The 144,179-nt window shown below is 40.5% G+C and overlaps 5 protein-coding genes and 4 long non-coding RNA genes across 15 annotated transcripts; 2 read left to right on the top strand and 7 right to left on the bottom strand.

The window, feature by feature from the left end:
* Positions 1–4,105: 4,105 nt before the first annotated feature.
* Positions 4,106–23,589, top strand: LOC119745479 (BDNF/NT-3 growth factors receptor-like). 2 transcript variants are annotated; one of them, XM_038221844.1, is made up of 13 exons: positions 4,106–4,174; positions 6,295–6,366; positions 6,984–7,058; positions 7,841–8,007; positions 8,483–8,767; positions 8,927–9,244; positions 12,506–12,621; positions 14,991–15,210; positions 15,965–16,095; positions 16,694–16,869; positions 17,298–17,538; positions 18,145–18,303; positions 18,927–23,589. In XM_038221844.1, the coding sequence occupies exons 1-13, from the start codon at positions 4,155–4,157 to the stop codon at positions 19,125–19,127; spliced, it is 2,181 nt and encodes a 726-aa protein (XP_038077772.1). In that variant the 5' UTR covers positions 4,106–4,154; the 3' UTR covers positions 19,128–23,589. The 2 variants fall into 2 exon arrangements, with proteins under 2 accessions (XP_038077772.1, XP_038077773.1); XM_038221845.1 differs by lacking the exon at positions 12,506–12,621 and adding an exon at positions 11,787–11,902.
* Positions 23,590–39,012: 15,423 nt separating this feature from the next.
* LOC119745443 (cytosolic carboxypeptidase 1-like) lies at positions 39,013–80,474 on the bottom strand. Its single transcript, XM_038221792.1, has 23 exons — positions 80,398–80,474; positions 77,562–77,727; positions 76,023–76,138; positions 75,645–75,712; positions 74,215–74,419; positions 73,428–73,559; positions 70,710–70,841; positions 68,188–68,334; positions 66,452–66,532; positions 65,318–65,473; positions 63,188–63,264; positions 53,338–53,445; positions 51,906–52,762; positions 50,754–50,912; positions 49,347–49,573; positions 48,017–48,249; positions 46,777–46,933; positions 45,595–45,775; positions 44,706–44,835; positions 44,259–44,390; positions 42,654–42,830; positions 41,520–41,716; positions 39,013–40,199 (listed from the first exon to the last, which is right to left on the bottom strand). Exons 2-23 carry the CDS (start codon positions 77,600–77,602, stop codon positions 39,959–39,961), a joined length of 3,954 nt encoding a protein of 1,317 aa, XP_038077720.1. The 5' UTR covers positions 77,603–77,727; positions 80,398–80,474; the 3' UTR covers positions 39,013–39,958.
* Positions 80,475–85,849: 5,375 nt separating this feature from the next.
* Positions 85,850–87,329, bottom strand: LOC119745841. 2 transcript variants are annotated; one of them, XR_005273667.1, is made up of 3 exons: positions 86,658–87,329; positions 86,347–86,493; positions 85,850–86,191 (listed from the first exon to the last, which is right to left on the bottom strand). It is a non-coding gene; the product is annotated as an uncharacterized LOC119745841 (long non-coding RNA). The 2 variants fall into 2 exon arrangements; XR_005273666.1 differs by having other exon boundaries at positions 86,347–86,463.
* Positions 87,330–88,139: 810 nt separating this feature from the next.
* LOC119745839 lies at positions 88,140–89,451 on the bottom strand. Its single transcript, XR_005273664.1, has 3 exons — positions 89,392–89,451; positions 89,030–89,157; positions 88,140–88,879 (listed from the first exon to the last, which is right to left on the bottom strand). It is a non-coding gene; the product is annotated as an uncharacterized LOC119745839 (long non-coding RNA).
* Positions 89,452–90,678: 1,227 nt separating this feature from the next.
* LOC119745840 lies at positions 90,679–91,020 on the bottom strand. The gene is made up of 2 exons (XR_005273665.1): positions 90,960–91,020; positions 90,679–90,752 (listed from the first exon to the last, which is right to left on the bottom strand). It is a non-coding gene; the product is annotated as an uncharacterized LOC119745840 (long non-coding RNA).
* A 416-nt stretch (positions 91,021–91,436) lies between these two features.
* On the bottom strand, positions 91,437–103,439 carry LOC119745842. Its single transcript, XR_005273668.1, has 2 exons — positions 102,976–103,439; positions 91,437–91,596 (listed from the first exon to the last, which is right to left on the bottom strand). It is a non-coding gene; the product is annotated as an uncharacterized LOC119745842 (long non-coding RNA).
* A 4,182-nt stretch (positions 103,440–107,621) lies between these two features.
* LOC119745686 lies at positions 107,622–115,799 on the bottom strand. 3 transcript variants are annotated; one of them, XM_038222218.1, is made up of 7 exons: positions 115,676–115,799; positions 113,920–114,282; positions 112,785–112,988; positions 111,555–111,691; positions 110,785–110,945; positions 109,627–109,744; positions 107,622–108,041 (listed from the first exon to the last, which is right to left on the bottom strand). In XM_038222218.1, the coding sequence occupies exons 2-7, from the start codon at positions 114,260–114,262 to the stop codon at positions 107,796–107,798; spliced, it is 1,209 nt and encodes a 402-aa protein (XP_038078146.1). In that variant the 5' UTR covers positions 114,263–114,282; positions 115,676–115,799; the 3' UTR covers positions 107,622–107,795. The 3 variants fall into 3 exon arrangements, with proteins under 3 accessions (XP_038078146.1, XP_038078148.1, XP_038078147.1); XM_038222220.1 differs by having other exon boundaries at positions 115,707–115,794; XM_038222219.1 differs by having other exon boundaries at positions 115,603–115,736.
* On the top strand, positions 115,736–130,523 carry LOC119745687. Of its 3 annotated transcripts, XM_038222223.1 has the most exons (8): positions 115,736–115,863; positions 122,834–122,924; positions 123,792–123,964; positions 125,802–125,903; positions 126,039–126,110; positions 126,569–126,759; positions 127,964–128,066; positions 128,881–130,523. In XM_038222223.1, exons 3-8 carry the CDS (start codon positions 123,795–123,797, stop codon positions 129,047–129,049), a joined length of 807 nt encoding a protein of 268 aa, XP_038078151.1. In that variant the 5' UTR covers positions 115,736–115,863; positions 122,834–122,924; positions 123,792–123,794; the 3' UTR covers positions 129,050–130,523. The 3 variants fall into 3 exon arrangements, with proteins under 3 accessions (XP_038078151.1, XP_038078150.1, XP_038078152.1); XM_038222222.1 differs by lacking the exon at positions 122,834–122,924; XM_038222224.1 differs by lacking the exons at positions 115,736–115,863; positions 122,834–122,924 and adding an exon at positions 123,603–123,622.
* Positions 130,524–137,952: 7,429 nt separating this feature from the next.
* On the bottom strand, positions 137,953–143,616 carry LOC119745054 (complement C1q tumor necrosis factor-related protein 3-like). Its single transcript, XM_038221277.1, has 3 exons — positions 143,599–143,616; positions 140,975–141,037; positions 137,953–138,762 (listed from the first exon to the last, which is right to left on the bottom strand). Exons 1-3 carry the CDS (start codon positions 143,614–143,616, stop codon positions 137,953–137,955), a joined length of 891 nt encoding a protein of 296 aa, XP_038077205.1.
* Positions 143,617–144,179: the final 563 nt, after the last annotated feature.

The following is a 144,179-nucleotide window of genomic DNA, read 5'->3' as shown; positions in this document are numbered from 1 at the left end:
CACATGCATTTACAGCCATCTCACGCCGATCTGTTTAGAAACAAAACATTTAAACTCATGTATCATTAATGAGTCCAGTACGGGCTTGAAATTACGTGAAATAATACACATGACAAAATGCACATCAAAGGACCATACACAAGATCAGCACAAACAGAAGAAACAAAATGTAATGACATTGCCTAATCAATATCGGACTTAGGAATTTGAGTCTGAAGCAAATTCCATATATGAAATAAACGAACAAATAATTATTGCATCAACACAAGTTATCAATATACCTATACCGGAATTACACCATAACACACAGAAAAACTATGATATCGTTGGGGAGGGGCTATTACATCTTTGTCTGTGGGCTTTTAGTGCACAGCACCGGAGGGTAGGTTTGCCCTATTGGAAAATTGTTAGTTCGTGCAGTAGCGAACGTAGCCAAAAAAAAGTCACTATGCGAGCATGTAGTGTGTGGAGTAGTATTTCGTATGCACTGTATGATCGATCCATAGCGATGGGTACGGCTCTTGATTTGATTTGCAAGTTGTAATTTTATTTCTGTTACAATCTGATTGGGTATAATTTTCGAAGCTATATCGTTGTTGGATAGTTAAGTCAGTTTGAAATCATCGCTGCACAGAGCTAGTCTGAGGTGACATCATTATTGGTAGCAAACGAAATTATCCAACGATATCGAAGGGACAGGGCCCTGGGGACACGACCAGCCGCTGGCCTGTCGCAGCGTGTTTGCTTTACTCGGCTAGGTTTGGACTAGTAATGACGTCGGATGAAACATGACCCCAGGCGGCTCAAGGCCCTAATGAGAAAGAGACTAGCGTTTCTCGTTGGACGAGCTTGAAGAGGAATATCTGGAGCCGGGCTGAGAACATACTACGCTCCCCTTCGTACGTCTTGAGACGGCTGGTTGTCCAGGTTTGAGAGCAGGACAGCATCGCGTCCCCACAAGTATCACCTCAACTTTCAGCTTCAGCCTGAGACTGCACCACTATGCTTCAGGGAGGGGATCGAGTCCCAAAGTGCGCCGGCAAAGTTTGAATTTCCCCTCTTAACCGAGAGGGTGACGGACAACAGCCCCCGGCTGCCTGTAAATTGTACTTGCTAAAATGGTGTGGAGAGTGCAGATAGGTTTACGCGCTGGCTTCACACGGCTTGTCGCCAGAAGTTGTGAACTTTGTTGTCTGCCCCTTCGATATCGAGGCATGTTTACGCTGGAGGCGCAGTCGTTGAATGTCAATTAGGGAACAAGATGTCCAGGGGAGATCAAAGAACAAGGCTTCAAACAGTGACGAAAACGAAAGCACGTGAACTAATTTTAAATTGTAACAAAGACGTTTACTACCTTCCTCTTCTCCAATAATTGTACAATAAGGAATGGAATCAACGCGCACCGTTATTACCCCGAATGCAGAGCAATCACTTCAGAGGTTTGTTTGCATCACTTTCCCTTACACGGAGTGTCCCACACCCACTGCCGTCTTCATACTTTACAGTCGCATCTTGCGAAAACATCACGGGTTACAAAATTTGGTTTCTTTAAGGAAATGTGTAGCAGGTGTTATGCAATAACGAAGAAATGTGGACTTGTTTCGTATAAGGGTAAAACATATACAAGAATGCAGTCAGGCTTTAATGATAATGTCTTTATAAATGCAGACAACACAGGAAGACATCAAACAGAAGTTAATGAAGTGATGAATCTTTATCAGAAATAGGTACACGGATGTGAGCAAAATGTGAGAAGATGACGACTTAATTAATGAGAAAAAAAGTATTTAAAATTCATCTGGAGGGAAAGGTAAACATTCAGGTATTGTTCACACGGAATTGCCATTAGGATAAACATAAATACATAACTTATTGACTCGAAAACACCGAGGTGTGATAAACCGCCGGTAGTCTCAACACATGAATAACGGGGGTTCATCTCTCTGTTTACACTCTGCACGCCTTGGTGCCGCTCCTTAGTAGGCGTTATAGTGCGTGCGTCAACGCCACCTCTTCGTCACCTCATGTAATCCTACGTGAATTACCATCATACCTGGCCGAGAGTGGGAAGCTAAGGCAGGCGAGCCCGTGAACTCTCCCAGCGTCTCCCTTGACGTTAACTGCGTACGATGACAGTAGGCCCTATACCAATCAAGACTAAAACCTTTCAACATAAGTTCGCAGAACTCTAATTCCCTAGTGAAAGGTTGAGCCAATGGGATTTCTCTGCGAGCTACCCCCCCTCTTTATCCCCTGTTCTTATGCTTTGGTTCACACTCATCTTCTCGCCGCTATAGATCGATTGCCGATCATTTTTATTCCATCTTTTAGATGTCCACGTGTCAGGCAATAAACGCGCGGTGAAACCGGCCGTCCGGTATCGGGTTTCAGCGGCATGTTCGGCTGTTAAATCGGTGGGTGTTTTTTTTTACGAGGCCGGGCCAGTACTTCAGTCCCATTGGATTGTTGACTCTCTCTCTCTCTCTCTCGTACGCAGTCATCACGTTTCATACACCTCGCTTGCGCACGCCAGCACTTCGGCACTAAAAATCACTTTCTAGGAACCTGACTAACCGTGCCCCGGAGTAAAGGCCTAGGCCTAAATAATGCAGGAATGAATTCTAAAGGCAAGCGATGGGAATTCAGAGATTCTGCCATTCCATGCCTTCGTCAATAAGGTCGTGTAGAGGCTAAGCACCTCAAGTCTTAAAGGTTGTTCAACCTGTGGGATGCCGATGCATTCTGTGTTCCAGGCCGCTACAGCGGGACGTTGTGTGTCTTGCAAGAGTGTAACTTGAGACTAGGCCTACAAAACCTCTAGAGGGCGCTATAGGGGCATAAAAGACACGCCAAATGGATAAAGAGCCAAAATCGAATGCCTCGAAAAAGTGGGACGGTTCAGTATACATGTAATAATAAAAATGGGTATTTATAAAGCGCACGCATCCACCGATATTGGTGCTCAAGGCGCTACATCATTACTACCCTGCTCGTTGGGCCAATGAAACATTCCAAATACCATCTCAGCTCCCTGGGGAGTATACAGCTCGATGCTGCCATTTTGGTGCAAGGCAGCTACAATCCATCACAATGACCATCTCTGCCCTCACAGGTACCCATTTACTCCTGGGTGGGGAGAAGCAATGAGTGACAAAGTGCCTTGCCCGGGGCACATGCACCATAGCCCCAGGCTGGACTCGAACCCACAACCTGCAGAATTACCCGCAGACCACGGATGCAATGCACCAGACCACGCGGCCACGGCACTATACATGCATTTAACAGACCCGCACATAAATGGATTTAATGAAAGCAAATAACATTCAAACTTTGCATAAAATGTCTACCTTTCTCAAACGTTTCTAGATTTTCTCTAGTTACATACATTTGGCCCTACTTGTTCGTCTGCATTTCATGTGGTAACATTTAAGTTGTGTTTTTGGAGGTTGTGAACAAAAAAATATTTGTTAAATTCATGGGGAATGTTGCATTTTATTATTGCGTATTTCATAAATTTATTTATTAACATTAAAAAAAAAAAATATTAGGCAAATAAGAAATTTCTTTATACGTTTGGATTGTTACCAAAAAAATACAAAATGTAAACTGTTAAATGAAGCATAGCAACAGAGATTGTGATACACGCTGGGGCAGGTCTGTGTGATGCATGAAATCTCAATTGCTGAATTAAAAACCACATTAAAAAGATTATTAAGTTGACAGCAAGAACATTATCCGCTCCGTTCACAAGTACCCTCTCACCAGCAAAAAAAGTACAGTTGGGGGTGACTGACCGACGCCATCTTGCCTGACTGCAATTTTGATGCGACGCGCGGCCGTACCACTGCATGTACATAGTACAAATCCCCTGGTGTACGTGCGTCACACACAAGGAACGGTGCGCGTCAACCAGCTAAATGTCCCGCCCATGTGACGTCGTTGCTATGTAAAAGAGCGCCCTCTTTGTTGGCGCACGGAGCCCACAAATAGACATAATACATTTTTCAAACACTCCCTTAAGCACGTTTTGATCAGTGCTTTGCTAGCGTTCAGCAGCTATTTGATCTTATAACACTTTTTGTCTGCTTATCTTTTCTAGGACTATTCGCAACCAAAGGAATTTTACAGAGCTGACAGGTGATTCGTTCAGAGATATGGAACATTTGGAAACACTGTAAGTATGATAAGACTTTGAGACATTTTGGCTTTTGTAATTTGTTTTGAAAATCATTTGCTCCAATCGCAAAAGTCAAATGACACAGCTTCTTTGTGAAGATGTGAACCATTAATTGTTGAGGTCTAAAGTTATTACGAAGATTTCTCGTTTTTAAAAGTTCGTTCTTCGGCATCTGTTTTTAATACTCAAATGAAAGGATGGAACCGATGCAACGTTTGCATTCAGTGTGGAACTTCGAGGAAGCGAAAGAATACACTGACAAAAACATCTATACAGGACGAAATATGCAAAGTGATTTCATTGACACACTTATTCGGGAAAACATGTTGTTTCAAGAATATCGACCAGACGACTTTGTCAGACCGTAGGAATGAGTTTTATAAGCTGACCATGTAAGAGCCTCTTACTTACAAATTCTCGGTCTACAGAAGAGGCTGTTACAGATAAAACATTCGACAGCTACTATAGACTGATGGGTTATGGATGGCGGTTAGCGAGGTTCTGACAGTGGGGCATTTGTCTTCATCATCCCCGATCACCAACCCGCTGCCATCACGCTGCTCAGACCCCGGCGCCGATAGACCCTGTTTATCGCAGGATCCCAGTTCACAAACAAGCACAGATCTTCCGCCATCCCCCTAAAGTAGGAAAAAATCCAGGGAAATTAACGTTTAGATTTGACGAGATGAAAGGCGAAGGGCTGAATTGATGGCAGACGTTATACTGAAAGGCCAGGGTCGGCGCTAACGTAAAGCGAAGACATCAAACGCCAATTATGTCTCGTCTCTCATGCCCTCAGCCGATTTTCTTCAAGGGCTGAGACAAAAACAAACCACTCTGGGAAGTTTACTGACGCGATAAAGCATAAGCTACCACTTAAAACTGGATTTCTTTTGGATCGTTTCTTGCGCGGTCGTGAATACAGAATTCAATTCAGTGTTAAATATAGTTGTTTGTAGGTTGGTACGTTGTTTGTCTGCTGTTGTTTTCTATAGTTGAACTTTGATGTTCTACTTCAATATGTTTCTGGCTGCTCCAGCTCCTTGTACAGGGATAACCATTCAAAGAAATGCCTATACTTATATATGTGTATTTCATTTCAATATGAAGAATTTTGTATCGGAACATATTCACCTAACTTTCGTACCGTCCGACAATAATAAGTACTGAGACTTAACACTGGGTGTAACTCATTATAACATCGCTGTCCACGAAGTACATCAAACTTTTAGGTAGGCTTATACGTCGCCGTTGTCACTTAAAATTTTACCATAAAAACATGAATATAAATAAACGAAGTGGTGAACTGCTGCATGTATTGAGTTTTGTTATCCTCTTTAAGAATTGATTTTTTAAATATTAATCTGCCATCTGACACTTCCTGTACGATCACCTTCACGTACGGCCTCATTGACACCGGTAGAGGGCGATAAAGGAGAGGCACGATGGTCCTCACATTCAAGGGCGGATCCAGAACACAATTTTGGGAGGGGCCCAAAACAATTTTTGGTCCCCCAAAAAGTGGGTCAAAAAAATTACGGCGTGGGGTTCGGGGCCCGCTTAAGGGCCCCGAAATTTTTTTGGATTCTAGATGCACTGTGGTGCGATCTGAGGCAATTTCTGACCACTTTAACCAATGTTATTTTGAGGAAAAGATGGTGGTGTACGCATTGCCTGCCTTTATTGCAATGTCACATAAAATTTAAAAAAAAAATGGTTTCGTTTTTTTTTTCGGGGGGGGGGGGGCATGGCCCCCTTTGGGCCCCCCCCCCTGGATCCGCCCTTGCTCACATTTCGTTATTTGGCAGTCAAAGCTCATCAGAGCCGTTCCGTTGATAATTATGTTGATATGTAAATATATCCTGTGCTTTACGACGTAAAGTTCCCCTGCAAGTCCTACGCAAAACCGCTTAACAGAGAAGGCCGAGGAGACTTTTATTGAGCCAGAAAAGATATGTTCCAAATCACTTTTATTGTGATTTCGTCACGTACCATGATTAAGGTAGTCATGGGGTACTTTGTGCTTAAACCAAGGTGGAGTTACCCATAGGCCTCATGACGCCAGAAGGTTAAGATGTCGTTGTTGAACATCTTTCGTGTTTTTTGTCTTTTTGCAGTGAATTATCTCGTAGTGGCTTACGGCACATAGCAGATGATGCCTTTTTGGAAACTCCGAACCTTTTTCAGATGTAAGTAAATGCTTTTGTGGAGAGCATAAGAATGAACCTTATCCCCCAATATTATCGATACTTTTATATTAAATTTTTTTAGCGAACAAGACAATACAGTATTAATGATCACACGATCTATTTTTGTTGATCGAATTATTTTTTCACTATAATTTTCAAATATACGGTATTTTGTTTGAACTAATGTCTCTTTCACGGTTAATATTAAAATATGTCAAAACGAATGACGCCATATGTGTATGCGTCGACAACCTCCTTTGCAGTGACGAATTCTCGGTACTCAACCGAAATGCATAATGGACAGGAAATGCACGGCGGGATCGCTCGCCAACAGTGAGAGGTTGGAACGATGCTTAATCGATCACTGAGTGTCGGAATTGTGTGTGTGCTGTGACTGCCACATGTAAAGACCTATACCAGGCTAGCTACCCAATCTTACCTATTTACAAGGCTAGGCTCAAGTGCACAGCAAGCATTGAATGGCGAATCTGATCAATATATCATGCAGGGTATTCTGATGAGCCCGTAACCCGGCTCTTCTCGCTATGCTAACACATCAGCTGCATCGCTTAATGTCAAGTTGAAATCATTGAACTTGGTCTGTTTGCTTGTTTCAGAGATTTCAGCAGAAATAAGCTAGAGACGTTGCCATGGAAGCCCTTCAAAAATATTATCAACGCATTGAAAAAACTGTGAGTAGTTAGTGTGTGACAATTACAGCGATAAAGCAAATTTCACCGTCCAGACCACTATACCGGTACTCCATTCCTTTATCATGCAACATTACTTCATTTTTATTATTGACGGACTTAAGTAGGTCTATAAACCTTATGTCATGACATAAGGAGTATGTCCCAGTAATTTATGGCTGCTCTTTTCGACTAATGAGTGATATTGTGCCGTATTAGCACGTCATAGGCCTAAAGATGGCCAGAGGTAATTTGACTGGTACACTGCAGCCGGTTAAATGATTGTGTTGTTCTGCCACTTGCAGTGGGAACCAATTATGCTGTGTTCTTTTACCTGTTCCCTAGACCCAATCACGAAGTATATGACGAACCAGTCTTTGTGTAACAAATCAGAGCCCAGAAGCATATAGTACATGCACGCCGACCTAGGGACGAGTAGTTGGCACAAACATATTTGTGACGTCATAGTGATGACCGGAAACATGTTTGAACAGTCCATGAAAACACCCCCCCCCCCAAAAAAAAGTATGATTTCCTTTACGCTCTGTGCATTTTGCCGTAGGACCATTCTACGACTCTGGTACCAGCGAAGTATGCTGCCACATGCAAAATCGAACGTCTCTTTTCCATTACTTTCATGAAGTTGAAGGGTTCATACAAAAAATAACTCTAGTCCGAACTATTTTTGCAAAACTTTAGGAGAACGAGGCGATGTCTCGTCCTCGTTTATCATCCCAAGTGTTGACTTTCATAATTATTTTCTTTTCATTGTCCACTATAATCAGGGATGTCACGGGCAACCCACTACTTTGCGCTTGCGCCATATATTGGCTGGTTCCCAAGAACCTTCCGAGTCAAGTTTCGATTGACTTGGGCACGCCGACTTGCCGGGACCCGACTACAGGCCAGCTTACTAACCTGGTAGACATTACCGAACCAAACGGAACGTGTAGTAAGTATCTCAGCTTGTTTTGCTCGATGACATATTCCGCGAAGGCTGTGCAAATAAAATAAACCTAGCATGCACTGTACCTGAAGGTTTTCCTTTTATTAAGGAAGATTATGCTGGCGACCTAAGTACTACTTTGTTTTGTTTCTACTCAAATGCTTAGAAAAGCTTTGTTGCCGCGTTCTTAGATACTAGGTTGCATGCTCTCAGAACTACACTGTGCTCCACGTTTTGACAACATAGAAAGTCCCTTTGCAATGGGTATTATATACAATGAAATATACATGTATTGGTTGGTTTGCCATAACACTGTTTGGCAGTGGTGGAGACGTTCGTTATTGAGTGGTAAATGTAACTCAAAGGATGAGAAAGAAACAAGAGGATGTCCGATGAGTCGCGATCTTAACAAATCAAGAGAATGGGTGGACTGTGTAATCCGTGATCTTCAACCTTTTAAAATCCACCGCCATTGTCGCAGCTTTACCCACCGCGCGAGTGAGTCAACACAACTTTATCTTCAACAACACCGGGGAGTTCGAGGTGACTTGCCGGGCCACGGGCGGGCCGGCCCCACAGATCGAGTGGGACACGAGGCAGCTTGAGCGGGACGGCAGCATCAGCAACTTCACGGTGGTGGACCAGCCTGACGGAGGCAGGACACTGAAGGTGTCAGGAGCGACGGGGGAGGACACTGGAAAGCTGGACTGCACCGCCTCCAACGAGAGAGGACAGAATGTACAAAGCGTCCGTCTAGTCATACAAAGTAAGATCTCGGACTCTTATAAACATTAGCAGTACATTTACTCGATTTGACACAATGCAATCCGTTGACTTGTATACCCCTATTTAATTCCCTGAATACAAGAACCTACAAAAATGCTATACTTAGATATTCAAAGTTTGAGGTGTATCTTCCTTTCAGGTAAACCACAAATTATTACTTTGGAACTGAGGAAGTCATTTCACGTCTGTATATACTTTGAAGTGAGGGGAATTCCTCAACCAAACATCACCTTCTACAAGAATGACGTCTTCTTCATCTCTGATGGGATCAGCACCAAGAACGAAGACTTCTTGCAGCTGTCGCCCTTCCAATCTGAACCGCTGAGTAACTCCATGGAGGGCTGCTTGTACTTCAAGACCCCTTCGCATGTGGATAACGCTAATTATACACTTGTCACCACAAACCTACTGGGTAATGACGAGAAAGAACTTCAAGCCATCTTCATACCCCACCCTGGTATGTCAATCTTTTCTTCTTTCGAATTCGAATTTTACATTCTATGTCGCGATAGGCCATGACCTGCGAACAATGTGAGATAAATCTGAGTAATCTTTGATACCCTGACAACATGTTTAGCCCCTTTAACTTTCAAATCTCTTAAATAAGGATGTTCTTGCGGTCACACATTATAAGAGGGCATCTTTCATTCGGTCGTGTTAATACATGCCATGTACCAATGTTGCGTTTACAATAGTCGAAAATGACAACAAGGACAGTCACACCTACCCAGAGCTGGATGTCGTCTGGCGCATGATTTTCCCGAATCAAGTGCAACAGCCAAAATGTATCTACTTTTGGAATCCCAAGTCCAGTATTCACAGTTTAACTCGCAAACAGCTTATCTTTTGACGATAAGTCAAACCTTTCCGCATGATTTTGCAAATATCTCATCAGGGAAACTAAAAGCATAATGCGTAAAAGTTACCGTTATAAATATTTTTAATATTTGATTGCACTTATATTAATGTGTTTGTGTATTTTCTAAAACGTCCCATTTTTTGAGCCTTTTCTGACAATTCGCTTTTAGGCCTATAGATCAGCATACGATTTTTCTTGTTGATGCAAAGCGCCATAATAACGAGTGTTTTGTGTGAAATAATTAAGAAACTAATTCTTTGTGGTGTAAACAAAACTTACTTGGGACTCTTGGTGAAAGCAAAAACTTTGGCCAACCGATTCTGTCTCGTTGTGTGAGCACTCTTAAAGCAAATTGTACCGTACCCGAGTGCGTACGTACCGCAACCTCGTCCCCGGGGTGTCGAGCAGTACGCGCCCACCACTACCTGCTCTCTCACCCTGATATTGGATCATTTTGCATGTGCAAAATGTTTGAACACGTATGCAAATGAGGAATAGTCTGGTGCCTACCTGTACGTTACATAAGCGTTTGTTTTTGTATGCTGTGTCTGGGGTAAAAACACAATCAATTCGTCGCGCCGTGAGTTACGAAAACACGATTGTTTTCGAAGTTAAAATGTTACAATCTTATCCCGCCAATGTGCAATATCATATTTCGTATTAATATTAGCAAATTGGAAAGGAAAAGAGTATTTGTGAGAAGGCGTGGACGTTATAATTACAATGACCGTGAAAACACGTAGTGCACGTTGGAAATAACAACACCAAGTACACGATAAAAATCCATTACTAGCCAATTGCGGTATCGAATCAGGATACAGGAAGAAAGTTTCCTATCCAGGGCTACAATTAGAAACGAGGTTAGAAATAAAGTAAGCAATGGGGACGAGGTTGGTACGTACCGAGTATCAGTAGCGTGATGAATATATTTGCTGCCACCAAGAGCCAACAAGCCTCCCATTTTCACATGGGCGCTGTAGAATGTCTTCGAATGTTTTTATATTTCCATTGGTTATTACATATACGTTTTCATTTGTGGTGGGAGGTTATTATCCAAGAGCTAGTCTAATTTGTTCTTTGGTGAGTGATATAATGATGTATCGGAATTTGATATGAAAGAAAACAAAATTCAGCATAGATGCTTGGGATGATGTTTTTGCCCAAATCAAGGATGGTTTACCATTGTAACAAAAACCAAAGTTCAGGATAGACGAGCCCGCTCTCTCCAACTATTGATACTAACGGATTTTTGATTTGAGTTTCGGGCAATTGAGATATATTATTTGCCAGCAGACATTAAGATTGAGTTTGAGATTGTGAGCGAGGATGCAGTTTGCCCGAAAACTTGACGTTTAATCTGCTTATGCAAATCATACAATTGTTCCGATACTACATAATTTGGCAAAGAACGGAAATTTTCTGAATAAGGCAATATAGATCTCTCATAGAATCTTGTCAATATCTTGGTGAATGTATTTTTTCTGGTGGTGGGAATTGATCGTCTTATGCGTCTCTCCCGCTTTGTGATATTACGTAACTTCTGTGTCAAAGGTCAGATAGTGCATCCTCGTTCACTTATATCTATAAAACTGACTTTGCTGTGCTTTTAGTTTAAGGCAAATTAACAACTTGCTTCTTTTCAGTTACTAATTAACCCTAGTTCTGGTGAAACATCCTTTCCGTTTCTTCGGTGACTTGTGAGATTTTGGCCGTCCTTTTTCGTCACTCAAATGCACAACTTGTTATTTTGTTATCTCGATATCGAAATGCAAAATCAAAGGCTCTGGTCTGAGTCCAGCCAATTTTTGTTTTTAGTCGGCAAAAGGGGCCTATTTGACACTAATCTTTAATCATAAGCATTAAAAAGTGAAAGTCTTTTTGAGAAAACTGTCTAACTTTACCCAAGAAGACCAAATAGAATGGAACAAAATTAATGTGCAAAACTGTGCAGGTTCCTCACTTATTTGAAAATACGCTTATTGCCAGGTCTTACCACGTCATGTTTTCAAAAGAACGGACAAAATCTCACAAAGTTCGGGACTGTGCGTCATATTTTAGCGGGTCTCTGTGCTGTCACGATACTCTACTCTTTTTGTGTATACCTGTGTCTTATTTCTCACGCTGCCCGTATGCGGTGTAGGGGATAAATTCCCGTCACCGAACACTCCTAAAACTCACGGCACAACCGTCAAGGATCGTCCCCGTATTGAAACATTGCAACCCTTGGAAGAGATGGAGAAAAATAGTGCTATGCAAGTAAGTATTTTCTTGGTCACGTCACGAAAGAAACGAAGAAAAATATTACAGTGCGTCCAATCAGAGGATGCGATTGGTGCAGGTATGCAAATCAGATGAATGCTAGGCCAATCACAGAATGAAGACCCTGACACGTCACAGTCATTCGTATCCAGTGCCACGCCCAGTGCACTTTTAGGTGGACAGCACAGAGAAACGCGGTTTTGTTTATATTCTTTCGTGACGTGGACTAACAACCGCAGTCGCTGTGAAACTGGTAATATTTTAACCTCAGTGTGACTGGTTTGCATGGCGTGATTCTCTCTGTTTTCATTTCCAGCATGCTTGTTAATCACGATCTGTTATTCTCTGTTGTTGTTCGTTTCATCACCATGGCTTATGCATGTCAACTAATCCGAAGTCTCCATAATTCATTTAACCATTTGTAATTCATTCATTTGCAGGGCTGTTTTTCATCTTTGTTCACAAAATTATGATTTCTCGTTATTTTTTTTTCAAGCGTTGATGTAATTATTGTGAGAATGCTGGTGACTCTTTTTGTTTCAGTTCTTATTCATTTTATGTTGCCATGTTTTTTTCCATTCTTGTTCTGCCCCCTCAAAGTGAAAAAGATCGATGTTATCCCCGATGATCGGGAAAGTCCGATCCCAAACGCCCCCATGAGTTCCGCACTGCCCCCTTCCGTCTCCATTCCCACGGAATCTACCTCACTCATTACAGTAAGTATAGCACTCTGACAGTCCTTTCAATGTAATGTTTTGTGACCCGAAAGGCATCATTCCTGAACCATACTCCAGGCTCACCGAGACTTATAAGTTGCCAGACAGGTTGTGCATTAATCCTAAATGTCTTACAAGATCAAAAAGTAGAGAGAAAATAAAAAGGCCAGTTATGTGTCATCGAATTAATACGCAAAAACGAAGTCACGCTACAGGAGCGTAGAATTGTTCACATGAAGACGGGGAGATGTTAAAGTCTAAGCATTAAAAAAATCACGCGAGCTTTGGAATATTCGCGATACAATATTTTGTTCAAGTCAAGAAAAATGAGGGAAGGCTTAGAATGTCTGAATTCCAATATTCAGTTTTCAAAAGCTATATTTTATGTTTTCTTGAATGAATGTTGTTTTATCATGATCTCTCTTACACGGTGACACTGTCACGTTGACTTTCCATTTTACATTGTTTCTCCTCTTCTCAATTTGCACACCGTGTTTGAAGATGATGTTGCACGCTCAAAAGTAAAACACTTGCTGAGGAACTATGTGTCATTCTCTTATTATAATGTTCGCAAATGTCTTTTGTTTGCCTACACGTATGCCTATTTGCTGTTCCTGGTACATACATTTCCCAGGGGCAAAAATGTCGTTAAAACTAAACACCAAAGTAACTACAGTTGCTACTAAGATCAACACCGAATATTGCATATTTCAGATTAATTTGTCAGTGTAGGAAACCACAGAAACGTCTTCACACATTAAATATTCACATTGAGTTTCGGTAGGAAATATGACAGAATGAGGAATGAAAATAAGCTGAAATACATTTTACTTCAGTTGGTTTATGCTTTTTTTTAACGCAGAAACGGTACCATATTATTCCATGGCGATTTCATAAGGAATAGAGCACACAGTTAATACGATTTATAATTTTTATTTTGGCATCAAGTTTCAGATTAGAGTCCCACTGCACGTTTTAATCGAAAACTCTGGATTTTCTGGAAAAGGGAAGATTTGATCACATTTAGAAAAAAAAAGAATCGGCAATTTTAGAACCAGTAGTCCACCACGCAGCGACTCTAACAAAAGTTACCTGCATTCTGTTGTTAGTGTTGGCCGATTGATATGTGTTTCATTGATGTGAAAGATACCTGGAATGTGTGTACTTCTTGCACGATCATGGTTCAAAGCATATGCGTATATATGATCGTCGACAGCCAAGCTTAATTACAGCGACAACCTAACACTTGCACTGGACAAAACTGACTTTGGCTCTCGTGACCTATAGCATTATCAGTTGCAATGAGCAACACAATCAGTAGGGACTGAAATTGACAATTGCAGGATAAATATGACGCTACAATATGTCCCAGAAAAAGTGTCCGTCAGACTGTTTTTAATGTAGCTACAATACCATGAGGTCAATTTTGAAATGTATTGGTTGTGCAGATACTCCTAAATCTTGGCCTCAATCTCTATGAGTTTCATTTACTTTCAGTCATTTAATTTGAGCACAACACTATTTTTGGACACTGTGACCAAGGTCCATGCTTTAGTCTATTTCAGTGATGTGATAATTAAGTTGTGTAAAATCCTGCATGTTGTGAAAAAAGGCTGACGCAGCCCTTTTCACTAAATGAAGGATTTTATATAAGATTTAAGGCTTTGCATGGTGGAGTATCGGTATCCTTTCGGTTTGCGGTAACCCCATGTGGTAATAACTACTGCTTAGAAGATATTTAGTTCTTCAAAAGAACTTGTCCTGCTTATTATCAACTTTCGCTGAGTAGTTTTTGTTCTGATAAGAACAGTCCTGCTTTAAGTTCTAAAAGAACTTGTCTTTGGTCTCAACGTTTCGACTAGCCTGCTCTGGTCATCGTCAGGAGAATTTTACACAGCTTACTTAAGTATTTTACACAGCTTAGGTCTACTTAGGTCTACACAGCTTACTTAACACAAAACTAAAATTGAACAAGGCAAGGAACTTGGTCACAGTGTCCAAAAATGTTGTTGTGATCAATTGATAATTGTGTAGTGATGCGCGACTGAAATTAAATGAAACTCATATGGTTTTAGGCCAATGATAAGGAGTATCTGCACAATTAAACATTTTCAAAATTGACCTCATGGTTTTGTAGTTATTTCAATAATAGTTTTAGACGGACACTTTTTTTTGGATATACTGTACAGTTCGTGACATGAATGACATTTGTTCCAGAATTCAAAAATGGAAATGACATATTCACTTTGACATAATAAACAGAGGACTGTACCATTTTATACGAGCGTGTTCAGAGTGTATTGGTAGAAGCCTACCAGTTTTCCATTAGAATTTCATGGACCTTTTCCCCCATCATACCAACCTGACAGAAAGTGACCATTATTTTGGTGGTGCTAATCGTGGGGATCCTCCTGGCTAGTGGCGTGGGCTACAAGTACCGCAAGAGTCGGCATCTGTACCGGGGCATCAACCAGGACGGTACGGCGGCTCCCTTTAGCGTCATGAACTTCATGGAGAACGGCCGAGGGGACAAGAGTGAGATGGTCAGCATGATCCCCAACCCCAACTACCTACCTAGGAATGGCACGGGTAGGTCGCCTCGTACCCAAGGGCGGATCCAGGGGGGGGGCCAAAGGGGGCCATGGCCCCCCCCCAAACGAAACCAATTTTTTTTTTTTTATGTGACAATGCAATAAAGGCAAGCAATGAGTACACCACCATCTTTTCCTCAAAAAACATTGGTTAAAGTGGTCAGAAATTGCCTCAGATCGCACCACAGAGCATCTAGAATCCAAAAAATTTTCGGGGCCCTTAAGCGGGCCCCGAACCCCACGCCGTAATTTTTTCACCCACTTTTTGGGGGGACCAAAATTTTTTTTGGCCCCCCCAAAATTGTGTTCTGGATCCGCCCTTGCTCGTACCGACATTTCACACTCTTGCAACGCTATAGACGTGAAATATAAGTTGAAGTAAAGTATCTGGCACATTGGCACAACCAACACGGGGAACAACGCACACGAATTTGCGCCAAATATGGGCCTCTAGTGACGAAAAGCTTTCGTTTAGAGATGGAATTTCATTGTTCCATTTACATTAGATCTGGGGCTGTTCATTCACTTGACGTATTAATGTCACGCGGGCTTTAACGATCCCCTTTGCATTTCAGTAAAAAGACAAGAGTAGACAGCTCGCAAATACTGTTGCAAATAATAAAATGACGTCATTTTGTCATGAAGGACCAACCTAGATGGACACCGAAATGTATAATACAGTACGAGGCCGGAAGGGCATTCCTAAACATGACGAAAAACAAAAAAATACAGGTTTTCATTTGTTGTTGTAGCTGTCCACCACATCAGTCGGGACCAGATGCGCTTTTTAGGCGAGCTAGGAGAAGGAGCATTCGGCGTCGTATGTCTGGGAATCTGTGAGAACTTGCCGGCAGAGGGCGACGTCACAATGGTTGCTGTTAAGGTAAACAAAAACAGAAAAGAATACAGGTTTCACGACTCTTCTTGCGACCCCTTTCAAACGAACAGTGCATGCTCAATTCCTTTTAAAGATAATGTTCTTATTCATGTAACACCCATGTGCAAGATGGGTTTTGCTTCAAACTTTCAAATTGGTGTCACACGAAACCTCTTAGATACATGTAGTAGCGTCTTAATACTTAAAAAAATAAACCTGCTTTCAAACATGCATGCCCGTCATTAAAACGTTTGCTGATCACTTACTGGCTTTGTTGTGGTGTCTTGTGTTACGCTAAAGTCTTATGGCCGATTTTAGAGGTTATAGTACCCAGAATGCATGTTATGTAGGTTTTTAAGGTTAACTCTGTGAACTGTACGTATATGGGTCAAAGACCACAGCTGTAATTCAAATCACAATATTTCCCACCATTGGTATAAACATTTACAAAGGCTTGCCGTTTTAAACATTTATTTTTTATCTAGCTTGTCACTTGACTGTAGACCCGACCATACCTTGTGGTTGACTTGTGATTGACTAGTGAGCTTTTGCCTACAACTCGCTCGCAATTCTAGCTGCATTTCTTGTTTGTTAACTCACCTAGACCTTGAAAGACGCCTCCATCGGCGATGCCAGGAAAGACTTCGAGCGGGAAGCGGAGCTTTTGACCAACCTACAACAGGCAAACATCGTGACCTTCTACGGCGTCTGTATGGAGAAGGAGCCATTCCTGATGGTCTTCGAGTACATGGAGAACGGTGATTTGAACAACTTCCTCAGGTGGGTGTGTGGTCACCCATCACAGCCTTGATTGATTGTTGTTGGTGTGGCTCGTAATCGAGATTGACGCCAACAATTGGGTGTACTGTGACATGGTTGCCGAAAACAAATCTTGGGGTATTTTAGGAGTTAAATGATCACGTGAGGTGAGGGATTTGCGATATTTGTTCCATAAAAATATGTTTTGGGGATTTTAACATACTTGGACATTTCTTGTCTCTTTAAAATTGCGTCATGTCAAGTTATTGTTACTTTTCCGTTCTTGACATGGAAAATTTGTCACAGTTCATTCAAATAGCTTGTGAACTCACTTGAAAACGGACTAACTATGTGACTTACGCGATTTGACTTGTTAGGAGTTTTGTGGTTGATATTTTGTTGACCTGATTGCAACTCTGTAACTCACCGCCCGTATCTCAATCCATCAGGTGTCGTGGACCGGACGCTGAGTGCCTGGGCCTGAGCAAGAACCCCGCCCTGCTCCCGCTGACAGTCAACGAGCTGCTCTTCATCTCCAAGCAGATCGCGTCCGGTATGATGTACATGGCTTCCCAACACTTCGTCCATCGAGACATGGCCACCAGGAACTGCCTGGTGGGAGATAAGCTGGTGGTCAAGATAGCCGACTTCGGCATGTCGCGTGATGTATACAGCACGGATTACTATAGGGTAGGCATACTTACCAATTAAAGAAATTACCATTTCATGTGACGTTGCGGTAGCACCGTGTAGTAAAATGTTCTTTTTCCTTGTAGCTGCAAGAATACTAACAATACTGCGCCATTTAATATTGCCTTATTGGGTAACCATGTCGCTAAACAGCAATATCATGTTGTGTCTAATACTTGTAGCCGTACTGAGGAATACAGTGGTGGAATAGCCGAAGCGGGCCGGAGGGGGAGGCGCAGGGGGTGGAGGTGCTGATGGGGCTGAAGCCCTCTTCATCCTAATTAATAGCCCTCTTAAATTAATACCACCCCAATAACTATGGCTCCAGAATGATGACTTGGTATATGTGCAGATGATTGGAAATAGCAGCTGTATAATGTTATTATACATAGAACCTTAAATATACAGATATTATGTTGTGTTGCATTGCTGGACAGTTTGGGCTACATAACATTTCCTCTTCAAACATGGATGTCGAGGCCCTATTGCACATGGTGGGATTCCAGGCCAGGATCATTAACAGGTGTAGAAGTGTTACTACTCTGCTACCCGAACCTGTTTGGAGCCTGCCAAAGAAGCATATTACATGTTCCCTTTACTCACCAGGTTGGTAGCCACACCATGCTACCGGTCCGTTGGATGCCACCAGAGAGCATCATCTACCGGACTTACTCCATCGAGAGCGATGTGTGGAGCTACGGCGTGGTCCTGTGGGAGATCTTCGAGTACGGCAAGCAACCTTGGTACGGACTCTCAAACCACGAGGTGAGACACTGGCGTAACAACCACTACAAGTTTATCTCCAGTCATTTTGAACCGTTACCAACTTGCTGCTTTTGAGAAAAAAATTGAAGTTGTATCTGTATCGAACTATTAAAGTCAAGTGTATCCATATAGATACCTTGTGGTGTCCATTTAGCACTGTTTATGATTAGTAAAGATCGTTTTTCTGGATAGAAAACAGCTCAAGTTTTGCCCTTATGCGCATTATCACAAACTTTACCTCAGGAAGTAGTCCAACCGATTTGCTCATGGCTCAGGCTCACATAATTCAAGCTATCCTCCTGGACATGTATATTAGACTGTTGCATTTTACTAAGCCTGTCTCCTTAATTGTATAACCTAAACTTAACTGTCAAGTCAAAACAAAGCAAGCCAGAATTAACTCACTTCCAATTGCAAAATAGGAGGGAATGACAATATATCAAGTAAAACCAAACACATTAAGTCTGACCACATCCAACTTAGGCACGTAGTTCAGGCTATCTAGCCAAGCCATTCAGAATTCAATCAAACATCACACAATAGAACCTTGCTACTTCTACATAAACACAAAATCAAAGCATTTTATTCGCCTGATCGGGTTTTCTGGACTAATATTTTTGCAGGTGATCGAGTACATCCACAACGGTATTCTTTTGGACTGCCCGAAGGCGTGCCCCAAAGAGGTCTATAAGGTTATGCTGGGTTGCTGGCAGAGGCAGCCGCAGCAGCGACTGGTCATCAAAGAGGCTCATGAAGCTATTACCAGATTATCTGATGAGAACCCGCCATTCGTCGACATGACCGGCAAGAATACATTCGTGTGAGTTGGAGGTCGCTACATACTGAGAAGTTTTACTTCTCTCCGCGGATGCAGACTGCTTCATCTATGGAGATTATAGGAGAAACGTACTTTGATCACTGAGCAGCTGTTGGACCGGATTGAACCGGTGTCATCTGGATGGAACCGGTTCCGCGACTCTCACGCAGAACCAAATTAAACTGGTAAACTGCATAGTTTTGCCTCAGAAAAATGACTGATGGATGAGACTGGTTCCGTGAATTACGACGCTTGAATATTCTGGGTTTTCAGGTGGGAACCAGACAGAGATTATACTGTTGTATCTTGTGCAGTCGCTTCCGATTGGATGTTTGAAGATTCCTGTAAATTCTTCATATTTTTTCCCCAGTTGCCGTTGGTAAACTAACGGGGGAAATCATTAAGTTGTTAAATACAATACTGTCTATGCTTCTCATAATATTTGTATATCTACAGATCGGTGCTTAAAAATAAGAAAAATTGAAAGTCGTATAAAATGATAGTCAAGCAGTTGATTATAATGGAGTTTGTATAATGTTTTCAGTCTCTATACCGTGTGTAAGAAAGCTAGTGAACCTACTTGTTATAATTGTTTACCTATATACGTTTGATGGGAAGCAGTGTGTGTCTCATATAATATTACTTCGTGTTGTCACTGATATGATAGTGATACCATGGAGTTAAGGTAAAACGGCTACACGTCTGTGCTGTGTATGGTGGGGTTTTGTGTCATGGTATTATACATCTGTGGATCAAAGAGACCAAACAAACCACTGACATAACGAGACGTTTACGTGCTTACTTGAATGTTCCCGTTCAGCATGTATATGAATCTGAAAGGCCATGTCAGCAACAAGTCACTTTTTTTCGCAAATTTAATATCGCATCAATTGTCAGACAAAATGGTGACCCGATGACATGTCAGCATTAATGATTCGATATTGTATCGAATTTAAATTTAAAATGGGTCAAACATGTTCTTTATTGAAAATTCGAAGGAAAAAAATCGAATTGACAAGAGATGCTTCTATCGGTACGAGTGTTATCCTGTGTCACACGGTGTCACTGCATGAAGAATACAAACGTCCTGTATGATTAATATAAGTATACATTCCATTCTTAACCTGTGTTCCTGGTGTCGAGAGAACTATATAGAATTTGTAAATGTTATATAATCATTTCATAGAAGACGATACATTGTTAAGCACCGTTACGATTACCATTCAAATGGACTAAATAAGGATTACTATACGACAGTTAAATGTCTACGAGAGTAAGTTACAAAAAATACTTCCATGCGCTTCGCTGCTGCTTCACTACATCCATCGACCAATTATTCAATGCGCCATTCCTCCATGCATGTTTTTGAAGCAAATGTAGCCCATATGCGGTTGTTCCATGATTAGCATTGCCTCCAGAAACTGTAAAAAAACAAAACAATAATAACAAAAATGTAAAAACGTGTTGTGTACAAAGTGATGTAAATATAAAAAGTTATGTGAAAATAACACACTTGAGTTTTGTAAAACATAAACTATTTTTTCAGGGACCAAGAAAAAGTTCTTTTCTTTTCTTTTCTTTAATAGAAAATTGATGCAAATGGCTTTCAAATCTCATCAAAGTTCTAGTTTATTTAAAAGAATTGTCATTACCTCATCAGCCACCTGCTTCCTCTGTCTTTGTCTTCACATCGATAAACGTTTTGTTGTGTTGCTTTATCGCAAGGAGGATATTTTTTTAAAAGCACCATCTTGAACGATTCACTCAAGGACTGTATATAGGCCTATTAAGATTGCACCCGCAAGCAAGGATGTTGAAGGCTTGTACGTAAAACGTCACGGTGACGTCAATACCGTATGCAGAATTTGAGATAACAAAGATTTTTTAGTGGGAAAAAAATGGGAAGATCTTTAAAACGTGAAGTTAAAGAGACAGCATGCTTAAACTTGGCCTATCTGCTGTCCAGTGTGACCCCAAAAAAGCAACCCTGAAACATTTGCCTTAAAAAAACAAAAGGTGATCTGTGATTTTTTTATGTTTGGATATCAGATTAAAACTGAGAGCTTTGTCTTTCAAATACTGGAAAATTATGAAAACAGCACATTGGGTTGCTGACAAAAATGCCATTTATGTAATACAACTCCTTTTTGGTCCATTCCAATGGCATTACCACAGTTAAGGGATTTACACAGTACCAATTTGTGCACGAAATGCATGTGGCGCAAACAACACGGCACATAATGTTATGACAAGAGTACAAATGAATTTGATGGAAATATCTTTTATTTTTCCACCTGAACAGATATCTTGTTCTTTTAGTTCTATTTTAAACCTTTTCAGCATCATAAATTTGTCAAAATATTAAAGAAATTGCACAAAATGAAAGATACTTGCTCAGTGAGCTTACAGTCACATGTTTCACTGTTTGAAGCATCATTGGAAAGGATGACAAATCACTTCTTTTACATAATTGGCATTTTCTCAGCAACCCAATGTGCTGTTTTCATGATTTTTTTCCCAGTATTTGGAAGACAAAGCTCTCAGCTTCAATCTGATATTCAAAACATAAAAATTCCCCGATCACGTTTTTGGAAAAAGGTATATGTTTCAGGGTTGCATTTTTTTGGTCAGCCTGAATAAATGCACTTGTATCTTCCTTGTTAATTTCATTAACATGCTCGTATTTTATTCAGTTTTATTTTAGACTTCTTTATCGCGAGCTGCGTCAATTCTTATACATAATGAAAGATGTCCCTTTGTATATGCGTTCGGTTTCACTCACTTTTTATACGAAAGAAGTGCTGGCAACTTCTTGCTCATGCAGAATTTAAAATGATTTTCTCATGCATATTTAGTTGCGGGTAGTGTTTTTTGTTGTTTCATGTAAGGCTGTTAACGGAGCTGCAACAAAAACCTGATAAGTATTAAATCCATGCAACTCTATATTCAATGTATAATTTAATTAATGTGTAGCTTTTTGGTGCAAAAGTAAGTTACAGTGTTTTACGAAATGTTGCCCCATCAGTTTAAAACTAAGTTTTCACAGCGTCCGAGACTTTAGACTGACGTGAAAGTCTCTGAGTCCGTATTTTATGAAGTAAATTAAGGCTTTAAGTCTTTATTTGACAGATATAGTTGTCATTCTACCAATGTCCGTGATTGTTTTGGTTTGAAAAACAAATTTTTGTTTCGTTAACGTATATTTGTTTTACTCGGTTTGTGCAACTGATATCAATAGATATCACCTTTCCCGTGGTCCGGGGATAAAGTAGCCGCTTTAAATCATATATAGGCCTATATATATATTTTTTCTCTCGATGCAATGGTAACCCAATATACTTTTGCCGCATTCTGGCCTTGGATTGTCACGATCGTAGGAAAAAAAACCTTTTCTTTTTAACGAATATAATGTTCTTGCCTGGCATAATATAATGTTCACGTTAGCGGTGGTCACGTCAGCGGCGGATAGAAAAAGAAAAAAATTGTTTTGGCTGAATGTGTTTTGTATCTTTATAGTCGTATACAGTCGTTTATCAGTCTTTTTATTTTTTCTCTTGTTTGTGTAAAAATATCCAGCTTACCGTTGTGTAATTAACCTACATTATTTGGATGTAATAATTGACAGTATAATCGATAAACCTCACATTTTGGTTTCGTGTAATGTATATATTTATTCATATGAAAGATACGCGGTCATGTGAGCACAAATGTATTTTTGAAAGAAAAAAAAAACTTTCACTGTACAAACATTTGGTGTGAGACGTACACCACCAGTGTTAAGAGACAAATTATGGACACCGGCGTAATTTTAACACCAAGTATGTCACGGTGTATTTTAACGGAATTCAAGATATTGGTATATTACACAGTATTTTGCGCTTCACCTTGTTCTATAACTAACCGTGGTTAAATGTTTTATAACTAATATTTGTAAGTGTCACAAAAGTACGAGTATCAAACAAAATGATAAAAACACGTTATATTTTCGTAATTTACTAACAGGGAGATTTAACAGGTATTTAAAAGGTACGTGGATGGAAATTCATGATTAAAAAACGATGTGTAACTGCATGGTAAGCGTGTGATTCTATAAATGGAGTTCCATTTTTGAAAGTAGCGCAGGAAAACAGAGAATGCTGAACTGAGATGATGCTACCCTAAACGAATGTGTTTACATGGTGTTTAGATTTAAGAGGACAGTCTTGTGTCTGTATTAAACCCATGGGGCAGACAGCCTTGAGCGTTTCTGTACAATCACTGCCAAGAATCGTATTTGCTGATAGATCTAGATTTTGTTTTGGAAAACTACTTAAGGTCTGTCATAAACTGTTAAACTGTAAGCTGATGTAACCCTATAGACAGTTGTCAAAGTTCAATATAGACTCATAATGTGTTGGAGAGGAAAGGACCCGGTCATCATGTACTTGTGTGTGTCGTTTAAATAAAATATGTATGCACTTAATACAAAACGCGTCTTTCAAAACATGGCGTGGTCATTTTACATCGTAAGGTGTCATTGAATGTCGGATAATAGGGATACTTTTCTGTGTCCAGTTACACTAATTTAAAATCTGCATCGAAACTAAGGCCTTCGGTGCAGCTTTTGGGGTGAAGATTAAATTTCCAATGCCGTATGGATACTAATTGTTAATTCGTCTGAAGCCGTTGAATGTTGTATGTGATGATACGTAGGTTCGCTGATTGGTAATGAGCATAGTACAGGATTGGGACAAATACCTGTATTCACATCTAGAATTCGTAAGGGAGCACTTTACGAAATCGAGGAATGGGTTTGAATAGTAATAACGTGGATCGATAAAAAAAATGTTCTACTAACATAAAAAACCCAGACCAGACCAGACCAGACCAGACCAGACCAGACCAGACCAAAAAATTACACTTACCTTTTAAGCACAATGGTTTTATGCTGTGTTCGATAGAATTGCCCCATAAGGACAAAATTATTGCGGAATTTTTCTTCGAGATGCACGTTAACTAGGATTTCAATACGCAAATCACTTCAGTATTCCATTAACATTGGATCATACATGTATAACTATAATTCTAATATCTATTGCCATCTCTATTCCTATGAAATATGTGACGTCGCAATACGATCTGGGCAAACCGACTTGTCACAATTTTTGTACGTAGAGACGCACTCGCCCGCCGCCTCCACGACATAAATTTAAAAGATGTTGGCTACATTACTTGGGCACTACTTCATATACAGCGGGATGATAAGAAAACAACGCTTGGCGATTTCACGTTCATTGAAAAATTGCTTACAACTCCAAGCACAGAATATGAAGACACAAAAGTACGATATTCTGATAGTAACGCGTGTTTGCTGGTATTGCTGTTCCATAAGCGTGCGTTGCTTTGGCTGTCCAATTTGGACAGTTGAAGCAAGCGATGCCTTGCCAAGGTTCACCTAGAAGTCTAGGCCTATTGTTCACGTTAGGGTTACAGACATTAAGGGCCTAGGTACAATTTTAAAAATGCTTATTACGCCGATCAGATCACGATTTGTGTGTACCCACTTTCTCTTTCAGACGAGTGATTTGAGACCCTTGCACTACGGGGTTAAACAAAAAACCTTGAGATTCCAGACTTTGAACTTGCATTTCGGAGAAGTTTGGATGATACTGGACGCGTGAGACATTCTATTATGCAATGGAAATGAAAAGAGATGAACTGGTTTTCTAATAAAGACTTCTTATTGGAGCATGTCTTAACGCCAAATGTTTTTTTTTAAGCACAAAGGGCAAATTAGAGAGCTGTATTTCCCCCGTTTTTTTGGGTACTTATCATTGGTTCCACTGGATAATTATGTAGCCTTTACAAGTGTGCATCCTCTAACAGGCTCACAGGTTACTATACTTTTGGTAGATGAGCCGACACATTCTGAGTATATTACTGTAACTTGTTTCTTTGTGATTCGATCGTTTAACGTTCTTCTTTAAATGCTCATACCTACACACTGACAGCTAACACAGGGCAACGGCAGCATGTACTACAAACGTTCTGTTTGATACGGGATATAATAGGCGACGGCTCAGTTAGTCCTCATCCTATGGGCTGAACTTCCTCGTTCGCTGCATGTAGCATAAACCCATCTGCATTTAATAGAAGATTATACCTCGTACAGTCTTTACAATATAATACATTCATAAGTACCTGAGACAGTTTACCCATTCCTATTGGTCGAGAGCCCGTCACGTGGGTGGTTTGAAGGGTTGATAAAACACAAACCAGCTGGTCTTTAAACACTTTTCCGGTTTCACATGAAATTTGGACTCCTATGAAATCTTGTCCCTTTTAAAAACCCTTTAATTGATTGAACATTCACAATCTAATACGCATGCGTAATACTACAATGATTCCGTATTTCATAGAGTCCTAAAGGCACCGGCACCGCCGCGTTCTGAACCACTTCGACAGTGCGCGACGCGCGCGCCAATCTCCTTTAAGATGATTTTATAGTACTAATCGCGAGAGGCACATACCATAAACATAGCTATATGGGTGTTGTAAAAACATGAAGTAAAATTGTTGAATAAAATCGTTGGAAATGTATTATTTTTTTTACTTGCTTTGACTTGACCGAGAGGTATATAAAAAATTATGTATGGGAATAAACATGTGCTTGGTCGGTATTAAACAAGTAGGTTTAAAACCAGCTGGATGCCTGCTGGTCACTGATAATGACCCGAGACAAGTTATCAGCGTCCAGGCCCCAAGCCGGTTTTAAACGTACTTGTTTATTCCATTAATAATTAATAATGAACTATTATGAATAAATGACAGTCAAAATAATGTCTATATTTACGCATTTCTTGTCAGCATATTAACTAACTATAGAACACCCACGGCGAGTGTTATTTATTTCCAAAGGTTCAATAAACATATCACATTATTTTAATTTCACACGGCCATTGTCAGATATTGGGAATGTGTTGGAAATGCAGCAATATTCAGACCTAGCTTTCAGTTTTCTTTTCATGTAGTGCAAATTACACAAACAAGACAGTTTGGGAAAGTTCTCGAGGCAAAGGATTATTTGATAGACTCTAGATCAGTCGTTTACTTTCAGCACGCTTTGAATGAAAATGTCGGTCATCCCCTGAAGCCCCTGACATTTCCAGAGCTCTAAAAACACCCGACAATAGAGAGGCAATCGAGTTATAGCTCGAATTAGACGGCCTAAATAAATATTACAATATAGGCCTACTGTGTAAAAAGAAAGAGTTCTTAAAGAAGCAATATTTTTACTCTGTTATTTAGAGTAAGAGCTTTTAAGCAGTATACACCGGGTGCGTCTACAAAAGCTGAAGAAACCAGTAAGTACTCTCGCCTTTTATGTGATCCTTATTTCTTACAATGAACATTTGTAAAGTGGCTTTCAATAATATTCTTCGTCGGGCCCATGCAGACACATATATTGGTCCACTTTTTGTTTCTTGGAAGGTATAGTTTTACTCAAACAGAATGTTGACATCTACACAGACTCTATCCCGCAATTTTCAGAGCGAACAATTTTTCTGAAACGAAGGGGCCGATAGTCTGATTGACTTGAACGAATTAGCATTTATTTCATGTTGGTAAAAGTTATACATTTGCAACAATAAATTATAATATTCATAATATTAAATTACAATTTACGCAAGTAATTAATTATTTAATCGGCTATTTGGTCCTGATGTCTTAGACAGACCAACACAATTAACAAATTAACAAATACAAGCAAATTTATTTAATACAACCCCGAAAATAGATAGCAGTGAGCGCAAAAAACAACCCGAATTAAAGTACACTTTAATGGAACGAAAACAACATACTCGTTGTTCCAACAATAACTCCAGAAATGCCTCATGTATAGGACTGGAATTACATCTGGTGATTTAACATGATATATAACACAAGCCTATTGCATGTCAAGAGGAATGATTAAACACTAGAAATAATACACGCATAACAATGTAGTGTGTCAAGTGAGAGAAATGCAATCCCAATTGAAATACAATTAATTACACTCATTGCGGACACAATAAGTCAAGAAGTACATGTTGTGTTGATGAGAAATTACTTGATTGGTCCTGATGTCTAAGACAAACCTACGAAATTTCATAAGGAAATATTACCAAATTTATTAATTACACCTCCTCCCGGTCCCCCCGCCAAAAAAAATTGGTTTTGATACAAGAGAAATTTTATATAATAGTATACACCCGTTATGTTGCACATTTTGCACATTTCGCCAAAAATAGAGGTGTGAATGTCTCTTTGGTGATAGGTACCTCTAGGGGCGATCATAACAGTCGCCCCTAGAGGTATCTGTACCTCTAGGGGCGTTCATAACAGTCGTCCCTAGAGTTGCCCCTAGAGGTATCTGTACCTCTAGGGGCGATAATAGTGGTCGCCCCTAGAGGTATGTACCTCTAGGGGCGATCAAGAACGGTCGCCCGTAGAGGTATCTGTGGTCATATGTACCTCTTGGGGCGATCAATAAGGGTCGCCCCTAGAGGTATGTACCTCTAGGGGCGATCAAGAACGGTCAAGAAATTGGCCTAGGAGAAATAAAGAAGCTGCACAAGAAACTATGCCAAAAGTAATTCGTGGCTTCAATGTGTGCTTTTGTGTGTTGACTGAACAACTCAAGAAGTATCTGTTGCAGTGAATTGAAATCTCGCATATTGATTAAACAAGAAAGATAACACAAATTTGTTGAATGTGGAGAGGAATCATTAATCAATAAAATCATTACAATCGAAACAATATACCATAATAAGCGCGCAAAAAAACAAAGCGAATTTGAGTAAACCTCCATGTAACAAAAATGACATACTCGTTGTGGGGACGTTATCTCCAGAAATATGTGATGTATTGAAGTAAAATATTATTGAGTGATTGGTCGTCAAAGGTACCACAAACTTTTTGAAATTGGAGAAGAATCGTGAAACAATAAAAATAAAATAACCCGAACAATTAAGCGTGAAAAATACAATTGCAAATTTAACTCAACTTTCATGACACGAAAGCAACACACTCGGTTTCCAGAAAATAACTAATAAAGTATCTCTTGCATTGAATTGAAATTTCGCATATTGATTACACTAGATAGATAACACAAATCTGTGGAATTTGGAGAGGAATCAAGGATTAATCAATTTATTATAACCGAAATAATGAAGCGTATTAAGAGCGATCAATACAAGCCGAATTCAAGTCAACTCTCGTGGAACAAAAACGACACACTCGTTGTGGAGACGATATCTCAAGAAACATGTCATGTATTGAAGTAAAATTGTATTGAGTGATTGGTTGTCATATGTAACACAAACTGTTTGAAATTGAAGGAGAATCGTCAAACAATAAAAATGAAATATTCCAAACAATTTAGTGTGTTAAGCGTGAAAAATACAAGGAGAATTGTGCTCAACTTTCATGACACGAAAGCAACACACTCGGTTTCGAGAAAATAACTTAAAATTATCTCTTGCATTGAACTGAAATTTGGTATATTGATTAAACTAGATAGATAACACAAATCTGTAGAATTTGGAGAGGAATCAATAATCAATCAATTTATTATTACCGAAACAATGTAGCGTGTTAAGCGCGATCAATACAAGCCGAATTCAAGTCAACTCACATGGAACAAAAACGACACACTCATTATGTTATGTTATTGAAGTAAAATTTTATTGAGTGATCGGTCGTCATAGGTAACACAACCTGTTTGAAATGGGAGACAAACCGTGAAACAAAAATAATATAACCGCTAGGGGCGATCATAACGGTTGCCCCTAGAGGTACCTGTACCGCTAGGGGCGATCATAATGGTCGCCCCTAGAGGTGTCTGTACCGCTAGGGGCGATCATAGCGGTCGCCCTTTAGAGGTATCTGTAACGCTAGGGGCGATAATAGCGGTCACCCCTAGGGGAATATGCATGTTTCTATGGTCATCGGAACCTTTAACATAAAACATTTATTTCATGATGGTAAAAGGTATATATTTGCAACAATAAATAATAACAATCATAATATTATGTAAATCAAATTAGGTTTTGCCCTTCACCGACGTATAAACACCGCATACTCAGTGTGTTACCTCCCGAGTGAAATGTGGGGGAAAATCACTCGGCTGAGACACGAACCAACGACCTCCTGCTTCCTAGTGCAGATGTCTTACCACTCGACCACCGAGCTAACGGGATCGGTTGGCTAATTCGAATCTGATGTACATAGAAGCGGGTACCGCATTAACTATTCCATCTCATGAATATAATAGTAAGTTTTAAATTAGTATTATTTAAGTAATATATTAAATTTACACACGAAATTAATTAAACTAGTCGTATTGGACTGAGTTAACCGTCCAATTATCTCTGTTATACACCTATACCTCGCCTGGGTGAATATCAGTAGTTTTTAAACATTTTTTTTTGCATACAATCAATCGGGACAATTCTGCATCGTTACCGGTATCAAGGACCCAGATTGATTCTGTTTACTCTGCTCTGCCACTGCAGCCGGTAACACAATTCATCAACGACGCCCTTGTAATCCTCACGTAGGCATCCTCCGGACTTCCAAGAAATAAGGGGGAAAGACTCAATAACGTCCGGGCTTCATGTGATTATCAGAAAAGCGCCGGAATCGAGGAAATTCTGTTATAAAGACGGCGGTATTTTTTCCCTCGTCTGTCTTTTTATATATTTCAATATTGTAAGTAATGGCCTTCGGGAGTTCCGGGTATGAGGGATCGTAGGCCTAAAGTACAAAAGGTCAAGTCTGTATTATAATGGGGCAGGGAGAGGGTTTCATAGCGGTGTTCAAGGCCACAGCAGTCGGGAGAATTTATTCCCCGTGCGCGCACGGGCACTAATCAGTTCATTTCCCGCCTATTACGCCACGATGAAAATGTCATCATGGGTAGATACATCGCGATGAAGGAGCGACTACCGCCAGGTGGATTTTGTCACGGTCCGATGCCCCACATCAGTTGAACGCTTCCAGGGTGTCTAAGGAAAAGGTAATTCAAAAATGATAAGTTGGTGTATTTAACTTCGGTGGTTGCGTTTTGTATCAGTTTTCTTATACATGTCCTGCAGCTAGAATGCTTTACACAATTGACTGGAAAACATGATCGGCTGATGGCCAACCTAAGTTGGACCGCGTTGCGACACTGGATGGCTACTTTCGTGTCGAACGTTCTGGAATGAATGTTAGTCACAAAACAGCAATCATAGTCAGGTGGCTTACAAGGGCGGATCCAGAACACAATTTTTGGGGGGGCCAAAAAAAATGTTGGTCCCCCAAAAAAGTGGGTAAAAAAAATTACGGCTTGGGCTTCGGGGCCCGCTTAAGGGCCCCGAAAAATTTTTGGATTCTAGATGCTCTGTGGTGCGATCTGAGGCAATTTCTGACCACTTTAACCAATGTTTTTTTGAGGAAAAGATGGTGGTGTACTCATTGCCTGCCTTTATTGCGATGTCACATAAAAAAAAAAAAAATTGGTTTCGTTTGGGGGGGGGGGGCATGGCCCCCTTTGGCCCCCCCCCCCTGGATCCGCCCTTGGTGGCTTATTGTAGGAATCGTGACCGACTGAAAATCCCCAAATTAACCTGTAAAAACATTTTGACGTAAACATAATTATTATAAACAACAATAATCTCTTTTTTTTGCGGGGGGGGGGGGGGGGATTTCTTTGAACTTGTTCAAGTTCCCCCTAGGCAACATTTCAATCCAATAAAATAAATAGTTTTTGAGTTATCGTGCGACATAGGTATGACTATTTTTCTGTTTAATAGTTGGGCCAATTTTCTGTAGACCGTGACCTGTAACTCACCACGGTGACCTTCACCTTTGACCTTTTGACCCCAAAACCAACCCCAACTTGCCGGTACCCATGAGCAACTCTCTTCTGAAGTTAGAAACCCAAATCACATTTCTAATTGAAGTTATCATCCAGAAACATTAAACTCACCACGGTGACCTTGACCTTTGACCGTTTGACCCCCAAACCAATCCCAACTTGCCTGTACCCAAGGGCAACCCTCTACTGAAGTTAGACACCAAAATATCATTTCTAACTCAAGTTATCATCCATTAACCTTCAACTCACCATGGTGACCTTGAGCTTTGACCTTTTGACCCCCAAACCATTCCCAACTTGCTTGTACCCAAGGGCAACCCTCTACCGAAGTTAGACATAAAAATCTAATTTCTAACTCAAGTTTTCATCCGGAAACCATCAATTATTAACTCACCACGGTGACCTTGACCTTTGACCTTTTTACCCCAAAACCAACCCAACTTGCCTGTATCCAAGAGCAACTCCCTACCGAAGTTAGACACGAAAATCTCATTTCTAACTCGTTATCCGAAAACCATTAACCTTTAACTCACCACGGTGACCTTGACCTTTGACCTTTTGACCCTAAAACCAATCCCAACTTGCCTACTCCTAAGGGCAACCCCTACCGAAGTTACAATCCCAAACAACATTTCTAACTCAAGTTATCATCCGGAACTAAGCTGGCTGGACGGACATCCCAGCCAGATGGACTTCCGGGGTACCTCCATTGTTGTCCCATTGTCACTATTTCTAAAATTTCACATGCGGGGTAGGTCGATGAATGAACAGGTACCCCACAAGTGTTCGGCGGTAAGGGCGTCCGGCCGTGCGGACAGCTTTAAAAACCCATCAAATATTAAGACAAACCAATGTTGTATAGTCACCCCAAACCTTGTTTTGTCATCATAGAAAAAACTTGCATTAAAGACGTCCCAGTGTACAGAAAATACTACTGACTATTGAACATGCAGAAACAACATACCCGTTGCTTGAACAATAACTCATTAAATACATGTTGTACTGGTTTCAAATTTCTCTTAATTATTGTTGAGCACATGTTTATACAGCCTATTAAGTTTTAAGACAAACTAATGTTGTAGTCACCCAAAATCTTTTTTGTCATCCCGGAGAAACTCTGCCATAAAGACGTCCCAGTGTACAGAAAATACTCCTGACTATTGAACTCGCAGAAACAACCTGCGCGTTGCTTGAACAATAACTCATTAAACACCAATTGTACTGGTTTGAAATTTCTCTGAATTATTTTTGAGCACATGTACATTAAGCCTTTAAAGTATTAAGATAAACCAATGTTGCAGTCTGCCAAAAACCTTTTTTGTCATCACGGAGAAAACCTGCCATAAAGACGTCCCAGCGTACAGAAAATACTACACTTGACTATTGAGAACGTAGAAACAACCTACGCGTTGCTTGAACAATAACTCATTAAATACATGCTGTACTGGTTTGAAATTTCTTTAATTATTGTTTAGCACATGTGCATATAGCTTACAAAGTATTAAGACAAAACAATTATGTAATCACCAGAAAGCTTTTTTTGTCAGCACGGAGAAAACTTGCATTAAATACGCCCACGCTTAAACAACTTACGCGTTGCTTGAACGATAACTCATTGAATACATGTTGTACTGGTTTGAAATTTCTCTTAATTATTGTGGAGCACATGTACATCAAGCCTATAAAGTATTAGGACAAACCAATGTTGTAGTCACCCAAAACCCTTTTTTGTCATCACGGAGAAAACCTGCCGTTAAGACGTCCCAGTGTACAGAAAATACTCCTGACTAACTATCGAACTTGCAGAAACAACCTACGCGTTGCTTGATCAATAATTCATTAAATACCCGTTGTACTGGTTTCAAATTCCTTTTAATTATTAATGAGCACATTCACATCAAGCCTATAAAGTATTAGGATAAACCAATGTTGTAGTCACCCAAAAACCTTTTTTGCATTCCCGGAGAAAACCTGCCGTGAAGACGTCCCAGTGTACAGAAAATACTACGCGTTGCTTGAACAATAACTCATTAAATACATGTCGTACTGCTTGGACGGTAGGACGGACGTCGAAGGCGACGACAATGCCCCTCCAGCCTCTCGGCTGAGGGGTAAAAACTAATAGTTTTTGAATTATCGTATGACATAGGCTAGGTGTGATGTTTTTTTTCTGTTTAATCGTAAGGCCGATTTTCTGGGCACCGTGACTTCATTTTGGCAGCTTTGTCTGTGTTACAAACAATTATATTGACGCCGATAATCTCCATAATATTTTCTCTCAATATTTAACAGGCTTATGTTGCCAGTAATGCTTAACATCTAGGCAACATTTCCATCCGGTAAAAAAAATGTGTTCGAGTTATCGAGTGACATATAGGTGTGATTGTTTTTCTGATTAACAGTAAGACCGATTTGCTGGACACCGTGACTTTACTTTGAATATTTTCCCCGTGTTTTACTAAGAATTATATTGACGCCGATAATCTCTATATTTTCTCTCAATATTTATCAGGCTTGTGTTGCCAGTCGTGCTTATCATCTATGAAAAAGTTCTTTCCAATAAAACTAATAATTTTTGAGTTATCGTGTGACATAGGTGTGATTGCTTTTCTGTTTAATAGTTGGGCCGATTTTCTGTAGACCGTGACTTCACTTTGGATGGGTTTTGTCTGGGTTACAAATATATATATTGACGCCGGCTCTGTCCAAATTATTGACACCGATAACAGGGGCGGATCCAGGATTATTTTTGCAGGGGGGGGGGGGGAGGTCATCAGCAAATCAATGCTGAAATGTAGACAGGCTTTTTTTCTCCGGACACTTGGCCTCCATACCATCCTTAATAATAGGGCGCTGTTCAAATCCGACGATGATATATTGGAGGATAGTGTACAAATATCCCCGTTACCAAGCTGGCTCAGTCCGAATTTTGTGCACATGCGGATACTATTACCAGTATAATTTTTTTGGGTGTCAGAGCGGGGGGGGGGGGGGGGCACATTATTTTTTAATGTATTTATATGCAAAAAAAAAAAAGTTTGAGTCACAGCTGGTGGGGGGGGGGGGGGAGGGGGTTGCCCCCCCCCCCTCCACACACGTATGTTTTGTTATTCTCGGCAAATGTATGCCAATAGTGGGCAGACTTCTGTGTTTGAAAGTGCCTCTTGTCGATGCTAATCGATGATGTGTGCTTTATCACAATGGTGCAGTCCAGGATTGTAAGGTGGGGGGGGGGGGGATGAGGCATAAAAAGATCAACGGCCTGAAGCATGCAGTGAATCAAGATTTGCAATATTGAGTGATCACGTAGTTACTCCATGAAAAAGCGGCAGCGGTTAAGCCAAGGGGGGCGTGGGGAGGGGTGAACATACGTCCCCTATAAAAAAAAAGGCGCCCCTCCCCCACCCCGCACTGGAAATTTGTTAAGTTCTATACCTTATTAGGACTAATTAGCAGGTGGGGGGGGGGGGGGCGACGACGATATTTTTTTTATAACTTAACAAATTTCCAGCGGGTGGGGGGGGGGGGGGGGACGACGATGTTTTTTTGTAAAAGTGACCATGGTTAACGGGTTTAACAGAAATTTGGCCAACCCCTCCCCCACACTCGTCCTCCTCTGGTAAGAACCCTGGCTACGCCGCTGATTCGAGGTACTTAATATTGGAAATTGGCTGATTGGCCATCCCACTCCCACCCCTTAGGTTCGCCCTGAAGTGGGCAGAGACTCACAGGCTCCTCCATTATTCACCACCCATGAATATATACAAGAAGTTGAGTTTTTTTATGATGGGAAGGGTGTTCCAAAAATTGTGTTTATGTACGTGAATTAGCCGTGTACATACATATATACACATTTCCAGTAGTTTCTATAGAACTTCTTTCATTTTCTTTTTCCAACTTCCCCACGGTCCTCGCGACTCCCACATAATAAATATGAAGTCTCCTCTGCAGCAAGATCACTTTGCTCACTCAGGAAATTGTTTACATCACTTCAAACAATATTCGTAGGCATATTCTCCCAACTGTACGTTTACGCATTTTTCAAGACAATTAATTAGTTTGTTACAGACCACACATTGTGAGAATTTCCCGGAAAATAATTAGTATATTTTTTTTTATTGCCATGGACTCATTTCAAATCTGGAATTACTATTTACAGGCAACAAGACATATATGAAAAAATAACTTGTCATTAAACGCTTAGTCAGATAAAAAGTCGTCCAACGTGTTTTCAAGTTGACGACATTACCCCTCATTTGTAGCAAAATTGAGGTTTGAAAACGCCTTTTGTTATGGCACCATCAGAAAGCACAGACCAACTTAACATACGTGTACGTCCAACCAATCCCTCAAAAGAGTATTTACATTCCATAAAATAAATACAGCGTTTGGACTGTTCACTTTTGTTTTACAACTGTGCAATGACATTAATGTATAGCTTGTTCTTATCTTTTTCAAATGGAGCAGTGGAAATGGACAAAGGTTTTAGACTTCCAACTCGACTTTGTTGCTTGGGTTAAGCAATATAAAACATTTGTGTCATTTTCATTTCAATTTGTACATTTAGGCCAGGTATCATGGTCATCAGCTCTAAAACCATACTTTTCCAAACCAGTGCAAGGAATTATTGCTAAAAATCTAGTCTGATGCCAGCTTAAGAATACAAAATATCTCACATATCTCTTACACACAGGCATTAGGAACAAGACACCAATGGCTGCCGCGTGGAATTTCATACGTTGCTACAGTACTTGATCAATACAGGAAAAAATACTGACATTTAATTTCACCAGACGAGTCTAGTAAATGACATGAAAATAAACTATATTTACAATGAAGGAATACTTAGCACTTAAAATCTAACCCTGAATTTTTATATTTTAAACTAAAATCTTGGCTATATACAAACATTGCTTCTTAATACTTTTTTTTTTGAAAAGTTGAACAAAGAAATTGACTAGAGCGGGGTTTGAACCTGCAACTTCTGGATTGCCGTTCCGGTGCTCTACCAACTGAGCTATCCAGCCCTATGTTGGCAGCTCCCCAATTAGTCAATGTCTTTGTTTAAGGGGCGCTAGTCAGAAGCCACAAACCCGTATATGCCATACAGCCAGGGACCATGCCCAAATCACCATAAAGACGCTCTGAATGGTTCACTTAAAAAAAAAAATCTTAATACTTGTGCGATGTTCCTGCTAGAAACAACACATGTTCACCAAATGCCTTGCAGGTGGCATGTTTGAAGATGGCTATTACTTGTCACATCAAGACTTCATATATACAGACAAACACATTTAAAGGTTAGTACATCCAAAGAAATGTAGCCCACCATACATAACGATCCAATTCCAGATTAAATCACACACATTCAAGTAAAAAAAATAAAAACACAAATCCAAAGACATTAGTTTCAATCAATCCTAAACCCTTTCCAACATTCCAACATTCCAACCCCGCTTTCCTGCACTAGTCCCAATCAAGTGATCAGCAAACGGATGTTCTTCTATTTCCCATTCTGATTGGGTAGAGAGGCTTTTCTTTTCGCCTGATCCTGGCCCAGATCCGTTGTAGGTTTCCGATGTAATCCGATTGGAGAGCTCGCCAACCGGAGACAAACGGAGGATCTTCCGTCTCTGATTACCGTTTGTCAGACTTCGTTAGAGTTGTGGGTCGTATTTATTTTCATCGTAATTTCCTCTCTTTTTTTGTCTGGACACTCAAAGGCAAGGTGAAATCACAAACACAAAAAAAGATTCACGAAAAGGTTTGGAAAATTTCAGTCAAAATTAAATACTACGTTGTATGCATACATCAATTTTAGCTTGCCATTTCAGCTTTTTATAATTTACACACATTTTTAGAAACTTGATTTTTTTTTACTATTGACTAATGAAAGTGATATTTAGGATACTTTTTTTTCCCAGCCAATTGTGGGGCGTGTGGCCTAGTGGTTAGGGTTCGTGACTCATGATCAGAGGGTCATGGGTTCGAATCCAGCCGCTGACCTATGTTGTGTCCTTGGGCAAGCCACTCCATCTCCACTCACCTCTCTCCACCCAGGAGTATACAATTTCGGTACCAGCATTAACTTGGAAGTAACCAGCGATGGACTAGCATCCCATCCAGGGGGAATACAAATATCCTCAGTCGTTTCATGCTACTGAAACTGGAGATAAATGCCGGCCTGAACGGCCACATTGGCTCGTGACAGACTTTACTTACTTCCACCCAATCTGATCCCTATGACGATGGCATCACTGATTTGACCAAGAACGAAACCAGAGCTCAAAGTTCTAAGACGAAATAAGATGTTACTACACAAAATGTGATGTTCGTTGTCATTAACGGCTGGTTGTCAGATCGATTTTTGCTTTAGGGCAATGGTGTCTGTTAGCATCACTACGAAATGGTTCACTAAATTAAAACAAAAAGATGTCAATTCAAGTAGATTATTGTGTCCTGATGACGTAACATTTAGAGAAATGCACCAAACTTCCAACCCTTGAGATCAACATCATAGCATTCCTTAACTATGATCTTGTCCTTCAGTATTAACCAACCGCACACACATGTAGAGTATGCATGAAGTCTTCCTACATCTGCTGAGATCAAATACACTAGTGCAGTTATACCAATGACAGAATCTTTAAAATACCTTTATAAAACAAATTTTCCTACCCAAAATATTAGCGTCTGGGTCTTACAGAATTAAATCCGTCATTATTCATAATTATAAGGAAGCCAATGGTTGATTTTGGAGGATTTGAGGGTGTTTAGAGTTTTACTGGCATTACATTCTAAATCAGTCTCACTATATGATACAGAGTTAAAATCAAAAGGGCACATTACACAGTCTATAAAGTTGAGCAGCAAGGCACTTCGGACAAAAAACGCCCCACAATCAACTCTGCATGATGAGCTAACAAACTGCAATGGGGCGAGAGAGTACAAACAATTCAGGTTGTATTATAAGAAAGAGTGGCCAGCTTAAACATTCCTCTTTCAAATTCTGGACAAGATGGATTGGACTAACTCATGGCAAATGCTCATTCTAGCCAGCTGGCTGCCATGTTCTCAGCATGCTTGAGAATATACAAAACCAGCGCAGATTTATAAGTATGTGGTCGGCCGGCAGTAAAGCTACACAGCATCATTTGCTTTTTGTGCATTTTTTTCCCGTTTGAAGCAACACATTTGCTCAAAATCTTAAGTAGTGTATACAACAATCGACTTGTTAAAGTTTCAGCTCTAATCCAGCGACAGCCATTTTCTGCAGTGGCAACAGGCTCACGTGAGTCGCGCTCAGGTACTACGCACGCACTTTGGGCTCCTTCGACCAATCGGGTACCAATAATGTGCGCTCACCTTGTCTTTAAAGAGGTTGTGGAATGCTCGAAGACATTTCCGTCATTTTTGGGGTATATGTAGCCTAAGGTGTGATGAAATAAAAACGACTATTGTTTCTGTCATAAATGAGTACAAAAGGTACTTTTGACAGCTGTTTTTCAAGTCCTGTCATGCCTGTTTCGACCCGAACGTGCAATTGTGTAAAAGTCATCGTTGCGGGCAGCAAACAAAACACAGTAAATCGTGACGTAATAAACAGGACTCCTGATGCAGAGTAGCATAAACGAGTCCTGTTTATTACGTCACGATTTACTGTGTTTTGTTTGCTGCCCGCAACGACGACTTTTACACAAATTGCACGTTCGGGTCGAAACAGGACCTGAAAAATAGCTCTCAAAAGTACCCTTTGTACTCATTTCATGACAGAAACAATAGTCGTTTTTATTTCATCACACCTTAGGCTACATATACCCCCAAAATGACGGAAATGTCTTCGAGCATTCCACAACCTCTTAAAGAACGCATGCGGCATGTGGCACGCGTGCAGGCATGGCACCACTGCTGAAGTGGCTCCTAGTTTTGTTCAGCAAATTACACTACACACTTTCTTAAATCACCTTCAATGACTATTTTCTTCCGAATGATACCATTTCAGGTGGAATAATTTCACAGGGTATTTGGTACCACTCCTATCTTCACTTTGAGCAAAGATTTTTTTGTTAAATCGGTACGAACGGGTAGTTGCAAATGTTGCTAAGTGCCTTTGAATACATTTTACAGACAAGAGTGGCAAACAATGCAAATGGGTTGGTAGTAAAAGAGGCTGCAATGAAAAGCTCTGGCCCACTTGAACGAGCTGAATGAGCTCTTCTGTGAACCGCTCAGTTACCATCACACTAACTCCATGAGGGTCCTAGCTTTGTAAGGCAACCTCACTTTTGTTCCTATGGGCTCCGTGCGCCAACAAAAGAGGGCGCCCATTTACCTAGCAATGACGTCCCATGGGCGGGACACATACATTTCGCAGGTTGACGCGCGCACCGTTCCTTGTGTGTGACGCACGTAAACCAGGGGATTTATACTTTGTACACGCTGTGGCCGCGCTTCGCGGCAAAATATTGTAGTCAGGCAAGATGGCGTCGTTCAGTCACCCCCAACTGTACTTTCCTTGCTGGTGAGGGGGTACTTGTGAACGGAGCGGATAGTGCAAATCGGTGGGAAGAAGAATTCAGGCTCCATTGGAATCTTTGCATGTCAAATCATCGTGCCTCTCGAGGTCAATCTCACAAATTTTCTTTAAATTTCTTAACTTGTGTGGTCATATGAGGAAACTCCAAAACCTATAGTTTAAGATAAACACTCTGTCCAACTTTAAATACTAGAGGTACAGACAGAAGTTACGGACAGCGAAAGTTAAAAAAACCTTAAACAATGTAACTCATAAACAATACTACTCAAAACCTTCAAATTTTGGATTCGGAGTTTACTCTTATGAGCAGACAATTTCAGGAACTTTAAAATTTAAACATCTTAAGATTGCCCTTGGGAGCAGTGATGAGTTGGACCTGGACCCTGATATCAACTGTCGACTATCCCATTCACAGGCAACCCTAGTCCCCCAGCTCCGTCCCGCCGACCTCTGGCGAAATGTCTTCAGTCCCCTCATCGCTGTTCTTTTCGCACGCTCCGTTGTCGCTTCCCTCCGACACATAATTCTCTTCGTCATCCTCTTCATCTTCGCCCGATTCCAAGTCATTGCTAGGACGTTTCCTCCTAGTGCATTGCTGGCCGGCGGACAGTTCCTTGAGACGGACAGAGGCTTGAAGCAAGGCATCCACGTCTTCCCCGGGGCTGACACACACAAAAAACATTGAAAAAATATTGTGAAAAAATATTGAAATTTGAAAACAGAGACCACAACCACATTCCATGCAGCAAAAACTAATAATAATAATAATAATTAGTTCTTATATAGCGCATTACATACGAAATCTCAATGCGCTTTACAAAGAAATTACTTCAATACTTCTAAAAAGTTCAATACTTCTAAAAACTGCTCAGGATATGTATGTGCTATACATTAACCAGCTGACAACCAGTCACAGGCAATGGAAATCATATGGAATCTTGGCTGGTAACCTGGGGGGGGGGGGGCTTGGCAAATTTCTGTGCTTGGTACTAACTGGATGCTAGCCAAACATTGAGCTAACGGGGTTTGAACCAAGTTTCTTGCCATGTCAATTTGATTATAATAGTCCATGTGTTATTAGGATACCTAATTTGCTCTTTTCACACTCTGCACTTAAGCATGCACAGCCTCGATCTGGCAACTTTACACAATAAAAATAGCCGGTTCAGTGATCTGAACCCCGACACGGGAATCACTGAAGCGGCTATATTGAGGCTGTGTATGCCCATGGCGGAAGTATGAAAAGAGCGAATTGCAGACTTGTATGACTCGTGACTCAGACTCGAGGCCCATTTTCCTTGACTCGGACTTGGACTCGAGTCACTATACAAATGACTTGGAGTCGGACTCGGACTCGACCCTGTGGACTTAGACTTGGACTCAGACTCGACCTGTGTGACTCGAGACCAAAATTACCACAAATCACTTATTTTTTTTAACAATATAATTACAAATTATTTTGTAGACGATCCTCACCTGAGCAGGTAATACAGTCTGTGCGGTGCAGAAGAAATGCATCTACGTACTGTACATACACAACGCGTGCGTCTTGCTTGTTTCCGATATATTGATTTGGGAAATCAATGTATAGAAATATGCACCCCAGCGTCCAATCTTGATATTGCGTAAATGCAAACGTGATAGTGTTCGGTGCCAGATTACCCTTTCCAGAACCTGTGCCTTGCCTTATTTGAGATGGTATGCATGTATTTCCAGTCATAAATTAGAGAAAAGCTGTGAAAAATTGAAACATTTACACTGTGAGGTTTTAGCAGTACCTCAACATTTATTTCCAGTACATGTATATATTAAAGGTGACTTGTGACTCGGACTCGATCTTTGTGACTCGGACTCGACTTTTGTCACTCGGGACTCGGACTCAGGAGAGGTGACTGGGACTCGATGTTTGGTGACTCAAGTACAAGTCTGACTAATTGGCAATAATAAATGACTCAGCCATACAAGGTAGAGTTTAACCTTACCTTCCGTAATCATCTTCATCCTTCGTAACTGCCAAATTCACTGATCCAGGGAAGATCCTTGTTGATGAAAGCGAAGTCTGGGAGGGTGATTTGTCAGACAACAGTCTTTCGGAGGACCGCCGTGTAATGAGGCGAAGGAGCCCTTCACAGAACTTCTGGCCCATCTCTTCTAGCATGGCCGTGGTGATTTGGAAGCCCTGGATAATGGCGGGAATGTAAAGTAATCTCCATGATATAACAGGAGAGGGGGCGGTGCTGGTACTGTCCCTGGTCATAACAGTTTGTTCTCTCCATGGAGCACAGGGAGAGGTTCTGGGCATAGTTCTAACACTCACCTTGTACTGCCTCAAGTCACTCACACAGTGCATATTCTCCATGGTATACAGGGAGAGGGGGCGGGGTCCAATTTCAAGGCACTGCTTTACAGTGAGCAAAATAGTTCTACCTACTATAGACCTTTCTGTTGTTTGTAAACAGTGAGCGGGTTGAAATTAAACCGTGGTTGGCAATGGATTTTGCCCAAAATTGCATATTAACACCCTCATTATGTCGGAAGAGATATGTTTATGAAGTCTTTGGCTGCCTTTCTGGATTATTTTGTATGCTCAGCAATCCAATGATATGGTTCAAAACATCAATAACTAGTCTTTATTGCCATGTTGACCTTCCATAATTTGCAAAAAAACCTTTGGTTGGCAAAAGTGCCCTCCAAGGTTTGGCAAAGAAAGGTCTACAGCAGAAAATTGTTCTAACTTAAAAGCACTATTTGACAGCGTGGATGTGCTTATGGTTGCAACAACATGCATTCATCTATGGTTAACGTCACAAACTTACGCACCTTTTTACAGTGATGATAATGTGCCGTTTGTTTTGTTTTTGCTTGTGGTTTCTGTGAAATAGACTCTGTTGGCATAAAATATTGTGCTTAGCATTGCCAGGAAATCACGCACAATTTACACACATTATACAGTTCCTAGTCACGTCAACGGTGCATACTCTCTATGGTATACAGGCAGAGGGATGGGGAGAAGAACTCACATCTTGTACTGTCCCTGACCCAAGATCCTCACTCAAATTATGTATTCTCCATGGTGTACAGGGGGAGGGGGAGGGGCATAATCCACACCTACTCACCTTGTACTGTCCCTGGTCACAGCCACAGTAGGTACTCTCCATGGTGTAACTACGCGGCACCCTTAGTTCCTTCCAAACTACCACCCTAGCTGTGGCCTCCTTGGCCTTCTCAACAACAAAGCTGCAGGAGCTGAGTGAGAACGCTGGAGCAGACTGGTTCAAGATCCGAGGAAGTGTCTGTGAGGGAAATAAATGAGATAAAAAATGTTCAGGACTGTCAGCAGTCTACTGCAAGGCATAGGGAGCCAACTAACTCTGTGCAGGAACAATAGAAGGGAATGTGTAATATATTAACAAAGGACAGTAAATGACAGTGTGTCTGCACTAATGTTGTGCATGGGGTCGGGTTGACCAGGCCAAACCCACCCGAAACATTATAGATATAAACAAAATCCGAACCGAAACCGATCTGAACTTCCTTAAGCCGACCTGACCCGACTTGACAAAAATTCCAGGTAAACCAAACGGAACCCATCTGGAAGAAAAATGTGAATATCTGGCTTGGGCAACTGTGTCCGCTTTTTGTGCCTGAACTAACCCGCGTTGCGTGATCATCGTCTTTCAGTAACTAAATCATACCGTACGGTACTCACCATGTGACCTACTGGTGGGCCTACATGTTATAGACTGTGAGTGATAGACCGCAAACCACAGTTAGTCGTACCGGGCACAGTGACTGTGCAATAAATACTGCACCATGTGAATTGCAAAACTGTTTTATTTTTTCCCGGTTTATTTCAGTTTATTTTATTTTTTTGTAACCAACCCGACCTTACCCGAAAATCGCAAATGCAAAACCAAAACCAACCCGACCTGACTGAAATGATGGACAACCTGACCCGAATCAAACCGAAGTCGGTTTCGGATCAGGTTAGTTTCAGTTTCGGGTCGGGTTTGCACTTTAGTCTTCACACACCAGCTCATGCATACACACGCATATAGCAAACTAACGTGTAACTAACTCTCATGTGAATAGCACATAAATGCTAATTAGGGAAAGAGATACACCTGTGTGCCAAAAGTGGCAGTCAAGGGTACTTCAATGTCTACATTCCGTGTCACTTCTGCCGTTGAGGAAGCACTTGTGTAGGATTCCATAGGACGGCTTTGTTCCCGTCAAAGTCAAAATGAAGCTCTCACATTTCAAGCAAGCTCGATTGGAAATATCTCGGAAGCTGCAGGCCAACGAATTCGTGTTCATGCATGAGTCACGTGATTGTGCCATGTAATTTCTGGAAGGAGTTTTGTTTTGAGTAAAAAAAACCTTTTTGTCCCCAGTGACCCCATGATGACCTTTGACCCCAGTTTCGTCACGGTGACATGTTGGGGCTGGGCTACTGATAATTTGGATAAAGTTTGGTTGAAATCGGTCAAAACATGTAGGAGCAATAGACAATGTCAACGTTTGTTACTAACTAACTAACACACTAACGGAGAGACATGATGATTTGTTGAGCTGCCATCCAGCAGCTAAAAAAGTTGACAATATCAACAGCAACACATACAAGCAACATAAAATAGTACAGAACACATAATGTATTAGCTTAACCAAGTCACTTTTTTGAAAAGAAATTTAAACGGGAAATCCCCCGATGACATTTGTACCTTGTAGCTGGTGTCCTCTTGCTTATTGCCATTAATGGCAGCCACATCATCAGCCAGTTGGGATTGGGCCTCACTGCAGCCGTACATGAAGACGTTTTTCCTCCGGGAGTGACCGTGGAAATCACAAAACACCTATGACGATCAAGAAGTTGTGGCTAAGATATCGACAATTTCTTCTTCCAGTGTTTCGGTAAGACCAAACTTTCTCAGGCAGACCTGCAACCCACAATCATCTACTGACTCATGCAGATATTTAAACTATTTAACAATTGAAATTGCCAGGGTTTTCACAGAGTACAAATGTGCCCAACCAATGCTTTCAGACATTTATATCAAAGAATTCAATCTTTGGAATAAAATATGTAAATCCCTTTTTAGTTTCTTAAAAACTGTATTTTTGATTCTTTTTGTTGTTGTTGTAAAGATGTTAAGACGAGAAGTACTAACCAGAGGGCTTCTGCTGCACATGGCAAGGTATTGCAGAAGGCCTTTTGTGTGATAAATAGTTGGGTGGAGATCAGGGTTTGGGCTGTCCCATCGACGATTGAGATCTTCTCCTGTCAGAGAGCAACGATGACTGAAAAGAAACAAAATTAAAGTAAAAACAACACAATCTGAAAGTATTGGGACTTCCAAAAAAATCATGTGAAGTATAAAGATATTCCTACGGAGAATTTCAAATTCGTCTATGGTTTTGGAGACACAATTCAAAATTAAGCAAGTTAACCAGCTAAGCTGAAAAAATCAAGCAAGAACTTATCACAAGCAACAAACACCACATGACATTTTTATCTGGTAACCCATTTTTGTAATAACCAAAACCCTAACCCTGTAGCTGTGGTTATGGTATGTGCCTTGCACATGCAGTACTAAAAATCTCCTTATATGGAAATTGCCAAGTGTGTGGCGCATAATGCGTGATGTGGTGCAGAACGCAAGGGTGCCAGAAAAAAAGTGTTTAAAACCGGTTGGTGTTTTATCAACCATTTACAACCACTACCGTGACGGGCTATGAACAAATAGGAATGGGTAAACTGTCTTAGGTATTTATGAATAAAATTTAATAACATTCATAATGTTGTAATCATGGGCATAGCAAGGGGGGGGGGGGGGGAGGGAGAAGGGGAAAAAGAAAGAAAGAAAAAGAGGCGCAGTGTCATATTGCTGTTAATTTAATGGGTTGGGGGGGGGGGGGGGTGGGAGGGCAAACGTCCCTGCCCACCCTTGAAAAATGATAAATCAAGAAAAAGTACAGGGATTTCAGGGGGGAGAAAATGTGCTTTGCCCCCCCCCCCCCCAAATTCCTGGCGACGCCGATGGTTGCAATCAAGCTCACCTTCCGTTGATAACACCATCCGGATTCAACATGGGAATGATCTTGAAGATGTAGGTATCTCTGAGCAGCTGGGCGGTGGGATGTGAGCTCAGCAGGTACTTCAAGACGCCCTTCATGACCCAAGAGCTGTTACTCTCACCAGGATGGACACGGGAGGACAACAGGATGTAGGGTCGCAATCCTGGTGAAAGAAGTTGAGCTTATAATGTATTTTGGCCTATTGCCCTGAATCGGATGTTGGTTGTTTTTTATTTCATTTTATACCATTTTTAACTTTGTCATAGTATTTCAAACTACAGGGTGTCCTAAACAAGTTGTGCAAGCAGATATCCTTTAATTTCTCAAAAACTACTTAACATGAGTATTTCATCTTGAAGGAGAATATTAATTATACCCTTGTGTATATTCAGTAAAAATGCCATGGAAATCCGTTCATGCAAACTAAAGATCTAACAGATTGTAAAAGGCTATGGGTTTTTCACCCATTCCAATAGGATGGGATTTACACAGTTAACTTAATTTACATCAGAGTGAAAAGACCCATGACAATCTGATGGACTGATATCACTAACTGTGTAAATCCCATTCGAATGGGTGAAAAACCCATAGCCTTTTACAATATGTTAGATCTCTGGTTTGCATGAATGGATTTCCATGGCATTTTCACTGATTATACACAAGAGTTTAATTAATATGCTCCATCAGGATGAAATACTCATGTTTAAAAAACTCCGGTGCTCGTCGTGCACGCATTAGACGTGCGTGCGTGGCCCCTGGATACAATTTTCTGCAGCCCCTTGTTTGTCTATGGAGTAAAAAGAATGCTACGTCCGTCGCACAAATACGTAACATGTTTACTCTTTTGATGAAAATACGTGACTCGAGTCACGAGTCACAAGCTCAAGTCCGAGTCATCATAGTCGAGTCCGAGTCAAAGTCATTTTCCAATGTGACTCGAGCCGAGTCCGAGTCATGAAAAATGTGACTTGAGTCCGACTCGAATCCGAGTCCTGGACTCGAGTCCTACAACACTGGAAAAAGGGGACGTAACATTTTAATTACAACTGACGCAAGTATGTAAATTTCTTGTCAAAAAGTTAGTAGAAAGCATTGTTTATATAAATTCTGCTGTTGAATAGGAGATTCAAGAAATAAATCATCAAAATAGGACTGATAACTTACTAAATTGAGTCACTCCTTCCTTGTCCAGAGTTGACGGGTTGCTAGTAATGGTCAGCAGGGGGCATGAGTTGCCACCCAGGGTATCACATAATGACTGATTGCGATAGTAAATATTGCTCCATTCGCCTAGGCTGGCCTCAAGCTTCAGAAGATGCACCTAGAACACATGGAGTACAAGTAGGTTAGACTGATAACCAGGAAAAACTAGATGAAAAAGTTTGTTATTGGATTTGGCCTTCAGAGCTGTGATTTGAACTAATACCTATACCAAAAGTAAGAGCCATTCTTGAGGTCATACATGTACCGCACATTAATAAAAGCAGCTTGTACAAGTGCTCTCATTGTTACCCAAAAGATAGTATACAACATTTGCTTTGCTGTAATTTTCAGACATGCATGGATTTGGGTTTTTTTGACGAATATTTGTTGACAAATATTGTTACACTGACTTGTTTAAAGTTTTGCGTTCATAGGAGCTGGAAAAACCAAGACAAAAAAGGTTGTTCTTGTAGTCTGGTTTCATGACCCTACTTCCGAAGAAACGGAGCACTTTATAGATGTCGGGGAACTGTCAGGTCAGGGAACCAGACTAGCTGGCTTGCACTTGTTCACGGATGTGTAACTGATTGCAAACAAAATGTGGACTGACTAAATTTGGTAAATTGGGGGCAGTATTTGAAGAAAGCCAGTTTTTTCCAACGATGGTCGGCCAACCATTGTTGGAAATTGCAAAAATTACAAAAAGTCCACTTTTCTTGAAAATGACAGCACACCAGGTGCCATGATTTCACAGGATGCTTCAGACTATTATCACTCCACTCAAGTAAGGTATTTCATAATAATCTGGTAGTTTTGTTTTTAATGTTTGCAAATGTTGTATGGTACCTTTAAACAATAGTGTTACCAAGGAGAATGCACACCTCAAGTTTAAGAAGTGTGTGACTTTCACATAAGTGATATTCAGACATCTCTACACAACATCAAAAAGAGCAAGGAAAAATGGAAAAATCTGGTGTTGTGCTGCGCCTGGCAGGGTTAGGGTTAATTAACAAAGATATTGACAAATTGGGAAAAGCCACCAACATAGGGCTGGATAAGCTCAGTTGGTAGAGCACCAGAACGGCAATCTGGAGATCGCAGGTTCAAACCCCGCTCCAGCCAATTTCTTTGCTCAACTTTATAATTTTTATTTTTTACTCTGAAATAATCTTACAATAAAAAGTACAGATATTCTCATTACCTTCATCATTGTATACGTGAACGGGTAATGATAGGCCAAGTAGCAGATGTCGTTCGTGTACTGGAAGATTAGCGTGAAGGCAAACGTGTAATAACTCTTGCCCTTCTGTCCCCCCGTGGCTAGGGAGCTACGGGCAAAGTTGTTCTTGTAGTAGCAGATGTCGATGCCTGCTCGCACCCAGTGAGGGCGCCCTTCCATGGCCTCTCGTACTGAATACAGGACTGGTTGCATACCTTTGGGGAGGTTGAAGACGGGGGAAAAAGGCATCAAATTTGTTAGAAAATATGGTATCATTAGCGGCCGCTTTATAAAACAAGTCAGGTGTGTTTACAAACACAAATGCCCCGCAACCGTGACTGTTCCCATGACATAACACCACTCATTTTAACATCAACTTACATGTACCTTGGTCACATGGAACGTTTATTGACAGCATTAGTGTTTTCTGTAGGTTTTATATGAATTAATACCTATGATCTCAGAATAAATACAAGATTTCTATTGTTTTAGCCACTGTGACCTTGACCCTTGACCTTTCGACCCCCAATGCAATAGGCTTCTTCGGATTACCAAGAACAATCCACAAACCAAATTTGAAGTTCACATGTAAAGTATTTCTCAAGTTATCATGCTGACAAAATTTCTTTTGTTTTAGCCACTGTGACCTTGACCCTTGACCTTTCAACCCCAAATGCAATAGGCTTCTTAGGATTGCCAAGGACAATCCACAAACCAAATTTGAAGTTCGCATGTAAAGTATTTCTCAAGTTATCGCGCAGACAAAATTTCTATTGTTTTAGCCACTGTGACCTTGATCCTTGACCTTTCGGCCCCAAATGCAATAGGCCTCTTACGATTGCCAAGGACAATCCACAAACCAAATTTGAAGTTCACATGTAAAGTATTTCTCAAGTTATCGCGCTGACAAAATTTCTTTTGTTTTAGCCACTGTGACCTTGACCTAGATGCTCTGTTGTGCGATCTGAGGCAACTGCTGACCATTTAAACCAATCTCTTTTAGCAAAAGATAGTGCTGTACGCAGTGGCTGCCTATTTTTGCGACGTCAATTGAAGAAAAAAAATTGGGTTCCTTTTTGGGGGGGGGGGGGGAGACCAATGGCCCTCGTCGCCACCCCCCCCCCCCCCCTCGATCCGCCGTTGCAACTGCTGAGCTAATCTCAAATTGTACATGTAGGTGCTACTTGACATCAGCCACACAAGTAACTTCAATTCATTGATTTGAACAGGAAGTTAGCATAAATCGATTTCAGGGGGGTTTTCCACCTTAAGTTTTGACAAGTCCAAAATGAAAGAAAACAAGGTTTAGTACCATAGTTAAACTGGCTGTTGGTTTTCTCGCAGTTGATGACATTGAGCCGGTACTGCACGTCCGCCCTCATGCTGGATACCTCAAAGTAGAACCACTGGTGGTGGTGATTGCTGTTTATGTCCGAGTTCAATAGCAGGTCGTACTCGTACTGCCGGACCTGAATGGCCTTCCTCAGGTTGCCACACTCAAACTGGGAGTCAAAGGTCAAAGTTGACTCCTCCAGGGAACTTGAAGAGAGTGGATGGGGGAAACAAAGGATGACAAATTACATCTTTGCAGTGACAAATGTTAAAACCCTCCCTCTCTCAGTGATGATGTGTAGTGAGCAACCTTATGGATCAAAATCTATCAGGTTACAATTTTGAACAGGTCTGTAAACTGGCCTCATATTGGTACCAGTATAATTGACAGGTTAAAATGGCTGCTACACAACCTGTATCAGTATTAATGGTCAACCAATCTATCAAACCACTTTAAACAGGCTTTGGCTGTTACAGTGGAACATCGATATACCGAACACCGCTATACCGAACATTCAGCTATACCGAATATCGTCCTTGGCTCTTTATTTTTGTGTACAAAATGCATCGAACATTGCTGTTGAAAAATGTCAACAGAAGAGCGAAAAGTGGCTATTATTTTCCCAAAGAATAGAAGAGGAAAGCAACCCATTGCTGTAGGTACAGGTAGTAAGCTCACAATCTGTGTAATTACATTATTCAATAGTGGGCACGTGTTCAAAGTCATCTTTCAATAGCTAAAAGTACCATGGCCTGCAGGGTGAAGTTCTGAAGGGCGCTATTTATTGAAAAATGAGTACCGGAACACCGGCACCGGCAGATCATTTGGTATCGCTATACCAAACGATCGCTATTACGAACAATTTCTGTGGATCCCGCGATGTTCGTTATAGCAGCGTTCTACTGTATATGTTGTAATCCATAGGGATTTCTGGTAGTTGGTGACCAGCCTGTACAAAAGCTACCGAGGGAGGTAGGGTTAGGTTTTTTGATAGTTAGTGACAGTTACAAGTATAGGAGGGTTAATAAAGGAGGGTTTTAATTAGAGAAGTGAGAATAAAGGTATGCAAGGTTCGAGGAAAGACAATATTGAAGCTGCAACTGAGTCTGGTTGGCAATGTTCTACTTTCTCTTGCTTTCTACCCTTCAACCCTGGTTATGTCATCAAGTAGGGCTGTCATCTCCACCTTCTGATTATTAAACAATCCCAGAACAAAGACACTGCACAAGCGGGTGATCACTTTAGATAGATAGATAGTTCACTTGGTGCAGGGCTACTAAGGATTCTAGAAGTCATCAACTCAAATCCCACTTTGGTCAATTTTACTTTGTTCATGCAATAATTAATTTCCTACTACCGGTACGATTACATGAAGTGTTTGCATACCTATTGCGTCTGGCCGAGGAATCAGATGACAGTTCGGAGCTGCTGGTTGCCTCTGACCCTGAACCCCTCGTCCTGACCTCGGTGTCCAAGTCAAAGACCACCCTGTCTATGACTTTGTCTGGATGGATTACTCGGTCAATGTCCTCAAATATCATGGCTCTGTGGAAAGACATTACGATGCAAAATGATTCTCAAATGGAGTTTTGGAGTCTAGGGATCAAACAACTATTAGAACAGTTCACGTCTGATGAGGTGCATACACGCAAAGGCTTTGCGGTTTTTGGAACGGATGACGGATAAACATGCGAGGCCATTAATATCTGAACCCGTCTGGCATCAAGGTTCAATGACAAAATAATCCCGGTGCGAACTGGTTGAAGAACAGGACTAAGAAATTTAGAAATTAAATTAAACATTTTCAAAGAAATCACAAAGGGAAACTTACTCAGTATATTTGTAATTAAAAGCCATATTCCCTCCGAGTGGTCTCTGAGTGATTCCTGTTTGTTATTTCCCGGGTTTGCAACATTGAATGCATCGTGACTTTGGGCGTAGTCCCTGGCTACATGGCATATCAGGTTTATGGCTTCTAACTAGCCCCCCTTGAACAAAGATATTGACTAAATTGGGAGCCACCAACATAGGGCTGGATAGCTCAGTTGGTAGGGCACTGGAACGGTTATCCGGAGGTCGCAGGTTCAGACTCTGCTCCAGTCAATTTCTTTGTTCAAACTTAAAATTATATAGGTCAAAGACGGCCATCTCTGTAGGAGAACTGCAACTGTATATTTTACACAATCAAGCACGCATTACGCAGTGTTGAAAATGTTCCAAACACGCACGCTTGTTGCTCGAAGTGTGTTCGAAATACGGCGCAGCCGATGCGCGTTATGCAACTTGACGCTCAAAATGCTGATGCACGTGGCTGGTCTGTAGGAAATGACGTCATTTGAGAGAGACCTATCAGAGATAGTTTATACTTTAGTTTCGAAAAAAAATTCAGCATGCACTAAATGCACAAAAACAGAGAAAACTATGGTAATAAATAAAAGAAAATCAATGCTGAAGGAAGACACTTCAGTAACATTTTCAAAGGAGTGACTGATGACAAATCTGAAGATGTGCATGACAAGTTGTACGCAGCTATCTCACCTTTGTACACCAGGAGATTTCTCGAAGAACAACTCTGGAGATGCCGGGCTTTTGTGGCCGCGCAACTCCGGCTGTGCTATTCTCCGGAATGGCAACACCCTCTTGGTTTTGCACATCAGATCTGCGTACAGTTCTGAGCTGTAGTCGTCCAGGCTGATTGAGTCAGACTCTGGCGAGACACAGTGCTGGGGCTGAGATTCTGGCGTTCGGAGCGTCATGCGAGATATGGTCATGGAAGCCCTGAGGGTATCTTGCTGTGTTTCTTCCAGCTCAGGATCTAACTTCCACTTACTGCTCTGCCTGGATCCGGGACGGGAGGTATGATCGGAAGCCGTCTGCTTCAGACTTGTTAAGGACCTGGAGAGCTTGCGTAGTTTGGGCGGGGAGCGTAGGTTATACCTGTTGGATGAGGTAGCTTGCTTGGGTGAGCGATTGGGATTGCCGACAGTGAAGGAAGCACGACCACCCTTGATTGTCATGTCGATGCCGTTGCTGCTGTCGGCAGCCACCGACTTACATAAGGTTCTGGAGTGTTTCGGTTCAGGCTGGGTATCTAGGAGAGATGGATCAAGCCGTATCCCACTGACATTGACAGCCAGGGTCTGTATGGGCTGCGGCTCATCCAGCGGCTGGCCGGTGCTGCTGTTGACCAGGCTGCTCATGCGGGACAGGTTGGGCAAGCTCAGCCGATTCTCTCGGAGCTGCTTGCTAGGTCGGGTGCGGCTCACGAGGAGAGAAGAGGAATGAGTCCTGTGAGGGTGGGCGTTGGTGGAGGAACTTGATGATCCGGCAGTCGGGATGAGAATAGGCTGGCAATCTCCTGTCTCCTGATCTGAGTCACTTTCCTCCTGCAAAAACTGATAGATTTTTTTCCAGAATCAAATCAAAATTATTTGAACTGACACCTGTTAAACTTATATCAGAGATCAAGAGATACGTCACTTATAATTTCTCAAGATCTAGAATGCTCTGCTGAATTTGGTAAACCCCCTTTTTTTGAGAGCACCGCATGTTCCCACCTGGATACAGCTAGGTTCCCCACATGTAACCTACTGGAATAGGATGTTCTTGCTTAGGTCTGCGTGCACATATTCCAATGCATTCTCTTTTCATAGATATACCTACATGCAGCGTTAAAAAATTGACCATTAGGAAAAAAAACATCAGTTCACCATAGGCTAAAAATCCAGTAGATAATTCCCAAGTTATCCAGGTTTTTGACATAGCCTTTATTCTGAAATGCACTTAAAATTCACAAAAGAACAAAAGAATCAAGACTTTGGTAGAAGTGAAAATAAGTACTCGAACACCTCATGAAAATGTCCTTGCTCCTTTGTTGATGTCAACTTTTTTTTTTTTTTTGTATTTGGAAAGACGAGATTTGAGGCTGGCAGAGACAGCTACGTGTAGGTGATAGTTTCCTAGACCATACCTCTTCATAATCTGTGAGTTCTCTGAAGAAGTGTTCGTACATCGCTAGGTCCTCCGGCAATCGTTTCGGAACTTCAGATTGCTTGTCAGACTCAGTACCGTCTTGCTCCTGTTCGAATAAACATAAGACAGATCACGATCTTGGAAATGTCAAAAGAGTGGCTAGAGATCTCAAGAATAGAGATCGCCAGAAGGGTTCTAAATTATGCAAAGGTAAAGCCAGATAACAATAAGATTTGGCTTATTGAAAGACTTTTTTTGACAAATCAAAATAATAAAAACCAAAAATGCAATAAATAAAACAGAATATTAATGACGAGGACCTGTGTGTACAAAATTAAGTTACCTTCGTTTTCCCCTAAAATATCTATTTATGATCCCATGTACATAACATGTATGGTGTACTACTAAATAAATTAAATTTCCAAACCATTGCTACATACACTTTTGAAATGGTTTGACTATGCGGTGAGAAATTTTGTGAAAAGAATCATCTTATAAAGGGGGGAAAAAAAAAATCAGTTTTTATTAAAGTTTTTTTTTTTTTTTTTTTTTAATTTGTCAATAGACAAACTGAATGCACACTTTTTAAAAACTTTTAATAAGGGAATAAATGTGTGCTTGGCCCGTTTTAAGCACTATGTTTAAGACCGGCTGCAGTCTGGATGCTGATAATTACCCGAGCTGAATCCCATTCATACCTTTTCGGTCAAACAAAATCAAAACTCCAAAAGGCAAAACAAGTCAAAAATTATAAATTTCCAACGATTTTGTTCAACAAATTTACTTCATGTTTTCTAGACACCCCTCTAGCTATATTATGGTATGTCCCTCTTGCAAGGACGTCGTAAACAACTCCTTATATGAAGATTGGTGTGTGTGTTGCACGTACTGCTCAAGTGGCGCAGAACGCAGCTGTGCCGGTGTATTGTGAATTTAGGACTTTGAAATACTGACTCACACCAGTGGCATTGCACATGTCTATGTTAGGACTGTGAACGTTCAACCAATAAAAGGGTACAAGCACCGGAGTCCAAATTTCATGTGACACTGGAAAAGTATTCAAGACCAGCCAGCCATGTCTTTATCAACCATTTAAAACTGGCCACATGACAGGCTCTCAACCAATAGGAATGGGTAAACTGTCTTAGGTATTTATGAATATTGGATTAAAAGAAAATAGAGCTTTCCAAAAAAAAATGTTCTTCAGAAACAATCCCTCCAAGCTTTGTGGATGGCTTCCTTTTCTTGGCCTTCAGAGAAAGCTTCATTGTAAGCCTACATAACTGCCACTAAAACCCAATTCTGTAAAGCTGCTTAGTGCAAGCTGATTTGTGGGGCTACGCACAAAATGACCTCCAAATTTTATACAATAAGAGGAACAAAAATCACAAGAGTTTTAGCCTTAAACAATTAGATCAAAATCAACACTTCAAAATCTACTCTCAAATTAATTTTTGAAACTTTTAAACAGGGCAACATTCTGGACGATACAGCTGTGGATAAGAAAGACTAGTGTGCAATTAAAATTGATGTAACCAGAGCAGAAAACACCCATGGAGCACTAGAGAATATGCTGTCTATTCATACTCACACCGTGAAAAACATTTCAAAAGGTAAAAACTCTCCTTCAAGGATAGTACCTTTTCACAATTTTTTTCTCAATCCCTTGAGTGATTATCCCATTTTCAATCTCTGGACACTGCCTTCACCCCCAAGCAAAAGTGTTGGCATTTTAAATAGTCTTGGATAAAAGGGGCAACGGTGTGGGCTATTAAAAGATAGTCAGGGAATTTTTCATAGAGGTTTGAGAGAAATGGTGCAACAAAGCTGGGATGATTTATGCATTGGTTGTCTGCAGAACGTCCCGGGGCAAAATCCTTGAAGGATGCCTATCAGTAATACCAAATTACATTGTAGGCTGATCACATTTTGCTTTAAATTGTTTTGGAGAAAGAATTCTCAGAATGGAGGCATAGAATGGTTTATAAATTACACATGGAAAAACTCCAAACGCGACTTTCTTTTGGTGATATAGCCGACGAATAGCCTAACTCCTTAGTCATGTTGGTACTTGCTCTGGAGTGAAATGATACGTTTTTCATAATAGCTGCAGTGAAATTTAAAATTTAGCACTTTTTCCACTATTTTTAAAGGAAGAGTAGGCCTATCATTTGCAGCTATCCAAAAAGTGTTCTGACAAAATTATTGTTAAAAAGCTTACTTGGTTTAAACATAGTAATGGGACTAAACTCCCAGTGAAATTATTCTTTCTGGCATGTTGGCATTTAGAAGAAAACAATAAAAGAAGATCATTTCCAAAAGTGCGTCAAATACACTTTTTAGGAAATTTCCGTTAGTAGTTTGTTTTCAATTCGGCGAAGCTGTGAATGGGTGTACACAAGTGTTGACACGACACGTACACGCACGCGTGGTTGCTATAATTCGTCGGTTCAGCACGTGACATCGTGGAGCTGCAATCGGCTGAGTGAGAACATACGGTATCCTGGACGCTAATTTTGGGCGCAATTCACAACATGACTCAGCCACTTTTGAATTGAACTCGAGATCCTAGAATACTAGGAATATTTTTTTCTCTGAATTTATAGCATTCACAGAGCTAAAACTTCATCAGGTTAGTTGTTAAGCATCCTTCTTGAGATTTTGAGCACTTTTGTTGCTTCAAACGAAAGAATGTACAGTTTACAAATGATACACTCCATGTCCACCTATAAATACTGCCCTCTCCCAAAACTCATGACACAAACACCAAATTTTAACCGTGACACAAATGAAAAGATCAATAGTCAAGAGTGTTTTTGATGTAATAGCCAATTTTGAGGCATGGTTTCCACCAGATTTCTAATGTTTTGTTTTTTATTGCAATGATCGCAATTTGTTTGCCACTGTGGCACCTGGGACATTCTTGGCATTGTATTATGTAGATAAATTCAAGGCTCGGTTCTGGATATCTTCATACATTTTGTTTGTGCCCATTTGAGTGCAAGTCTGCTTCAAAACACTTCAAATCTATTATTCTGATCAGCCATTCCATGGTGACTCGCGTGACATTTGAACAAAATGTAAAGTTTTAATGCATTACTGTTGTTAACCTGGCATTTATTCAACTCAAATTAGCATGTATTTGAGTCAGGGCATTGTGAATTTATGGTTTAGTCTTTATATGATTACTTTAAAATCGCTATTTTTTCATGTATCACGGTTTCTTTGACGTGACTCGCATGACAGGATAGAAAAAGGGATTTTTGACATCCCTTGATTCAAATAGCTTTTCCTATGGATCTACCAGTGTTCTAAAAATTATTCTTACAGAACTTAGAACTTAATACCCTCACCCAATACATGCATAAGTTGTATTGTGCCAAATATCCCTTGTTGTAAGAAATGGCCTGAAGAAAATGTGACTCGCGTGACACAAATGCGTGACTCGCGTGACACAGTAGCTTTTCACTTTCACATTATAACTGTAATTTTAGTATAACGAATCAAATCATAATATTATATTAATAAAAATGATTTACCTGTGAATACCTTATGAAAGAGTGTGAAAACTGCTATTTATCCCTTTACTTTGGCAAATGTTGGGGGTGGAAATCTGGTTTAAACACAATATCCTTAACAATGACATAGAGAGAAAAAAATGTTTTGGAATTTTAGTTACGAAGTGATGTCATCAATCCACGGGTGATTATTTCAGGAAAACAGTTGTAATTCTTGGTCATGTAGAGTCACAGTTTCCTTAAATGGTAAGATCGAGCTGCAATTAATGATGCACTTGTAACGGAATGTATACAGTACAGTCGAATCTCGTTTGTACAAACTCTGTTAATACAAAATTCTGGTTATAACAAACATAAAGCCTTAGTCCCGACTGTGCATTTATGTGCACAATGAATGGGACTGATGTTCCTCTTAGTACAAAATTCTGATATAACAAACAATTTGGCTAGGTCCGAACGAGTTTGTATTAACGAGACTCGACTGTATATACATTTGTAAAAAACTGATTCAATTTCTTGTTACATAACTAATGCTTTTAAAGACTTAATTCGAATTCTATAATTTAATAGGGCCTATGGCATTGTTTCTTCGTATTACATGTAAATAAAACATTCCTGGCTTGTGACCAGGCGCGGATCCAGAGGTTTTTTTGGGGGGGTCAACCCCCCCCCCCAGCTCTGTCAAAAAAAAAAATTCTCTAACAAATTCCTGAAGAATAAGTCGAACCCCCCCCCCCCCCTCCCGCGTGACACCCCCAAAAACATTATACTGGTCTAATGTCCGCCTGTTCAAAACACGGTACACCATTCTGTAATGTGTTAATAATCGTCAAATTTGAACAGCGCCCCCGGTTGAAATTGGTACCAGCCCCCACCCCCCCCCCCCCCCCCCCCAGTTTTTTATTTTACGGAAGCGAGTGTCCAGAGAAAAAAACGTGTGTACATTTTCAAATTTTTTGGCTGATGAAACCCCCCACCCCTGCGAAAATTCCTGGATCCACCCCTGGTGACTCGCGTGACATACATCATGTGTGACTCGCGTGACATTCTTGAGATAGTTTTTTCTACAAGGAATGTAGAGCAAATAAGAATATTCATACTTTTATTGATAGACCACCACTATTTCATTTACAAATATCAAACACTAGCTGAATCCCTCTCTAGTTATTAAGTAAACTGAAAAAAAGTCCTTTTTTGTGACTCGCGTGACATATTTTTGAGGGTGTTTTCACGATGAAATAGTGGGAAAATACTGAAGACATTTCGAAAAATTTTCAATGTTTTATCAAATAGACTGGAATAGCTACCAAATGTATGCAGATAAAGCACAATCTTATGAATGAGCTTCAATTACTTCCTCAGTTTGTGATTTATACCCCTGACCCTCCGTTTCGCCCACAAAATTCATCCATGTTCAGGAGGCTGAAATTTTAATTCAAATGATTTATTTTAAAAAATCTTTTGAGATTTAGATGGTTTCAATATTCCTCTTATCAAATATAACTGACAAAAATTTATTCCTTTCACTTCAATTTTTGAGTTTGGTGATGACCCTTACATGGAATGGCTGTGATTGATGTTCTTGTTTACAGAGGTTAAACTTCACTGGTAAAAAGGGGACTCTCAGGGAATTCAAATGGTAAGAAGCAAAAATCTGCGCAGAAACAACCATAAATAGCATGATATGCCACAGACAGTTTTATCTGATGTTGTTTTTCCACTCAATTATCCACCAGACAGGTCATATCACGTGTCAGTGACCTCCTTTGTCTACATTTCCCACTTGGGTAAAGAGATCTGTCAAATTCTGCATAACAAAAGTCTGCGTTTTGGATTTAAAGGGAAAATACAACATTTGCAAACATCAAAAAACAAAACTACCAAATTATTATGAAATACCTTACTGGACTGTCAGTGAATGACAGTCTTAAGCATTCTGTAAAATCATGGTACCTGGTGTGCTGTCATTTTCAAGAAAAGTGGTATTTTTCTATCAATTTCCAACGCTGGTTGGCCGACCAGCATTGGAAAAAACTGGTTTTGTATCAATTTCCAACACTGGTCGGCCGACCAGCGTTGGAAAAAACTGGTTTTGTATCAATTTCCAACACTGGTCGGCCGACCAGCGTTGGAAAAAACTGGGGATTTTTTTCTTCAAATACCGATACTGCTCCCAATTTGCCATATTTAGTTAGTCCGCATTTTGTTTGTAACAGATTACACAACCTATGAATGGCTACAAGCCAGCTAGACTGGTTCCCTGACCTTACAATTCTCCGTCTATCATGTCTATAACATTAAGTGGGTCAAGGAACCAGTCTATACAACATGATTGTTTTTCTTGGTTTTCCAGCATCTTCATGTACGAACACAAAACTTCAAACAAGTCAGCGCAACAATATTTGCTATAAAACACTGACCCCCAATATCTATCCATTTCTAAAAATTAGGGTAAAAACAAATGTTGAATTCCCAGTAATGTTTGTTGCGTGCAATCGCCGTTCTGACTTGGGCAGGGCAAAACATTAAGTCATGAAAGCACAGGAGGCCCATGTCCACTTTGCAGTTATCAGCCCTGTGAGGATTTCGGAGCACTGGGACATGCTTCAATAGGGTTAAAGCATTTATCGTTCACTCAGCAACTATTTTTGACTATTCCTGACTCCTGTTAAAAGCTTTGGTTCTTATCTGTTGTGACTCAAGGACTCTAAGGGGCTTAGCGCCCACACAAATTCTTTTTAAGTAGAATCGTTCACACAGGATGTCAATTCAAGACTGTAAATGACCAAGCGATTGCTTTATCCAGCATCAAACGATCTGGCTTTTTTTGTTTAAAGCTATAGTCCATCATTTGCAGCCATCCGAAAAGTAACTGGCGTAATTATTGTTGAAAAACAAACTTGGTTGAAAGATAGTAAGGGAACTAAACTCCCTGTGAAATTATTCCTTCTGGGAAGCTGTCATTTTGAAGTAATCAACGAAAGAAGGCATTTCCAACGGTGATTCTTAAGAAGCACCGTAGGAAAATTTAAATTAGTAGTTCGTTTTGTTATTCAGCGCAGTGCGCACAAATTGGAACGACGCACACGCGCACGCGGTTGTTATAATTCGTCGGATCAGTGCGCTACGTCGCGTATAGCTGCAATTCAAAACAATTCAAAATATGATTCAGTAACTTTTGATTTGAAATTGAGATCTTAGAATGCTGTTTTTCTCGGAATGTACAGCTGAAGCTTAGCTGAAACTTCATCAGATTAGTTGTTCAGCATCCTTCATTAGAATTTGAACCCTTTTGTTGCTTCAAACGAACAAAATGCACAAATTACAAATGATGGACTATAGCTTTAAAAGAAATTTGACTGCTGAAATGGGGAATGACATAATGCCCGGACATTAACAACCAATCATATTTCATGTTGTTATGAGCCACGGCATGACACTCTTGGAGATTTCTCTCCATAAACAAGGAAATGACCTGGACTCATCTTCAAGAACAGTTTCACCAAAATGAATAGGACTAAATTTTAACTTGCAACCTGTCTGTATATTGATCCAAAGAAACAGCCGTTATTCATGTTCATGCATGAAAGCTTGCTTGCCCACATTCTGTTATATCTACTGGGTAGAAACATTCTGTATAAGCTTGTCAGGCTGGACTCGAACCAACCACCTCATGGTTACTATTACAGATGTCTGAACTACTTGACCAAGTACGGTTTCTGGCTAATTTCAATTGATGTTATGCTATCCTGCTATTTAAACAGTCACAGACAGTCAAAATTCACAAAGGCTAGTCACCAGCAGTCAGATCACATGTCAAGCACACACTGTGACTAGTCAAACTGGGTCAACAGACAAAGCAGGCAAGTTGTGGGCACAGCTGTTTTAAACTCACCCGGAGTCAAAGCAAACAGTGCCAGCCAGTCAATCCTGCTTTATGTGGGATGGGAATTCTTAACTGTTGAAAACAGTCACTTGTTTGATTTTGACTGAAAGGACTACTTGGCACAGAATGTACATGTACACGGTATGTTTACATAGGAGGGTTAATCTTAACCCTTCAAACTCCACGAATTTGCAGGATTTTGCTTAAGGATAGAAGTCCTTAATTAAGCAAAGAATTTCCCATTTGGTGTTATGTGTCCCTAGGGAATAAAGAATCGCCATGTCCCAAATCACAGCAGTCAACAACTGTGAAATATATCACAGCAGTCAACAACTCTAAATATATCACAGAAACATTTTTGATATTTCACACCCAAAACAAGTCTCTTTCTCCATAGAACACGTGGGTGTCAGATGTTCACATGTAACGAGCTCACCTAAATCTAGACAGGAATAGGAATAGTTGCGAGTCACAAAGGTTTAAATCATTTTTTTTCTTCAGATGTCTAGACCTCTTCCTAGACAGGAATTCTCATCTATAATCACCAGATTATGTAACCGTCCAGGTCATTAGCCCTTTAAGAGTCTCTAGGGGTTATTACAACAGAAGAAAAACAATCAAACAAACAAACAGAAATTGTCCAGGGGCTATTGCAGATGGAATTCTTCTTTTTCAAAGTAGACAGTTTTCAAATAGCTTCCAGTAACTGGCCATTTGCCAGAATCGGATCTTCTTCAGTGTATTGAAACTTGCTCTGCAATTTTCTTTATCCCCAGGGAATTTCAAGGACAGCTCACACCCCAATGATTTCTTCCCACATACATGTACTGTGAATTGGTTTTTGAGTTCATAAATACATGCCCAAGGCTATTGGGACTACTGCACCCAATTAAAGTCCCTAGTAGTCATCCTTGGAGTGCCCACGTGTCGCTAGTCGCTAAAAAATGAAAACAGCTCTCCTGTATCAAATACTAGGGACAAGCGATGGGCATAGCATGCTGTTTTATACAGAAAAACAAATATTATGACAATTTAAACAAAACCAAACAAAAGTTACTTAACCTTTCTAAGAAAACATACTTTCTGTACCGAGTTGTCCTTTCAGTCAAAATCAATCAAGTGACCGTTTTCAACAGTTAAGAGCTCCCAGCCTACATGAAGCAGGATTGACTGGCTGTGACTGTTTATGAAACTTGATACAGCTGTGCTTTGACTGTAGGTGATTGATAAACCAGCTGTGCCTACCACTTGCCGGTTTTTGTCTGTTGACTGAATTTGACTAGTCATAGTGCTTGCTTGAAATATGATCTGACTGTTGGTGACTAGCCTGTGTAAAAGGCATGGCAGGGGAAGAGGATTGATTTTTTTGACTGTCTGTGACTGTTTAGATAGCAGGAGGGTTAATGATTATGTAAAACATCAAGTGTTTTATCTTCAGTACACATCATACAGTCATAGATTTTCAAGAGTGTGTAGTACAGGAACACAAAACAGGCATACAAAAATTGTTAAAATGTCAGTATGAAAGTTTGAGAAAAAAAATTTGCAGTTGAGGGCTAGGAAATTCTACTTTACCAACCACTATAAGGAGTCATTAATTTATTACTAAACTATTCATTGTAATTTATAAACATTTCCATTCAGTCTGGGTTTTTTTTCTAATAATACAAATGCTTGAACACAAATGAACACGTGAACAACCATACTGGAATTTGTATCCTTGTGGAGTCATTTCCTTGTTCTCGTGTACTAACATTTTAGAGTTTGAAAGTGTAGTTTCAAAATGCTCCTATGTTAACCAGAATTAATTTCCTGGGCTAAATTCAAGCTTAATATCCCATGAAAATACTTAAATTTACGACAAATCAATATACCTTGGAAATTCCTAGATTTTGAGTAAAATCCATATATCTATTTCATGATAACTTTGTGGAGACGTACTCATCTATAGAAATTGCCCTGTGGAGACGTATACAATCTTTTGTTCCCTATTATTCACATGTCTCCACAGGGTACCGTGCACCAGATCCACATTTCTTGTATCACTGCTTGTGTGCATATATACACAATTACACATACATGTTTCTGCATTAGAAATTATGCAGCTCTGTACTTGTTTCCCACAAAACCTGCCCACATGTGGCCGCATGAGGGCGCTAGGCATACATAACAGAGATGCCCAACAACCTTTGGGGCAATCACTACACAGACAAATGATAAAATAAAACTGTGTACTTTTAAAAACTCACTGGTTTATTAAAGGAAATTAAAGATATATCCCCGTGCTATTTTCGAGTTTCATCCCGAATAAATAGTTTCTTTTCCTAAATTGCTATTTTTCTAGAAATACAAACGTTATTCACTTTTGAATGAGACATCAACCAGAAAAATCAGACCATGTTTAGTTATTGAATCAGTAAGATTATAAGATTATTTGCACATACCTGTTCATTGTCCTTCTGTTCATCACTGCTACTGATGTCATCATCTTGATCATCACTGTCATCAATGACATCATCACCTAGGACAAAATGGACCCAAAATACACACATTTCAAATCTATTTCCAAGTTTTCCCCAATGCTTAAATGAAACCCACATTTGAACAAAAAACAGCTCTTGTATTTTAAACCTGCTCTCCAGTTGTATTTTGCAAACAATCAACCATGTCTGTATGAGCATTACAAGCACTAATACTTGATCAGTACCAAGAAAGTTTATTCAATACATTTTTCCAAGACTGGTAACTATCCACTGCATCAACCATATATCACCACTATAGAGAAAGTTCGGGCAAGGACCATTAGTCGACTAGTGGTTGATTTGTGACATACCTTACGCCTGCGCACTAAAAGCAACGTGCGAACATCTCTAGTCAAAAACGCTGGTCAAAATGTCATCGCAAAACTTCTGGGTCCTGGCTCCCTGCTGTACATTATGAATGCGCGCTGCTATTGGTTACCAGCGATGCAACCAACCCCAGTAGATTGGTTCCAAATAGTCGACTAGCGTAGCCAACCACCGTCGACTAGACAGAATTCGGGCTAACTTTAGTCGAACTATGATTAAACATTGGCCAACCATAGTTCTTGCGCGAACTTGTCCAATGTACAAAGACAAAAGGAGTATGTGTATGTGTACACGTATACACATTCTAATCATGAACTTTGAACAATAGAGGACAGTTGTATCAATGATATCGATTGACCGAAGGTCCACTTTTGATGTGTGTGTACAAAACATATGGGAGGTCTTACAAAAAGTTAAGAGTATAAACACAAGAGGGACACACAATACTGGAATTTGTATCCTTGTGGAATCATTTCTCTGTTCTCGTATACTAAAGTGTTCGAGTTTGAAAGTGTACTTTCAAAATGCTCCTATTTAAACCAGAATTAATTTCCTCGGCTGAAATTTCGGACTTAATATCCCTTACATAAAAAGTTGATGTATTCGGTTGAGTCCAGAATGAATTAGAATGCATCGAATTTATCATTGATATGCTAATGATTGTATGGTTCGATGGTCAGAGCGGGAATTTTGAATAGGTAGTGGTATGTGATGCTAGCGGAGAAACGCGTCACTTCACGCTTGCTAGCAGCAACGCAACACACGTTATTTATTTAATTATATGCTATTGTAATGGCTAAAGTAATTCTATCTTAAAATACGTTGTTTTAAGAACCTCCCATTATCATTGCTTAGCTAGCCTGAGAGCGGTGGTCAGCATAGGTCAGGGCATACGTTTCCACTTTTTCCAAAAAGGTTTGTGGTTTTTCATATCTGGCGATCACCAAAAGCAATGGGTCGAATTCACAGTTTGTGATTAATACTTAATATGTTGATATATATCTCGATGTATATCGTGCAAAGTTATCAGTAATAATGATGTGTATTTGAGAAGTCGATGAAACAGTGTAAGCTAATTAAAAGTATTGGTTGCTGCAGCTCGCACAATCCCAAATTAATGAGTATAGTGTGTTTTGTTTGTGTATGATGATTTAAATGATAAATACTTCAATTTGCGACGGATCAACACACCTCGGAAATTCCTAGTTTTTGAGTAAAATCCATATATCTATTTCGTGATAACCCTGTGGAGACGTATACAATCTTTTGTTCCCTATTGTGCACATGTCTCCACAGGGTACCGTGTACCAGATCAATAGGGGGTCCATGATTGAAGGTGTTTGTAAGATGTGTGTACATACACATGGTTCCTTAAGGAGCAGTGAGTACAATAGGGACAATAGACCCTGTAATGTAATTGAGGACAGGAGTCAGATCGAGGACGTCCTCAATTAGAAAACGTGTACACAACCAGTGGGAGCTGTTGCAAAAAAGTTAGACATCCTCCATTTACAACATTAACAAACCTGTCTGAATGTTTGTGTGTTCAAGATTTGATCGTTCATGAGATGATCACTTGCCAAGCAGGCCAGTCGCACGCGAAACGTCAGCCTTTGTAAAGGGTCGGCTGAATGTTGAAATATTTCAGCCATGAACAAGAGCCTTGCCAAACATTCACCGAATTCAATGCGATTTCCTATCCTGAAATGAAACAAAATCTTCTACCTTCTCTTTCTGGTCTGGTGGCCAACAGTCCCACCGTGCTGGCCGGCAGGCTGAAGGGGACGCAAGACTTGATGGTTGTGACTGGAAGACGGTTACGAGGGGAGCACTTACGTAGAATGACGCTAATTAGATTGACAAGTGAATCCAATTCCTTACCTGCAAAGAAACAAGAGACACACTGATGGTCAAATGACTTCATAAATTCAACTCACTTTAAGAAACAAATCATGGACATGGTGATATGTGACATAATGCCAACAAGTTGTTCTCTTTTTTTCTCGAAGTACACTGAAGACTGCACAGCAAATGTGATGCGTACAAACCTGAAGCGTCTGTGTGCATGACATCCACAAGTACATGTATGCACCTGAATGAGGGGAATATGTCAGTAATGGTGCTCTTGGCTCTGTGCACAAGTACCCCCTCAGTGGTAAGAAAGGGAGAGTTGGGGGAGACCACTGGGATCGAAGGCAACAAATGCGGTGTCGTTTACAAATTTAACTGCCCTGCAGATCTCTGGGGACCAGATTCAAGGAGCACACAAGATCCAAACCCCCTCATAACTGTGGGTGAACAGTTAGTTGACCAGAAACATAACATCACCTTGGCCAATGTACAAGTCATAGCACGAGAGGAACGCTTCTGGAGCAGAAAGATCCGGGAGGCCATAGAGATCAAGACCCAGAACCAAACACCCAACAGGGACGCGGGATACGACCTGCCCACCATCTATGACTATCTGCTCTCACGTGACCGCCCCAAAGATGGTCTCGTGAGCGGAGGGATTTAGCCACAACGTTGAATGAAGAGGTTGTGACGACCTCGCAAGCTACGTCCTGCTTAATCAATAGACTCTGAAAGGTAACTATTATCTCAATATCAATATGACAGAGTCCAATACCAGTCTACATGCTGCTATTAACCAGTTTGTTATGACCATGAGGGGAAATGTGAGATGTTTTACGCTACCCCACATTTGCAGCTCACATAGGTAGTCCAAAGGAGGGCCATCTACAGTTTCTGAATAGAATCCACTCGGAATGTTCTCAATAGCTGTGCGTCAGTATTCTGACTTTTAAGCTGCTTTCTGCATTTTAATGGGTCAAGTGACCACCCCATCCTTTATGAACTTACAGTGGCTAGCAGTGTTTTCCTGAGCGATGTCATACAGAACCTTGATGCCATTGGAATCAATGAAGGCTTTCTTTCCAGACTCTGTACAGGAAGAAGGTAAAAAAACAAATACTTGAATCACACCCATCAAGAAATTCACAATTCTTCTCCGTTCCTAGTCTAAATGAAGTCAATCAAAAGTCACCATGTTCATCATGGAAACAGTCCACTGGACTGTGTTATCATACATTAGCTTACTTAAAGGGAATATACATGTACATCATTTGCTTTTGCTGTAATTTTCAGAAATGGATGGAATTGGTGGGTTGGAAATATATAGCAAATATAGTTACACTGACTTTTTTGAGGTTTTGGGTTTGAAAATGCTATAAAAACCAAGAAAAACAATCATTTTCCTGTAGTCTGGTTCCCTGACTCCATATAAGAAGAAACAGAGCAGTTTACATACATTGGGGAATTGTAAGGTCAGGGAACTAGTCTAGCTGGCTCCTACCCGTTCATAGGTTTGTAATCGATTGCAAACAAGTGCGATGGTCAATTGGGGCCAGTATTTGAAAAAAGCCAGTTTTTTCCAACGCTGATCGGCCAATAAGCATTGGAAATTGATACAAAAATACCACTTTTCTTGAAAATGACAGTATACCAGGTGCCATGATTTTACAGGATGCTTTACACTGTCATTCACTAACAGTCCAGCAAGGTATTTCAAAATGATTTGGTAGTTTTATTTTTTGATGTTTGCAAATGTTGTATTTTCCTTTTAAGCCATGTTCGTAAAGGATATTTATTGGGAAAGCTAACTGAGACGATGGGTACTATTGCTATTCTTAATCCAGTGCAAACAGCACAGAAAGGTTTCCTTTTGGTTACTTTTCTTGAATCCAGTGGTTACTTTTACCGGCCAACTTTTGCCCTGGAAAAGTGACCAGGTCAATTTTCATAAGACGAAAAGTCCAGTGCGGACAGCGCGAGTCGGTCCAATTGCAAGGGAAAGCTGTACATCCGGGCACTGCGTGAAGGTCACAATACACAGGCACACTGCACGCGCACTGTGCGTGATTTCGTAGGTCAGCATTTCAATCGTTTCTTCCCACACTGTACTAAAGTTTCTGTTCATTTAAAAAAAAAATTATAAGTCATTATGGACATTATGGACACAATTAGACGTTTTAGAAATACCCTGTACTATTCACGGACTTTTCATAATGTTATATCTTAGGACGATTAAGGATATAGGATGGCCGATCGCACGGACACATGTTCATGCCCAGATCGGTTCCTTTAACCACGATCTTGGTAACAATTTTCTTACTCAAAAGTCCGAGTGGCTATTCCAAGATACGCGCGCCGTTCCTTCTGCACGCAAGTATAATGGGATAACCGCTGAAATGTTTGTGTACCTCCTGCGTGTTCCATCTTTACTGTGCGTCAAGTTTGCTTGAAGATAAATTCGCTATTCGGCCTCGTGTTATGCGAGACACAGACGTACTGCATTATTCCGTGTTCTACTCGCGCTCGTGGGATAACTAATATAAGTAGCTTAAAACTGCCAAAATCAAATACATGTACCTGACTTCAAATGATTTTGAAGGATTTAGAATTATAGGTTCCAAATATTGATTGATGTCTCAATTCTGCCTGTGTAGAAAGGAGAACGTTTAGTAATACTGCACAGTGTTGGATTTAGCAGATGCAAGTTTCTTGTAAGGAAATCCACCCAGTCAAGTTGTGCTTACTGAGTACAGTGATGTTCTTGAGAGTGTTGAGGATGGCCTTGCGTATCTTGACATGTCTATTCCGAGCATCGTTGCGTTGCCAATCACACATCATGGTAAGGAGCATGGTGACACCACCCTGACCGACCGCCCTGGCGGCATTACTCTCTGCGAAATATGGAAAACAAAGGTCTCAAAATAAGTCAAGTCTTTGATGCAATTCATGTACAGAACGCCACTGTACCAAATAATATACAAACAAGTCAGGTGTGTTTACAAACACAAATGCCCCGCAACCGTGACTGTTTCTATGACATAACACCACTCTAACATCAACTTACATGTACCTTGGTCAAATGGAACTTTCATTGACAGCATCAGTGTCTTCTGTAGGTTTTATATGAATTAATCCCTAATCCCTATGATCTCAGAATAAATACAAGATTTCTATTGTTTTAGCCACTGTGACCTTGACCCTTGACCTTTCGACCCCCAATGCGATAGGCTTCTTAGGATTGCCAAGGACAATCCACAAACCAAATTTGAAATTCATATGTAAAGTATATCTCAAGTTATCACGCTGACAAAATTTCTTTTGTTTTTGCCACTGTGACCTTGACCCTTGACCTTTTGGCCCCAAGTGCAAAAGGCTTCTTAGAATTGCCAAGGACAATCCACAAACCAAATTTGAAGTTCATATGTAAAGTATTTCTCAAGTTATCGCGCTGACAAAATTTCTATTGTTTCAGCCACTGTGACCTTGACCCTTGACCTTTTGGCCCCAAATGCAAAAGGCTTCTTAGAATTGCCAAGGACAATCCACAAACCAAATTTGAAGTTCATATGTACAGTATTTCTCAAGTTATCGCGCTGACAAAATTTCTATTGTTTCAGCCACTGTGACCTTGACCCTTGACCTTTCGGCCCCAAATGCAAAAGGCTTCTTAGGATTACCAAGGACAATCCACAAACCAAATTTGAAGTTCATATGTAAAGTATTTCTCAAGTTATCGCGCTGACAAAATTTCTATTGTTTCAGCAACTGTGACCTTGACCCTTGACCTTTTGGCCCCAAATGCAAAAGGCTTCTTAGAATTGCCAAGGACAATCCACAAACCAAATTTGAAGTTCATATGTAAAGTATTTCTCAAGTTATCGCGCTGACAAAATTTCTATTGTTTCAGCCACTGTGACCTTGACCCTTGACCTTTTGGCCCCAAATGCAAAAGGCTTCTTAGAATTGCCAAGGACAATCCACAAACCAAATTTGAAGTTCATATGTAAAGTATTTCTCAAGTTATCGCGCTGACAAAATTTCTATTGTTTCAGCCACTGTGACCTTGACCCTAGACCTTTCGGCCCCAAATGCAAAAGGCTTCTTAGGATTACCAAGAACAATCCACAAACCAAATTTGAAGTTCACATGTAAAGTATTTCTCAAGTTATCGCGCTGACAAGATTTGTCCGGACACACACACCCACCCACCCACCCACACACACACCCACACACCCACCCACCCACCCACCCACCCACCCACCCACGGAAGGACAAGGCGGAAACAGTATGCCCCTTCGGCTTCGCCGCGGGGCATAAAAATGAATGTTTGTGAGTGCAATGGTAGGATTAATTTCATGAGGTGACGGATGAAATGTTCCATTCCACGAGGCGAAGCCGAGTGGAATGGAACATTTCATCTGTCACCGAATGAAATTATTCTTTCCATTGCACGAATGTGAAACATTCCTTACTTGTTTTATATAACACCTGACTAAATCCTTGTCATCTGATTGGTTAGCTTGTTAACTGGTACTCACATCAATGTTCTACTTTTTCAGATAGCAATAACTGGTGGTCTCTTCCAATATTCGATTTATTCAAAACTGTTTGACAAGTTAAGAACTAGCCAGCATATTTCATTTATCTCGGTTTAAAACTTTTCCACAACAAAGTTCAAAACTTTCATATCTGAAGTTATGTATTTAAAAAACTGTTATCGACAAGTTCAGGACTACCATATTCAAATTCATCTCATAGTTTGGCAGCAAATCTTATTCGCTGCTTTGTGTTAGCAGCATCAGCATTTACATAGAGTTCCAATATTTTTTTGGAAAACAAACAGAGATTCTTGCGTATCATGCGCCAATTTGACATTCTGTGAAGGAGATTCAGAATAAAGCGCCACCACCGGCAGTAATGAAACGGTGCACCGGAATGTATTGGGACGAATAATTCAATGACACGTGATCAACGATCCACCAATCAGATGACTGGCATTTATTCTTGTGTTGTATACAATTTTATATTGGGTTTTGCCCTTCACCGACATATTTTTATAAACACTGTAACTAACGTCACTGTTGTTCATCGGCGAAAGGCACAAACCAATATATAACGGAAGGTCTTCTGTTGTTAATATCGATAGAATCCAATCATTATACAGTGGTGGACCTTTAGTGTAGCTAAATGTATTTATTAGAAAGTCAAAACATACACATTTTATGGTTTTCCAGGTTAAGATAAAACGGTTAGCAAAGTGACTTACTTGATTTGACAAGCTGGCACAGGATGTCCAACGCAAGGCGAAGGGTAGTGTTGTGCTTGCGACCACACACTGAGAGAATCCTAAACATGCAGTTAACAGCTCCGGATTTCCCCAAATAGGATGCGTTAACAGCTGGAAGAAAATATCCAAGATAGCATTGGGAGAAATTTCAAAAACGGGTGACATTGGTACAGATTTACTCAAGCTGCACTGTAATTTTACTGTGATGCCTAATGTTTGGGTATAATTGGTGCAAACAATTGAAATATTAATCAAAATGATGTAATGTCCATGTTACATAGATAACTAAGTCTCCTCAAAATATCACGCTGAATAACACCTAGAGCCCCTGAAACAGTTTAAAATAACTTGAAGTCCCACTTAACATTATCCACAACACTAAGTTTCACTCAATGACTAATTACACGCATGTTTGTCTACAAATGTTATAATATGGAATTTTGTGTCGGGGTGATATAAATCAAATTAGGTTTTGCCCTTCACCGACGTTTAAACACTGTATACTCAGTGTGTTACCTCCCGAGTGAAAGTTGGAAAAAATCACTCAGGTGGGACTCAAACCCACGACCTCCTGCTTTCTAGTGCAGATGTCTTACCACTCGACCACTGAGCTAACGGGATCGATTGGCCGGTTCGAATCTGATGTACATAGCAGCGGGTACCACATAAACTATTATAATATGGAAGTTTGCGTCGGGGTGATATAAACGTCGGTGAAGGGTAAAACCTAATTTGATTTATATCACCCCGACGCAAAATTCCATATTATAATAGTTTATGCGGTACCCGCTGCTATGTACATCAGATTCGAACCGGCCAATCGATCCCGTTAGCTGGGTGGTCGAGTGGTAAGACATCTGCACTAGAAAGCAGGAGGTCGTGGGTTCGAGTCCCACCTGAGTGATTTTTTCCAACTTTCACTTGGGAGGTAACACACTGAGTATACAGTGTTTAAACGTCGGTGAAGGGCAAAACCTAATTTGATGTCTACAAATGTGTCAGAATCTGAACAATTTGCCAACTTCTTTGAAAGACTGACACAGCATTCTTATTTTTTTTTCTTGTTTTTTTTTTTTGGGGGGGGGGGGTTTAATTAGTGACAATGTAATAGTTACAAGGTGATCAGGGTGATATTATACAATCCTGCAGAGTGTAGGGCTGTGCATTGGAACCGGGTACCCGAGTGCCCGGTCGTTGATGTCAGGAACCGGTTCCAGATTATGGGATGGGTACCCATAACCAACTTTACAAATTACTTAGTAACTTCTCAGAAAATGAAACAGAAGGGTTCTGAATGCCATTTGTGTGGAATTTTCTAAATGAAAACCAGGCTACATGGAAAACCAAAACATATTTCACATTTATGATGCTCGCGAAAGTTGCAGTTTACACTGTAAAGCTATGCTCACTGTACAACACTTGCAACGTGCTGTACTGACGCACCGATGTGGTAGTATTATCGTGCAGACCTTTATGAACAATCTAATCAGCAACTTCAGAGGTTCAAAGTTTGGGGTTGAATTCTTTAACAGGTACCCAGGTACTCATGGTTTTATCAATCAAGAACCTGGTTCCCATACTACCCATAAATGCACACCCCTAGCAGAGTGACAATCCAACCACAGAGAACAACAGTGACAGTGAACTAAACTCTCTTATGCACCTTGTTGTTTCAGTACTGTTGAATCATTATTCATAAATACCTCAGACAGTTTAGCTATTCCTATTGGTCGAGAGCCCGTCACGTGGCCGGTCTTAAACAGATGATAAAGACATGGCTAGCTGGTCTTAAACACTTTTCCAGTGTCACATAAAATGTGGACTCCTAAAAATCCAGTGCCTCTTACCGTTTCATTGGTTGAACGTTCACAATCCTCACGTAGGCATGCGCAACACAAAGATGTGTGCACAACCAGTTAGTCAGAATTTTATAGTTCTAAATTTAAAACGCAACGCCCCAGGTGCGTTCTGCGCGACATCGCGCAGAACGTGCTACGCGCGCGTCAATCTCCATAAAGGGGTTGTTTACATCTTACTCGCCCGCTGAACACTCCATTATTTTGCTAGAGGGATGTTTCAAAAAGCTGGAGTGAACTTGTTGATCAAAATCGGGATTTTTTGAACGAATTTCTTGATTTTTTTTTACCGAAAAGGTATTTATGAATGGGAATAAATATGTGCTCGGTCGGTATTAATCACTCTGTTTTAGACTGCTTAGAGTCTGGGTGCTGATAACTACCCTCGCCTCTGGCTCGGGTAATTATCAGCATCCAGACTCTAGGCAGTCTTAAACAGAGTGATTAAAACCTCTCGAGCACACATTTATTCCCTTAGTTAACTTTCAGTCTCTAAACTTGGAATACCTAAAACAAAATTCCACTAAGAATGCTAAAAAATCAGGAACATGTGAACTTCCCACTGGGAAAAGCGTAAAAACAACAGATGTGCACATGTGGGAAAATTAAGCCATGCATATCTAAGTAAAAGCTTTCACAAGCGAAACTGCGGATGGCTCATTTATCTATGCACCAAGGTTCAGATTTATAAGGGAACATCATCACGAACAAGCCAATTGTCCGAGAGAAACCTTTTTAACGGAACAGGAATGTTCATGTTTGAGGCATTGCCTGAATATAAAAGGCGGATGTAAGCTGGTTGAGAATGGACTGAATAACAATCTACACGTAGTAAACTCACAATTTGTTGCATATATCTTGAGCACCTGTAGTGTTGGTTGCAAGATCTCGAAGTTTGCAGTGTTGGTGCGGACGAGGCCAAACGTGATAGCCAGGGCACCGCTCAGACGAGCTTTCACACCAAATTTTCTATCTGAAATGTTCCAAAAGTGAAAAAAATGGATGTGAGAATTAGAAAAACGTGTAAGGTCCCGTTTCAATTGATATCAAGTTGTGAGTAGAAGTATTCGTTTTGTCTGGAAGAAGCTTTGCATTTGTCCTGGATGTACTCCGGGAAAATGTTCATTAATAGCAACTGCTGTGGAGCAGAAATGTTTCTTAGCAAATGTGCATGCTCAGCAAAAAAAACAACAATGGGAACCAGTCGTCAGCAATAGACAAACACACAAAATGTTGCCCGGTGCCCTGTTTTTTTTTCCCTCTGTCAATATTTTCTGCGCTTAGTAAATTTGTGATAGTGGTGGGAGAAATCAGAAATTTCAAAATCCGGTTATGCTAATTTTTTTACAACCGAATAACGGTTATCCGATTTCACCAGAATCTCCAATTCAGCTCACAGTCATGTCAACAAAAAGTGACAAGTGAGGTGCTGCATGCACGATGATTGGTAGTTTGCATGATTCAGTGACCACTGGACCTTGGTACACTTCAGAGCTGTAGCGTTGGAAAAATAGTAGTTGAATTCATACCAAATTTTTGAAAATCTGGATTTTCATCCCACCACTAATTTCTGACCTGAGCAACTTTATGAAATTGGTCCTGGACTGCAAGGATCGTGAGATACCAACCTTTAGGGCCTATTTTACTCAGGACGTGATGCAGTGTCACCATGAGTTCTTCTGAAACCGGTTGTGCGCGGGATGCTGTTGCTAGAGCAGCCAGCAGGACTTGTGTTGCTCCATGACTGACAAAGACCGACGCTCGCTTACCCGTGTACAGCAACTCCACCAGTGTTGACACAACGTGGAAAGACACATGGTTATCAGTGGAACTCTGGAAAAAAAAAGCAGTTATCAACATTAATACTTTGCTTCCTGTCCTTAACCCTAACTCCCTACTGTCTTTTACTGGACCAAGTCCGCCACAATCCATCAATCACACTGCTGCCAATGCATGCTTTGCTTCAGGCCTCCAGGCCCAAGACCATCATACTCTATAAATATTTGATCAAACAAGGCCTGCAGGACCAAGTCCCCCAAAAAACACCAAAATGCGGGATGGATTTTGATGGAGTTGGGGAGGTTAGGGTTAAAGGAAGAGTACATCATTTGTCATTTGTGCATTTTTTACGTGTGAAGGAACAAAAGCGTTCAAAATCTAAAGACAGGTGCTTAACAACTAACCTGATTAACTTTTAGCTCGGTGAATGCTGTATATTCCGAGAAAATATTTAAGGATCTCAATTTCAATTCAAAAGTTACCGAGTCATGTTTTGAATTGCGTCTGAAATCAGTGTCCGGGACACGTTCTCATTCAGCCAATTGGAGCTAACGCAATGCCACGCACCGAAACCGACGAATTACAGCAACCGAGCGTGTGCGTGCGTTGTGTCAACGCTTGTGCGCACCCATTCACGGCTTTGCCAAATTAAAAATGAACTACTAACGGAAATTTCCAAAAATGCATCTTTAGACGCATCTTTGGAAGTGACCTTCTTTTTTGTTGTCTTCAAAATGACAGCATGCCAGAAGGAATCATTTCACAGGGAGTTTAGTGCCATTACTATCTTTAAACCAAGTGTGCTTTCAACAATTATTTAGTCAGTTACTTCTTAGATAGCTGCAAATGATAGACTCTACCTTTAAGCCTCAGGACATCCATACAATGTAAGAAACCAACAGATTTTACTCTGTCAATAAATAACATGACTGGTATATATGTACTAATCCAAACAGAACCTGAATGGCACTTGCCTCATTTGTCATGATGACCGATAATGGGGGAACAACTAATATGAATATTTATGAATGCAAATTAAGTGTGTATCATGGGCTCCCCATTACTGCAAAGCCTCTTTGTTGACAAGCATCAAATTCAATTTTTGAAAGTACTACTAAAACTAATCAAAGCTTTTAACAACAGTGTGACATCATCAAAATAGTTGACCCCCTTTTTTTCTGTGCTTGCGTCACAAGATTCTAGCATTGGTAACTAGCCAGTACCAGAAGACATTGTTGGGGGGTTTGTATCCATGGGCATCATGGAAACATGGGCTCACCTCTAGCGTAGAAAACAGTATCTCCAAGCCATTTGTTGTTTTTGACATGATTTGTTTCCGCACTGGTTCTGGAAGCAAAAGCAAACAATGCACTTCTTACTGTTAAAAACTTGAAATATACAATACTTGATTTCATTGTAGCCATTTGTCTACCGGTAGGTTTGAACTTTGTTTGCTATTTTGAAGCACTGCAGCACAAAAGTACAATACTTCTCACTTTTGCCAACACTGTTTCGAAAAACGGCAGACATTTTGCGTGTGAAACATCCAAGATCTCTTTACCAACTGTGCCCGTCTATACCAACATGTTACTGTGTGTCCTGAAGCCGTAATGCCCAGCTCTCGTTACCCCAGCTGATGTTCAAACTGTGCCCGTACCTTGATCTTTAGTGCAATTTAATATCTTGGCTGTTGTGTAGCGCATCTGCTCGATATCATCGGAGCTGGAGCTGTTGAGCTTCTCCAGGGAATACAGCAAGGTCCCAATACGTGATCTGAAAACAGAGACAAACAAATATGCTAAAATTACTAAATAATATTGGTGATGGATTTTGAAGTCCTTGCAACTACTTGCTCAATTTTTTCTCTCTTTTCTTTCAACACTTTGCCAGCAAATAATCTTTTTTTTTATTAGCCCTTTTGGCTAGGAACCATCCTCAATCCTGCAAAATCTTCAAATTGCCACCATGTGAAAATTTGATTAAGCCTCAATCCTCCAAAATCATCCGTTATTTTTTTAATTTGTTCAGTGGAGGTGTGACCATTGCCTCAATCCTTCAAAAGCCTCCAACAATTACTGTAATGGGTTGAGGCAGTGCCGATGACATTCAGAAGCAGTGCGGATGATATCAAGCATAATGCAGGGCTAAATTATGCATGGCTGAACATAAACAATGCAGGATACAGCCTACGAACTCGACACAATGCGTACTCCAAACTTAAAAATAAAAATTTTCCATTCAGCCTCAATCCTCCAAAAAATCCACCAAAACCCCCTGGAGGATTTCCTAGGATTGTGGGTTAGGGTTAATAATACAGATGAAAACGATTACTCAACATCTCTTGCAATAATGAGCAAGAGTAGCGGGATTCATCAAAATTGAATTCCTTCTTTTTCCGCCATTACTATTTCAAATTATGGTCTGTCACAGCTGTTTACATCCTCCAAATGAGATTTGTACGTCCTTGAGCAAGAACTTTGCCACAATTTCTTCTGTACTCTCCTGACCCCCAGAACTTTTTGCTTGGATTCAACACTGTTGTGAAGTAATGATTCACAATCCTTCAAAGCGGGAATTGAAGCCGGTGAGGGTTTACAATAAAACCTTCCCAAATCCTCCAAAATCCTCTTTGCAAAATGGAGGATTTTGCAGGATTGAGGCTACAGGGCAAAAGTGTGTGGCTGATTTTGGAGGATGCACTGTGTCAAGGTCTTAGGCCGGGCCTTGTGTTGTTTATGCTCAGTCACACATAAATTTAAGCCTATATTATACCTGAAATCCTCCGCACTGCTCCAGGATGTCACTGGCTCTGCCTCAACATATTGACAATGATTGCTGGGGGATTTTGCAGGACTGAGGCAGTGGTCACCCCTCCAAGGACAACATTCAAGAAATAATGGAGGATTTTGCAGGATTGAGGCTGTATGCTATTTTTTATGGAGGCAGTTGGAGGACTTTGCAGGATTGAGGTTACATCCTAGCAAAGATTCCTAGGGAGTTAGGGTTAATTCAGGTTGAACAGTCTGTGACAGCAGAGCAAAATGTATTCACAACCAGGACATATCCAACTGCTTCCTGGAATATGCAAATAAGATTTCCAGATTTCAAGCACAGTTGTTGCGGGCGCTCCGAGTTTTACAAGGAAAAGCAATGCAGTGCCCCATTGTACATAGAAGGAGTTCAGGTTTATACCTACCCTGGAGTTGATAGGCTTTTGTCCATCTTGCCTTTGCTCATTGTGATATTTCTGTAGCTTTTTTCCCTTCCAAAGGAAATGAGGTAGAGGTAGCTGGGTTGAATCAGGATGGTACTTCAAGCAGACACGACTGTCAATTGACTGACATCTTTTTCCATGTTGGTGTCTGAAATTACACAAACACAGGTGGAGAAAAATGCATGAAAAAAAAAGACAACTCAATAAATTTCCAAATTATCACATGTCAAAAATGCCAGACTCAAGCTTAAAAATATTTGTCCTTTTTTTCATGAACAAGATGGACTAAGTAGAGTTGATAACTCCGCCTCAGACTTAACTTTGTGAATTATGGTCAAAATTTGAAATTTCTATTTGCTCTTTCACGACAATTGTCACATTTATTACAGCTGTTAACATCATCAAGGCACAGTACAGAGCCCAATTTAAGCAGTTCAGCAAAGATACAAGTAGTTCACATATTTTGCACAGAGACTTTTGCCTCTTAGCAAAATCAGATACCAGTTAAAATCCCATGTGATTATACACGTCAGTCATTCCATAAACTTCTGGTCCAAAAGTGTGCTCTAACATGACGGTTACTATCTTTGTGGACCTGTGAACAAAAGAGGCCCACAGCATGCAGGAAGCGTGAACGCTTTGTTCCCCCTCTCTGGAAAACAGATTTAGGTTTTGTGTAATTTGCCATGCAAGTACCAGTAGCATTCAAATTAACTTCAAAGTATTTTTAAAATTTTGTTTGGTAGGTACTTTGCTTTGCATAATTACTCTTTGAGACAGAAGGCACTAAAGAACATGTCCTGACTTTACAAAATCTTATATCAAATGTAAAAAACATGGACGCAAAAAAAAATTTGGCCCCAAATTTATTGAATGACCCCTGTTGTAGATAGTTTTCAGGTTGTGTTCTGCTGGCGGCTCCTATTTCAGCGTGCACAGTTAAGGTTTAGTGGCCTGTGTAGTGGTTCACTGAACATCCTAAATGACACACACAGTATTATTAGTCCTTGGTTCTGATGGTTGAAACGAGTTCAGGATCAAACAGTTTGGCCTGGTACAGAATGTACATCGTAGGTTCACGAGCAGAATTTAGAAGAAGAAAATGGTGGATGGGTCAAATTTACTCAGGCACGCTCAGACTAGGTTACAAACGCTGAAAAGATATTGACAAGCTGTAGTGTGTCAGGTCATGTAACATTAGGCCGAGGTCAAAGCCTGACCAGTAAACAAACATGTATACAGAATTACATGTGTAACCATGTGTAGCTCCACGGGTAACGAAACCTGGGATACAGAAAGCTAGTACAGCGAAGTTAATGGCTGAAAACTAAATGCACTTAGCTAACATTTGAAGCTTTCTTTTCAACTGTGAGACCCAGAAATATTCAAATGCATTTCAATTCAAATGCCTGTCTCAATCACAATGATTCACAATATGAAAATATAACTCTCACTTCTTTTTTTTGCCGACTGTGTAGTTTTTATACAGGCTTCTATTTCTTTCTGGTCCTATAACTAATAAGTGTTTGTATCATTCGAAAATGACTTCTGCAACCTGAAGCAGTCTTCTTTTAGAGCCAGAGTCCATCATTTGCAGCTATCCAAAAAGTAACTGGCGTATTTATTGTTGAAACACATACTTGGCTGAAAGATAGTAAGGGGACTAAACTCCCTGTGAAATTATTCTTACTGGCAAGCTGTCATTTTGAAGAAATCAACGAAAGAAGGCCTTTCCAATGGTGCTTCTTAAGAAGCACCGTTGGAAATTCAAATTAGTAGTTTGTTTTGTGATTCGGCGAAGGGAGGGTTTTGTCATTTGTATCGTCATTTTACCCCAAAATTTCCCTAAAATCCAAAACCCTGCCTACTAAACTATCCATAACATTCCTGTTGGTTTTCCTTCCTCCATGGTTTCAAACATCGGCAAAAAAACCCTACTTGGGAAAGTCCAATCATGATCAGTGATCATGGAGATAGAATTATTGGAATTTTCGTTTGTTTAAGCTTAGCGGCCCGCCGCCTAGGCTAAAGTTTTAACTAGATCTCAAAATGACATCCAAACGTTGAAAGCTGTGATCAAAGAAAAGGTGACTCAATACACATGCATGACATGCATGATTACATAGCCCTAATATTTAAGACAGCCCCCTCCCAAGGGCGGATCCAGAACACATTTTTTTGGGGGGGGGGGCCCAAAAAAATGTGTTCCCGAAAAAGTGGGTCACAAAAATTACGGCGTGGGGTTCGTGGCCCGCTTAGGGTCCCCGAAAAATGTTTGGATTCAAGATGCTCGCTCTGTCAGTCTGTGGTGCGATCTGAGGCAATTTTCTGACCATGCATAAGGCTTAAGTTTTAACTTTTAAATTCAACCAATTTTTTGGAGGCAAAGATGGTGGTGTGCGCAGTGCCTGCCTTTATTGTGAGGTCACTTAAAAAAACCAAAAAAACAATTGGGTTCGTTAGGGGGAGGGGACCATGGTCCCCCCCCCCCCCCCGTGATCCGCCCTTGCCCCCTCCAATCCCCCTCCCCTGCATTATACACACGACTTTTGAACTGTGTTCATAACCACCAGGGTACCTCCATGGTAGCACGAAGACGGAAGCCAGACTGTTTATACAAGAGTGGACGCAAATAGTCTGGACTACTGCCTTTACAACGGTCTCTAATTTCGCCACCTCACTACCCGGCAAAATAAAAGCATTGGAATAGTCCTTTACATTGGATAATTAGATAGTACTTGTGATAGAACAATGAACAACAAAAGGGTATCGATAACCATCAGGTTCTTTTTATTTCGACAAACAAATTAATATTTACCAGACACTGATCCGATCGGCAGTCGTTTATGACTCTGTTGACTCGCAGTGCTGCCGTTACCCGACTAGTCTCCACTACAGTCGTATCACCTGTGTGTGCGCTTGTGCGTGTGCGCGTGACTAAGCTCCCAAAACATGCACGACATACACACGACCTGAATGAGACTATCACTCTATTGAAATAACTTGTCCAGTCGTTATCACTTAACTTCGCTTCACTTCACTTCACTTCACTTTATTTTCCACATAAAAGTACAAAGTCGGTTTGAAAAAAAATTGTTTTTATTAATTTTGTTCAGAAATATTCTACTTTGTTGTTTAATTTACTATAAAAATCATCTTTATAGGGAGAGAGTATCAGGGTCTTTATGGGTCTGTGGATATTATGATCAGTACGACTAGAAGAAAGTCTAACTAGAGCGCCTATACGAATAAAGTAAATGAAAAGTGCGCATGTTGGCTTCAAATCCGTTAATAAGTCTAAAATTTGCACTCAAAATACAAGATTTCAACATGTACATAATTTAAAAAAAAATTAAGTGCTAAAAATGTCTTCTTATATATTAAAGTTGGCCGTTGGTTTATAAAAGAGTAAGAAATTCAGATTAAGTGTGTGCTGTATTCAATCTTTTTAAAGGGAATATACATCATTTGCTTTTGCTGTAATTTTCAGAAATGGATGGAATTGGGGGTTGGAAATATATAGCAAATATAGTTACACTGACTTTTTTGAGGTTTTGGGTTCGAAAATGCTATAAAAACCAAGAAAAACAATCCTTTTCCTGTAGTCTGGTTCCCTGACTCCATTTAAGAAGAAACAAAGCAGTTTACATACATTGGGGAATTGTAAGGTCAGGGAACCAGTCTAGCTGGCTTGTACCCGTTCATAGGTGGTAATCTATTGCAAACAAGTGCGATGGTCAACTGGGGCCAGTATTTGAAAAAAAGCCAGTTTTTTCCAACGCTGGTCGGCAGATCAGCGTTGGAAATTGATACAAAAATACCACTTTTCTTGAAAATGACAGTATACCAGGTGCCATGATTTTACAGGATGCTTTACACTGTCATTCACTAACAGTCCAGCAAGGTATTTCAAAATGATTTGGTAGTTTTATTTTTTGATGTTTGCAAATGTTGTATTTTCCCTTTAAAGGGAATATGCAACATTTGCAAACATCAAAAAATAAAACTATAACTAGGATGGTGGTAAATGACAGTCTAAAGTAGCCTGTAAAATTATGGCACCTGGTGTAAAGTCATTTTCAAGAAAATTATATTTTTTGTATACATTTCCAACAGTGGTCGGCCGACCACCGTTGGAAAAACCTAACTCTTTTTTTAACTATTGCTCCAAATGTACCACTTATTTCAGTCCAAATTTGTTTGCTATTGGTTACATATAATTCATGAACGGGTGCAAGCCAGCTAGACTGGTTCCCTTACCTTACAATATTCCGGCATCCATATATTGATCCATTTCATCTTTAGCGGAGTCAGGGAACCAGACTACTTGAACATTTTTGTTTTTCTTGGTTTTTCCAGCATTTTCGAACACAAAACTTCAAACATGTCAGTGTAACAATATTTAATCTATTATACTAACCCCTCAAATAGTCATAATTTAAAATTACAGCAAAAGCCAATGATGTACATTCCCTTTAAATTATGAATAAATATCATTTTGTGAACTTAGGAAAATGTTACGCCCCAACTATCGCATCGGTCCCAACTATAGTTGACCGAAGTCAATATATAGCGTGATCGGCTGACTGATAAGGTTTACGCACAAAACCCCGAGCCAACGAGTTTTTTGTATCGAAAGCTGCCGAACCACATTTTGCGAGAGTGTGTCCGTAATGGGGTTGAAGCCTGCCGGTAATGCTGAGCCCTACTGCCAAAGTTACCAAGGGCATCCCTACATTTTCTCGTGAAAATAGGACCCATTTTTGGACCCTAATTTTATCAAATCTGCTCTTAGATAATAGCTCAAAAGCTAGGGAGATGATCCTCGGCTAAATTCGCACGATTCCACCGGTTTTTAAACTAGACGGTCTCGTTTTTTACAAAAAAAATGTGTGTGTGGGGGGGGGGGGGGGCACTGGTTATGCAAATTAACGACTCGCGTCATGGGCGTCGCGAGGGGGGGGGCAAGGGGGGGGGCACTTGCCCCCCCCCCGGAAAAGCACCAAAAAAAAAAAAAAAAGGAAGGAAAAAAAAAGAAAAAAAAGAAAAGAAAAAGAGGCGCGAAGACAAAGTGGTGTAAATTTAATGAGTTGGGGGGGGGGGGGGGGGCAAAATGTCCCTGCCCCCCTTTGAAACTGATAAATCGAGAATGTGTTTAGAAATACAAGCATTTTTTGGCAAAAAAAATTTTGCCCTCTCTAGAAAAAATCCTGGCGACGCCCATGACTCGCGTAGAAATTTTTGAAAAAGTAATCAAACTTATTGCGCCCGCTGTCGGTTTTATTGCGCCACTTCTGATATATCTTCTGTTTAGCCCCCCCCCCCCACCACCACCACATCGAAAAATAATAGTAATTAAATACTGTTTAAAAATGTGCTCGTTTATTCAGAAATTCATGAAGCATATTCAAACTGATTGGATGTTTCCAAAGTGTCTTTCCCATTTGCAAAAGATCTTTTTAAAAGCCCATGGGGGCATGCAAATTGTGATTTGGCCGGCGTATGCAAATTCGGGTCTTTTTATTGGACAATTCTAAAAGGTAGAACCTAGGAGCCTAGGAGATTTTTTTTATTTCCGTTTAAGAGTAAAGATTTCCCTTACAAAAACACCTAATTATTTTATATTCCCTGACGTGCCTTTATGTGCGCACCCCGCCCCCATCACCCATAAATAATAAAACGTCATTTCAGCTGGGTTGTGTTACTTTTGTAGTAGCTTGACCTCCCCCGCCAACAACTAAAACAAAAATAGGTAAAATACTGACAACCTTCCAAGGATATCAAGTGTCTCACATCTTTCAAGATTTATTTATTTTGTTTCATTCCTTAGTCTTATTGACATACAAATATTTAAACCAATTCATACAAACAAATACAAAAGATTGCAAATGAGGGAAAAAGTTGGGCAGAAGGCCAATAATTTGAGGAATTAATAATCACTTTGTAATATCATAGATGATCATTACATAAGCAACGACTACATGACTGTACACGGTAAAGCCAGGTTTTTGTATTTCGCCATTTTGTGAATAAGATTTTAAAAAGGGAAGATAAAACTTGGGAATGCCCCCCCTTCAAAAAAAATTCCTATATTATTTTGAAACATTTCAGGACTATATTTTGTCTAATTAAGCTATTATGTGAAAAAAAATATTTAATGCGAGGCAAGTTCAACAGTCGATATATATTGCGTTTATCCTTTTGTGAGGTTAGTTAATTATTATAAAGAAAATGAAGACATGCAAAACCACAAAGAAAAACAATTGTGCATACGAAGTAAAAAATATAACAAGTAAAAAAAAGTGCAATGAAATGAATCACAAAAGGACAAACACAAATGTAATTCGAGTGTCACTCATACCTGTTGCAATGCATTTTGATAGAAGTTCCTGAACAGTTTCTTTAAATTTTCCTAAAAATTAAACGTTCTTGTGTTTTCTAATAAATATACAATGGAAAGAAAGTCACGTTTTAGCTAAACCGACGTCTTGTTAAAGACGTTAAATTTAAATAAAGTTTGTTACATTTCTTCAGTTTTTAAACAATAAATTAATCCGTTTTGAAATCTTTCAAAACTCTTATGACTTAAATTGGTTTTCTTAAAAATGCACTTTCAATATCAAATTAAATTTATAGAGCAAAATTCTCCGTTGTCAACTGAACAACTAGAACGGCGAAGCCGCCATGGCTCGCTGTCCAAGGCAGGAAGGGAGGCTGAAGGGTAGGGTTGAGGATGGGCATGATGGAAGGGGATCAGGATTCTTGTTGATGTGCCAAGGTGTAGGGGTCAGTTTTTAAATGTCAACATAAAAAGTCAACAGATTACCTAATAAATACATGTGAATATAGGTTAGCCGTCACTGTATTATGGGGGAGTTTTCCATTGTTAGAGTAATTAGGACCCAGTTGTGGATTTTTGCATCCCCAACAGTGTCTTCTGCTCCCCATACTTGTATTACCATGGGAAAACTCTTGTGTAGTCGCCACAAATGCAGAACAAGAATGGGTATACATGTACATGTAGACACAGCACCATCACCACCTCCCCCAAACCTTACCCCATCCCAAAACCTTACCCCATCCCCACCCCCCCCTCCCCCACCCAACCCCCTACCCACACCCATTCCATCCTCCCCTAATCATCCCCACCCTATCACCTACACATCCAAACCCCACCCAAACTCCAATCCCTATCTCCTTCCCCCTCCCCTGACCCGTACCCTCCCCAACCCCCTACACCCACCTACCCTATCTTCCCCTATCTGTCCTTACCCACTTCTACACATCCCCACCCTAACCCTTACTCGATTCCAATATCCCGCCCACCCCATTCCCCCACCCATACATCCCCACCTGACCCCATGCAACCCCTACTCTGATCCCTATATACTGCCCCCTCCCTTTATCCAACCCCTACAACCCATCCCTACACATCCCCAATCCAACCCCTACTCCGATCCTATATCCCGCCCCCTGCCCAACCCCCTCCTAACCCAACCCCTACATCCATGCCCATCCTCTCCCTACCTGTTCCCACCCCACCCCTACAAATCCCCACCCCACCCAAACCCAGTATTCCAACCCTCTCCTCTCCTCTCCCCACCCCAACCCGCCCCGCCCATCCTAGCTCCCCTACTCATCCTACTCACTCAAACCCTAACTCCAACCCTATCCCCCACCCCACCCCACCCCACCCTCCCCTACCCCATCCCTACTCCAACCCCATAAACTAAAAGATCAAACCAGAAGCTCATGCACATCCCCAAAATGCATAGTGTACATGTACATGTTATACCGGTATACACACATGTACATGTTATACCAGTATACGTGTACATGTAACAATTAAAAACTTTAACATTTCCTTGAATTAAAGTTCCTCAATAAAATCATAAAATTTACTGCAATGATATGAACCTAACTGAAGTTATAGGCCTAGAGATGATACCTGACAACTGCATTTAATTTTTTCCCCAAGTTAACTAGAACCAAAAACTTCAACATTTTTATCTGAACGCGGACGGCCGGACGGACGGACGGACGGACGGACGGACGGACGGGCGCCCGGACAGACGGACGGAAATTGGTATTACATAGGCTCGCATCTGCTTCGCAGCTCGCCAAAAAGCAGATAGAAAGCCTTAGGCGAGACCTCGTTTATAATTTACCGAGAAGATCCAATTGAATGCATTAAAGGTAAGGAGTATGAAATTGTTAACTTATTGATGCAATAATTTTGGATGACCCAGGACAGATCAAAGGAACGTACCTTCTCCCAGACGTGTCACTGCTAAAAAGCCAGTGACAAATCATTACCCTTACAATAATTTTTCAGCAAGTTTCCATTATTGTCCATTGTTAACTGTCTGTTGCAGTATCCGGTTTAAGATTATTTTAGAGGCATAAATAATTCAATGAAATCAAAATTACTTTTCATTTCATTTTAGTGTTGTTGCCTTAGTGTATAACATTAATGACGTTGCATTATGCAGTCGATTTATCATTTCATATTGTGCAAGCTAGTTTTTTAAACTCAAGTTTCCGATGAGGGCATCCTTGTCCAGCAGCTTTGTCATTGTCCAGTCTCGTCCAAGCTTGGTGGTCCTCATGTCCTAAACAATGACAAAATAAGCAAGCAAATTAAAAATATACATATATTAGGAAATCAAGCACTGTGGATTTTGTAGGAGGGACAAACTACAATCAGAGGAATAACAAATTAAAATCCTCATACCCTGGTCTTTTTTCGTTTTCAAAGTAAACTCACCTCAAGAATCAGAAATGGCCAGTCCATCGTCGGTCCTCCTAGCTTACGATGGCTTGAGGCAGGCTCATCCTCATCTCAGTAAGACAATGCCCTCATCAGTCAGTGGTCCTCATTTCTCTACAAGGATTCAAATGACGAAAAAAATATCTGAAATATTATTAACAAATATGTGCAAGGAGAAAGAAAACTTCGATTTTTACCCCACAAAGCAACACAACGCTATACCAGCACTCGTTGTGGAAGAACACAGAAAAGTGCCAATCACCAATTTTGAGTTATGTGACTAAGAGGAAGCCTACATGTAAACTAACTTCAAGAATCAGTAATTGGGAGCCCAGCAAGTAGATCATCCGTTGATCTGTCGGTCCTCCTTCCTGCTTCCGGTTCCTTGAGTTTCTGTGTGATGAGGCTGTTGGAGCCTTGGAGGGTTCATTTTCGTCCAGACAAAGCAGCCTAGCTCATCCATGCAGTCTCAACTTTTAGATCATCAGTTTCTTTGATGAAAGCTGCAACTCTTTCCGAAGTGGACAGGGGTACGAAAACACTGGGCCTAGCCCATTTGTTACCGAAGTGAAACATTGCAAATGTAGCCAATAATTATGTCTAAGCCTACCTATAACCAGGTCATGGGTAGGACCCAATGGAAACCAAACGATTCTACCCATGTTTCCATTATTTCCTTTTAAAAGCAGACACGATTACTTTATTCATAAGTGCCGACGCTGATAATGGCAGGTTGCTTTGGAAACTGCATATAAACTCGCACACTATAAACAACCATTAAAAGAAATTCACGTGACATTAAAATGACAAATGCCATCTTAATCCTTGCCGATCCCTTCCAAATCGGACTTACATTGAACATAGTACTATACGGAGGGAGGGTTACACGTAGGCTAAAATCAACAAGGAAATAGTAGTTTTCTATGTTACTCTAAACCTGTCGCATATCTTGAAATGCTTTCTTTTGAAATTTACGTCAAGTATACGGTATACTCGTAGCCCACAAAGATTTGATCGTGAAAGTCTATATTAGACCGATCTCTTTAACTACTGCAACGCTTTTTTCCGTTATGGTTTTCGTGTTCTCCCCTTCAATAAAACAGCACTGTCGACCTTATACGTTATCAAAGGTCAAAGTAAGACAACCAAATGAGTAACTCAATGGAGAAATATATCCTTGATGAAAACATGTATCCCTGCCGATCTTTCCAAATCGGACTCACATAAATGATGTAGATTAAGTTTAAACCTTTACAAAAACACGAAGAAATGTCGCATGCGATAGTAAATATGTCGCATGTCTTACACAGCCATTTTCCCTATCGCTTTGTTGATTACACTTAAGTTGTACCCTTTCACATGCATAACCTGGCTATTTCTGGCCTTTTTGAAGGCAAACTTCTTGACAATGTCACAAATTGCAGTTTTTTTCGCTGACAAATAATACTTAAAAGATGTGGTGTAGGCCTAGAACTTGGGGAATGCCTTTAACATGCTGCTTTAATTTAAATTCAGTCATTTTCTTTACATCGATATAATGGGACTTTTCCTTAATTTCCGTCATTTTTAAAACTTTTTTTCTGCCGTCATTTTCCCCACCGTTTACCAAAATTCGCTTTCCGACTTTTTTAAGCAGTGTAGTACCGTACCGGAAGTGGCTGCCGATTATAATTTGAAATTGTTTTGTTAACATTATTTCGGTCATTTTCATTTCGGGCTTAGGGCCTACAAGTTTAATCTTTTTACCGTAATTTTCGTCTCTTTAATTTGGTTCTTCCGCAATCGAATTGTTTTTACTTTGTAGGTAAGAAAAATAACACTGATATCAAGTATTATTTCTCTCACTAACGCTGTGATTTTTTAGCCGTGTAAACTATGTTTCGTCACTTCACTTATATGCCGCGTTGATTTTCGGTGTAATTTTCGTAATTTTCCCGTAGCTACCTGTGGAAACAGAGTGCCGTGCTTCGAGAAGAAACTCCACGTACTATGTGATTTTCGTTGTAATTTAATTTGACCGATTTGATTTTTGTTTCCACGTTTCGTCACACGCGTTTAGTCAAATATATCAAGTAGGTATCGCAGTAAAGGTAAAAACAACACTGATTTCAGTTATTTTCGGCGTAAATTTCATAATTTCTCAGCCACTTGTTGGAAGCGGAGAAGCATTTCTGTGAGAAGAAAATCCGCTCATGATTTGATTTTCACTGCAATGTATTTTACACACATTTGACTTTTTTCCTTCAATTTTCGTCATATTCGTTGTCAAATATTTCAGGTAAAGGTATCTCAGTAAAGTTAACAAGTAACAGTGATTTAAGCTATTAATTCTTCCAATTGCAGCGGTAACTTTGGCGTAAGAATTCGTATTTTCGTCGTTTTTATGTTTAATAATATTGCAAAATAATATGCAGTCTGCTGTTTGATCCAATATTCCGCAAATTGGAAAGTGTCTGATGAGGGCATCCTTGTCCAGATAGAGCAGCTTCGTAATTTTCCAGTCTCATCCAAGCTTGGCGGTCCTCATCTTCTAAAACATGACAAAAAGAGTAAACTAGCAAAATTTAGAATTAATATTTAAAGTGGAAATCAAGCATCGTAAGAGGTGACACAGTATTAAAGGAATAACAAATTTAAGAGTAGGCCTACATATCCCTGGTCTCTTTTCAAGTAAACATACCTCAAGAATCGGTAATGGCCAACCAAGCACGCAGTGTCAGTCAACCGTCGGTCCTCCCAGCTTATGGTAGCTTGAGGCAGGCTCATCCATCATAGGGCAATTCTCTCACCAGTCAGTGGTCCTCATGTCTGTAAAAAGATTAAAATGACAAAGGAAAATATCCGAATTATTATTAAGAAATATCTGAAAGGTAGAGCAAGAGGGGGGGGGGGGGAGGGGAAGAAATGTTCGAATTAACCCCACAAAGCAGTGCCCCACTACCAGCACTCTTTATTTGTGGGAGAACATAGAAGAGCGCCAAATCACCCATTTTGATTACTTGTTTCTGCTTATTCTTTAGGTATATGTAACTGAAAACTAACCTCACGAATCAGTAATGGGAAGCCCAGCAAGCAGGTCATCAGTTCATCCGACGGTCCTCCTCCCTGCTTCCGGTTCCTCGGGTTTCTGTTTGGTGAGGCTGTCGGAGCCCTGACGATGTCTTGAGGCAGGCTCATCCTCATCTCAGTAGGGTAATTCCCTCATCAGTCAGTGGTCCTCACTTTGCTGAAAGGATTCAAGTAACGAAAGGAAACATTTAAATTATTTAGCTGTATTCGTGCCATGGCTCGAAAGGGGAAAGAAAACATTGAATTAACCCCACAAAGCAAAGCCCTGCTACCAGAACTCGTTTGTGGACGAACATAATAACAGAGTCAGATCGCCCATTTAAATTAGTTCTGTGACTTGATTGTTCCTGTTAAGAGGAGGCCTACATGTACACTAACCTAATAATCAGGAATGGGAAGCCCAACAAGCAGGTCATCCGTTCATCTGTCGGTCCTCCTCCCTGCTTCCGGTTCCTCGAGTTTCTGTTTGATGAGGCTGTTGGAGCCCTGACGATGTCTTGAGGCAGGCTCATCAATCTCAGTAAAGCAATTCCCTCATCAGTTAGTGGTCCTCATTTTTCTGAAAGGATACGAAAGAAAACATTTGAATTATTGAGCTGTATTCGTGCCAGGGCTAGGAAGGGGAAAGAAAACATTGAATTAACCCCACAAAGCAAAGCCCGCTTCCAAGAACTCGTTCTTTGTGGAAGAAGATTATAACAGAGTCAGATCGCCCATTTTGATGAGTTCTGTGACTTGATTGATCCTGCGAAGAGGAGGATGCCAACATGTAAACTTACCTCAAGAATCAGTAATGGGAAGCCCAGCAAGCAGGTCATCAGTTCATCCGACGGTCCTCCTCCCTGCTTCCGGTTCCTCGGGTTTCTGTTTGATGAGGCTGTTGGAGCCCTGACGATGTCTTGAGGCAGGCTCATCCTCATCTCAGCAGAGTAATTCCCTCATCAGTCAGTGGTCCTCACTTTGCTGAAAGGATTCAAATAACGAAAGGAAACATTTGAATTATTTAGCTGTATTCGTGCCATGGCTCGAAAGGGGAAAGAAAACATTGAATTAACCCCACAAAGCAAAGCCCTGCTACCAGAACTCGTTTGTGGACGAACATAATAACAGAGTCAGATCGCCCATTTAAATTAGTTCTGTGACTTGATTGTTCCTGTTAAGAGGAGGCCTACATGTAAACTAACCTAATAATCAGGAATGGGAAGCCCAACAAGCAGGTCATCCGTTCATCTGTCGGTCCTCCTCCCTGCTTCCGGTTCCTCGAGTTTCTGTTTGATGAGGCTGTTGGAGCCTCAGTAGAGCAACTCCCTCATAAGTCAGTGGTCCTCATTTTTCTGAAAGGATAGGAAAGAAAACATTTGATTTATTGAGCTGTAATCGTGCCAGGGCTAGAAAGGGGAAAATCAACATTGAATAACCCCACAAAGCAAAGGCCCGCTAACAGAATTCGTTGTTTGTGGACGAACATGGAAGAGCGCCAGATCGCCCATTTTGATTAGTTCTTAATTGTTTCTGTTTAAGTAGGCTACATGTACACAAACCTGATAGTCAGTAATGGGAAGCCCAGCAAGCAGGTCATCCGTTCATCTGTCGGTCCTCCTCTCTGCTTCCGGTTCCTCGAGTTTCTGTGTGATAAGGCTGATGGAGCCTTGACGATGTCTTGAGGCAGGCTCATCAATCTCAGTAAAGCAATTCCCTCATCAGTCAGTGGTCCTCATTTTTCTGAAAGGATACGAAAGAAAACATTTGAATTATTGAGCTGTATTCGTGCCGGGGCTAGGAAGGGGAAAGAAAACATTGAATTAACCCCACAAAGCAAAACCCGCTACCAAGAACTCATTCTTTGTGGAAGAAGATTATAACAGAGTCAGATCGCCCATTTTGATGAGTTCTGTGACTTGATTGATCCTGCAAAGAGGATGCCAACATGTAAACTAACCTCAAGAATCAGTAATGGGTAGCCCAGCAAGCAGGTCATCCGTTCATCTGTCGGTCCTCCTCCCTGCTTCCGGTTCCTCGAGTTTCTGTGTGATGAGGCTGTTGGAGCCTTGGAGGGTTCATTTTCGTCCAGACAAAGCAGCCTAGCTCATCCATGCAGTCTCAACTTTTAGATCATTAGTTTCTTTGATGAAAGCTGCAACTCTTTCCTAAGTGAACAGGGTTACGAAAACACTGGGCCTAGCCCATTTGTTACTGAAGTGAAACATTCCAAAGCATTATGTCTATAAGCCTACCTGTAATAAGGCCACTTGTTACCAAATAAAAACTAAACGATTCTACCCATGTTTCCACTATTTACTTTTAAAAACAGACAGGATCTTTTTTGTCATAATGCACACGAACATGTGCCGACGCCGATAATGGCAGGTTGCCAATAAGTTGTAACCTTTCACATTGTACTTTTTTGGTGTGTGTGTGTGTGTGGGGGGGGGGGGGGGGGGGGGGGGGGGGGGGCAATTAGGTCTTTTTGAAGGCACTTCTCGACAATGCCAACAATTTTGATGTTTTTGAAATGCCGTCATTTTCTAAACAGATATTTTGTTCATTATGGTGTGATTTTTTTTCTCGTAATTTCGTCAATTTCATTTTCTTTTGCTGCCGTCATTTTCCCACCGTTTGCCAAAATTTGCAAGTACATGTACATGTATTTACTTCTCTCGTTGCAGATGATTAATTTCTATGCCGTTATTTTCGTCATTTTGATTTGTTATTTACATAACCCATTTTGTTTACTTTGTGGCAAGAAAAATAATACTGATTTCGGGTATTTTTACTCTCACTAACGCTGCGATGTTTTCCTCGCGTTATTTTCATCATTTTCCTAGCGTGTAGGCCTACACGTAGAAAGCGGAGTGATTTTTTTTCGGAAAAAAATTCGCTTACGATGTGATTTTCACTACAATTTATTTTGGACCGATTTGAATTTTGTTTTCAGTTTTCGTCATACGCGTAGTCAAGTAAATATCCGGGTAGGTATTTTTTAAGTTGATTTTTAAAGTTGATTTCGTATTTTCGTCAATTTGAGGCTTGCCGCTTCAAAACCGTAACATTTTTTTGCCCGACGTATTGCAGTTGAGAAAAACATAACACTGATTTCAAGTATTATTTCTTTCGACATCTGCTTCGATTTTGCTTAACGATTTGACATTTTCGTAGCCGCAACGGTTAATTTGATTTAAAAACATTTAGGCCTAATTTTGTCTATTGTCAGAGACAACAGACGGATACCATTAATAAAAATCACACCACACAGAGAGCAATGCACACTAAGGCAAAAAATCAAACATGCAACATTTACAATGAAACAAAATACCATCTACTTTTGAGTTTTTTCCCCCAAAAGTCATTCTCTCTGTAAGCATTTTTTTACTCACAGATAAGTTTATCTTTAAATAGTTACTTAATAATGAACCGAGCTTAAAAGATCTTCACAGAATAAAAATGTCTTTTATATAAATTTATGCAAAGTATAATTAACCAAAGTTATGACTTTTGATTTTACTACGATCATTAAAATATGGTCATATGTCAACTGTGCCCTCACTGCTCACAGACTAGCGAAGTATAGACAATGCGGTGCTTTTACAGACGCTGTTAATCCCAGATTTTTTTTACCTTTTAGTGTTACTATAAGAGCGTATATGTCACCTTAACAGAGAGCTCATTTAGGAATTAGCGTTAATTATTAACCAACAGTTTCTCTGTATGGCTATTTAAGTAGTGACGTCCTTCCGTGTTTTTGTTCTAAGTTTTAATGTTCAAGTTCTTCTGAAGGAAGGGGCCTCTTGGAAATCGGCGCTATACTAATATGCACCGAAGAGGGTATCCCTTACAAGTGACACTGCACCTGGCATGGTCACTGTCAATTGCCGATGGCGTAGATTTTATGAATCTTGTTTGCTCTTAAACATTTTATACAATCATAAAGAAATTATATCGTCGTTGGTGGACAACGCACCAGGCATTGCCACTTTCTGTAGTTGTTTTACTAAGTTTGTTTAATTATTGTTTTGAGTTTGGCAAAGTACCAGCCATAAAACATCACAAAATGACTCTCAATCAATTACAAAATCGACTTTAATTTTGGAAGTTTCTTAAATAGCGAAAATAAAATAAAATACACCAGTACTTTCAAGTTTAGGGGACAGTGTTATTCATTAGACTGATTTTCGTTTGCATTAAGTAACGGTGTTATTTTCATTTTTTTTTTTTTTTTATAGAAAACTTCTAAAACTCCCCATCGCACTGCCTGCAGGCTCAATGTGCGCATGCTCGCAGCGGGCTATGCTTGCTCCCTAATTTTCGTTTGCTTCATTTTCCCTAACACTGTTCATTACACTTTGCTAAACAGTTCCCTAGATTTTATCACTTCGAAGTATGGTACACGAAATCGCGCGATTACGCAGGTACGCGGATATGCGGATATGCGGATACGCGGGTACGTGGGTACGAAGACCAAGAGGAGATGAACATATTGTTCTTATTTAGGGCCTACTACTATACATATGACAATCACAACGTACGTACGTGATGCATTTAAATTATCACATACGTACGTGTGATAATATAATATTACGTACTTACGTAATATTAGTATTATTATTGCGTACATACCTGATAAATAAGTACATATTACGTACGTACATGTATTGCATATGTAAGTGATAATACGTGTATCCTTAAACGAGTATACGTTGTGTATACGTACTTAATAATTATCACGTGGGCCCTACGTACGTAATAATTATCACGTGGGCCCTACGTGATAATATTACCTACGTACGTGATAATATTCAAGTACGTGCGTGAGTTACGTACGTACGTGACAATAACACATACGTAATATTATGAAAATTTAAAAAAAAAAATAACTCCCATGTCCCTTCTCGGTCTTCGTACCAAACCGTCTCCGGTCTAGCCAAAAAAAACCAAAAAAAAAACACAAAAAAACACGAGTTTGCCGAACATTACGTATTAATATGCCTTGTTGTCGAACGGAAAAGCGATAGAACGCGGTGCGGAGGTTTCTAAACGCGTATGAGAATATTTCGCCGAATCTAAATGCCTATAACATTATCCTAACACTCCTACAGATCCAGCAGCTGCTTTGCTTTGCGGATGCTGCATAATGCACGCCTGCAGCGTTTGCACTCCTCCCAACTTGACCTACAAAAAAAACCTAATTAATTGTTTGCACAACTTGCACCAACGTTTTGCCCAGAATGTTGATTAGGTTTTATATTGTTTCAATTTATTTTTTAGTTTCTGAGACTGAGGTGGAGAACGTCTTTTAACCTTCTCCAGAAAGGGAGTTACACAAGACCTGCAAGTCAATGTGACAATGAAGGAGACACTGTCACAGGTTTATCATTGAAAGTACTGGTGTAAATTAGCGAGTTGAATTATTCAGGGACAACAATTTGAAAAAAAACTTCCACTGGAGTGCTACCCTTCAACTGTTCCACGTGCGAACGCAATGTCACTGCACGTATCAAATTCCTATGCAAATTAACACACGTGGGAACACAATGTCAATGCACGTGACAAATTCCTATTGGCATTGCATTATTATTGAATAAAATAATCATTTTCGTTCAACCTTAATTCTGCTGTAATTTATCTTCCATGTAAATTTTTTTTAACATCCAATGAAATTTAAGGAGTTCTCTGTTTCAGGTGACAAAACTCTCTTCTTTTACCAGAGCTTCCCCAAAAAATTAAAGCATTTTACTGCCTTGAAATGAAGTTGAAATGGAGTAAATTATCCGCTCAGCCAGAAAATAATTCCTGGCCGGCCAGTGGCTTCTTGCAGTCTCAAACTTTATATCTAAACTGCTTCGGATTAACGGAGCCTATAGCCACGCCCCATTTTATTTACAAACGTGCGAACGCAATGTCACTGCACGCGTCTTTCGAATTTCTATGCATAGATATAGAAAAAAAAAGACTACATCGGCAGCGCGTCCACACGCGCCCATTCATTGTGCGATAAATCTCCGCTTTTTTTTTATTGTGTTTCGTGGACGCGCAACAAATTAACGTAAAGTAATGAAGCTAAATGTATCTTTCCTCTAGCACCGCGACCAAGCTCAACGCAAGCGAAGCAAGAAATACGCACCGAGTATTTACGCGATTCGCCCACGCGTTAGTGATAATGGTGCACTGTGCGCGTAAACGGCGTTGCGTTCGTCACGTTTTCGCGCATCATTTGTATCTTTCCTCCAGCACGTGACCCTCCATGCAAGTCCGCGCGTGTGGACGCGCTGCCGATCTAGTCTTTTTATTCTATATCTATGTTTCTATGCAAATTAAACGTGCGAACGCAATGTCACTGCACGTGTGAGATGGATTCTTATGCATTTTTTATTCTACGTGCGAACGCAATGTCACTGCACGCGTGAGACAAATACCTATCACTTATAATTGCTTATCCCAAAGTTATACTTAATGCACAAATAAAGGCCTTACACTTACTTATAGTCCAGCGGATATGTGACAAAATATCGATGAATTGTGCACTTTTGCATAAAAGCGTGAAACTTGGCACAGATGTTTATATTCATGCGAGAAAATGTTTTAGATGTGGAGCCATCGCAAATTTACCCTTTTAGGGGCGTGGCATCCATTTAAAAAAAGGGGGGCGGGACGTGTCGTGCCCGCAGTGAAAATGGTTTTTCCCACTTGTTACAAAAGCAGGAAACTTCACAAAGACATAATTATATAGATTATTAGTATTTTCCAGATTCGGAGCCACCACAATAGTACCTTTTTGGGGGCGTGGCAGCCATTAAAAGAAAAGGGGGATTTAATTATTATGCCCACTTTGGAAAACATTGTGCCCATATTTCATGAACGAATAAAACGTCCCACAGACGTTTATATTCATGAGAGAAAAAATTCCAGATGTGGAGCCATCTCGAACACACTCTTTTAGGGGCGTGGCAACCATATAAGAAAAAAAGGGGGCGGGGTTTTCCTTATGCCCACCCTGGAAATATTGTTCCCACACTCTCAGAGAAATGGAACATTCCACAAACATTGACATTCATGAGAAAAAAAAATCCAGATGTGGAGCCATCTCGAACACACCCTTTTACGGGCGTGGCAACCATAAAAGGAAAAAAGGGGGGCGGGGTTTTCATTATGCCCACCCTGGAAATATTGTTCCCACATTCATGGAGAAATGGAACTTTCCACAGACATTGATATTCATGAGAAAAACAATTCCAGATGTGGAGCCATCGCGAACACACCCTTTTAGGGGCGTGGCAGCTATATTGAAAAAAAGGGGGGTTCTCATTATGCCCAACATGGGAAAAATGTGCCCACATCTCATAAACGAATGAAGCTAATTCCCACAGACATTAATATTCACGAGAAAAAAAAAGTCGCACGTGAAGCCATGGTAAACACACCCTTTTAGGGGCGTGGCAGCCATAGTAAAATTGGGGGGAGGGGGCTAGTCATGATGCCCCTATAAAAGAAAGTCATGCCTACCTTTCATTAATGGATTAAACTCCACACGGACAATATATTCATGAAAATATTCTTTTTTTTTTTAAATTCGAAGCCATCACAAACTTATCCTTTTTTAGATGCATGGCATCTATTTTAAAAAAAAATGGGGGGGGGGTGCTACTAATCATTTGCCCACCATCGAACTTTCATCAATGACTAAACTTCACACAAACTTGGTGCAAGATAATAAATTCATATGTAGAGCCACAGCAAACTCATCCTTTTAGAGGTGTGAGGGGCCTACTCACTGTGCCCACAATTGCAATTTTTATATTTTGTTGTTGATTTCTTATAATCTTGATTGGCCCTTAACCTATATTATTTGGAAATACAATGACTTACACCAAAGAGCATGGGTATGTACCGGTATGCTAACCCGTGTTATAGGGTTCAATGTGTGTACTTGCACCTATATTATCATGCACATCTAAATTCCAGAGTGATTTCATAATTACAAATACACAGCACACAATGGCAGCCCTAAACTCTAACATTTAACATTTAAGGGCCATGGAAATCCTTTTTTTACGGGGGGAGGGGGAGTGTAAAATCCCCCTACCCCCTACCCGTTGCGCCGCATTGACAGCAGATTGGGTAACAACAGTGGTGGACACGTCCACAATGACTTCACATTCAATGAATTTGTGTACCCCCACCACACAACCCCTTTTGGTCTGTCAGAAAAAAAAAGGCAGGGGAAACAATGTATTTGGAGAAAACAATGCCCTAGATGCCCTAAGAAAACAAAGGGTTTGCCGACAGTAACTTCCAACTATAAAGGCGGCCCTACTCCAACACATTAAACAGCTATCTGAGGTGGATTTTATTATATGAAACGCGGTAAAAATTGTCCACGTTGTGCATATTCAGTACCCCCCCCATTTTGAAAATGGATGCCGCGCCTCTAAAAGGGTAGGTTTGTGATGGCTTCACATAAAAACTAGAAATGTGTTTGTGGACAAACACAAGCTGTTTCGGATATTTGAAATACTCTGAGCACGGGATAAACAATCAGTGACGTCACTGTATATGTCATCTATAAAAGCACATTATGTCAAGTAAAACCAAATCGAACATAATAGTTCTGTAGATATAGGCCTATAAAAGAATAAAATGCCCCTTTAAGGGACGTCACATGACATTTGATGATGACGTCACTTCAATTTTCATCTATAAACCATCCCTGTGAATGTGCATACCAAGTTTTAATCCAATCGGACTTGTACTTTCGAAGTTATAGCGATTCGAAGAAATGCTCATTTAATGTCACGTCGCGTGACACATGATGACGTCATCGTTATGAACTCATTGGGGACCACCTTATGCTGCTGGTCTTACTAGTGTCTGACAAGTGTAAAGTCAATCAGACATACATGTATAGAAGTGTTCGAAGTCTAACATGAATTGCATTTACGAAAGTGCCAAAGTAGAGTGTTTTAAAATGTGTACAAACCCTATGGGGGAAATGCATCTTTAATGTAACGTAACCTGAAACCTTATGATGTCCAGATCACGAATTTCTTCTAGGACCATCTGTGGGTGATGGTCTAAGTGTGTACCAAGTGTAACGTCGATCGGATTTACGAAAGTGCCGGAATGGAGCGTTTTAAAACATGTACAAACCCTATGGGGAAAAATGCATCTTTAATGTGACGTAACCTGACTCTTGATGACGTCACGATCACGAATTTCGTCTAGAACCATCTGTGGGTGGTGTTCTAAGTATGAATTAAGTTTAAAGTCGATCGGATTTACGAAGATGCCAAACTGGAGTGTTTTAAAACGTGTACAAAACATATGGGGACAAATGCATCTTTAATGTGACGTAACCTGACACCTGATGACGTCACGATCACAAATTTCTTCTAGGACCATCTGTGGGTGGTGGTCTAAGTATGTACCAAGTCTGAAATCGATCGGATTTAAAAAAGTGGCAAAGTGGACTGGCTGAAGAAACGTGTGTTAAACCTATGGAGAAAAAGTCTGAAAAAAAAAAAGAAAAAAAAAGAAAAACTAGAAATGTGTTTGTGAACAAACACAAGCTGTTTCGGATATTTGAAATACTCTGTGCACGTGACGAACAATCAGTGACGTCACTGTTTACATGTATGTCATCTATAAAAGCACATTATAATACGTATATGCCAAGTAAAACCAAATCGAACATTATAGTTCTGTAGATATAGGCCTATAAAAGAATAAAATGCCCCTTTAATGGACGTCACATGACATTTGATGATGACGTCAATTCAATTTTCATCTATAAACCATCCCTGTGAATGTGCATACCAAGTTTTAATCAAATCGGACTTGTACTTTCGAAGTTATAGTGATTCGAAGAAATGCTCATTTAATGTCACGTCACGTGACACATGATGACGTCATCGTTATGAACTCACTGGGGACCACCTTATGCTGCTGGTCTTACTAGTTTCTGACAAGTGTAAAGTCAATCAGACATACATGTATAGAAGTGTTCCAAGTCTAACATGAATCGCATTTACGAAAGTGCCAAAGTAGAGTGTTTTAAAACGTGTACAAACCCTATGGGGAAAATACATCTTTAATGTAACGTAACCTGAAACCTTATGATGTCACGATCACGAATTTCTTCTAGTACCATCGGTGGGTGATGGTCTAAGTGTGTTTCAAGTCTAACGTCGATCGGATTTGCAAAAGTGCCAAAGTAGAATGTTTTAAAACGTGTACAAACCCTATGGGTAAAAATGCATCTTTAATGTGACGTAACCCAACACCTGATGACGTCACGATCACAAATTTCTTCTAGGACCATCTGTGGGTGGTGGTCTAAGTGTGTACCAAGTCTAACGTCGATCGGATTTGCAAAAGTGCCGAAATGGAGCGTTTTAAAACATGTACAAACCCTATGGGGAAAAATGCACCTTTAATGTGACGTAACCTGACACTTGATGACGTCACGATCACGAATTTTGTCTAGGACCATCTGTGGGTGGTGGTCTAAGTATGAATTAAGTTTAAAGTCGATCGGATTTACAAAGATGCCAAACTGGAGTGTTTTAAAACGTGTACAAAACATATGGGGAAAAATGCATCTTTAATGTGACGTAACCTGACACCTGATGACGTCACGATCACAAATTTCTTCTAGGACCATCTGTGGGTGGTGGTCTAAGTATGTACCAAGTCTGAAATCGATCGGATTTTAAAAAGTGCCAAAGTGGACTGGCTGAAGAAACGTGTGTTAAACCTATGGAGAAAAAGTCTGAAAAAAAAAAAGAAAAAAAAAGAAAAACTAGAAATGTGTTTGTGGACAAACACAAGCTGTTTCGAATATTTGAAATACTCTAAGCACGGGATGTACAATCAGTGACGTCACTGTACGTAAATGTCATCTATAACAGCACATTATAATATGTACATGTCAAGTTACAACCAAATCGAACATTTTAGTTCTGTAGATATAGACCTATAAAAGAATAGAATGCCCCTTTTAGGGACTTCACATGACATTTGATGATGATGTCACTGCAATTTCCATCTATAACAAATCCATGTGAATATGCATACATGTACCAATTTTTAACCCAATCAGACTATAGTACTTCCGAAGTTCAGTTTGAAGAAAAACGTGTACAAAACCAATAGGGAAACATTGCATCTTTAATGTGATGTAACCTGACACCTCATGACGCCACAATGACGAATTTCTTCTAGGACCATCATCGGATTTACGAAGATGCCAAACTGGAGCGTTTTAAAACGTGTACAAAACCTATGGGGAAAATGTGCATCTTTAATGTGAAGTAACGTGACACCTGATGACGTCACGATCACGAATTTCTTCAAGGACCAGCTGTGGGTGATGGTCTAAGGGTGTACCAAGTGTAACGTCGTTCGGATTTACGAAAGTGCCGAAATGGAGCGTTTTAAAACGTGTACAAACCCTATGGGGAAAAATGCATCTTTAATGTGACGTAACCTGACACTTGATGACGTCACGGTCACAAATTTCGTCTAGGACCATCTGTGGGTGGTGGTCTAAGTATGAATTAGGTTTAAAGTCGATCGGATTTACGAAGATGCCAAACTGGAGTGTTTTAAAACGTGTACAAAACATATGGGGAAAAATACATCTTAAAGGTGACGTAACCCGACACCTGATGACGTCACGATCACAAATTTCTTCTAGGATCATCTGTGGGTGGTGGTCTAAGTATGTACCAAGTCTGAAATCAATCCGATTTAAAAAAGTGGCAAAGTGGACTGGTGGAAGAAATGTGTGTTAAACCTATGGAGAAAAAGTCTGAAAAAAAAAAAGAAAAAAAAGAAAAAAAAAATCTTAACGAAAACAAGAGCTGTTTCGGTGTGTACACCGAAACAGCTAAAAAAAATCTTAACGAAAACAAGAGCTGTTTCGGTGTGTACACCGAAACAGCTAAAAAGAAGATTTTTATGAATATATTGTCCGAGTGGATATTAATCCATTTATGAAAGGTATCACAACTTTCTTTTATAGGGGCATCATGACTACCCCCCCCCATTTTATTATGGCTGCCACCGCTCTAAAAGGGTGTGTTTACGATGGCTCCACGTGTGATTTTTTTCTCGTGAGTATTAATGTCTGTGGGAACAGCTTCATTCGTTAATGATATGTGGGCACATTTTTCCCATGTTGGGCATAATGAGAACCCCCCTTTTTTTCAATATAGCTGCCACGCCCCTAAAAGGGTGTGTTCGCGATGGCTCCACATCTGGAATTGTTTTTCTCATGAATATCAATGTCTGTGGAAAGTTCCATTTCTCTATGAATGTGGGAACAATATTTCCAGGGTGGACATAATGAAAACCCCGCCCCCCTTTTTTCCTTTTATGGTTGCCACGCCCGTAAAAGGGTGTGTTCGAGATGGCTCCACATCTGGATTTTTTTTTCTCATGAATGTCAATGTTTGTGGAATGTTCCATTTCTCTGAGAGTGTGGGAACAATATTTCCAGGGTGGGCATAAGGAAAACCCCGCCCCCTTTTTTTCTTATATGGTTGCCACGCCCGTAAAAGGGTGTGTTCGAGATGGCTCCACATCTGGAATTTTTTTTTCTCATGAATATAAACGTCTGTGGGACGTTTTATTCGTTCATGAAATATGGGCACAATGTTTTCCAAAGTGGGCATATAATAATTACCCCCCCCCTTTTCTTTTAATGGCTGCCACGCCCCCAAAAAGGTACTATTGTGGTGGCGCCGAATCTGGAAAACACTAATAATCTATAAAATTATGTCTTTGGGAAGTTTCCTGCTTTTGTAACAAGTGGGAAAAACCATTTTCACTGCGGGCACGACAAGTCCCGCCCCCCATTTTTGAAATGGATGCCACGCCCCTAAAAGGGTAAATTAGCGATGGCTCCACATCTAAAACATTTTCTCTCATGAATTTAAACATCAGTGCCAAGTTTCACGCTTTTATGCAAAAGTGCACAATTTTTTCACATATCCGCTGGACTATTAAAGATATAGTCCATCATTTGTAATTTGTGCATTTTGTTCGTTTGAAGCAACAAAAGTGTTCAAAATCTAATGAAGGATACTGAACAACTAACCTGATGAAGTTTCAGCTCAGCTTCAGCTGTATATTCTGAGAAAAACAGCATTCTAGGATCTCAATTTCAAATCAAAAGTTGCTGAATCATGTTTTGAGTTGTTTTGAATTGCAGCTATACGCGATGTTGCGCACTGATCCGACGAATTATAGCAACCGCGCGCGCCTGTGCGTCGTGCCAATGCTTGCGCGCGCTGCGCCGAATAAGAAAACGGACAACTAATTTAAATTTTCCTACGAAAGGCCTTCTTTCGTTGATTACTTCAAAATGATAGCTTGCCAGAAGGATTAATTTCACAGGGAGTTTAGTCCACTTACTATCTTTCAACCAAGTATGTTTTTCATCAATAATACGCCAGTTACTCTTCGGATGGCTGCAAATGATGGACTATAGCTTTAAAGTGGCCCTAGATTTTGTAGGAGAACCTTATACACATGGACATTAATCAGAGACATGTAACGTACCTCTTTCTACTCTTGAAGACATTGCCCCTCTTGGTGTTGATCTTGCAGTAAATGTTAACGTTGTCTTTGTTAATACAATATAAATTGGACACAATGTGCACGTTCAATTAGGATAAACAATTTTATGTAGAGCCAATATGATAATTTTGAACAGTATAATGAGTTGCATGCAGTGAGCGTGAGGAGCACAACGACAGTAATGAAGGCCTAGCCCAGCACCGAAACAACAGCTAGGTCGCTGTACCATGGTGATCAGCGAGGCATGAATGTAACAATAGGGTTGGAGTCTGAGTGGAAATCTTCTAAACACGTTATTTGCATAATGTGCATTCAGCACAAGCCTGGGTTAGAAATGAGAATCGGATAGAATGCTAATGACGTAATCCCGATGGGCGATTACATTTTGGTCACGAGACTTACTTAGAGGGGTGGCACAGTTTCATACTGATCAACTTCAGTTGAAAACAATTGCCTGTTTAAATACATTTGTGAAGGACGAAAACAAAAGGTACTGCACCCACTTTGGGGGGTTGAATTTTTGGACTGACCGGTTACAGTCGAATCAACGGGGCACTTGCTCAATAAAAGGCATCTTCCGTTGGTGTAGCAGCAGTGGCGTAGCCACCGGGGGGGGGGGGGGGGGGGGGGGGGGGGGGGGGGGGGGGGGGGGGCGTGGGGGGGACGTGGGGGGGGGGCGTGGGGGGGGGCGACCGCCCCCTCCCCCCATGAAACATTGTCGCCCCCCCCCCAGTCGCCCCCCTCCCCCACTGGGATTTTGAGTTTCTAAAAAAAGTATCATTGATCTACATGACGCCATGGGCGTCAATCCTGGGGGGGGGGGGGGGGGAACAGGGGGACATGTCCCCCCCCCCCCCTTTGAAGGGTGAGGGACACCATATCAAATGTCTCCCCCCCCCCCATTTTTGAACTCGCGTCTCATTTACAGGGCCCTATAATGTACTACAATGTATCTTTTGCTTAGAAAATATTGGTTAAAGTGGTCAGAAATTGCCTCAGATAGCACCACAGAGCATTTAGAATCCAACATTTTCGGGGCCCTTTAGCGGGCCCCGAACCCCACGCCTATAGCTCAGAATTCTGGTAGCTGATTCAATGACTCCAACCTCGAAAACAATGTTCACAAAATTTTCTTATGCCTTTAACTGAGAAAACCTCGAAAATTATGTTTAAATTATTATCTTTTGTGCTAAGATAATCATTGGTTAAAGTGGTAAGAAATTGCCTCAGATCACACCACAGAGCATCGAAAATCCTATTTTTTTTCGGGGCCCTTAAGCGGGCCCCGAACCCCACGCCAATAGCTCAGAATACCGATAGCTGATTCAATGTCTCCAACCTCTAAAACGATGTTCAAATAGTTATCTTTTGCCAAGAAAATATTAGTTAAAGCATGTAGGAAAGTCGTAAGAAATTGCTTCAAATCACACCACAGAACATCTAGAATCCAATTTTTTTCCCGGGCCCTTAAGCGGGCCCCGAACCCCACGCCGTAAGGGCTTCGCGCTTCGTGCTTGCATCAGTTATGATCAAGGTATATGTCCCCCCCCCCCACTTTTGAGAAGCGATTGACACCCCTGCTTGACGCCCCCACATGAAATGTTTCAGCCCCCCAGCGCCCCCCCCCCCCCCCCCCCCCCCCCCCCCCCCACTGAAAAATTCCTGGCTACGCCACTGTGTAGCAGCGTATCCAGCTTTTTTTCGGGGGGAGGGGCACATCCGTGCTGAACTTGATGTCAACATGTTTTTTTTCACCGGACACTTGGCCTCCGTAAAAGCAAATGGGGGGGGGGGGGGGGTACCAATTTTACACACATTGGAGCGCTCTTCGAAACCGGCCATTTTATTCTGGTTCTGTATCTGGTAGAATATACTGCATGCATAATCTCATCACAATAATGACAGTGCGGGAACACATTGCCCGATCGTAGCATGAAACCCAATGGAGCCAAATTATTCAAACGCCACTTTTGAAGGATTTCCGGTACAAATGCAAGAAACTGTTGATCTTTTATGAAGAATTTGGGTTGGAAACACATTAGCACAGCTGTAGGGCCTACCGATATTCGCGGAGTGCCCGGGGCCTATCGCGCTTAGCAGCCGGTCTATTCGCGGTCCGTTAATGGTGACTGCGGGCGCGCGGCATGTACCGCGTTCACCGATTGTAAATCTCAACTTTAGGTCCTCATCAGTTTCATTAAAAAGTATTTTAAGAATTAAGGATGTATATTGTGAAAATAAAAAAAATAGTTATTTGTTTGGTGTTCTTAAAATGTTATAGGAGGAGCTGAGGCTCAACTTTGAGAATCAAAACCGAAACTCTGATAACGAAGCTTAATTTGAACGTGATTTACCCTCTTCTCTTGCGGAAAGGGATTGTTTTATTTTCATGTGTGACCTTTTTATTATTGGTTACTATTACCATTTATGATAATAATTATTATATTGTACCAGAAATCATTTCAAATGGCGTTTGAATAATTGGCTCCATTGAGATTCCCGACACGACCGGGCATGCAATGTGTTCCAGGGGGCAAGTCGGTCAGGGGGCGAGTAGGTCAGGGGGCGAGTAGGTCTGGGGGCGAGTCGGCTAGGAGGCGAGTCGGTAAGGGGCGAGTCAGTCAGGGGCGAGTCGGTCAGGGGGCGAGTCGGTAAGGGTCGAGTCGGCCAGAGGGCGAGTTGACCTGCAACCGTGCATGCGTACCGCAGGGCTGGCAGGCCACGTGGTATTGCCTAGTTGGATGAGTTGTCCAGCTGGGTTTTGTAGACCAGCAACATTTTTTATGCAACATTCAAAGGTTGGGCCCCACCTATAGCTAATTTCCGAGTGAAACCAAGTAAAGTCAGACGTGTGAGGGAATGTAGTCAATGTAAACTATAGTTGGGACCGCAAAATAAAAATATTGTAGTGGCCCAACTATAGATAGGCCCCACCCATTGGTCCCAAGTAAAGTCCGATGTGTATCAGAGCTGTAGAGAATGTTTTACAGTCGTACAGCAGCGTAAACTATAATTGGGACTGCAAAATAAAAAGATTGCCATGGCCCACCAATAGCAAATGTCAGTAGGTCAAAGTAAAGTTAGACGTGTATCAGAGCTGTAGGGAATGTTTTATAGTTGTACATCAATGTAAACTACAGTTGGGACCGAAAAATAAAAAGATTGGAGTGGCCCAACTATAGATGGGCCCCCTTGATGACTCCCAACTATAGTTGGGGTGCTACAGTTGGGACCGTCCTAACTATAGTTGGGGCGTAACATAGACAACCGATTTTTTTACTGAGTAAAACAATGTGAAAAAAAATGATGATAGCTTGCAACAATTATTAACAAATCATTTTGCACATTTATTGGAAAGCGAAATTGTGTTCAATAGTTTATTCAAGTTTATTAAATAATATGTTTTTTGTTAACTTAATTATCTTTTGTAAAATTTATTTAATTTCTCCAATAATGACCCATACAAATACTTTTTTGTGGGTTTACCTATGATGAAAAAATTACATTGATACAATTAAATTGGCAAAATCGCATCACAGGAAGTTTTTACATCTCCAATATACACTGGTCATAACTTGTCAAGTTCTAAATCAACACAAGGAATCCTTGGTTTCATTACCAAATAATTATTTATGTTAACAACCATAAATCCATATAGAGACACTTAAAGGGGCCTTCGAATCTCCTGAATTGGAGCCTGTATCGAGACATAAAGTTGGAAAAACCTGTCAGTTTCAGATTGAGATGTCAAAAAAATAAATACATGAAAACTCATAACGACTGCATGCTACATTTGTTAAACAGTTCCCCTCTTCGTAAAAAGCAGTTGAGTGGATACTACAGCTCACAAGGAACATTTCACTCAAGGAACAGAGTACTGAAACTGTCACTCTATACTATTACATGTATAAAATAAACATCTTGCTTGAAAAGTCTCTCTGTAGTGTTAGTCCACCTGAACCAACACTTATACAATCTTAAGGGCTCATGACACAAATTTTACTTGGGCTCTTATTTTGTGCAACTTTCTACTACTCTTAAAATGCATGAAAACTATCTGACCATCCCTTTTTGGTTAATTTTTATTATAAAGCGCACTTTTTTTTAAACATTTCAAATTTTCCATGCTTTTCCTGACAAGAGAGGGCGCTGTTGCTGTGATGTCATTGCAGGAAGACACTGTTCAGTTTTGGGTTTTCTGTTAAAAATTGTGAACCGAAAAATTGCTCATTGAAAACATTTGTGGGAAAGCTTGCCTTTTTTGGGCCTATAAATGTCATGCACTGAAACAACTTGCAACAAAGCACCAAAGAAAATGAAATTTACGATAGCAAATTGTGACAAATTCTGAAATACAATGTAGCTATACTATAACATTGAGGTTTCTGCTTGAAATGACATAACACTTTTGCTCATGAATATGCAAATTTGCATTAGCATAAAAACCAAATTTGAAAATTTGAAAACAAGTTAAATGGGACACAAAGGTGCACTCCCAAGGATTGCACTAAAACATGACATTACATGGGCCTTTAAACTTTCAAGTATTGATAAGCCATCATTCACTCTTTCGATAGAATTGCTATAGTGATTCAAAACCAAGGCTAAACTTCAAAGCAAACGAAAGAATCTTTTACATCATGCTAAAGCAGCTAAGCTATTGCATAAAAAACTTCCAAAAAGACAAAGCTTGACACAATATAGCCTCTACTTAACTTCAAACGTGTCAAGGGCAATGAAGAAATGTTTCCATAAAGAGGAAATAAATGTTTTTGAGATCAAACAAATGGACGATTGAGGGTTTATTTCTTTCCAGCATTTGTGCTGTAGACTTCTTTCAGGGCTAACATAAGCCGCACCACAGGCGTCACGAGAGCTGTCAGAATGGGCAAGCTGTAGTACTGCAGGTAGTACGCAACGTCGCGTACCTGCAGCAATCCCATAATGCTCAGGGTGCCAGCTGTCGTCGGGGGCAGGCAGCGGGTTTGCCAGTAGAGCAGGACATTCTTATAACGTTCCAGGTTCAGGTCCAGGAAGACTAAGTCACTCTGGGAGAAACAAATGAGAAATCTGAAATTTAAAAAAAGTAACTACCTCCTCCTATGGACTAAATGGGATGCAGACGAACACTCACAGTAATTGTGGATGCCTTGCACCCCAGTGAAGCAGTTGTTTGTACAATTGACCTATCGCCGTTTGCGAGTTAGCCACGCCCCTTAGACAACCCTACGGAATTTTGTACGTTAAGTTATGTTTGTCTCAGACTCCATTTTGTATATCATGTAATTGGACTATATTCCACAAGCTATGTTGATGCGATTCCACTGCGATAGGTTAATATGCACGATGCTTCCATCAATACTGAGGATTATGGTATTGGGTGCAGATACTCTGTGGGTGCATACCTATGTTCCCCAATACCTATGTTCCCCAACCCTTACCCTAACCATCTAACCCTAACCCAAAGGATTTTGGGGAACATAGGTTTGGGGGAACATAGGTTTTGGGGAATATAGGTATTGGGAAACCTAGGTATTGGGGAACATATATTGAGGAACATCAGGTAGACCCCTATTCTGTGACTGGATAGGACTACCTCCTGGAGTGTTCATTCCCAAACCAAATTCCAAATTGGGGGGGGGGGGACCTCATTATCAAAAAGGAAGTAAAATACATTATTAATATTGTCAAATATAATTTTCATTTTTGCATCAGAAGCCATTATACAAACTGAGACCAGACTTTTCTTAATTGGAATGGATCTGTCCATAAAATTAATCAGTTTTCTCCTTTCCACCTTCTTTGTCAATTAAAAAAAATTAAGAATGCTAATACAGTCGACTTTTGTTAATACAAACACTGTTAATACATATTCTGGTTATAGCAAACATAAAGTCTTGGGTTCCGACTGTGCATTTATGTGCACAATGAATGGGACCGGCACTCCACTTAATACAAAATTGTGATGTAACAAACATTTTGGCTAGGTCGGGCTGAGTTTGTATTAACGAGAGTCGACTGGTGTATTGCCAAAAATAGTCACCTGTTTTCTACAAATTTGGAAGATATTTGGAACATTATCGTTTCGGTTTGCGGTAACACCATGTGGTAATAACTACTGCTTAGAAGATATTTAGTTCTGAAAAGAACTTGTCCTGCTTATTATCAACTTTCGCTAAGTAGTTTTTGTTCCGATAAGAACAGTCCTGCTTTAAGTTCTAAAAGAACTTGTCTTTGGTCTCCAGAACAAAAACTACTCTTATCAGAACAAAAACTACTTAGCGAAAGTTGATAATAAGCAGGACAAGTTCTTTTCAGAACTAATATCTTCTAAGCAGTAGTTATTACCACATGGTGTTACCGCAAACCGAAACGATACCGATACTCCACCATGCAAAGCCTCAAATTTTATATAAGATATAACATGTTATTAGTAGAAAGAAACAGGCCAATTTATCAAAAAATCAGTGTTTCATTAGCCACAGTTTGATGTACTGTAATTATGTGGTTTTATTAACTTCTCTTGAGAGGAAAAAACAAAATAACTTAAATTTGCTTAACAAGTCTAGGTGTCCCGGGGTTTGAGTCCTGGTAGTGTCATCTCTAAGTCAATGACTTATCTCAGACACTCACCAGATAGTTACTCAGCATCTGTACATTAGCCTCCACTCTGGTCTCCAGCTGTTGAGCTTGGCTCAGTAGGTACACCATCAACAAACTCCATGTACCAGTCACCACCAACAGAGACACCCTGCAGGATTTGAAATGTTTTCAAATTTGCTAAAAAAATATCCTAATAAAACTCTGGGCACTTTTCTTGGAGGAAATGCCCAAGTCCAACATTGTGTGGTAATCCAATAATGTTTTCCTGAAATGCTTTCAAATGAAAGTCACATCAGGCTCAGATGGAGAAATTGTTCCAGAGGTTTCAGGTCATAACGCAAAAATCAACTAAAAGCTGCTGTTGGATTTCAGAAGAATTGAAAAGATATTAAGGGTAAGTTATTTACCCAAAGCCTCACAGACTTGTTTAATTCATTAATTTCTGAGAGAGTTAATTAAATTTCTATTGTGAGTTGGAACAGTAGTAAGTATTAGGCAAGTTGTTGCATGATGGTCAAACCACAGGCAAAAATCACATTACAATCTGGGTGCAATTTCATGGCTCTGCTTAACCAGTTCGCGCCGGGATTATTTTTACATTGACCGGACCCAGGCGCGGGATTGTTTTTCACAAACCTCAATGCCAGAAGGTTCGTTAGTCCGAAGATTCGTTAGTCCGAAGGTTCGTTAGTCTGAAGGGCTCAGAAGTCTGAAAATAGAATAAGGTTAAATAATCCGAAGGTTTGATATTCCAAATAGACGATAAAGTTATATAGTGCGACTCGACAATAAGGTTCAGCTGTCCAAATTTCACAACATTGAACATTATTGTAAATTCGGACTATTGATTCTAATGTGCTTTCGAATTAATGAACCTTCGGACTATTGAAAGTTGTTTTCGTTTTGGAGTATTGAATCTTCGGACTAATTAACCTTATTCTAAATTCGGACCACCAAACCTTCGGACAAATGAACCTTCGGATTATTGAACCTTCGGACTAACGAACCCTCGGACTATCGCATCAAATGCTAGGATTAACGAACCTCATTTCATTTTCTGACTAATGACCCCCGGTTATGGGAAAATTGTGCATTCGGATCAATAAACCTTCGGAATATGGAACCTTCGGACTATCAGGCGGACCCCACTCAAACATGTGCATACACGACAACTCTAAACCCACTCACCATATTTTTATCCTGTGTGGTGTCAGACGACTGGAGGTGAACACATTCTCAGCCAGGTAATAAAGTAAGAGTGCAATGCAGATGATGTAGACTACTGCACATATGTGGTACATGCCAAAGATCTTGAGCCACTGGGGGTCAAATTCTATATGTATGGAGTCCTGTGGAGACATGATCAAATATGATTCATTTTTTCTCCTGTTTTAAGACATGTTTTCACACATGCAAAATAAATAAGTTTACTGCTTCATCGTGTCTAAAATATGTGTTTATCTTTAAAAACATCTGTCTAGTCTAGCTGGTCTCAAAACTTTGACAGCTACATGTAGCCATGTTGTCACCTGGTCAGTTTCAGCTGGACAGCTTCAGTTGGTCAGTTTTAGCTAGACAGATCAGGATATTATTTATCAACAGCGAGAGTACTGATGGAAATGTCAAGTTAAAACATGTACTGCTGTTTCCTCTCAGAATCACACACTTGTCTCTCAGAGTAAAGGCCGGTACATACTTCATGTGAATGCGGTGCTAATTTGACGTCACCAAGCATTTGCTACGACATTTGCCGGAGTTGAAATACTTTAACTTTTGAGAATTGGCAGCGCGAAAACTTGTCAAGACGTTACAAATTCGAGTTCGCGTTCGAGTTTGCTTTCGCGCCGAGTTTGAACCGGCCTAATAAGGCACCTCACATGGTGTACCCGCATAGTTATACTCTCCACCATGCAAAGTCTCTAATCATCAACTTCAATTGAAAGGCTCGAACGACATACCATAAGATTGGTGAATGCCAGGTGCCAGCCTAGCACAGACTTGTCCAAGTCCTCCTGACTTGTTGCCTCAATCTTGTTCACGGCACTGAACTTGGCCAGTTGCTTGTTGAAGGACTTGAGTCTGTCTACTACAGCCCCTGGAAATCATAAAAAAGGCAAAAGAAATCTGCTTCATGAAGCCATTCCGATAAGAACAACAGTTCTCTACCAATTTGGTGTGGACAATAGAAATGGAAACATTAGTAATGGAAATCACAGCTTTGACAGCCAACATGAGCAATCCCGGTACACGTAATCTTCCTGCACACGGTGTATCGCATACATCTATCACATACCTATCATATGCCTCTATAGTTCAACACAAATGCCAAATACAGTTAGCGGCCTCATTGAAAACATCATGATCATTCTCAAGAAAAGTTTGAATTTCAATCACACATGTCCAGCAAACGTAGCATCTGCATTGTGTGTTAAAGCTATAGTCCATCATTTGCAGCCATCCGAAAAGTAACTGGCGTAATTATTGTTGAAAAACAACCTTGGTTGAAAGATAGTAAGGGAACTCAACTCCCTGTGAAATTATTCTTTCTGGGAAGCTGTCATTTTGAAGTAATCAACGAAAGAAGGCATTTCCAACGGTGATTCTTAAGAAGCACCGTAGGAAAATTTAAATTAGTAGTTCGTTTTGTTATTCAGCGCAGCGCGCACAAGTATTGGAACGACGCACACGCGCGCGCGGTTGTTGTAATTCGTCGGATCAGTGCGCGACGTCGCGTATAGCTGCAATTCAAAACAATTCAAAACATGATTCAGTAACTTTTGATTTGAAATTGAGATCTTAGAATGCTGTTTTTCTCGGAATGTACAGCTGAAGCTGAGCTGAAACTTCATCAGGTTAGTTGCTCAGTATCCTTCATTAGATTTTGAACTCTTTTGTTGCTTCAAACGAACAAAATGCACAAATTACAAATGATGGACTGTAGCTTTAATTGCCTAGTGTACGGTGAATATAATTTTGGCAATGTCTGCAAATGGATGCCAACGTTTGTCCACGAGCCATGTAGCCAAAGTAGGATTTCCATAATCGATCTTTTGCTCACATTAGCAACTGCACCATGTTATTTCAAATTGTGACAAAGTTCCTTGCTCAAGGACAACATGAGCTTTGGCCCAATGGTTTAAAGACTGAATTAAACCTATGAGTCAATATGATTATGAGTTTGAGCTCACCATGAAGGTGCTGAAAGAGCATGGCGACACCCACAATCAATAGGAGTGACACGGCACTAAGGGCTGCCACCTCTCGTTGACTCAACCTCATATTATCCATCTGTGGCCACAGACTGACGCCCCCACCGACACCCAGGTTGTGCGCCCGTGACTTGGCCTCGTGGTGTTTGCGTTCCAGTATCTTCTGCTTCTGCAACGCTCTGCCTGCAAAAACCAAACCAAATGTCGCATCAACCATCAGTCAAAGCACTTCCAGTATATGCTTATACTAGTAGTGGATTTGCGGAAATTTCGTCTTGCAAAACCATGTGGGAGTTTGATTTTAAAGAAAGGTTGCCCATTTACATTAAATTCCTAATTGAAGGCATAGCGCGTAGCAGCGAGCTCATCATACTACTGACTGCTACATGTACATGCATACGGCAAAATAAGGAGGTTATATCGTCAGCAACACCACGAAGTAACACCCATCTACATACCAGTAAAAACTAGCAATCGGAGAAAACGGCAAGTAAAGTTGAACGCCTTCTAAAACAACACTTTGCGTCAAAACGACAGAGTATTTTCAGTTGGGTTTCTCATTGTGGACACTTGATGAATTTAATTTATTAAATCTGCTGTTTTTCACCCGTTTGTGTATTAATAAACAAGAAATAAGAGAAAAAAGATGAGAGTTAGTTTGTGAAACCGAAAAAGCTGCGAAACTGTAAATTTTCGTTTTCACAAAGTAACACTCTTCAATGTATACAAACATGAGCAAAGTGCAACTTCATATCAGCTCGCGCGCGCTCATACAACTTATTACAAGAAGAGTGTTAGTTCGTGAAAACGTTTTTGCTCACTTATGAGCAGAGTGCGCGCCATGCATTGCAATGGTAAATGGAACTTGAGTGTTACTTAGTGAAAACGAAAATTGTCAAATTGCGCAAAAGTTGCCATGGATACTTTGCGTAATAATTAAAGTAAAGCTCTTGAAGCTTTGAAACTTCATGCAATGGTAGGCCTTGATGAATAATGTTTAAAAATCAAAAAACTAAAAATAAAAAAAATATGGTTTAAACACGGTAGAGTGTTCCTTCGTGGTGTCAGTGACGATATGTTTGCAATCAGTTGCTGAACAGATACATCTTCGTACCAGGTGTCATCCTCAGCTGCCTGAGACTAGGGCTGACATGCTTTTCTTCATCTTCATTGTCTCCTCCAAGAAGCGTTTTCTCCAATCGGTTTCTCACCACGCCCAAAGCACCATTGCCCCGGCCAACTACCGCTTCCTCCATTCCTTGCTTAGGCGGATGACGGGGCGTGGCAAACGGCACTATTTTGGGGGTGCGCTCGAAGAGCGTCTTCATTTTGGTGACATCGACATCTGGGTCTGCGTCAGGGTCACTGCTGTTGTTGTTGGCATTCTCCAAGTTGTCCGTTTTAATTGGACGCAACACATGCCTTCGTCTTGGGGACTGTCGAGGGGCATGTGACATTATGTTAGGAACTCAAAAATCTGCAATGAAATGCAAAACAAAGTATTATGACACAAATGTGAATGCACGTGTAAGAAGCACCAATTCTTAATTCAATATGACAGCCTCTGTTCTGATGGTGAACAGGTGAACATCGGAAAACATACCAGAAAGAATGCTTTAAGTTGCATCCTGACGCCACTTTTTACGTCATATAAAATCTCAATGAAGGTCAGTCATTGCAAAAATGTTGAAAAGATATGAATCTAACACTGAGAAACATTCCCAATTTTGTTAGGAAATACTTTGAAAATATTCTGGACTCTCCATGTAGACTGTGTACACAACCGCTGAAGTGGCGTAGGCCTAGGGCCCTACTACAAAATGTGCATATGCAATTGCATACTCCTTGAACTATGAGGCTCCACGTAGTGGAGCCTCATAGTTCTAGGACTAGAGTAGCAATTGCATACGTCATTACGTGTACATTTTCTACTAGGCCCTGGACCTAGCATGCCTCGGCCGGAAACAGGTCAACTCGTACGCGAGCCAACTCGTACGTACGCAGGACAACTCATACGCGAACAAACTCATATGCGGGCCAACTCGTCGAGCCACTTTGTACACGAGCCAACTCATACGCAAGCCGAAATATGCCAATTTAAAAAAATAAAAATTGAAAGAAAACATGGAATTTTGGAATTAAAGAGATGTCTTTGATGAATTAAAAATATAAACGCAGTGGCTATTGTTACGGCAGCCGTAACGCATTTCCCATTTTCTATCATTACGGTAGACTGCAACTTTTATAAAAACATGACAAGAAAATATAAAATTAGAAGGAAAAAAGTGAATTTGAACGTTATGAAATTCGGACTTTATTTCCCTTTTAAAAAAAATTCTCCAAAGCCTCAGGTTAGAAAAAGAAAAAAATTCGAGTGCAAAACTGAAATTCGAACCCGCAACCTCGCGGTGCAAAATCCTACCCTCTATCGACTGAGCTGTCGCACTACTCGCTAAATCGTGTGGAAACAAATAATTATATACCTGCGTGCGTATCAAAAAAGTATCGTAGAGGGCGCTAAACAACGACTGCCGTACCGATAGCCACTTCGAAATATAAATCTAAATTTATTCATAATTTTGAAATAAAAATAATTGATTAATAAATTCGAAGGGTACATTTATACCTGTACTCCCTAGGCCTATAACATTATTAATTTATTGCTATACCAGTTCAGCCTATGTCTATGATGCGGTTGTGTACAAAGTCTATGGACAGTAATCAGGCAATGACCAAAAAAGGCAATGGCAAAAAACATGATATTAATGATAAATGTCACAGTATAACTTAAGCTTACGAATAAAAATACGAGTTACGTTGGTCTGCTCATCCAAAAATCAATATTATAATATTTTGCTCATAGTTCATACATGTCGATTTCGCTTATTGGACGAAATTCACCATCTCACGCGAGGCCATGGCGGCGGGCTGGATGTTGTTTTTGTAGAGAAATTTGAGTTTCCCTCGCAGTCGCACATTAATTGTTGAATCACCTGTTTAGCCAAAAGAGGGCGCTGTTGGTTGCGGATGCACGGCGGATAAATTTAAGAACGGAGAGGTTTATACCCCGCAAGATTTGAGACCAAAAAATTTTGCACTATGTGCGTGTAGATACACTACACCCTACACCAATAAAGCGCCCTCACAAGGCAGCAGGGATGAAGCTAGATTGATCACGGACAACCTGCTTATGATGTGACAAAACTTTAATATGGAAGCATGCGCATCGGTCATGTAATTCCAGAACACACAGTTGGCATATCCAATCGTGTACCCTCTCTTACGGTCACATGCACACAAAAAGATCTACACTGTCTACACAGTGGTTAAGAGGTCTACAGCATCTACACAGTGCTAAAGAGGTCTACAGCATCTACACAGTGCTAAAGAGGTCTACAGCATCTACACAGTGCTAAAGAGGTCTACAGCATCTACACAGTGCTAAAGAGGTCTACAGCATCTACACAGTGGTTAAGAGGTCTGCAGCATCTACAGAGTGGTTAAGAGTATCTACACAGTGGTTAAGAGGCCTACAGCATCTACACAGTGGTTAAGAGATCTACAGCATCTACACAGTGGTTAAGAAGTCTACACTATCTACACAGTGGTTAAGAGGTCTACAGCATCTACACAGTGGTTAAGAGATCTACAGCATCTACACAGTGGTTAAGAGGTCTACAGCATCTACACAGTGGTTAAGAGGTCTACAGCATCTACACAGTGGTTAAGAGGCCTACAGTATCTACACAGTGGTTAAGAAATCTACAGCATCTACACAGTGGTTAAGAGGCCTACAGTATCTACACAGTGGTTAAGAGGTCTACAGCATCTACACAGTGGTTAAGAGGCCTACAGCATCTACACAGTGTTTAAGAAGTCTACAGCATCTACACAGTGGTTAAGAGGTCTACAGCATCTACACAGTGGTTAAGAAGTCTACAGCATCTACACAGTGGTTAAGAGGTCTACAGCATCTACACAGTGGTTAAGAGGCCTACAGTATCTACACAGTGGTTAAGAGGCCTACAGCATCTACACAGTGGTTAAGAGGTCTACAGCATCTACACAGTGGTTAAGAGGTCTACAGCATCTACACAGTGCTAAAGAGGTCTACAGCATCTACACAGTGGTTAAGAGGTCTACAGCATCTACACAGTGCTAAAGAGGTCTACAGCATCTACACAGTGGTTAAGAGGCCTACAGCATCTACACAGTGGTTAAGAAGTCTACACTATCTACACAGTGGTTAAGAGGTCTACAGCATCTACACAGTGGTTAAGAGATCTACAGCATCTACACAGTGGTTAAGAGGTCTACAGCATCTACACAGTGGTTAAGAGATCTACAGCATCTACACAGTGGTTAAGAGATCTACAGCATCTACACAGTGGTTAAGAAGTCTACACTATCTACACAGTGGTTAAGAGGTCTACAGCATCTACACAGTGGTTAAGAGATCTACAGCATCTACACAGTGGTTAAGAGGTCTACAGCATCTACACAGTGGTTAAGAGGTCTACAGCATCTACACAGTGGTTAAGAGGCCTACAGTATCTACACAGTGGTTAAGAGGCCTACAGCATCTACACAGTGTTTAAGAAGTCTACAGCATCTACACAGTGGTTAAGAGGTCTACAGCATCTACACAGTGGTTAAGAAGTCTACAGCATCTACACAGTGGTTAAGAGGCCTACAGCATCTACACAGTGGTTAAGAAATCTACAGCATCTACACAGTGGTTAAGAGGTCTACAGCATCTACACAGTGGTTAAGAGGTCTACAGTATCTACATGTACACAGTGGTTAAGAGGCCTACAGCATCTACACAGTGGTTAAGAGGTCTACAGCATCTACACAGTGCTAAAAAGGTCTACAGCATCTACACAGTGCTAAAAGAGGTCTACAGCATCTACACAGTGGTTAAGAGGTCTACAGCATCTACACAGTGGTTAAGAGGCCTACAGCATCTACACAGTGGTTAAGAGGTCTACAGCATCTACACAGTGGTTAAGAAATCTACAGCATCTACACAGTGGTTAAGAGGTCTACAGCATCTACACAATGCTAAAGAGGTCTACAGCATATGGTATCCGGTCAACTCGGACCCAAATCAACTAAACTCATGCCAACTCGGACCCACGCCAACTCGGGCCCACGCAAACTCGGACCCACTACCAATTCAGACCACTACCAATTCGGACCCACGACCAACTCGGAGCCACTACCAACTCGGAATCACTACCATCTCGGACCCAAGCACGACCAACTCTCACCCAACAATGATTCAATCATTAGTTTCAGGGATTATAGGTCATCTCACAGTGTTGGATGTATTCTGTAATATATTCGGCTTTTATTGTTTTCTTTTGCTGTCGCTGAGCGGTACTTTATGAGGTGTACGGAAGTTGTTGCTAAACGCTTATCGTTTTGAGCGTCATGAAACTCAACGTGCTTAGCTTTTAGAAACCATGACTTAACCATGGCGGGAATATCTGTATATGAAGTTCAACCAAGAGATGTGTACATGTACATGTATGTAAAGCAGGTTAGGCCCAAAGATTAGGCCTACCATATATCATTTTGTACAGGTTGGTACGGTATATGTTTTGAAGAGCGTCCCGCCAAAGTTGAAATTAATTAGTTGATTACTTGTCATGGGCTGTTTTTGTTGTGTGATGATTCGTTGGAAAGCTCATTACTAAAAATTATCAACTTAATTTGAAAATGTTTGTTCAAGGTGCTACACCCAACTAAACATGTATACACCAACTTTAAATCCCTTTAAAGCCTGGTTCCTTAAAAAATGGTGACCTTAGGCCTGTTGAAGCAAACATTATGTAACTGTAATTGATTAAGAGCACAAAATCATATTTTTCGTTGTGACTGTTGGTCCGCCATGTTGGGGTGCCATGTTGGGGTATTTAATTTTGACTAGGCGTTTGTAATCAAGTTCGATGTTTGAAGACCCTGCGCGCTTATGCCATGCTAACGTAACACTAAATCAATTTTATTCGACACGGCATAAGCACATTTGAAAGAGGCCTTACCACATTGTTTATATTTTTGATCTGTGATGAACGGTAACCTGCCCGCATCCAATTACAGATGTGCACAATGTAGACCTACATATCTTTGACGATCACTACGACGAACGGTAACCTACACATTTGTTATTTTAGGATGTAAAACAAATAGTAACCGAACGGTATTTTTATGTACTAGAGGCAGTGAACGTGTTTCAGTGAGGTCAGAGGATGTTTTTTCAATTGAAATAACTATTTAGGCAAAAAAGTAATTGATTATTTTTTTTTTTATTCACATGCTTTCTTTGATTTTTGTTCTTTTAACGGATTTGTTTAACTGTTTATACTTTTTTTATTTAGTTTTTTATATAGATTCATATGGACCTTTCGTTTTTCTTATAAAGTGTATGCAATGGTGTTGATGTATCTTTTAAATCAAACGTTTTTATTTTTTTCATATTTTTTTGGCACTTGGAAATGGCACGTTTCGTTTATACAAACTGTATGGTAGTTTTATAGTTATTTATATTATTTTTTACCCATCTAGGCTGTTAATTTCATATTCAAAATATGCTCACATTTTGTGGGTGTTTTGAAGTTGGTTATCGTTTAGATCCGTGAATGATTTATATCTTATATTTTATTTATTGACTTTAGTTTTATCCAGTATTCATAAATACCTAAGACAGTTTACGCATTCCTATTGGTCGAGAGCCCGTCACGTGCCCGGTCTTAAACGGATGATAAAGACATGGCTAGCTGGTTTTAAACACTTTTCCAGTGTCACAATAAAATGTGGACTCCTAAAAATCCAGTACCTCTTATCGTTTCATTGGTTGAACGTTCACAATCCTCACGTAGGCATGCGCAACACAACCAGGGAGTCAGAAATTTATAGTTCTAAATTCAAAATGCAACGCGCCAGGTGCGTTCTGCGCGACATCGCGCAGAACATGATACGTGCGCGTCAATCTCCATAAAAGGGTTGTTTTATAAACATCTTACTCGCCAGCTGAACACTCCATTATTTTGCAAGAGGGATGTTTCAAAAAGCATGAAGTGAATTTGTTGAACAAAATCGGGATGGTTTGAACGAATTATATGATTTTTTTACCGAAAAGGTATTTGTGAATGGGAATAAATATGTGCTCCGTCGGTATTTATCACTCTGTTTAAGACCACTTAGAGTCTGGGTGCTGATAATTACCCGAGCCGGAGGCGAGGGTTATTTTCAGCACCCAGACTCTAAGTGGTCTTAAACAGAGTTATAAAAACCTCCAGAGCACACATTTATTCCCTTAGTATATACAAATGAATAATGTTTTGTATGAAAGTGTTTATATTTCAATGTTCATGCTTTCCAATTTTATTTTTCTATGAAGATCTGTGCTGGATGTATTAATTTCGTTACGTATGAAGTTTGGATAAACAATGAAATAACATGAGAAAAATGGCATGAACGATATCACTTAACATATGTGTTAATTTTTTAAAAAAAATTAATAAATAATAAAATACACTTTTAGTAAAAGTTTTACTAGAGTTATCGCATTACAATTACAATGAAAAATTATACTAAACAGCATCACTGTAACACATGTAACTTAAACGGAATGGGGAATGTTTGAAAACGTGCATAATGAGTCCGAGTTGGTTGTGGGTCCGATTTGGTAGTGGGTCCGAATTGGCATGGGTCCGAGTTGGCTTGGGTCCGATACGTACACAGTGCTAAAAAGATGTTGTAGACCTCTTTAGCATTGTGTAGATAGTGTAGACCTCTTTTAGCACTGTTACGCCCCAACTATCGCATCGGTCCCAACTATAGTTGGGCCTGTCCCAACTATAGTTGGGCCTGTCCCAACTGTAGTTCCACAGTCGGGCTGGCCCAACTATAGTTGGGCCTGTCCCAACTATAGTTGGGATGGTCCCAACTGTAAGTTCCACTGTTGGGCTGGGCCATCTATAGTTGGGCCACTCCGATCTTTTTATTTTGCGGTCCCAACTATAGTGTACATGTACATTGTTGTACGATTATAAAACATTCCCTATAACAACTTAGCTGGAGTTACCCAGCCCTGAGTTTTATCATTGGGTTGTCTATAAGGGCTGGAGCGAATTTTTCTCGTAACTTGTAGTATTTGCAAAAAATTTTGGAAAATGTTCAATTTTGTCCCCGTTACACACTAATTGCAACTGCAACTCACCCCAAACTTGCCTGGAATAACCATTACACAGGTCCTTGAAGTAAAAAACGATCCACGATGAAGATTCAGCCTACAATTGCAGTGAAAACAGGAGGAATAACCGTTAACTTGACAACCTTGCTGGATTGGCCATGACCGCCATTGGTTTGTGCACAAAAAAAATTGTGTACAATGAATGGCGGTCGATTAACAGGCACAGAGAGAGCGATCGCTGTCAACTACTCGTTTTTGCCGGCTGCGCTGGCTGTTGGCGCATGACGTCACGCGGAAGCGTAACACCCGATGACTGTTTCATGCACTAATATGAGGTTTACCACTCGCATCACAGCTTTGGTACTGGAACCGCAACCAATAGTGCATGAAACAGTCATCGGGTGTTACGCTTCCGCGTGACGTCATGCGCCAACAGCCAGCGCAGCCGGCAAAAACGAGTAGTTGACAGCGATCGCTCTCTCTGTGCCTGTTAATCGACCGCCATTCATTGTACACAATTTTTTTTGTGCACAAACCAATGGCGGTCCTGGCCAATCCAGCAAGGTTGTCAAGTTAGCGGTTATTCCTCCTGTTTTCACTGCAATTGTAGGCTGAATCTTCATCGTTGATCGTTTTTTACTTCAAGGACCTGTGTAATGGTTATTCCAGGCAAGTTTGGGGTGAGTTGCAGTTGCAATTAGTGTGTAACGGGGACAAAATTGAACATTTTCCAAAATTTTTTGCAAATACTACAAGTTACGAGAAAAATTCGCTCCAGCCCTTAAGTTATAGACAACCCAATGATAAAACTCAGGGCTGGGTAACTCCAGCTAATAACAACTCTAATACACATCTGACTTTACTTGGGACCAATGAAATTATCTATAGGTAGGGACCATCTGTAGTTGGGCCACCGCAATATTTTTATTTGGCGGTCCCAACTATAGTTTACACTTTACATTGATGTACAACTATAAAACATTCCCTACAGCTCTGTTACATGTCCGACTTTACTTGGGACCTTTGACATTAGCTATGGGTGGGGCCCATCTATAGTTGGCCGGCCATGGCAAGCTTTGAATTTTGCAAAATGTTGCTGGACAATAAAACCCAGCAGCTGCAGACAACTCATCCAACTAGGCAGTACCACGTGACCGGCCAGCCTTGCGGCATGCATGCATGCACGACGAATACACGGTGCCAGCGCCGCGGAACATTTAATCCAACAAGATCTATCAAGCATGCATGAAGCATCCGGCGCAACTCCAGTCCCATAGTTGGGACCGATGCGATAGTTGGGGCGTAACAGCGACAATCCCAACTATAGTTGGGCCGACCCAACTATCGTACCACAGTTGGGACAGGCCCAACTATTGTTGGGACCGATACGATAGTTGGGGCGTGACAGCACTATGTAGATGCTGTAGACCTTTTTAGCACTGTGTAGATGCTGTAGACCTCTTAACCACTGTGTAGATGCTGTAGACCTCTTAACCACTGTGTAGATGCTGTAGACCTCTTAACCACTGTGTAGATGCTGTAGACCTCTTTAGCACTGTGTAGATGCTGTAGACCCCTTAACCACTGTGTAGATAATGTAGACCTCCTTAGCACTGTGTCGATGCTGTAGACATCAAAGCTTTGGCACTGTGGCGGAAACTAGTTCCTATTGAGGGATGTTTCGGGTGCTCAGTAGTAAGTAGTGTGTAGCGTGTAGTGTATCTACACGACATACGGTCTGTGAAAAGTGTGTAGCGTGTAGTGTACGTGTATACTACATGACATGCGGTCTGTGAACCTGGTCTCAAATGTTGCATCATATGGAGAGGTTCGTGGATGGCAAAACTTGAAGATAAACGCTGCAAATTGTACGGATATTGTAGACTTTGGTTAGGATTAAACTAAGCTGTAGTCATCAGGTAGGCATAGGCTAGTCCGAGTAACTAGGACTCTACGGATCGCTTTTTAAATATTTGGACATGGTCGGGCGATAGTAGAGTCCGAGATCGATGGCCGGATGGCCCTATTGCGAATATTAAAGGGTTTTTTTGGACCATTTTCACTCGTACCCCCAATCAAAATCGTCATAATGTCACCCCCAAAACGTTCTTCAAACTACCTTATGTGCCCCCTGTAGGCTTCAGTGGGAAGTGAAAATACAAATTGTACTTGTAGTGGTTAGGTTCACATACCTTTGGGAAGAAACGAGAAATTTCACCTTCAATTCGGGAAACATCCATGACATCCTTGTCACAAACGCCTTGTTTGAGGCTACCATTTTGAATTCAGGAAAAGTAGACTTGTGCATGGCTCTGGCTACACTGTTTCCTGGCAAGCATCAGACAGACTAGCCCCACTAGTGTGGCCGCAGAGGTTCAGCGCAGCATACCGCGGCCACACTAGTGGGGCTACAGACAGACCAATCACAGGGCACTTTGATTGGTCACCAATCCTGGTGACTAATCAAAGTGCCCTGTGATTGGTCAGGTGACCAATCAAAGTGCCCTGTGATTGGTCTGTCTGAAGCTTGCTAGCCAGAGCCATGCAGAGCAAGGTAAAGTCTAGACCCGTGAACGCACTGTCTGCAATGTTATTGACGCCACGTTCACGGGTCTAGGTAAAGTCTAGTCAAATATGTTGCTTTATCGATGTACAAAAAATTAACAAAGACTGTCCCACTGGCTTCCTGTGTAGTGGTATCATTTTGGAAGATTTTGAAAGTTTGAGTTTTATGTGCATCATGTAAAATTGTAACAGTTAATGCTTGACTGTTGTACGATATGCAGAGAATGGCGGATACCACTCACAATGAGGTGTTTGATCGTCTGAGTCAGAGCTTCAAGGAGAGCAATCTTGGCCAGACCTCGACCGTTGCCAGCCAGTCTTTACTGAGCACTACCCAGGGAGCGGTCAGTCAGCCAGCAGGAAAACCAGATGAGAAGCTGCTCCAGTACATCAGGTTAGAGTTACTTATAGACATGTCCTTGCAAAGTAAAAGCGTTCCTTTGTCACGATGTCCCTCTTTAACCCTAATCGCCCTGAATCCCTTCAAAATCCTCTGTGCCAAGGTGAAGGAACTTGGAGGATTGAGGTTACATGGCAAAAGTGCGTTACTGATTTCGGAGGATGCACTTTGTCAAGATCTTGGGCCGGACCTTGTGTTGTTTTTGCTCCGCTGTGCATTATGCTTGAAATCCCCCGTACTACTTCAGGATGTCACTGGCCAAGCCTCAACATATTGACAGTCACTGTGGCAGGATTGAGGCTACATGTATATGCTATTTTTCCATGAGGCTACATCCTAGCAAAAAGGCCTAGCTTTTGGGAGTTAGGGACACAGGCTAAAGAAAACAACTGGAACATCCCAGAATTTGCTCCATGATCTCCGATTCACATTCACTCGCCAGAGGCCTTTTTGGTTCATGAATAGCCTGCCCATTTGACTTATCAGAGGGTTCCCACCCATTTTTTTCACCATTACAGCTCCGGATGGCATTGCATGTGGCATCTCACTCGTCACGTTTTGTTGGCATGACTGAATTAAAAGGAACTTCCGGTGAAATCAGATAACTGTTATTCAAGTTGAAATATTGGGATAACCATATTTTGAAATCTGCAATTTCTCGTACCACTAATTGAATTTGGCCAGCCTGAACCCCATGGTGACTGCTCTATGTTCCGACACCCCTATGTTCCGACAACCTAGATTGTGTTACTCCCGGTTAGGGTTAGGGTTAGGGTTAGGGTTAGGAATAGGAATATGTGCAGTCGGAACATAGGGGTGTCGGAACATAGAGGTGTAACCAACCCCATAAGCTCAGTGGTCAATTAAGGCAAGGTCTCGAAAGTCAGAATTCTTGGAACGTTTTACTGGGGAACATCGCCTGTTCCATTTCGGGCGATTCACAATGCAGTGCGCCACCAAGAGTTTGCCATGGAGAGTCCATTTTTTCAAGTTTATGGTCGACAAAACATGACCCATTTAAATGAGTGTCAGTAGACAACTTGAGCTAATTTGTTATAGATTGGGGCATATCGTTCTGCTGTCTTACAAAAAAACACCATATTGATAAAAAGAAAAGAAAATGGCAAACAGATACTCGAATCATACGCTTACGAAAGTACTGACTGGAAAAATGAACAATTTCAAATATCCCGCTGCGAATTTGTCGACCACTGGGAAAAATGAACTCTCCGTGGCAGACTCTTGGTGGCGCACTGCATTGGGAATCGCCCGAATTGGGAACATGCGTTGTTCCCACTGTGAACAGCCCGGGAACGCCAGATGATTCCATAGGGGAATGTTGAATGCCGCAGCCATGGTCCAGTGGTTATGGCGTTTGACTCGTTTACGATGGTGCATGGGTTCGAATCCTGCCAGGAACATGGTGTTTGTGCCCTTGGGCAAGACACTTAACTACAATTGCCTCTATCCACCCAGGAGTATAAATGGGTACCTGTGAGGGTAGAGGACGGAATGTGCGCTGATATCGGCTGCCGTGTGGTCTCGTGGCCTGATGAACGGTGAAATAATTGTAAAGCACTTGAGATTGTTGATGGAAAGCAGTATGTAAGCATAACAATTTTGTGGTGCACCAAAAAATACTGAGAACCAGGCTGTTTCAGTAGGGATGGGAACACACAGTAATCCTAAAAGGAACGTTCCATATGGAATGGGAACGTTCCGACTTTTGAGACGCCCCCCAGATTGCCATGAAACTGGGTTGATTGGGGATACGAGGTTGATTTCCAAATTTGTCCTCGCAAAATCTATGATTCCCTTTCATCATATATAGGTACAAGGAGTGGTTAGATACAGTCAAACGGGACCATGAAGCTGCACTGGAGGCAAGAAGGGTGGTCAGCTCAGCCAAAGACCAAGACCAACTCAATGAAAGGTACCTTAAGATGTCAGATTTCACTTTCAGGTGATAAAATGGTAATTTAGTAACCAAATTTGATGCCATTTGGTGTTTCTGTGAGGTTCTTTTAGGATTAATTAGACATGTAATGTATTTATTATTTATTTTTAGGATTCTGAAGCTCCAACAGGAACTTTTAAAGGAGTCAACAAGCCACTCGCTGAAGGAGCTAGCACTGAGAAGGTAGCTGGCAAACCAGAAGCTTTGTTTTATTTGATTTAAGGCCGTGACGGGTTCCTGGGTACCTGCAACCCGATCGCTGATTACGGGTACCCTATTCCATTTTATCGATTTTATGACCCGAAACTGCCTTTATAAATTTCTACATATCATTTCATAAAGGCAAGCACCCTTTTCTATTGATACTTGCCGATAAATTGTAAGACAAAAATCTGAGTAAAACATCTTTTGAGTCCATTTACCGACAATTGCGATTTACATTAAAAAAATATCTGGTACACTGACTTGCTCAGAATGCTTGGCACATGTAAATTTGAATTCTCCAGACCAAAGACACCAATTCCCCCCTCCCCCCTTTTAGGTTTAATGCATTCACTGGTCCACAATTCAATTCTATTACATAACATTGCTTCAAACTTGTAATGGCCTATCTTTGTTTTTTTCCCTGTCTGCTTTGCCAGACTGCAACTCAGCGATACCTTCCTGCAAATCCTCTTCCCTGCTTCCACCAGTCAGTCAGCCGTTGAGCAGAGGGACAAATTCCGTGACTTGACCTCCAGACAAAGCCAGCTGGTTACAGAGGTCATAGGTCACCAGAAGGTCTGCCAGAGAACGCAAGATGAGTTGGACAGTGTCCGGAAGGAGTGCGTGGGTTAGTTACATTTTGTCGGGTGTTTTCTTCAGTATATTATTTGACTTTCGAAGAATGTTTGGTTCATTAGCTTTTCCAACCTCAAAAACAGCTTGAACAGTAATTTAAAGTATGCTAGGGGTCCACTACAGTGAAAACAATGGGGTGCACTGTAGATAGTTCAGTCAAGCAGCCATGTGTTGTGGCGATTTTTAGCCACGCATGGTCGGCATAGGCCAAGTTTGCACAAGGACTATAGTTGACCAATGGTTAACTAACGTTTGCCCGAACTCTGTCTAGTCGACGGTGGTTGACTACGCTAGTCGACTATTTGGAACCAGCCTACTGGGGTTGGTTGCTTCGCTGGTAACCAATAGCCGCGCGCATTCATAACGCTAGCCCTAATTGTAGTCAAGGAGGATTTTCATTAAAGACAGATGTTCAAAAGGAACTCGAATTTTGAAAATAGCATCTTTAATTCCTGTGATCTGCCTTGCAGTTGAAGTTTACAAAGAGTTCAGGAAGTCTTTTTACCTATATAATTTGCAAAGCATTAGAAGCATTTTGCTGGTGCCTTATTACTTCCCCGGAAGTTACACTTTTCAATGACGGACAATTTATTGAGTCAATCACGTGCAATGTATTCCATTTCACACATTCTGGGCCGTGCCGCAGCCTTTGAGAAGTGTTAAATACCTTTTCGGTAAGAAAAAATCATATAATTCGTTCAAAACATCCCGATTTTGTTCAACAAATTCACTTTATGCTTTTTGAAACATCCCTCTTGCAAAATAATGGAGTGTTCAGCTGGCGTTGCGTTTTGAATTTAGAACTATAAAATTCTGACTCCCTGGTAGTGTTGCGCATGCCTACGTGAGGATTGTGAACGTTCAACCAATGAAACGATAAGAGGCACTGGATTTTTAGGAGTCCACATTTTATTGTGACACTGGAAAAGTGTTTAAGACCAGCTAGCCATGTCTTTATCATCCGTTTAAGACCGGCCACGTGACGGGCTCTCGACCAATAGGAATAGCTAAACTGTCTGAGGTATTTATGAATGATGCATAAAAAAACGTACACATGTATACTAAGTTAAGCATGGATTTCTATCATAAGTGTATGGTAAAATGACCCAAGACTGTAGGACATACAGGTTCGAAAAAGGAACAACATTCACTGAATCTCTGCCAACTTTTTTTGTTTTCTTTTCTTTTATGTACAGAAATCAAGAAGAGGAACAGAGAAGTCATGGGGGAGCTTTTGAAGAAGAATGAGGAAAGGAAACAACAAGCGAGTAGCTACGACAACGAAAAACACCGGCAAGTGTAAGTGGAAACTATGTCAGAATTTCACCCATTGATAAAAAACATTGTCAGATGGTTAAAAAAAAACTTTCATCAAGAAACAAATCAAACAGTGATCAACAGTGATAGGCAAAAATGCAAACCTGTGTAGGGTTCGAAATTAAAATTAGTCTTCATTATAAATACTTGCTTAAAAAAAGTTAAAAACCGTATTGCACACACTAGATTGAAATTAGTGTTGTGCACTATCTGGTTGGATTGACCAGGCCAAACCAACCCGAGACATAGATATAAACCGAGTCCGAACCGAAACAGATCTGAACTCCATAAAACTGACCTGACCCGACCCGACAAAAATTCAAGGAAAACTGACCCGAGCTGACCCAAAACCGAACCGACCCGAAAAACACCTGAATATCTGGCTTGGCCCACTGTGCCCATTTTTGTGCCTGACTTACCCTCGTCGCATGAAAATGCTCGTCTCTCAGTAACTGAATCATACCGTACGGTACTCACAACATGACCTACTGGTGGGCCTACATGTTATAGACTGTGAGTGATAGACCGCAAACCATTTTGGTCGTACAAGGCACAGTGACTGCAAAAAAATATTGCACCTTGTGAATTTCCGAACTGTTTCATTTTTTTTGCGGGGGGGGGGGGGGGTATTTTGCAAACTAACCCGAACTGACCCGACTGAAATGGACAAGCCGACTTGACCCGGTCGGTTTCGGGTCGGGTTCGCACAACACTAAATCGGAAGGCCAATTTCTCAATTTTCACCAATTGAAGGGTTTCACCCAAAAATAATGTTGATTTTTGTTATTTCTTGCAGGCAAGGTGAGATCAAGAGAATCTTATCTCACATCCAGATTGGTCGCAACATCCTTCAAGGGTTAGTCGTTGGTAGCGGGGTGAACTGGGCCGAAGACGAGCATTTCAAGGAATTGATGCTCGATCTTGGAAGACCTGTGCAACTTGAGCCAACAGACGGCAGTACTTAGGTTAATTCTACTGATTTAACTTTGAATATTGACTACTTGAACTCGTGATCAGAGGGCCAGGGATTCGAATCCAGCTGCTGGCCATATGTTGTGTCCTTGGGCAAGCCGCTTCACCCCAACTTGCCTCTCTCCACCAAGGAGTTTAAATTGGTACCGGCATTAGCTGGGGAGTAACCTGCGATGGACCATCATCCCATCCAGGAGGAATAGAAATATTCTTAGTCGTTTCATGCCAAGGAAACTGGAAACAAACGCCGGCCAGATTGACTATACTGGCTCATGACAGTTTTAATATGTAGTACAACTAGCCTCCCTCGGTGATCCATGGAGCATTCCTTTTCCCTCAGTTTTGTCTTGAGGAAAACACAACGCTCCACGGATCACCTCAGGCGGCTAGTTTTGCCACACCGCTCGAAGCAGTCAATGCATGCCCAAGACAGCGGAGATTGCTTTTGCCCTCACGGTCCAAGGAATGGGACAGAGTGTGTGTAAGTTTTCGTTGCAGTCGTAGTCACGGGCAATATTTTGATATATATTGTTGAAAAACACTTTTCCGACAGTTATCTTCCTGGGTCCGCCCTAGTTATGTAGAGAGACCTTTTTTTCGCAAGAGGGGCACTTTTGCTTTTGATGGGCAGTTCAGTGACCATTTTATTCGCGTGAAGAACACTATATTTTTTTAGGGGCCCAGTTTTCCATCTTGAGAGGGGGCACATTTTAATGTTGCAAACGCTTTCGAGGGCCAGTTTTCCATGTCGAGAAGTTATCGCGAGAGGAGCACCATTGTTTTTATTGGCCAGTTGTCCATCTCGAGAGGGGCACAATTTTATTATTGCGAGAGGGGTACTTGTGCTTTTGAGGGATAGTTTTCCATCTCGAGAAGGTTCAAAATCTTGTTAATGCGCAAGGGGTACATGTGTTTTTGAGGGGCAGTTTTCCATTACAAGGGAGAAGACAATTTCATTTGTAGCGCGATCATAATGCTTTCATGTGTGTGTTACAGGGGCAGTTTTCTTTTCATCTCAAGGGGGCACATTAATGACCGCGAGAGGGGCAAGTTCCCCCCGGTTCCGCCGCCCTGTCCCTTTAATAGCAAGCAGAAGGAGTTTAAAGATGCCAAAGTGAGACTTGGTTTTTTTTCTATTAAAAATCCCTTCTGTTTTTCAAAGTCAGGAATTTAAAATACAATTTGAAAGACAAACGGTAGAGGTGAAATCAAGTCATCTTTTTTATTTACATGTACATGTATAATTCTCTTTTGTAAAAGTGTACATATTTTTCTAAATTATATTAAACTCTTAAAAAACCTTTTTTTAAAACCTGTGAAGAAGCAGAACAGATTTCTTTCATATTTCTGAATGGAATAACCGATATTTCAAAGAGAACAGTTATGCAAGAGATCAACGTTAATTGTAAATATGTTGTATACAAGTAATAGTTGCAGTGACCAATAAATATTCTGAGTCTCACAAAAGTTTTGGTATACAAACTGAATATTTTTTTAGCTGAAACACAAAACTGCTTTAAAACCTGCAAATAACAACAATAAATATTGTTTTCTCAACAATTTACAAAACCATGTTGCCATAAACAATACAGATGGGGGTTGTACCAATGCAGGGTTCGACCTTAACTTTTTTGTTCACTAGCCAGCCAGGCTACTGAAACAGACTCTTAACTAGCTCGCAGGCATTTTCACTTGCCCGCATGTTTTTCTTTTATAGTCTCATAAACAATAATGTGCATACATGTAAAACGTGTATCCTGAGGCAATCTTGTCAGTGTTTTTGATAAACAGATCTAATAATTTAACCCTAAACAAATAATAAAATTAGACACAAATCGATACAGGTTTGCTTTCTGAATTTAATGATTTATTTCTTCCTGTCCTTTCATCTTTGCCGTAGCCCAATAATGTTTGACTTGCCAGCCAGGCTACTTAAGGAATAGTTTGACTAGCCTGCCGCTGTTTTGACTAGCATTTGGCTAGCGGGCTACCGCTAAAGTTAAACCCTGCAATGTCAAGATATTTGTCCATACAATCAAAATTGTTAGGACAATAACCTAGATATAAAGTAAAACATGTGAAAAGATTGTCTAAACTTCTTTACAGCGTGCAAGGGAATACGCCCCCCCCCCAAAAAAAAAAACATGTCCTTGCAGCAATATTTAGTCAACAAACTGACAAATTGGTTTTTTTTAAATTGCAATAATTGTTGCGGTAAAAGGTTCTTCTCATAAGGCCAAAAAAAAAAGTCTCCGGTTTCTGGTATGCGCGCGCGTCGCCGAAGCCATGCGCGTCGGCAACATGAAAAAGTTTTTTTTTTTTCAATAAAAGATGATGTCTCAAAACCGCCAAACTCACTGGTTTGACTGGAATCCTGCTGCTGCACAATTTTAACGTGTTTTTAGATGGGGTTATGATCGAGAATAAGCTTTATGTGGCCTCTCTGGACTCCCATATATTTGCACTAAGTTTAGTCGGGCACCATTTGCAGTCATCAGCCGACATTTGAAGCAAAAAAACAGGTAAAAAAAAAAAAGCCGCGTCGCCGCACCACTTTTTGGGCAAGCTCCATACCAGAAACCGAAGCCTTTTTTTTGGCCTTATACACACGTTTTTGAACCCATTTCAGCAGGGTTATTATATTGGACCATGCTATGCCATACTGTTTGGTCATGCATGTCAAATTTCTCCTGAAACAACTACTGCACTGTAGTGACTTAGTGACGTAAAAGAACAACCCTCTCGGAGTAAGGTCCATTTAAAGTCTTTCGGCACTCGATCCTTACTAAAAGAGAGACTTGAGGGTCTGCATGTTGGATATGAACAAAGAATGGAACGTTGTCGGTAACACCAGGGGCCAAGCACAACAATTTGCTTAGCACAAAACAAGTTTGGCTTGTAAAAGCAGGTTACCAGCCAAAACTCCATGTGAAGTATATTGCTCGTGATTAGTATTCAGCTGTTGTTTACTTAGCATGAAAATCACATGGAGATTCGGCTGGTAACCTGCTTTTAAAAGCCAGACCTTTTTGTGCTAAGCAAATTTTGTGCTTAGCAGCGCCGTGAAATTGGGCCCGGGAGACGGGTGACGAACAGAGCACACTGTTCGAAACGTTGAGTTAAAACACCTGGTTCTTCTCAGAACCACACAACTCAATAAGAGATATCATTCACATGGTGTTACCGCAAACGTTCCATCCTTATTACTGACAGGCTTGCAGGGGTGTAAGGTGAGCTCCCCTACTCGGTCCTTGTACAAGTCCACTTTAAGTTCTTGTTTCACCAAGTTGGCACTAAAAGCAAAAAAAGGAAGAGAATCGGATTTTTCCAGATGTTAATAATCTCACTTAAATGCAATGCACTGCAATAGTCTACTGTGAATGGTACTCCATGCAGCATTCATAAATACCTGAGACAGTTTACTAATTCCTATTGGTCGAGAGCCCATCACGTGGGTGGCTTTAAACCGCCGGTAAAACACCGCTGTATTCTGCGCCACATGATGCAGTACGCGCCACCCATACGCCAATTTTCATATAAAGAGATATTTAGTATTATATAACCGACACACAGATCCTTGTCATTTGATTGGTGGAACTCAAATCACGTGGCATTCGTTATTGCTCCCATTCATGCCGCGGCTCAAAAAGTACTATCCGCCCATGGGGAATGGGAAATACTATTCAACAGTTAGGATCATGACGCGGTATTTGTGTGCAAATGCATGCTGGTGTGCGCGTTCAGCGTTGTGCGTAGCGCATATTGTTCCAAAGAGCCAGCACTGTACTACAGTGTTGGGTTCAAACATTTTCGTGAAAGGGTGGTTTGGAAGAGAGAAATACATTTTCCTCCAGTTTTGTATTGAAAAAAAGTTCAAATATATCAAATGACAAGGATCTATATGTCAGTTATATAAAACAAATATTGAGTGGCTTTAAATTGTGAAATGGGAGGAATATTATCGCTCGGTAAAATCTGGACTTTTCCAGTTCACTCGGCTTCGCCTCGTGAAATGGAAAAGTCCAGATTTTACCTTGCGATAATATTCCTCCCATTCCACGCTGAGCCACTCAATATTTGTATACTACGCACGCAAGACACATACCATAGACATGGCCAGAGGGACGTTTCACAAAACATAAAGTAACATTTTTTGAATTTCTTACTTGTTTTGACTTTTTGACCGAAAGGTATTTATGAATGGCAATAAGGCCTAAAAAAAGAAGAAGTTATGTTGGCGTAACGGGCCAGAAAAAATAGGGTAGGTAGGTCGGTTTTTTTTTTTTTTTTTTTTTTTTTTTTTATCCCAGCAACGAAAATGACATTAAGCCGGTAGTAGTACACGATAACAAAAGAAAACAAGGCTACACACAATATTTGTATACTTTTAAACTCTGAGTGACATTTATTTCACTTTTTATGTCTTTCTTTTATAGTTTCTTGTTTTTGTGCAAATAAAAACAAAACTGTCAGATCGAGGAAAATTTAAGGAAGGCATGGTAGACCAAGGCCTGCAGTGTGCTTCAGGACAGATGAGGCATGAAGCCAACTTGCTGTTTTTGGTGTATCTGTAAAATGATATATTAAAAATAAAAAACCATGAATTAAGAGAAGTTCTGGCTGTTGTATTTCAGTTTTCAGTATGTTATATTCAAATTATAGACATAGGATAGGTTAGGACATTCAAGCAATATTTACCTTTTAGCGTTTGAATGGCCTAGATATCAAAAAGCGGAATCCAAAATCAGACAAAATGTTAGCCGTTTCATCTGCATCGACATCTTTAATATGGACCCGATTCTTCCTTTGAAGTTTGTATTTTTAGCACGGTGTAACCCGCTTTTACACCATCGGCACAGCTCTGGGCGATTACCCCCAGCTCTAGACTCAAATTTATCCGCATTAAACGGTCGAAAATGACCGAAGATCCCCATTTGCCCTTGATGGAAACACTGTACGCTTCGGTACCGGGCGCCATGATGCGACGGCGTACGCGCGTAATCACGGGCCGGGGGCCGGCCGGGTCGCGTCGGCCGCCGGGGTTACAGAATAGTTTACCATTTTTAGAATAAATATAATCAATTGTTATCGTGTAAAATAGTGGAAAATTAATTAAAATAATTTATATTATAATGAACTATTTTTGTTAACATGGAATAAATATGTAGCAGTTCGCGCTGTGCAACAGTCTAGGACGAGGCAATACATGTACTGTACATGTACATGTGCATCTATCATGCATGCATGGTGCATCGATCTCCGCACGCGCACTGCCTGTAGGCCTGCGCGATCTTCTGCATGTTCGTTGTGTCATGGAGAGGAAGGTGCAAAACATTGTGCTCTCCAAAGTTCCACGCGCGCTATCGTCATACAATTAAGGAGAAACGGTCAGAAAAGGTTTCAAAACGTATTTAAAATTCATTTCTATAGATTTTAATTATATTTCTTCCCTTCAAAAAAAAAAAAATATCCAGGGTCGGCCGCATTTTTAGGGTCGGTCGGGTTACGCCAACATAACACCTTTTTTTTTTAGGCCTAGGGTGAAGCTCTTTTAACATTGTTTTACATTGTGACTGCTTATAGTGATACTTTTAGCATCATCCTCAACTATCTTATCATGAACACTATTAACATTAATGATCGTGACAAAGTTTGAACATTTTGCAGTAAATAATAAATTAACAGTAGAAGCAAAACACAACTTTGATCTTAAACGTAACGCAGTCGCTATTGTTTCATGGAAGTGGACTAAACTGTCTTATTTGAAAAAAATAAGTTGCGTTTGACACCACTTTTTTCCATTATCATCGCAATAAAGGTCAGTCATCGCAAAAAATGTTGAAAAGACACAATTGCGGATTAAAAAACATTTCTAACTTTAATAGAAAATACTTTGAAAATGCACTCAACTCTCCTTAGACTTTGTACACAACCACTGAAGTGGTGTCTAGACACTACATAATTCTTTCCCTTTATTTGCCTTTGCAAAATGCTCCAAAGTCATAATTCACTAAAACAAAAAATATAAAATCTGCTTTAATAAAAGCAAGACTTGACTAGAAAAAAAGTGAAACAGAAGAAAACTGGCCCTAGTTATTTGTAAATCATTCATCAGGCGCGGATCCAGAGGGGGGTTTGGGGGGTCCAAAAAAAACCCCAGCTCTGTAAAAAAAACAACAAATTATCATAAAAATTCCAAAAGAATAAGTCGAACCCCCACCCCCCCCCCCCCCCTGCTGTGACACCCCCCATAAACAATTATACTGGTATAATGTCCGCCTGTTCAAAATACGGTACATCATTCTGTAATGTAGTGTTAATAATCGTCAAATTTCAACAGCGCCCCCTATTGAAATATGGTACCAGCCCCCCCCTCCCCCAAGGTTTAAAATTTTACGGAGGCCAAGTGTCCGAAGAAAAAAACCTGTGTACATTTTCAGATTTTTTTGCTGATGAACCCCCCCCCTGCGAAAATTCCTGGATCCGCCCCTGTTCATGGTTTAATTATTCGTCCTTGGCCTTACCTTAACTTTATAATTCCTGTCCCTCATCGACGCCTGCACATCTTCCAGAACAATCTGTAGAGCGTCATCGTAAAATAAAGCGCAGAACACGATCACACTTGACAGCTTTTACGCTTTTTGGGGTCATTTTGGAGGTGTTTTGGACATAGTTAAGCCAGTATGCTTGCATTGCAGTGTAGACTCTGTAGTGATGACTGTAAATAATAACACGTAGGCGCACCCATGGGCATTTCTTTACTTTTACTGCATGTATTCTACACCGTAAATAACCTGAAATACGAGGTCAATTTTTTTCGGACGAAATTTCAGTTGCCACTTGGGTGCTTTAACAGTTTTTATAAATTGATTTCATCATAACAATTATATACAGATTATTTCGGTGGGTGGTTTTCTGGACCTCTCGATGATTAAAAAATAATACAACAAAAGGACTTTTCCTATTTGAGGGGTCCGGAAGCGCGCCACGAGGGATAAACTTCTATTGTATGCTTCACATCAAACAGTAAAAAAAACCGCAGTCGCAAGACCTGCCTGCTCTGAAAGGAACAACTCAGTCGATCATAGAAAATAGAGAGTTTCTTTTAAAGAATAGGAACAAAACTATTAACAAAACTCAACCAACACCAAACCAACCTTAAACCTTACCCTTGCCCCACCCTAAACCAAATCCCGGCCTCATTTTTAACCCCGGCAAGCCTCAACCCTTACCCCGACCCTCAAACCCCACTCATCCTCAACCGATCTTCACATGACCTTTACATTCCAGCCCCAAATGTCATCCTCCTGACTCACTAGAAAATTAATTCAAACATCAACACATCAACAGCAAACATGCACTTTGTCTGCAATAACTTTAATGGCAAAGCAATTACGAATTTTATCAATTCAATATTAAACATAACTACTTGTGCGAAATGTGTTCACGATAATCAAATTGAGAGTTTATCGTTCATAACAACGACATTTGATTCCAGTGACTTCAAGTAAAACAGTCAAGGAGGCTCCGTGCTTTTACTTTCCGGTAAATTCGATCGACCTCTTCCAAACATGGAGTATATTGCAAACGTGCTTGAAATGCAAATGAAGTCCAACCAAAGGTTTTAAAAAGCCGCATGTAGGCCTAGTTTCCACAATTTAACAAAAGCAGGCAGTTCCCATATTTTATTATTAGTATTTTTTTTAAAACATATTCTGAATAAATGTATTTGATACTTATCACATTATGATTACCTTGTGTTGTACTAGATTTAAATGTACTAATTAAGCAACACTTTTCTATGACCAAAAATTATAAACTGTTACTGTTACTGACAAGCGTTTGACAAAAACTCCTATTTTTTTCTCAGTTACAGTGTCAACGTTAAACAAACAACATTGCCGGAAATTATAAACAATTGTTTTATAAGAATTAAAAAATGACGTCTCAAAGTCAATTAGCTTCAATTAAACAATCTAATTATAAAAATTAAGTGAAATTCTCATTAACGTGGGAAAGAAAAATAAAGTTAATTTGAGAATATTCAAATGTAGATTTATAAATATTTTTTTAGCGTGTCCCGCCCACCTATGGAAATTTTTTCAAGCCATTTATCTGGAAACACCTTTTTATTTTAAATTGAAGTATGACTGAGAGACATTTCTTTGGTAATCGTTTTGGGCCGGTGACCGAGAACATATTCCCGAGGACAAATTATGATATAGGGAGCATGTGTAGATACAGGGGGCATCATCCTTTAACAAAATTAGGAGCCTAAGAGAATGTTCGAAATCCGCACCGATCCGCACTGATCAGCACCGATGCGAGTTCACTCAGCGTGACATAAGCACAACCGATACGTTTGTATTCATGCGAATCACGTCTACACATTGTATTTTATTTATTGTTTGGTTTATTTAATTATTCAAATATAACACTTTCAAAATGTTGGTCAACTGCCTTGTCAAATTTCAAATCCACTTCATGTGAAGGCCCAAAATGGCCTGCGTGCCAAGGCTATATGGGATTATCTAACAATGTATGTTTGACCGTCATAGTTATGTTTAGCGTATTAACACAAACAAATTATCGATTTGCTATATTTATTCAAAGCTCTTACGTTTCTGCATGATCGAATGTATATCCAAGCATGTTCAAACAAGACGTGATTATATGCAAGATTACCAGCAAACATTCTTTTCATAAATGCCCTGCCTATAATATTGTACTGATCTGCGTGTGCATTGCATATCCAAATATTTAATTAAGTTATTTTGAGGACATTTAAATAACATATATTTTAATCCACTTCTATGTTGTGTTGGGAAAAGTAGAATTCGGCAATGCGGGTGATCTTTTATATTTATGCGCGTTTATCCGAAATTATATTGTTATTTTACTCAGCGAAGAGGAGAAAGCCGCTAAATGAGGTTTCGTGATCGCTATCACCATGCGCTTTACCGGCCATTGTTAGATAAACCGTATCTCCGCCCTGCAGAACCAGCACCGCGCTCCCAGACACCTGCTCCGGATCAATTGGATTTGAATCATTAGAATAGGCAGCAACAACACTGCTGTTGTTGTTGTTTTTCCTAAGAAAAACGAAAATGGAGCTGCTGGAGAAATATTTCAGAACAGAAAACATGAACACGTAGGTGCCCGGCACATTACAGGTAAATGTGCCAGTATCTAGATCGAAGGTGGTACCCGGCAGAAGTGTCTCGATCCCCTCGAAGGGCAAACGGGTTTCGCGGCTTGAGGATGTGAAGTCGCTCAACTTCACCACGGTGAATGCTACCCGCTTGTTGGAGTCGTCTGGGGTTTCACCTGGCTCACCTTTTTGACCCTTGGCACCAGTCTGCCCGGCTGTTCCGACTAAACCTGGTGCCCCTTTTGGACCCTTCGCGCCCGGCAGGCCCAAGCCGTCGTCCCCTTTAGGACCAGGGTTCCCAGCAGGTCCCTGGTCGCTCTTAGGGCCAATCGGTCCTATCTCACCTTTTTGACCTGCATTGCCCCTTGACCCCGGGTATCCAGGCATACCTGGAATTCCGGGAATTCCAGACGATCCATGGAAGCACATTTGGCACTCTTCACACCTGGGACAATCATCGTCCAAGGGGACCGGCCCAGTAACGGAAGCTCGGACCTTGACAGAGTTATCTAGAAGAAGGGCGATTGAACAAATAGTTGCCAGGCAGATCTTCATCTGTTGAGAGAAAATACAATAAAATAAAACACATTTTGGGGGAGAAATGTTGTGGAAAAATAATGAAGAAGACGAGGAAAACAAACGAGTTCGGAGAAACGGGGGAATTCAACAGAGTAATTAATTGTTTCCGCCGTTTGTTAAAAACATGCACATTAGCGTGTTAAGTATTCGAACAAATATTAAACCTGACCAAAAAACTTACAAGGTTAATTGGACGTACGAAATTCATTGCCTTTAGATGAACATTGAAATAAGACTGAAGAGTAAATCGCCGGACAGGTTCTTTTGCGACGAATCTGTCATTTGTAGAATTAGAATGACGGAGTTTGCCAGTCTGAAAACAAGTTGAGTGCCTAAGGCCAAACCAAAAAAAGTCTCCGGTTTCTGGTATGCGCGCGCGTCGCCGTAGCAATGCGCGTCGGCAAAATGAAAAAGTTTTTTTTTTCAATGAAAGATGATGTCTCAAAACCGCCAACTCACTGGTTTGCACAATTTTAACGTGTTTTTAGATTGGGTTATGGTCGAGAATAAGTTTTATGTGGCCTCCCTGGACTCCCATATATTTGCACTAAGTTTAGTCGGGCACCATTTGCAGTCATCAGCCGACATTTGAAGCAAAAAAATCAGGTAAAAAAAAAAAAAAAAAGCCGCGTCGCCGCACCACTTTTTGGGCAAGCTCCATACCAGAAACCGTAGACTTTTTTGGGGCCTAATTCTGAAAGCAAACCAATGAGAAAACTGAAATTCGTCGTTATGATCATGCACTTAAACGAATTCAGGCATAAATTTATCAGGCCTGTGGTATTTTGGATCTTCTTAATTCCCATATGCGACAGCCGATTTTCCTAAAGATTGGCAGGAATGTCGTGTTGCCAATAACCAACAATATAATTTGGATGCACTACGCAGACCACAAGAGGGCTCCTTATATTACTGCATATTTGCCATTTTTTGTCAAAAGAGTATTGTTGGCATAATTTATACATCTGTCACTCAAATACCTTCAAAGTTTGTACAAATAGTGTTTGGCTTGTAATACTTCAAATATAACAAATGTTGGCATCCAGAGTCACTGCTATATTCGGTCAACATCATATGTTTATGTGTGTAATTTTGTCTTACAAGTGGCATGAATGAAGTACCCATCATTAAAATATGCTTTGCATTTTGTTCTGCAAGGTACAGTATAAAAAAGAAACCCCATACAAAGACAATTGTGTAAAAAAAAAGATTAGAAAAAATTAAAAGCAGCGTTTTGCGCCAATTGCGGTTACACTGGAAATCCAGTATGCATTCGTAGTTGGTCATGTGACAATGATTTTTTTGTCTGAAGTGGAGACTTGAAAGGTTAAAAAAATGGTTTTGACGCACAAAAGTGGCTTATTTCCATTTGTTTTTACCCAAAAAAAATGCAAAACAAAATGATTACTTGTGTTTTAATCAGTTTCTTAAGTAACCACTGACACTCGACATAATGTAGTTTGGTACCATATTCTTCCAGGTAAAAGTTAGAAAGAGAGCATTATGAAACTAAGACGTTTCAAAGGGGACTATTTTGCCCCTAGTCCGGATAGAAATGAAATATTTTGTTTAAATTCCGAAATTGGCCAAACTGCCAGGCACGGTACTACATGTACAAGGAGTCATAAGAAAAGTATACCCATGTAAATTATAACAAAATCCCCTCAATATTTCAGGGGAAAAAAAAAATCATATTTCCGGAAAAAGGTCAGGATTTTCTCCTCCGATGGTATCGAGTTCATACAGTCATTGCCACTGATGACTGTGCAATAGTGGATTTGTTATAGTTTACATTTTTTTCAATGAATGTTAAGACACCCTGCATAGTCAAGGGCTGGAAACCCCTCACTTCTCACACTTGTTTATTGAGCGTCGTTTTCTGTTACAAAATATAAATATATAAAAGCTCAGAAAACACAATCGGCTATATGTTTGACCAAAGGAAGGGGGGGGGGAGGGGGTGGAGAATAAACAGAAGTGATGCCAATTGGTCATTATACCTCAAATTCCTTTTTTTAAATTTAAGTATATTTACAAAACCGCTTACATAAACGGGATTTTTCTAGGTTTTTTATCCCCCAAAATGCTTCTTCATAGCATATTTATTCGGTCAAATAACTATATAGGCTAGTCTGGTGTTTAATGGAGTTAAAAATCCTTGCAGACATTTCCTGTAACAGAAACTCACCTTGATGTAACGTTCTTGAATTCTATCACGTGAGGGATCCTCAACAGTCGAACAGAATACTGGCTGAAAATATTACCAACAAAAATGGAAAAAAACAGTGATTGGGATTTCTGGGGGACTGTCATAGGTGTATTTTGTGTAGTTTTTGCGCCGCTAACACAAACAGATACATACCACACTTATTATTATCGGGATGAAAATGCAATACTTTTTTCATTCCTAAAAAAATCCATCCAATGTTTCATTCAAAAGTGATTTACATTTCTAGATCTAGAAAGGTAGAAATATAAAACAAGACCGGGAGTTTAGAGTGAAGCTCGAAAATAACGCGGGGAAGGAAACTTGAAGGCACAATAAATTATTCCCTAAAGATAGGTGTAACAGGAAAGTGCACATGTCCGAATTTGTTTGGATCCATCTTACCTGAACAAAGCCTTACTCAGGGAATATTACCCAATGCGTACACTTGATGCAATAGCTGATCAGTCGGCACTTCTTGCAGTGTTTTTCAATTCAGTACCCTTTACGCAAATTGTGAATATTAGATGATACAGTGAAACAGTGAAAGTGCCGAACTCGGAACTCTAAACTCTAAGAAAGAAAATGCTTATGTAGAAAAAGCAAAATCGATGAAGTGTGATGTTGCATCATGTGTGGATGCCAAGTAGCTGGGATCCTAGAGCAAGCTTGGTGCCCACTGAAGTGGAACAGTAGGGTTGTAGTCTCAGTAGAGAGAGGACCTAGAATTTATTAAAGTTTGGGCACTTTCCTGAAGACGGTCAGAGCATACTGACCGGAACGTCGAGTTTATACCTCTGGTTCTTTTTAGAACCATTCTCTTAGTTGAGCAATTATTCGCACATGGTGTTTCCGCAAACCTTTCATTATTTAAAACCTCCATACTATGTACATCTGCGGGTTCGAGATTTAGAGGGGTTGACTTGCGCATATCTTGCGTGCAAGTCTATTAAAGGTTAAGTCAATGATTGTTAAGGGAATAAATGTGTGCTTTGGAGATTTTAATGACTCTGTTTAAGACTGCTTGCCGTCTGGGTGTTGTTAATTACCCTCACCTTCGGCTCGGGTTATTGTCAGCACCCAGACTCCAAAAGTAACAGAGTGATTAAAACCGACCAAGCACATATTAGTTCCCATTCATAAATACCTTTTTCGGTATTAAAAAAAATCACATCATTTCGCTAAAAAAAAATTTGTTCACCAAGTTCACTTCATGTTTGTCTAAACACCCCTCTAGCTAAATAATGGAGTGTCCAGCTCGCGAATAAGATGTAAACACTCCTTTTATGAGATTGGCGCGCGCGTCGCGCGTACTGCACGATGTCACGCAGAATGCACCTGGGGCGTTGAGTTGTGAATTTAGGACATACCAACCTCGTCCCCAGGTTGTCAAGCAGTACGCGCCCACCACTACCTGCTTTCTCAACCTGGTATTGGATCATTTGCATGTGCAAGATTTTTGAACAGGTATGCGAATGAGGAATAGTCTGGTGCCTGCCTGTGCGTTACATTTATATTTGTTTTTGTACGCGGTGTCTGGGGTAAAAACAGAATCAATTCGTCGCAGGGCGAGCATGGCGTGAGTTACGAAAACACTATTTTATTTTAATTAAACAGTTACGATCTTAACGAGACAACTTGCAGTATCACATTTCATATTAATATTAACAAATTGGAAAGGAAATGAATATTTTCGAGAAGGCGTGGACGAATGATCGCGAAAACACGTACTGCACGTTGTGAATAACAACACCAAGTGCACGATATAAATCCATTTCTAGCCAATTGCGGTATCAAATCAGGATACAGGGAGAAAGTTTGCCAATTAATCCAGGGCTTACTATAGGAAACGAGGTTGGAAATAAAGTAAGCACTGGGGACGAGGTTGAGGACATTCTGACTCGCTGGTAGTATAGACTTGACTCAAGTCGGAATTGCTTTAAGTCGGTATCTTAAAAAAAGTAGCAAAAATCACTTAGTTTACGTCTTTCCAGATGCCCGACAAGGTACACTTAAGCGCGCGTTCCACTTCAGTGCCGTATAACAATGCGCACACACTGTACAGTATGTACAACGTAAATTGTACAACACGCGTATTACACGCGTACATTTGTGTGCATGTATTCAGAACATGTGCATACAAGTCATGTGGTGCAAAAGTTAGCAATTCCGACTTAATCAATCTGCCATCAGCACGGCCCCTCGCGTGCACGCGCCTGTATTCACAATGCATATGCAACACCATCTCTATGCATATGCAGCAACATCGCTTGACCAATCAAAGTAACCGTTTTTCGAAGACTCGTTTATTATTTTCAGTAGGTATGGAAGGCTGGATAACAATCTGCAAAAGTTTAAAAACGTAATCTTAATTTGTAGATTTCAAACACATTATATTGGGATGATAATGCTAAGATCAGCTGCTCTTGGATTGAATTAATAAAGAATACGACATTCAAATGTTATTAAAAACAAAAGGGAATTTTTATTGGGGTTAACCTGTAAAAGATGTTGAGAACCATTGATACCGCTTCGTGTTGTGCGTACCCAGAGCCGTTTCAAAGCATTCGAACGTACGCGTGCGTGTATCTGTTTCTATTCCTCACCATGGGATGCGTGTTCATTCTCCGCGAAACTTTGGATGCGCGAATACGCAGACAACGCTGATTGCGTGTTAGGAATATTATCACAACAATCTGCGCGCGTTTTTAAGAATAAAAACGCTCATTACCTGAAAAACTGTGATATGATTGGCTTCTACCGAAATCGGTAGAAGCTAATCACATCGAGAATTAATTTCCATAGACTGTGTACAAACGTGGAACAAACCAGCGCGTACGCTTGGCAGATTGACCAAGTCTAGGCAACCTCGTTCCCAATGGGTACGATCTTGCTGCGCCATGTTGTTTCCCATCATGCCTTGCGCGATCTTAACCCCTGGGGTGCGTTTTGGCGGTCATAACCAAGAATTGGTTCGGTTGTTTCTCTTTGGGTAATTGGTTTGGGAATTTTAGTACTACATCATCATGCGTAGTTCTTACCAAATTAATATTGCCAAAGTACGAAAGCCCTGTAGTGCCATCAAATATATATTTTGAAAAAAACTGAAGTATATTTTTTCCAAGTTCGTTTTTACGAGATATATTTTTCCAAAGTTCGTTTTAACGTGATATATTTTTTCAAGTTC

Source organism: Patiria miniata, unplaced genomic scaffold (assembly GCF_015706575.1).
Source record: "Patiria miniata isolate m_02_andy unplaced genomic scaffold, ASM1570657v1 HiC_scaffold_7, whole genome shotgun sequence".
NCBI lineage: Eukaryota > Metazoa > Echinodermata > Asteroidea > Valvatida > Asterinidae > Patiria > Patiria miniata.
The sequence above is the reverse complement of the archived record's forward strand: the minus strand, read 5'-3'. Positions and strand labels throughout refer to the sequence as shown.

Coding starts and splice junctions, on each gene's coding strand:
- LOC119745443 (XM_038221792.1), bottom strand. CDS start 77,602: ATGAGCAAAGGCAAGATGGACAAAAGCCTATCAACTCCAGG. Junction 48,250..49,346: donor CAACAGCCAGTTTAACTATG/GTACTAAACCTT, acceptor ACCTCCCCAAAG/GTATGCAACCAGTCCTGTAT. Junction 46,934..48,016: donor TCACGTATACAATGATGAAG/GTAATGAGAATA, acceptor CATGTGTTCTAG/GTGCATCTTCTGAAGCTTGA.
- LOC119745479 (XM_038221844.1), top strand. CDS start 4,155: ATGGAACATTTGGAAACACT. Junction 8,008..8,482: donor CGAACCAAACGGAACGTGTA/GTAAGTATCTCA, acceptor CCATTGTCGCAG/CTTTACCCACCGCGCGAGTG. Junction 16,870..17,297: donor GATTTGAACAACTTCCTCAG/GTGGGTGTGTGG, acceptor TCAATCCATCAG/GTGTCGTGGACCGGACGCTG.
- LOC119745054 (XM_038221277.1), bottom strand. Junction 138,763..140,974: donor TTCAAGAACGTTACATCAAG/GTGAGTTTCTGT, acceptor TTCTCTCAACAG/ATGAAGATCTGCCTGGCAAC.
- LOC119745686 (XM_038222218.1), bottom strand. CDS start 114,262: ATGTCACATGCCCCTCGACAGTCCCCAAGACGAAGGCATGTGTTGCGT. Junction 111,692..112,784: donor GCTCTTTCAGCACCTTCATG/GTGAGCTCAAAC, acceptor TATGATTTCCAG/GGGCTGTAGTAGACAGACTC. Junction 109,745..110,784: donor CCACACAGGATAAAAATATG/GTGAGTGGGTTT, acceptor CAAATCCTGCAG/GGTGTCTCTGTTGGTGGTGA.
- LOC119745687 (XM_038222222.1), top strand. CDS start 123,795: ATGGCGGATACCACTCACAATGAGGTGTTTGATCGTCTGAGTCAGAGC. Junction 126,760..127,963: donor TGTCCGGAAGGAGTGCGTGG/GTTAGTTACATT, acceptor TTTTATGTACAG/AAATCAAGAAGAGGAACAGA. Junction 128,067..128,880: donor AACGAAAAACACCGGCAAGT/GTAAGTGGAAAC, acceptor TATTTCTTGCAG/GCAAGGTGAGATCAAGAGAA.